We start from the raw sequence: 118,119 nt of genomic DNA, 5'->3' as shown, positions 1-118,119 counted from the left end.
TTCCTGGCAGCATCTGCTCTTTGCCTTGCTGCTTGGGCATTCTGCTCTGCAAGCCTCATGGCTGACAATTCTCGCTCTATATCCTGCTGCAAACCTCGCAAGCTGGTCCTGGCTCCCTCAATGGATTGCTGGTCTTCTTCTAATCGCTGTTGTGCTGTTTGCCTGCGACAGAAGGCATCATCATTGTTGTCAGCATTGGATTCTTAGCGCAGAATTACTGTGTAGTCTGGCAGCGTCTCCACAATCAAGAGACTGCTGGAATCTGGGGAGCCACCTCAATGTTCTCAGGTTTGTCAATGTCTTCTCCGCCGCTGTTATCCTGCCATCCAGCTCTGCCGCTGTCTGTGGGCGCAGCCATACACAAGGTAAGCAAGATGGCACGCAATGACAAGAGTTCTTTTTGCAGATCCTGGTAGGAAGCATGGCTGATGGAAAAGATAGCTGGCCTCTTGCCTGTTGACTTTCTTGCGTTCTCTGCAGTAGCCCATCGATTCTGCGCTCGGTGTCTCCAAGAATGCCTTCCAGGGATTCCTTTGACTTCTGTTTTTCCTTTGCTGTTTGGAGGTATCCCTTCAGCTCCTGATCGACTGAGTAGACAGATGAATAGGCCTGGAAGCAAGCACACGTCATTTGTTTTTCCCGTTTTGCACCTTAGTACTTGCCATCGTCTAGGGTCACTTGCCACGGGACAATTCAATGCATGCAATGTAATGTTAGGATAAACTTAGTCTTCAGGATCAATTTCAAAGCTGTTGAAAGTATAGTATATGTAATTTGAGGCATACGATTGCTGAATAGACTCCAACAGACGCTGCACCAACGCCTGCAATTGTGACAACGACTCTTGCCATGATCGGACAGTGTTCCACGTCCAAATTGTCTTCAAACCCGTTGCAACAATTGAATCTAAAGATGTCGCTCAGATATATGTGGGAATCAAGAAAAGAATTTGTGGAACTTGATCACGTGCATGCATGAGGTCCACCTGGAGACAGTCAGCCGAGCATGCTATGCAGGAGGCCACATTTTCCCAACAAACGGCTTTTCAAAGCTAATTGATTGATCCTGAACTTACAGCTGAGGAATCGGAAGGCTCTGAACCCGCAGACCTGAACTGCATTCGATCCCAACGGATCCTGCTGATCAAGGAGAAGAAGCAAGTCCTCCACAACAACGTAGAGTGCGAGCGATCATTAAAGTCTAGCAAATCGTTTTTGATACAATTAGTCTGGGTGTATTGGTCCCAGTAAGGCAGCAACGAAATACCTTTGTAATATTGGACATGCCGTGCACCTTCATCGAGCTTGTGGAGAGACTATAGGGCGTTTCATATTAAGGGACTGAGCAACAAACGATGACATCGTCGGATAAGTTGGACGTCGTCATTATTGGCGGCAGTGTAGGAGGTCTGGCTTGCGCTCATGCACTCCTCAAGACCAAGTCGTGCAAGGTCACCGTCTTCGAGAGAGCCAAGGCTATCAGCGCAGCAGGCGCGGTGAGTCGGTCGATCATGGAATGAGAGGCTGCACTGCTGCTACATGCATTGCCTCAAGCGCATTGCACAAGTCTTGTGCAAGCTCAATGAAGTGGACATAAGGAAGGACACGCTACCGCTCAGGGACTGGGCCTTGGGGACGAAGCTCTGGAAGTCCTACGAAGCTTTGGCCTGAGCAAAGAGCTTGAGGCAGTCACCCAGCCGATGCCCATAGAGACCAACAGGGCAGTGGCGCCAGATGGCCATGTCCGGCAGCTCTACCACGACAGGGCCTACAACCATTGCAGGCAAGCATATATTCCCGCCTTGCATGCTATGTTTGGATCGGACAAATTTGCATGCAGCTCAGCCTCTTGGACATAGCAACCTTGCATGACACGTGTGCATGTGGTGCAGCCTGCACTGGAGCGAATTGCACAGGGCGCTGCTGTCAGCCTTGCCACAGGACATCATCCTTTGGGGCACCGCAGTGACAAACGTGGAGCAAGAGAGCGGGTCCAAGTATGTGGTACAGGCTGAGGCGAAGCAGACAGGTTCAGGTTCGGACTCAAATTCAGATGGCGTCCAGCGCATCAACGTGGAGTGCGACCTGGTGATCGCTGCCGACGGGTCGATGTCCGACACAAGACGGCGCTTCAGGCCGGACGAATCCAGGAGGTGAGTGCTGGACTGATTTTTTTCAACTTCCTTAAAGCAACATTGCAATGTCCTGATGAAGCAGGGTCACACTCAAAACTGTAGCCGGCAAAAATAGAGTGTCATTGCCAATGTTGGGTACCTGACGCCATGCGCACTAGGCATGACTTTAAATTCTTTCTTGTGCAGTTGTCAGCAGCATTGCCCGTGGCACTATGTGGCCTGTGCTGTGGAAGGCTGCTTGGTTTTAAGTATGAGCCATGGTGGCCCTAGGGTGATATGAGATTGCTTTGCAGGTACTCAGGCTATTGCGCATGGCGGGGAGTCGTGACAGACAAGGAGGCGCCCAGCGCTGCCCGTGCAGTGCGCGAGGCTTACCCGGAGCTGGGCAGGGCACTCTACTTTGACCTTGCTCAGGACTCCCACGCAGTGCTCTATGAGCTGCCAGGACAGCGCCTCAACTGGCTCTGGTCAGCCTCCCATGCGCCATTACCAAGGGGCTTCTTTGTATTCCTGTGGTAATTGGTAACCAGATGACCTCTACATGGGGTGCATGCATAGAGAGGCTTAGCACTGGCAGTCCACTGAAAGTACTAGTTGCGGCTGTTGCCTTTCCCGACCTTTTTTTGGACCCCCTCCACCATACAATTCTTTGCACCTTGCAGGCTATCTGTTGTGTATCATGCACACTGCCTGGTCATGGACAGCGCCTCGTACTCCGTTGCACCTAAGAGAACTTTGACAGGTGTTGATTAAGGGTGAGGGTGTTGATGCGCCAGGTACATCAATCAGCCGGAGCCGAACCTCACCGGCCACTCTGTGACCGTGAAAGCGGATGATCAGAAGATTGAGGACATGCATGAGCGAGCGGCGGCAACCTTCACGCCAGAACTTGCTGCACTGATGCAGGTCTCTCATCGCATCCTTCCCGTAGCGAGAAGTTTAGCAAATGATGACATTGTATTGACAGTGGCATGGTAGGGTTTTTTTCAGATTCAACATGCCATCACAAAGAAACTGGGCGGGATCGGGTGATGGATGCATGCAGGCGACTGAGGCGCCATTCATAAATGCCATCTATGATCGGGAGCCACTCAAGCAATGGGTGTTTGGATCCATTGTGCTTGTTGGGGAGGCTGCGCACCCAACCACCCCTCACGCCCTCAGGAGCACCAACATGGCAATCTGTGATGCAGGTGCCTCTTTAATGTGCCCTGTCGGAAGCGCAACACTTGTGCACATACAAAAAAATAAGCATACTAGCTTGGCAGCCAAGAGGCGCCATGTTTGGCGGTAGTCTTGGAGGTTTGAGCTCGAGAGCTCTGCCATTGTTGAAGTTGAAGCCTATCTTTTGCACAGGGTTACAACAGCTCTTATCTGTGCCATGCTGTGGCTTGTACACATGTAGGATGAGGATCACTCTCTAGCTTGAACGTGTGCAGGAGAAGTCTCTCATGTACTGCTTGAGCAGAAGAGTGAGAAGGGCACTGTGACAACTCATTGGGCGTCCATGCAGGTGCCTTGGGACGCTGCCTGGCAGAGCACCCCAAGGATCTTCACACAGCGCTTGACAAATTCCAGCAGCAGAGGATTGCATGCACTGCAAGAGAAGTGCTGTTCTCCCGCCATCTGGGCCGCCTGAAGCAGTCTCTGGACAGCGCGCATGACTGGTTTGCTGCCGATGAGGACCTGTGCCAGAGCTTGGGCCAAGCCAACATGGCCGATTTCTCAATCTGAACAGCAGGTGTCCTTTGCAAGAAGCCTTCAAGGCTATCGTATTTCATAGGAACTTTATAACCGTATCAAGTTCTAGTGTTAGATCTGTACAGCTGACAGGTACACAAGCTGCGATCAATCTCATGTGTTTCAGACAGCCTCTGTACCGTGATTTCCACAATTACCTCATTTAACCACCGGCACTCTTGGACAGCACTCTGTAGAAAAGGAAAGCCCCGATTGTACTTTGGAGGAACGGAAGCCAAAGAATACTTATTGTGTATTGAGTGTCATCGCCTGAGCAATTGTACTGCAAATTATTCCCTCTGGTGCTCTCCAGGCTGTGCACCATGCATGCAGCTCCATACAACAGCTGGAGATGTCTGCTTTGACTTGATTGCAATGTGTTGCTGTGCCAGCCCTATTCCGAGCCTGTTCTGAGCCTCTCTGGTCAAATGCATGCCGTCCGCCTGTGAGAGCACCCAATAGCAAGTCTTACACCCTCACTGCTTTCTCCTCATGCAGGTTACCTGATCTGCAGATGAACATAGCTGCAATTATACAATTTTTGATAGAACGACATCCCATGACATTCATCATGCCAGCTAGTGATATGCGAATCTGCCCCATGATGACTGCTTCTACACAAAATCATCATCATGCAACAATCACAGGACCTCTCACTGTCAGTTGAATGACTGAGAAAGGATGCTGACCTTAAGCTCGAGGCCTTTGGCATCCACTGTCCACAATTGAGGAGTGTGCATTGAGGTCCCAACTTCCAGTTGCGCTTGGCGCAGTTGTGGCAGGTATTGTGTGCTTTCCATCTCCTGGCATGTCACTAGCACCTGTCATTGCTTGTGCTCTGAGTGGATGTTTGAAAGGATGGCACCACTACACATCCCACAGCTACGCAAGCAAAACGCATCAATGAAGCAGGCAGACATTGGCCGCATCTTGCCTGTTGAATGATGAAGTCTTGTGGGGAACCAATCTGGTGCCTGCATGGTACCAGGTATGTCACATGATAGTATTCCCAGGGTCAGAGGAGCTTGACAGCGTTTGCAATGCTTATCACACACGTACCAGAATGTCGTGAGTACTTCTTTCAGTTTTGCTGGAAATCCGTTGACAGCCTCTATTGTGTCAGTGTCTGATTCTCCCTGCCAGTCAAGGGCACAACAGCGCTCAGACACAGCAAAAGCATTCAGCTTTGCCAAGGCAGGCCCTTCTCTGGAGTACGGTGATCAGCTGCTCACTGTCACAGGTGGTCAATAACATCTTAATAGTGCATGATCTCCATGACCGAGTGCGGGACCGCCGTGGCAGTAAGGGAGTCAACCTGGTACCACAGAAGCCCTCTCAACCTTACAGCAGCTCCTGCTGTGCTGGGAAAGCTTCCCACAGCCTTCAATGCCCTGTCCACCTGTCATCATGCTCACTACACATCACTCTGTGTCCTGGCCTCCCTCAAGCATGCAGCAGTAAATCTATGTTAGGGACAACCTCGTGCTCCCAGCCATAAAGGACAAGGGCTGCTGAAGTGCACACCATCTGTTGAAAAAGAGCTGTTCCAGGCAGCCACTGATCCATGCATGTGCCGCCAACTGCGCAGGGAACCAAGCCAATCTGCTGTCCAGGAGATCTTAGCAGCGCCAAGAGCTCCTTTGCAAAGATGAGGCCTGGTCCAACCCCCGTCACCTTCCTGGGAGCCACATCATGGTCGATTATGGGACTTGGGAATTTGAACCCGGCAATGACAGCTGTGGGGTGGAGCATGCAGCAGTGAGTGACCACCGGATTGCAAAGAGGACGTACGTGGTGTCAATATCCGCATGCATAGGCTCCCTGGCTTCCACCCAATGGCCAGCTGCATTGAAGCAGAGCACCCGAGGGTCTGCACCAACAGCAACAGGATATTTAGATGCTGTCACTGCTGCTTCATGCCTCGCCACATGTTGCTTAGGGAAATTTCTGCTGATTTTTGCAGAAAGGAGCTGATGCACTGCTTGACATGAGCAGGAAAAGTCTCCACCAGAGTCAGGACCCTCCTCATCAAACACTTTGGTCCCATCAGGGAAGCGTTCTACGCCTCCACGGCCAGACATATTGCTTTGACCTCCAAGTATGTATACACTAACATCGGTGCTATCATATGTGCTTGAACGGAGGGCTACAGACATCGTGAACGACAGCCCAAGATTGCAGATGCTCGCAACGCCGAATTGTCGTCCAGGAAGCGATCTGGGTTCTCACATGATATAGAATGCATCTTTAGGCAAGGGATTGACGCATCATCTGCAGGTAGGGCATGTGTGAATGGACAACATGAGTCTAAATCGGCACGTGGACTGCCAGCTTGGATGCTTAGTCACTCAAGTCGAGCCTCGCTGGTCCCTCGCACATATTTCTCCTTGTTTGGAAGATCAGCTGATGCGCTTGGGGTGCCTGTTGTTGCAGTCTGAATCTTGGACATTCGACGAGGAGCATATCGAATGGCGTGGTGCCCTGTGAAGTCAACCAAGGAAGGAGCATGAGTCCAGGTCAGAAATAAGACAAGGAAGGGCATGTCGAGACACAAAGCAGGCCGCAAGGGGCGCGAGCAGCGTGGTTTGGTATCGGAAAGAGACAGGAGGAGCTTTGGGCGGGATCTGTGGCCTTTGGACGGCCGTTGAGCATGCCACAAGAGAGTTCTTGGCGGCCGCAAGAGGCGGGCGTCCATCAGATCTGTTACCTCTTGGCCCAGGTTCAGAAGCCTGGAACTGATCAGGGACAGGTACACACCAGTCTCAACACCTCAGCGTCATGGTGTGCGTTAGTTGGAGTGTACCTTCATTAGGCCTGACGCTCTTGTAAGTTGATTGTGCATAAAAAACCTGAGGGTCCTATTGCTGTTCTCATAATTGAGGACAATGAGTTGGTATACATGCATGCGGAACTTCTGATGCGCATGCCTGTGTTGTGGCACTGCAATCCCTTTATGCAGTGATCTATCCCACTCTGGGCGTGCTGAGCTCATTTCTCATGTGCCGATGTTGCGCAGATCTTACAACAATTGGACCAATGCAAAAGTTATCCAGACTTCAACAACTATCTGGCATTCATATTTGCGCAAGGGGATAGCTTGCCGATTGAGGTCCGAACGAACCCGTTCTGTCTTTCTCCCTTCTGAAGTAATCTTCCTCTTGATGCAAAACTTTGATGATCGACATCGAGTTCTTTTTCACGGAGCGTGTTTTGTTTGCGGTGCAAAGCATTTAAGCACATTGTCAAGCTGGGGCCCGACATATTCTTGCATTTGCAGGTGCGGCAGAGCGCGGGGCTGTTGCTGAAGAACAACTTGAAGGACCACTATGCAGCAACCACAGAGGAGTTTCGCAAATACATCAAGGTGGGCAAGACTTATACTTGCCTTCCATGCTTCGGAGTGTCCGTCAAAGCTGCACACCCGTTTCGCTGATGCACATGTCTAACACTTGCTTGTGTTGTGCAGATTGCGCTGCTGCATGCCATTCGCAGCCCCAGCAAGCCCTTGCGGCATGTTGTCGGCACAAATGTGGCGGTAATAGTGGGTGTGGGCGGGATGCCCACATGGCCGGAGCTGCTCATGTCGATAGTGCAGTGCCTGGAGAGCAATGACCCCAATGCCTTGGAGGGAGCGCTTGATGCACTGTACAAGGTCCGCATCTTGTGTCTCACGAGTTTTCATCGGAAGTATCTCTTGGGTCACGCGCCTGTGCCTGTCATCCTGATTCCATCGATGGCATGTGCCGCGAGGAGGTTAGCCTTGGTCTGACTGGATTGAGCTGTGGCGCAGATCTGTGAGGAAGCCCCTGTACAAATGGAGAGCGAGGTGCCCAGCGAGCCGGCTGGCACCTCGCAGCGGCCCTCCAATGTGCTTGTGCCGCGCCTGCTGGCCCTCTTCGCATCCCCCTACGAGGATGCCAAGTGCCTCTCGGTGTCCATCATGAACCTGCTGGCTGGAGGATCTCCTTCAGTCCTCGCTGAACACATGGACAGGTGCGCAGGCTTTGTACAATATATGTCCTCACTAATGGATTGTCTGGATGGTGTTAACGTGTCAAGGCGGACGGCCCTGTTGCACTGCATGTGCTGGGTCAGATGTGGTGTTTTAATGTGCGGTTGTTTGCATGCATGAAAAAAATGAGGAGTCTGCATGTGCGCAGGTATCTTGCTGGGCTGTTTGCGCTGGCGCATGATCCTAGCAGCGAGGTTAGGAAGCCAGTGTGCACGGGCCTGGTGCAGCTGCTGCATCTGCAGCCGGAGCGCCTGGTGCCGCACATGCATGAGATCATTGAGTACATGCTCGAATCCACCCAGGTACCACCTTGATCCCTGTTCCTCTTGTTTTGGAAGGGCACTCTTATCACCTCTGCCCAGTGGGTGATTTTATGGAAGGGATAACGCATCACATGAAGGCATTGCGAGCGCATTGCGAGTCTGGATTTTGTACTTACTTCATGCCCCTTGCATCAAGGCTCAGACAAGCAAATGTGATAGGGGTGAGTCTTGGCTGTGTCTGTGGACTGAGGCTCTTGACCGCGGTGCAGAGCGGGGATGAGGGGGTGGCTCTGGAGTCTTGCGAATTCTGGTCAGCATTTTGCGAGGCGGCTGTGTCTCAACCAGAGACACTTAGCCCAGATGTGTTGCGGCCATTCCTGGGCAGACTTGTTCCAGTGCTCCTGAAGAACATGGTGAGCACTCTCACCGAGTGGAGTATTCTCTGAGGCGACATTCTGGCATTCTCTTTACACCGCTGCGGCTTTGTCATGACTTCCTCCTCATGGGTCGGTCATGTGCCGCAGGTGTATGACGAATATGACGAGGAAGTTGCTAATGTGGAGGCAGCTGAAGAGGCTGCAAACAGTGGCATTGTAGTAGAGGACAAGGATGCAGAGATCAAGCCCTTCCTTCCCAAGTAAGTCACGGCGCCTTGTCCAGCCATAAAGTTGCCATGCTCAGGCTGACTCGCTGCACAGCCATGTCCTGCTTGTCAAAAAGAAACATCTTCTTCAGAAGCACTGACAGGGCAAGTAATGTGCAGGGGAGCCACAAGGGGTGAGGAAGGGGGTGAGGATGACGATGATGGGGAGGAGGTGAACAGATGGAACCTGCGCAAATGCAGCGCGGCTGGGTTGGACGTTCTCTCCACAGTCTTTGGAGACGAGCTGCTGCCCATCGTGCTGCCCATCGTCGAGCAGAGACTCCGGGTGAGCTGTCTTTCTACAATCCTCTCTGCGTGAGAGATATGGATGCATGTGCCCACATTGTGCAGGTGTATCAGGCACTGCCTGACGCGCAGCTTTGGACAAGTCCCACTTTTCCGCATGGGCTCACTGTTGCCTTCAAGCACCAGCATGCATGAAATTCATGTGGAGCATAGGATCCTGTCAATGCCCCTAGCCTTCAAGCAAATGAGCACAGATAATACCAAGATATATGCTAGACCTCCAGAAAAGTATGCTCTTGCCAATTATGCATGCAAGCTGTCAAAGAGGTTGTCTTCCTGTGCGGCAGGAGGAGGATTGGAGGGAGAGGGAGAGCGCGATTCTGGCGCTGGGGGCGATCTCGGAGGGCTGTGTGAGCGGCCTGCTGGGGCACCTGGCGGAGATGGTGGGCGTGCTACTGCCCAAGCTGCTGGACGGGCGGCCCCTCGTGCGCAGCATCACCTGCTGGGCGCTCTCGCGCTACTCCCACTGGGTCGTCCAGGCCGGCGCCGAGCACAACGGCCCCGGCCAGCAGCAGTTTGACACCGTCATCGCGGTGCGCCGCTGTCCTCTTTTCTTCTTCTCACGCCTGCCACCACCTGGCGGTCTCTGTGCGTTCTGCCAGTGCATGGCAGCTGCTGTGTATCATTCTGGTACTGCACACATGGCTTAAAGGCTTTGAACATGCATGTCCTGGTTGAGCCCTGGGACACTTGCAGTCCTTCCAAACTCGGGAATGTTTGCGGCCGTCCCAGTTGCCCAAGGCGAGGTGCAGTCTCACAGTTCACGACGGTGGTAGATTGCTGATGGCACACACTGCATGTGCAGGGGCTGCTGACGCGGGTGCGGGATAACAACAGGCATGTGCAGGAGGCGGCCTGCAGCGCGCTGGCAACGCTGGAGGAGGTGGCCGGCCCCGAGCTGCTGCCACGGCTGCCGGCCATCCTCAAAACCGTGGCCGCCGCGCTGTCCATGTACGGGCGCAAGAACCTGCGTATCCTGTACGACGCCATCAGCACGCTCGCCGACGCCGTTGGCAACGCTCTAGCAGAGGTGATCTGGCAGGAGTTTGTACTTGTCTAATTATTGCAGAGGTGAACTTGCCGGAAATCTGTACATTTTTGTCTGACTATCGCAGAGGTGATCTTGCTGACGATATTTACCTCTTTGTCTTATTGCAATAACTTGCACATTGCTAGCAAGGCCTCCACTCTGCACTGAGAAGCGGCAAATGCCGGTAAGAATAGCCTTGATTGTGGGAATGTTGTGGGACTCTGAGGCTGAGTGTGGCATGTTGTGTGTGTGCAGCCGGCGGCGATGCAGATCCTGATGCCGCCCCTGCAGGAGAAGTGGACTGCGATTGCTGACAACGACCGCGATCTGCTGCCCCTCTTCGAATGCTTCACCTCCCTAGCGCAGGCCCTATGTGCGCCTCAACCCACCCCTGTGTCTTTTTGCACGGTTGTGACTCGTGACAAGAAGCCCAGGAATGCAACTGAAGGGTTCACCTGGTGTGTCACATTCTCCATCTCTGTGAGGAGAAAAGAAGACATCGAGGAACTTTTGCACTTTAAAGACCCCTTTTGTGAGGCTTGCCGGAGAGATATTTCATCTTACATACGTCCTATGGCTCCTCCTAATCGTTCATGTGATGCGCCTGAACATGTTTGTGCTGTGGCTGTGCAGGCAGCGCGTACGAGCCCTACGCGCAGGCGACCTTTGACAGGTGCATGAAGATCCTGACGATGCAGCTGCACGCGCGCAGCGCAGCGGCCAACGGGCAGGCGCCGGCGATCGAGCCGGAGCGCGAGTTCATCATCTGCTCCCTGGACCTCATCAGCGGCCTCGCCGAGGGCATGGGCCCTGCCATGGAGGCGCTCGTAGCCCACTCCACCCTGCGCAACATGCTTGTGCAGTGCTGCCAGGTGGGGGCCCTCTGAAAGCTTTTAGAGGGAGATGAAACAGTGTTCTCTGCACACACTCGTTCTGTTTATGAAGGCAAACTTGGTTCAGACTGAAGGGGTTTCATAGGAGTGGGGACATCCCTGTGGCCAAAGGACCTCTGAAGCATCATCTGGCATGCTTTTCTGAAGCATCCTCACAGAGCTTCCAGACAGGTAGCATGGTTGGGTTCAGAAATCCTTGTCCATGCATGCAGACTGACAAGCTACCTTGTCTGTCTTGAGCGTGTTTCTTGTGCTGTTTGCAAGCTTATACTATTATTGAGATCACACGCTCCTTCTGCGAAAAGGCAAGGTACATCCTGCAGACAAGCTTCAGGTAGAGGCTGCTACAACTACCCCTTTGTCGGACTTGCCAGATCCAAGCAAGACCCAATCAATTGCGGGCACAATGCTCAGTATATATACCGCGCCCCGCCAGCCGGGCCCCGCAAACTCTTTTCATTTTAGTATTATATTCACACGTTATACCTGCCAAAAGGCAAGGCATGTCCTGCAGAGAAGCTCATTTATGCTGATGTAATGTGCGCCGGGGTTGCCAGGATGTGTCGGCGGATGTGCGGCAGAGTGCGTTTGCTCTGGTGGGCGACCTGGCCAAGGTGGCGCCCTCCCACTTTGCGCCCTCCATAGGAGACCTGCTGGCACTGGGCATCGCCAACCTGCAGCCGGCCATGCTGCGCCAGGAGAGCATGTCCGCCTGCAACAACGCCTGCTGGTCCCTTGGTGAGTCCCACGGTGTGACTTGGGATGTTTTGAAGAGCTGTAGGTCCATTGCATTGTCTCGGTGGTGCTATCTGGCCAAGTATTCAGATAGAGGAGAAAGCCTGCATCTGGCAATCAATCCACCTGCGACATGGGCTGCTGGGAACGTTGTGGTGAGGGTTGTCCAGACTGCCTTTGTCACCGCAGGCAGACCCAGCATTGCATGATGCCGGTCGGATTGAGATTGTGCCAAATAGCAGGAAATGAATACTCAGTAGCAATAATGATGCGGCCACGCACTATCACTCTTGCGACCTGCCGTCTGCGACCTGCCACACTAAAATCCTGAACCTGCGGTTCTTTGTCAGTGGCTCTGGGGTTGCATACTCTGGTCCACTGTCACTTTGCTGTCTCTGTGCTCATGACAACTTAGAGCTGTCCACAAGTCACTGACCAAAACTTGGATGTAATGTGGCATTGTGTGCGCAGGCGAGATAGCGGTGAAGCTGAAGCCGGAGGAGCTGGCGCCGTTTGCGACGGGGATCGTGGAGCGCCTGGTCCCCATCTTGCAGAACATGAACTCCATGCCGCGCTCCATCGTCGAAAACAGGTGCGCCTCCATCTTGTGACATCCTTGGTGTTTGGATACCTGCCAGTGTTTTCATTCCTGCTCGACCTCCCCTGCACAGCGATGCCCCTGCGCATGCCAGCCATGCAGACCCACTCTGCCCCCCAAATCAGTGTTGGGTTGAGCGCTGATTAAAATCAGTAATACATTGCTTATGCTGGAGAGACTGGTTGCAAAGATCACCACCGGCATTGACTGTGCATGCCGTAAAATGCTAAGAACCTGTGTAATGTGGCGTGACCCAGGTCTCTTGACAACGCATTGCTTGCATCAAGGAAGACTCGGCTAGAACTGCTGCTGAAGCTGCATGTGTCTGTGTGCAATGTAGGCTTCTGGGTGTGTGGCATGACTGCGATGTTTTGACATTGCTCATGTGTTGCTTGGATTGATGAAGACACGGTTTGAACTGCTGCTTATGGTGATCGTGTGGGTGCGCAGTGCGATAACGCTGGGGCGGGTGGCGTGGGTGTGCCCTGGGCAGCTGGCGCCGCACCTGGGCCACTTCATGGGCCCCTGGTGCAGCGCCCTGCGCAGCATCCGCGACGACGTGGAGAAGGAGCACGCCTTCCTCGGCCTCTGCGCCCTCCTGCGCATCAACCCCGAGGTGCCCGCCTGCTCATTCGCACTGTTTCTCCACCTCTGTTCTTACCACGACACCCCACAGCGTTCTGCATGCACCCCACAGTGTCACTGCATAAGGGGGCCTGTATCTAACAACTGATGTACTCCCTGCACTGCATGCCATCGTTTCGAGTGTCTGGGCGGCAGCCGGCAGAAAGTTGTGTTTGATGTCCGCCACTGCCACTGGTGTCCCTTGCTGCCAGGGGAGAAGGGGACAATTGCAGCATCATTGACATTGCGATGCACAGCTATTTGGTGTGTAAATGTGCTGACTGAGAGTCTGTGATTTTCTCACTGCAGGCGGCGCTGGGTTCATGGGTGCCGCTGTGCGAGGCAGTGGCGTCGTGGCGCATGATCCAGGACGAGGGTCTCCGCAACGAGATCAATGTCATCATGCAGGCCTTCCGGGCAAACCTGGTGCGCAATCCCCTCTGTTTATTGGCCAGACTGTAGTCACTGTAGTACGGTGCTTCAGGCAACGCGAGCGCTGGGAACAAGAAAGGGGCTGCCTTCACCGTAACAAGAGGCGCCACACTGCAATGGATGCAATGGCCAGGAGCAAAAAGATGACCTTATTGGAGACTCTGCACCAGCCCTCTAGAAATATGTGCAGCTTTTGTCACAGCATGCCAGAATGTTGTGTGGATGGAGGCCACCGCCCAGTTGACAGGTGGCAGAGTCATAACCCCTAGCTGTGCCGGTGATGAGTCATGACATGTGAGGAGGGTGTGCTGAGTGCAGGTGACTCAGTGGGACCAGTACTGGGGGGCCCTGGATGTGCCTGTGCGGGAGAAGCTGGGGATCATGTGCGGCTTGTGATCTGCTGCACACCAGGGCGGGTTGTGGAGGGCACAGGCAGCCCCAGCACTGACTGCCCTCCGCGGCTAGTTGTCAATACATCCTAGCAGCTGGCCGCTGCTCCTGCCGGCGGCCATGCATGTTTCTGTCTTTAGGGGCTCCACTGGTGTCCTCCGCCCGTTTGTAGCCCCTGCAAGGCTTTGGGGCATTAATCCGCTGCTGTGTGCACGCCAGGGTCTGACGGCAGCTACCGGTCCCATCCCATTTTTTCCCTGTTTTTGTGCTGGGAAAGGAGCACACACAAGACTCGTGGGCTGCCTTGCAGACTTTTGTGTGGCGTGTGATGTGTTGATGAAGCAAGAGCGTTTTGAGGTGTGCACGAACTTGAGATGTCGACTTGAAACGTTGGCGGGAGGGGGATCAAGGGATGGCCTGCACTTGTAGAGATAGGGACAGAGCGTTACCATGACTCCGGACGTGATGGCTTTAGGCCGAAAGGATCACCACGGGCGCGCATCACAATTGATAGGAGGGTAGGACAGGGGTTAGGGTGTGGGTGTTGGAGCGGTCAAAGACTGTCGATTTAGAGAGTGGTACTGCATCATGGAGCAAGCAGGAGCCTTCCACACCACAGTGCAATACTTGTTGCAGCCTGATGGTTGTCTCGCTGTGCCTGGGAGGAACAGCAAGAGTATTGCGGTGCCGGGCTTCAAGACACAAGCTAGAATGTCCCACCCAATTTTCAGCCGGGTTTTTCAAGAGCAAAGCACTGAGAAATCCCCGACACCCACTAGCAGACTTGCAGATATGGTATGTGTGCTCACCCGCATCCTTGTTGCTCCTCTGTGCTCAGGAAAGGCGAATAGATTTTGAACCTGAGTCTTGTTGGGTGTGTGTGACACTGGGCAGCACTGGCCTGAGTGACCATCTGCCAGACCAACAGTGTTTGCCTGTGGGTGCCTGACTTAGTTTGTACAGGGACAAGCGGTTCTAGCGCCGCTTGAGTAGCTTTCCTTGTCAGAGACATCCTTGGCACTTTTTGCCCAGTGTGCCAGGCGCTGTGATTTCCAACCTCTGACAAATTTTGATGACAGTGTAGCGTATACAGCTTCTGACAGGTGCAGGACACGTTTGCAGAGTGACCTATGAACGCACAATGTTGCCGGCAGTGTATGTGCAATTGCTTAGCTGTTGTGATGGTCTGTGCTTTGCTTCATGATGCTACCTTGACTGAGCGCTTAGCAGATGTAATGGAGGGTTTCTTTTCATCCTGATCATTTTGACTCTTTATGAGCCTATCCATGGCATCACAATCATATTGAGTGGCCGCACAAATGGCATGGGTATCTATAATGTCCCCTATGCTGGAAGGGGACATTTTTCAAGCTCCGTTGAGAGGATGGCAGCCGCAGACTTTTCGACTTGAGAATTCCAAAAGAGTTTTTTTGTTTCTATCAGAAGATGCAGACAACAATGCAGAGTGAACGCCATGGCAGAGATAAGAGGAAGGGCTGCCTCACAACTGCACATCAGATCATGCAACAACAACAAATTGAATTGTGAGATGCCAATGGACTTGGGTCACCCCATGGGCCACTGGGCTGGCAGCGCAGAGCTATGGGAAGCAGGAAAATAAAGGTGTGTTGGGAAGAGAAGGAAGCTTGATTCCAGAGGATGGTGGTGTTAAAATAACACCGGTTTGGGTTTTGGGGTGCGCTGGACAGATCTAAGCGCGCTCGCCACGGATGCGGCGGGCCAGCTGGATGTCCTTGGGCATGATGGTCACGCGCTTGGCGTGGATGGCGGCCAGGTTGGTGTCCTCGAACAGGCCCACCAGGTAGGCCTCAGCAGCCTCCTGCAGGGCCAGCACTGCGCTGCTCTGGAAGCGCAGGTCGGTCTTGAAGTCCTGGGCGATCTCACGCACCAGGCGCTGGAAGGGCAGCTTGCGGATCAGCAGCTCCGTGCTCTTCTGGTACTTGCGGATCTCACGCAGAGCAACGGTTCCAGGGCGGTATCTGCAAGCCAGCAAGATTGGTGTTCACATCCTCACAACCTTAAGAATTGTCAGGCTTCTGGACAACTTGACATTCAGTAGCAGTGCAATAAGAATCCTCCTAGTCTCACATTCCACTATCACGGGTGCCACAGAGCAAGGCAATCTGAGGCAGTGGTAAGAAACGCATTCTTAACAATAGAACAGCTACAACAATTGCCTGCCTTTCAACCAGACTCTAACCCCGATCAGGTATGTACAAGCTGACTTTGTTGCACCCTTCACACACCTGTGGGGCTTCTTGACGCCTCCGGTGGCGGGTGCGGACTTGCGAGCGGCCTTGGTGGCCAGCTGCTTGCGGGGCGCCTTGCCGCCGGTGGACTTGCGGGCTGTCTGCTTGGTGCGAGCCATTGCGTCTGTCTGTGGGTGCCTGAATGAAAGAAAGGGTGGAAGCAGGAAAGTTTTGCAGGAGAAGCAGAATTTTGCAACTTTGAGCAAAGGGGAGGTGATGAGGAAACGGGTGCCACCTGGGGTGCAGGTCAAAGCCAAAGTCTCAATGTAAAATCAACATTTCTCATTTGAGACATTAGTCACCACAATACTGCACTCTCATTGGTTGTAGCAGCTTGCAGCCAATCAGCAGCCAGGAATGTTGGGTGCACAACACCAGTTTTGAAACCAAGTGTGCCAGCCCAGTGCGCTATAAAACGCTTGCAACTCTGCCTAATTCATTAAAATATTCCAGTTTCACAAAGCTCTTCAGCATCTTCCAAGCTCTCAGCAAACAAAGCAACCATGTCTGGACGCGGCAAAGGAGGAAAGGGCCTCGGAAAGGGCGGTGCCAAGCGGCACCGCAAGGTCCTCCGTGACAACATCCAGGGTGAGCACTGCCTTCTTCTTTGCCTATGAAATTGAGTGCTTGCTCTGTGTGGATGCATAGATGCCACGAGCATTTGCCTGTGCCATTTCTGTTCTTGTTGCTTGATACATCTGACCAGATTATATATCTGCTTCTGTAGCTTTACAAGAGTTATGGAAAATCCTCTTCAATATGGATGATGATCTGATCCCTCTTCTCGTTGCTTCTCAGGTATCACCAAGCCCGCCATCAGGCGTCTGGCTCGCCGTGGTGGTGTCAAGCGCATCAGTGGCCTCATCTACGAGGAGACCCGGGGCGTGCTCAAGGTGTTCCTTGAGAACGTGATCCGTGACGCCGTGACCTACACCGAGCACGCCCGCCGTAAGACCGTGACCGCCTTCGACGTGGTCTACGCCCTCAAGCGCCAGGGACGCACCCTGTACGGCTTCGGCGGTTAGACAGCTGCTGCAGCTACCTGTCTCCGAACAAACCAAACCGGTGTTATTTTAACACCACCATATTTTGGAAAGGCTCTGCATCTTTGCAGCTCCATCACAACATTCCTGATGGCCCCATGAATCTCCTTCTTAATCAAATATCAGCATTCAAACTGCAGGACGTGAACCTCACGTTGTGAAGCAGCACAGATGATTCCCTATATATTTCACTGCTGCCTTTGTTTGTTCCAATACTGTGATAGCGAGAATAGGAAATCTGTGCTGTGGAGAATGGAGTGGGGTGCAGGCATGGCTGTTTCCTTGGGAGGTACTTGAGCACAGCACTGTCCTGCTCAGCCCACTCAATTGTGGTGCAATGCTGTGCGACCATCATCTTAGACAGGATGCTGCATCTTGAAGATCTGCAGAAGCCTGTATGAGACTGTCAATGATAGTGCCATCATCGACTGATCTTCAAATAGCTTCAGTCAATTAGGAGGCACTGGGATTCAGGAAATTTGCACTGTCGACGTGTCACAGCTCTGGTTGGCAGTGCAGATTGACTCAACAAGTGGCGACTTCTGGTGTGCAGAATTGCCAGCGCGCATGGGTTAGGGGGTTGTGAGATCTCGAATGGTGGGCTGGTGTGAAAATAATTGCTTGAAAGGGGGATACGGTAGCGCATTTTGACAGGATCAGAAATTGTTGGCAGAACAACACAGTCCGTATTCAATACCAATAAATCTTAGGCCTGTGCAGTGTCACACTACGGTACAGTATTTCATGAGTTGGGCGAGGCCTTTGCGCAAAACATATGTTGAACATTGCCCCCCACTGTCAAGCAAAGCACTGCAATTTTTGTTGACATCAGCTGAGCTGGAACCAGCTGGTCGCAATGTTGGGACTTGTTCCCAGGCCACATGGCACAGACTGTGAACAGTCTGTGCCATGTGGCCTGTTATGCATTATCGCTCAGCAGCCAACTAGACAGCTTTCATGCATTACAGTATGTAGTAAATTATAATCCAGCCATCTGAAAAGATTCAAATTTATTGGTCATACTTGCTAAGAAGCTCTGAGCTGTCACTGAAGTGGCACTTGAATTCTGAGTCCACCTGAACTGAGGACTCCAGCGCAAAGTTGCCTAGGGCGCTGTCATAGCTCTGCCAGACAATTGCATGTCATGAAACACACAGAACTTGCGTAAATTCGTGCTGCTACGGTGAATTAATTGTAGCAGGGTAAATGCACCGCTGTTGACATGCATGATGGATGTCAGAACCCGAGAGCATGTACAACAGAGTGCACAAAGTAAAGACCATTATTAGAGAGCCACAGACATGATCTCACATATCAAGTCCACCTGAAGTGCATCGCGTTTTAGCCAGCCAGCGCTGAGATGTGGGATTCTCTTGGCAGGTGGTCAGAGAGGGCGGTGCTGCGTGAGAACTCCGGCACACTGACAGCTCAGCTCTGCTGGCACAGCAGTACGTCTGTGAAATGCACCGAATTCACAAATGTTGCTGTTGTAATTGCGTTGCAGTGTTATCAAAGCGCATGCCACTGGCAAGCTAAGTGTCCAAGGGCATCTGATGTGCATTCATTAGGCAAACAGATCATCCTGATAATACAAATGCAACATTGACAATGCTAGTTCATCAAGCTAATCACATACGAAGGTTGCCACATGATGTGTGGCAGGCCTTGCAATTGAAAGATAGAGATTTCCATCGAGTGGTGGTGTTAAAATAACACCGGTTTGTTTTTGCGCTGCTGTGTGGAGAGCAGGCAGCTTAGGCGGAGGTGAACTTGGTCACAGCCTTGGTGCCCTCAGACACGGCGTGCTTGGCCAGCTCGCCGGGCAGGATGAGGCGCACAGCGGTCTGGATCTCGCGAGAGGTCACTGTGGGCTTCTTGTTGTAGCGGGCCAGCTGGGCGGTCTCAGTGGCAATCTTCTCGAAGATGTCCGTGATGAAAGAGTTAAGGATTGAGATGGCCCTGGAGGAGATACCAGTGTCCGGGTGGACCTACAGGACAACAGATACACGCAGTCAGCTATCAAGTACTTGATGCAGTCAGACCTGTGATGCTGTCAAAGTGCTGTTCTTCTTGGCCAGTTTGCATTGTGCAAAGGGCCTATGCCACAGGCAACAATACAACGTTCAAGTAACAAGCAAAATCATAATGTGATATCGCAGCAGCAATATGGAAGCACTGTTTGGCCATTGGGATGCTGTGGTTAACAATCAACGATGTGTCAGTGCAAGCTCAAAGACAGCGAGCAACCCGTTGCTTCCATCGCAGCACAGAACGCTGGCTCACCTGCTTCAGGACCTTGTAGATGTAGATCTTGAAGGACTCGACCTTGGCCTTGCTCTTCTTCTTGCCACCGGTCTTGGCGGTCTTCGCGACCTTCTTGGCGGGCTTCTTCTCTGCCTTGGGAGCCATGGCTGCTTAACTGGGTTGCGTGAGAGAAACGAGGGGCTTTGCGGATGAATGTAACGAAGAGCTGAAAACGTTTGAACTTTTTTGGCAAAGCAGCAGAGTGTTATATTCCGGGTGCAGGCGCGGGCCAATCAGAACACGGTATTCCCAATGCCAAACTTGTCTTCTGTGGTCCTCGAATACTGCTCGCTGATTGGCCGGCCTCGGAGCCCGAACCTCAAAGCTTGTTGCTCAACTTCATTACCGTCAAAACGCTTTCAGAGATCAATCTGTGCTTCCAGCTTCCTTTAAAACTTCCGAGCTCTCCAAAAGCCTGCTATCATGTCTGGACGCGGCAAGGGAAAGACAGCCAAGAAGTCGGTGTCCAAGAGCACCAAGGCTGGCCTGCAGTTCCCCGTGGGTCGTATCGCCCGCTACCTGAAGAAGGGCAAGGTGAGCATGACTTCTATCTTTGATCTTTGTTAAAGCTAGAGTCGCTTTTGTCCTGGTTAGTGTGCGCCTCGAAGGATCCCTATGAGTGTTAAATTAAGGTCTGCAGCACTTTTGTATTTGTTCTCGGTGGCGTAGAGGCATCTGGCGTGCACAGTGTTTGTTACACTTGTGGTTGCCGCGCTGATTGTCTTGGCATAGAGTCAGTCAAAGTGACTTGGCCTATTATGGTCTTGCACTGGGATGTGCCATCCTCAAGCTGAAAAGCAGTAAGTGACTTGCTTGTGTGCTGTGATCCTGCAGTACGCCAGCCGTGTGGGCGCCGGTGCCCCAGTGTACCTCGCCGCTGTGCTGGAGTACCTGGCAGCTGAGATCCTGGAGCTGGCAGGCAACGCTGCCCGTGACAACAAGAAGACCCGCATCATCCCCCGCCACATCCAGCTGGCTGTGCGCAACGATGAGGAGCTGAGCAAGCTGCTGAGCGGTGTCACCATTGCCTCCGGCGGTGTCCTGCCCAACATCCACTCCGTGCTGCTGCCCAAGAAGACCGCCAAGAAGGAGTAGACTGTCTCCAGGCGCCACCCAAAAAACAAACCGGTGTTATTTTAACACCACCAACAGTTGGGAAGTCTCATGCAAGCTTGTGAGCATAAAACTATATATCTCTGTGCTTCCACTTAGCAATTGGCTGGTCAATGAGAAATATTACGGGCATATCATGATGTGCCACATTGTACGATATCAGTTCAGGATGTTTTTACTGGGAACTCTTACAGAAGCAGAAAAGTACAGTCTGCCAACATATCCGGCAGGTCACAAACCGCCCAAATCAAGCCTCCCTGCAGTTGTAGTTTACAGATGCCGCTATTTATACACTGAGGAATAAGCTGAAGACCAAGAGCAGCATGGTTGAGTTCACTCATATCCTGTAGCCCAGGTTCTGAGGGAATCACCTAGCCACATCAGCACCGTGGCTGGTGTGGCACGTACAATGTATGTATAGAATTCTGCTTTGAAGGGACACGTCTGTACAGCAATCTAGTTCAAATGCACTTCTACAAGATCACCAGCTTATTTCTATGCTCTCATCTCAACATTCTGCCTAGCTGGCATATCTCCGCATCTTTCTCCATCTCATCAGATCTCCAAAGATATGAAAATATCAATGTTCAAGTTGGTTCTGAGTTGCGATCCAGCAGCTTTACTTCAAGACGCGGCTGCTTTGATGCTGTAGCATTTGGCCTCAAGCTGCTCTGCCCTCCACCCTCCCTGTTGCACCCACACAAGCTATTGAATCTCCACACATTGCTCCTCAGTGCTCATTGAGCACATTGAGCACTGCTCAAGGCACATGTCTGCATGCTCCCTGACGTTGAAAAATTGAAATCCACTGTATGTCTGCTTTGCTGCTGCAGCAGTGCAACAAAAAGCAAGTCAGTCACAGCACCATCAACTCAACCCTGCTTACTGTCTGCACACCATCAAGATTGATCTAAGCTGTGCATTTCCTGCCCAAGATTGTAGCACTGCAGCACAGCAGTGAACATCAGGCGTCAAGCATGAGATGCAGCATCAGCACTGCAGAAGCACACACCTGCTGTCAACGTCCATGGACTCTGCAGGTGCGTTGGGCGCAGCCCCTCGAGCCAGCTGGTAGTTGGCGCCCAGCAGGCAGTCCTCCTCTGGCGGCAGGCGCAGCCCAAACACATTTTTCAGCTCTGGCAGCGGCTGCGCATTGCGCCGCTCTGCCAGCTGCATCAGCACCTGCAGCATGCAGCAAAGCGCTGCATCACCTAAAAAAATTTAAAGAGTAGAGCTCTATTTATTAGATGGCACATGTAGTGCCGGTCTGTGCTGCTGGTCTTGGCTTGTGCAGTTTTCATGGCACCCAGATTGGCAGGCCAGCTGCCGCAGCGAGGGTGTGTTCCTCTGCCTTCTGCCAGCCTAGATATCGACACATGCGTCCTTCCGCATGCCTGCTGTATTGTGGCTTGCTTTCTGTGTTGGGATACCGGTGCAAGCGGCTGTTGAAATTTGCACTGCTTCAGGCATTTCCAAGTGGGTGATGAGCAAAGCCCACCTCCTGAGGAGGTGGCTTGGCGAATTGGAAGGTCTCCTGGGACTGGATCGCAAGCATGACATCCTCCATCTTGATGCTGCCGCGTGGTGATTTGCTGTACGCCTGACATCACAAGGCGATAATCATGCTGGGGCCGTCCATTTCAATTGTAAAGCATCACTGAGCTAATATGGTAAACACGGACCTGTGCATCTTCTAGGATGTCTGACATGTATCTATACAGGAACTCCAGCAATTGAGTCACCACAGCTGGTTCGTAGCGCTTGACACCCTGCGCAAACGTCCCAGCATCGTCTCATTAACCAGGCTCCCTGATTAAATAAAGGAGAGGCAGATTGACACACCCCTAGGCCAGAGTCTGTATGAGCATTCCTGGTTGATCCCTTCTCGATCAAATGTCGAGAAGCATCAAAACTCTGCGAGATGACTTGTGATGAACTCCGAGCTGAGATGCACTCACCATGGATTCCAATACATCCTTCACCAGAATTGCTCCCTTTGGGAGATCCTCGTCACTCATCTGTCTGCAAGATCTGCTAAAACCGATGCGGTCCCTCCACTTCACATTCCTTCTGAGGTATTATCCTGGAACGTTGTAATCACGTTCACTCTTTTTTCAGATATCCGAGGAGGACGTGTATGGATAGGCAATGGGTGGCTTCAATCGTTGCACTCGATCACAATGAGGTCTTTGGAGCAACAACGCGGAATAGCATCCCAGATATCTATTGGCATTGGTCTTCGACCTCACGATACAATAGCACTGGAACTGTTTCACATTCTGTCGACCTGCCCAATATTGACCAGTGGGCTGCCCGTTGGCGGTGATGGGCTGCTGGCACCATCAAGGTCATGTGTGTTTTGCAAGTTAATGTTTTCCTATTTCTCTAAAATTGGATTCTCGGACACCAGTGCAACTGCATTGGCATCGCCGGCCCGGCGATCCCAAGAGCCTGTGCTGCGCCGCACCATATATGGCATGCATGCAGTGGTGATTACGCCTTCCGAAGTCGAGTCTAGGAATTCCAAGTAATCTTCAAGTTGATATCCACGTGGTGCACTGGAGCTGTTGACAATGCAGCTTTTTCTCTATAAATAGGACTAGTGCCATCGGGTATGCGTATTGTCAACTTGACCGTCAGAGACCGTCAGTACTGCTTGAAGCGCCGCCGGCGGCAGTGCCGTGGGCAGGCAACGTCACCTGTCTTGGCTACCCTTCGTCTGATCAGGATGCCAGCACTGTTCCTGAGGACCCCATGTCCCGAGGTACTGCCCCGACATTGTACACAAACACACTGTTCATATCAACAAGTACCGCAGCTGGTGGACGAGCATGGCATACACTTTTGATCATGAGAGTACTGCGCCAGTCTTTTGCCTGCGCCCCAGCTGTGCACTGTATCGTGCAACTCCGCTCAGCAGAGTCTCTTTGTCTCTACTATCAATGCATCCGGCTCGCTGCATCCCGCTCTGGTAAACCCTCCGATAATCTTTGCTGCCATCATTGAATGATGGCAGCCAAGTTGGCTTAGCTTGCGGCCATAGCGCCGGTGGCCCCGGCCCCGAGACCCACTCCAATAAGCATGCCAACGAGCACGGCCCACCAGCGGCTACCGGCCGCCCCTCCGGCTGCTCCCAGCAGCATGCCAATGCGTAGGCCCAGCCAGCACCCAGTGAGGGCCGCACCGCTCAGCAGGCTGTACAGCAGCTCTGGTGCCATCCATCAACCTGCAGGGGCCACGATGGACGTTCATACTTGCTGTGGAGGCATTTGTTCTTTTGCAAATAATCAAAACATCTGCATTCGCAGAAGGACTTCTTGAAGCGCAACCTCAAGGAGACAAGGAAGCGTTTTACATTCTAAGGGCTCTCAACATTTGACATCCCAGCTTCAGAGCGCGACGAGCATTCTTTACGATGTATCGGATCCCAGATTTATCTGAACCAATTTGCATTAGAGCGTGATGAATTCACCTCTGCTGCTTTGAAGGATCACCATTCCTTGGGAGCTCCGACACCAACGATCTGACCTGCCAGCACGTTCAAGTTTGTGACATTGTATCCAAGCCACCGTGTTTATCTAGACTAGTAATTGTGCAAATCTCTTCTGCTCGATTACACTGCTTGATGACACAACGGGTGTCGGAGGTTTCGACTAGGTGCCCGCATGGTTTGGGGTCTGCTATAATCCCGCAAGTGATTTAGCAAATTTTTGGATGCATTTGCGATCTTATAAAGTTGATTATCACTCCTCAACATAAAAGGGCGCATTTCATTGCTTAAAATCCTTCTCATCAATACGCTATGCGCAATGCGAGGAAGATTCTGATAAGCTGAGGTGGCCTGGTCATGGCTGCTCCTCGTCTTTTTCTCGAGTTTGACAGCAGGCTCCAAAGCGAAATAATCAACCAAACCAACACGAGATTTCTGTAAGTGTTCCTGTGCTATGACAATGCGTTGACTCTTCTGCATCGCGCACAATGGCATGTTACATCTACTGAGAAATTTTTGCTGATGGCCAGGTTTGAACCAAGAAAGGTCGTAAAAGACGTTGCCTCGCTTGCATCTCTGGTGAGCATCGCGATCAAGCGAATTTCTGTGCCACTTTCAAAGTTGACTTCCGGCTCACCTTCACAATTAAGACAAGGCGTTGCAGAATAATCTGAATATGCTGTTTACAGATTGCAAACGAGTTCGGCATCCCTGCCTCAACGAAGCTGCGCCTGTGTGTCAATGGATATGCAGCTCCTCCCCAGGGGCCAGGCTCCTTGCTGCGGGACAATGACACAGTCAACGTTGCCCCTGTTCCCACCCTTCTCACTGAGGTAGCAAGAAAATCACAATCTCGGGTACCCAATGAGCATCTCAATTTCTGCCTCATGCATGTGTCTTGCAGCCATATGGTGTGTCATCATCTCACGAGGTTTTTGTATTCTTTCTGAAGCTGGGGAGCGACCTGGAAGCAGCCGTGAGGAGTGCAGTGGCCAGTGGGCCGGTGAAAGAGGCGCTGTCCCAGTTGCTTGCCGCAGCGCAGACTTTGGGCGGGGACAGCCGCCAGCATGCCAGTGCCGGAGCAATGGTAGTGTCTGCAGGGAAGAAGGCTGCCAAAGCAGAGAAGGAGCCTCAAGCCGCAGAGCAGCCCTCCAAGCCCAAGAAGAAGCGTGAGAGAGCAGAGGCAGCAGAGGATGCAGCTGCGCTGAACTCCCCGGCAGCCCCCGCAAAGAAGAAGAAGAAGCGGCCTGCAGGCACAAAGGGAGACACCCAGCCTGCTGCAGCTGACAAGGAGCCTCCTGCTAAGCCAATCCTCCCAGCTGCAGGCAAGCTCATGCGTTCCCGTCCTAAGAGTAATCATGCAACACTGAATGCCAGCCATTATGTCGCCTACTTGCATTTAAGTATATCCAAGTAGGCCATCAGTACCCTTGCTCCGTGTTCAATGCCTGGCATTGCTGCAAATAAGATGTACTGTTTCCCCACTGCAGACACTTCTAGTGGAGATGATGACAGCGCTGATGTCAGCGACAGCGAGGAGGAGGCAGGCACTGCTGGCAAGGGCCCCAGCCGCAGCGCTCGCCGCAAGAAGCTGAAGCGGCAGCTGCGCAGGCAGGGGGTCTTGGACGCCAGCCTCAAGCAGCCGTCAGCAGAAGACAGGCAACGCCCCTGCTCTGCAGGAACAAATGTCACATGACAAACAGTCACAACACTGACCCACTCACGTGTCACCGAAAGGAGGAGTATGTGCCAATTGAGTCTGCCTTGCAGCTCTAACGTCAAAATCTGTGACTTTACTGGGTAAGCTTATTGTTTCAAAGCAGTGTTACAACGAAGTGACCCACTTGTCCGCAACAGAAAGCACGCTTACATGCTCATCCAAACTGCAATGCGCGAGGATGTGACTTGATCGTGGTGCGTGGGTGCATCGAACTCAGCAGTATTAGTGCTGTCCAGGGGTGCAGCAGCAGCAGCTGTGAGAGAATGGAGGGAGGAGGAAGCTCCGCCAGCACCTCAGGCGCTGCCCAAGCGTGGTGACACCTGGGCTAAAAGCAGGACGGATGTGCAGTTCATGCAGGAAGGCCACGTGTATTTCCCCGACTCGGTACGCCCTGGCACGCCCAGAAAAGCCACAGCTTCACTGCATGGGTTGCTATGCTGCTTTCGATCTGTCATGCTAGGTGGGAGTGTCTATCATCAAATGATCCAATAGAGTTGCATGCACTGCATGTCACGGATTGTGTGAGTGTGCATGTCCATGAGAATAGTACAGCAATGATGGTGCTTTCTGCCATTACAGGATGACGAAGAGGGGATTGGCGGGGGGAATCGCAGAATGGACAGAGCGCAGAATGGACAGCCAGAGAGGCCAATTCCTAGGAAGCTTCCTGGACCGCCGCCGCGGCTGTATCCGAGTGCCGCGCCGGAGGTGACTGTCTTGGCCAACGGACATGTCCCCAATGGCAATTACCAGCAGCAGCACCTCGCCAATGGGCATCAGGCAAGCTCTTCTCTTCTTGACGTGAATCTCAGCCCTGTAATTAGGGATTGCAGATGGGCATAGCCGCTGTAAGCTTGAAGAAATACACGCTGCCTTGCAGTGCAAAGCTTGCACCATTAGACTGATCGCAAAGTCACCCTCTTCTGAAAAGAGCTTGATGCTCTTGTCGGTTGTTGCAGGAACCCAAGCCTGTCCGGACCCAAAAGCAGGCGCCATCAAAGCCAGTGGACGCAGGGCCCAAGACAGATGCAGAGTTCGAGGCGCTGCAGAGGGTCGAGCTGTACCCCATCGAGGGTGACATCATCGCTTACCGCCTGCTCCACATCAGCGCTGACTGGACGCCCCAGGTGTGCTGTCCACCTCCCTTGCAAACCTGTCTTTACCAACGTGATACCATGCGGAAATTTTGAGATGCGGGAGTCACTTGTATGTAGGATACTCCACTTCACCCTCATGTGCTTCCTTGCAGCAGGAAGAAGTATACTTGTGCTGAGTGTGTGTCCCGGCAGGTGTCTGAGTGGCGCAAGGGGCGGGTGATAGACCTGGATGAGCAGAACAAGGTGCTCACAGTGGAGCCCTGGCCTGACAGCAGCGTGCACCCACTCACCGGTCCCAGGCAGCCTTCCCCCACTGGCCATGAGACCTGGTCCGAGCTTGACGCGCTGCAGCCGGTGCGGTATACGCACCTTAAACTTTGTTGCCGCGTCACTCCATGGTCCACTATAGAGAGGGTGATATTTATGTGATTCCGTGCTTTCCTTTGCACACCATACATACCAGTGGTGCAAAAATATTATGCAGCCGGTGGGGGTGAACATATCTTTACTACCCCTGCAGCATCACTCCAGCGAGCACTTTCATAGAGGGGTAATCTTGCTGTTACTGCCATACTTAGCAGCATGGCAGCTAGCACAGCAATGATGGCATAGTTTTCCTTAGCTTGTCAACGTGCCCAGTTGCAAGGGCAGTCTTGACTCTCCATGCTGATATCATATAAAGTTCGTGGCTGACAGCATGTGTGCATGGAGTGCAGCACGAGAGCGGAGGTGAGGCTGAGGAGGAAGAGGAGGAGGGAGAGCAGCCTCCGTCAGACTACAATGAGGACGGAGTCCTCGTCACAGCCCTGACATCCTTCTGTGACATGCGTCTCATACGTGGCTACTCCCCTGCCAAAGAACAAGGTGCGCACACACACAAAAATCCCCTTACAACATACACGTTGAGATATGAAAATCGTCAAAGTCTTGTAAACGGAGAAATACTGTGTTGGTGCAAGCCATCTCTTCGCTGTTGGGCTGTGCATGGAACATTTTTCTGGTATTGAGCAGCTTACGAACTACTGAGATAGTAGGTCCCCATGTCCGGCATAATCTTTTGGAAGAGTGTGTTCAGGGTGTCGTGCATTTATCTGGAAAACTCACAAGTGCCTGGGACAAGGGTGGACATTGTGCTGTGCAGGTGCCCAGCCAAATGACCCGGAACAAGCACAGCCAGCTAACGGTGAGAAGTCAGGGGGCGCTGATGGCATGGTCATCAGCAAAGGGCCTTCTGCAGATGGCCCTTCCCATCAGGGCACACAACATCCGCACAGCACCCCACTCACAGCAAATGAGCACCCAAGTGGGCTTGCCAATGGCGGTCCCAACCTGGGACCACCCAAGCCAGGTGGGCAATGCCTCCAGCAAAAGGTTTCAGTGATCAAGCTGTATTCTCTATCCGTTACAGCCATCTGACCGACACGAGTATATTCAGAGTTAAGTTCTACTCATTCGCGGTGCCTGCCATTCCTGCCTGCAACCTTGAGGGACAGAAGTAAGAGCAATAGCCCCTTTTGCCTACAGTGTTGAGACTAACAAGAGTGCGTGTGTCGTAGGTGGCACTGTGGTGCAATCCGTCGGCGACTGGGCGGCAATCGCCGCGCAGTTGAAGCGGCGAAGGGAGGAGCTTGCTGCGCAGAAGAGCTCCTCTGCACAGGCTGCCTCACCATCAGTGTCGAAGATCCTCACTCCAGGTGTGCATGCGTTCTACCTGCTATAAGCCTTTCGCCCATGCCCCACTGTTGAGCAGTGTTCATTGCAGCATCGTGAACTCTGCCAATGACCCAGGATACCCTTTAGTTACAGAGCAATCTCATGAGCATGTGATGCTTTGCCGCTGCAGGGGTCAGCAGTGCCAGCAGAGACCCTGCTCCAGAAGCAACCCAGCAGCCGAGTGCTGAAGGCAATGGTACCACAGCCCTGCAGTCTGCTAGCCAGGGGAGGGAACCAGGGTTTGCAGTGGCATCAGAAGAGCAGACGGAGAGTGGCAGGGCAGTGGATGCAGCAGCTCAGACTCCAAAATCGCAGGTGATAGGCAGTGGGATCGGCACTCCGGGAGCGGCCAAGCCGCGGCCAGGGGTGCGGTCATCCGCCATTGGGCCGCTGCTTGCGCGGCTGAGAAGGGAGGCCACGAGTGGCAAGGGCTGACCAAAATCTATAGCAGCCAATCCGTACAAACTTAAATGACTTTTGCGCCATTCGGTATGCTTACGTGCATGCTGCTAGGATGCAGTGCGGAGTATTGCTTTGAAAGAATGGTCACAATTAATGTCAGGACTGGATGTCTCTGTGGGCATGCTCTGGGTTTAAGCAACAGGGTGCTTTGCTTTGCCTTCCACGCCGGTGAAGCGTGTTGCGTTAGTTTAATCAAACAATGAATTATATCTTTGTAAGGAGACATGCCTTACAAAAATATTGATCATGATTCTGTGATTCACAGAGCTACGTTAATGCTACAAATGAAAAGACAGCAATTGGCACGTCATGCATTTATATCATCCTGATCATTATCTGGGTCCAACGATTCGATATCTGACAGCCACCCATTATCCTTGCCACCTGCAACATGCCCACAGCATGCCTGCATAATCAATTGGCTTGCATATTTGTGCTTTTGGATCTAGGTTGACATGCTTTCATGCTTTCAAGATCCAATGCAGCAGCATGGATAGGCACAGCGGGAAAGCAAAGCAGAGACCTTGGGGGGGAATAATTCTTTGAGCCCTGAGGACAGAGGAAGCTGCATACCTGCTGAAGGACTGCCAGGCTCGGTTGTTACCAGTGACAGTACATCAAACGGCAAGCCCGATGCATCCGATGCCACGTCATCATCCGAGCAGCTGAAAATGTCTCCCCCATCAGCATCCTGCAATCCATAAGCCCTTTGTCAGCCTCTGACTTGACCCTGCATGCTTGTCATGCCGCACTTTGCCACACGCGGCTGTTCTAACATCCGCATTAAGACACGTACATGCGTCCATCACATTCCTCATATAGGACATTTGTCTGATCATTTGCATAAGTAGTGCATTTGCATATTTAGCGCATTTGCATGACAACCCAGCTGCATGTAATGGCATGCTATACAAGAAAGCTACGAGCAGCAATGAGAGCAGACAATTCATTGGAGGCATGGATTCTCACCAAGGCTGGATTCTTGTTGGGCAGCCTCTCTTCAGCGATGGATGCCAGGCGCAATGCACCCAGCAGCGAGCTGCAAGAGGAGGATGCCACAGAGCCTCTGCTGCCCAGGTGCCCCTTCTTGGGCACACCACTGGCCCCTGCAAGACTGCTGGGTGCCGGCAGGTCCCAATCACCGCCTTTGCTGACCTGTACATTGTCTGGCGCACATCCTGAGGCGTTGTCTGTGGCCAGAAGGGTGGTAGCAGTGCTGATTGTAGGCGCGCAGACAGAGGCATTGGGATAGGTGTTTGGGTGGCCTAGCATCCCCTCTGCGCACAAAGTACAAATAATGTCAGCAGTGAAGCAAGAATGTGCCAGGTCATTTTGGTCCAATGCAATAACGTCTTCCCTGCCAAAACAGGATGTTCTCAAAAGATTATCTGAGGCTAGATTGAGGCTTGTGCCATCCCACCATTTTCTGGGTATAAAGGCAACATCCTCATGCACTGTGACAGTGTCCGGTGCTTGGAACTAGAAATTCTTTGCACAATGAAAGTTATAAATGAAGTGCAGACCTGTCATCGATACTGTGTCGCTGATGGCGTCCTGCAGCCTCTCAGCCAGCAACTCCAGGCTGTTGGTGGCTCCTCCCTTCTTGCTCACCTGCACACCAAAAGCATGCACAAATTAATCCCCTGCTGACCACTGTGCCAACATCAGCCTTCATTGTCACCGCTTGAAATTTAAACCAACTCTGTCGCTCTCTAATCAATAGAGCCATGCCCTTCATGCTGCTTTCAAATAATTCTATGATTTCGCCGGCCAGTCCCTTGTTATATCCGCAAACAAGGCACCTCTACCCACCATCAGGGATTGTAACAAAACGTGAAACAGAAGCTTCACCTGCCTTGAGTCCATGGTGTGTGGTGTGTGCCTTCTCGGAGTACACACAAGGACGTTGACAGCAGCTCACCGGGGATGGCGCTTTGTCACAGCAGGGCAGAATGTAGCCGGACTGCCTCGAGATGGCCTCCAACTCCAGCATCAGCCTCTGCTCATCATCCTTCTCAAAGTGCATGCTTCCCTCCGCATGACCTACACATTCAGCAACATACACTTTCAGAGATTTCCCGCGCCTCTGGTCGCCTAATGCTGAATGGGTGCCAGGAGCAAGTGACATTCTAAACCCCTTGGTAGCCTGGTTTCTTGGTGGCATCTTTGAGGGGCAGTGGGGTAGACAGAATCCACTGGCATGACAATATGACAGTGGCAGCATTGGCGACATGCTTACCAGGGGCTGTCTCATTAGAGCTGGGTTTCTGTGGCTGAGTGGAGCATGCTGGTGTTTCCCACAGGCCAGCGTCCTGTGTCAGCCGGGCCAGCAGCTCCTCAGCCCTCTGCAGGGCTGTCTTGGCAGGCCTGCCCGGTGGCTGGAACATTCTGGATACCTTCGGTGCTGCGGTCCTCGCTGCATGATTGTGCGGGGGGTGCATGCGCATGGGCGGTTTGCTGGGTGGCAGGTCTCCAGGGGCGTTGTCCAGGGAGTCTACGCAGAGCGCCTCCAGCTCTGCTGCGGCTTGCGCCAAGAACGCCCCTGCAATCGCGCATCACCACCCTGATTTTGTGCCTCCAAAGCCAGACTGCCTTTTGTGAGAGTCACACCTGTGACAAATCATGCAATGCTGGGTGCACATAACGAGACCAAGTGCCCAAGCCATGCCTGCCTTCCCATCCCTTGCATTTCCTGTCAGGCGCCTTCATGCATAGCCGGTCACCTGGTGCCCAAGATTCAGGGAGCACAATTGGAACACACCAGCTTGATCAGCTTGAGACTGACGGCCACGCACCAGAGATGTCAGCACCGTGTGGCTGCTCCAACAGATCCTCTAGCCTCGCGAGTCTTGCTGACTCATCGTCTCGCCCTTTACCATGCCGCGGTCCATCACTGCCTTTTTCCGCGCCGGCTGCACCCTTGTCGGCTGGCACACGACCAAAATCACCCGTCCCGCCGCCCATCCCGGCGACAGATATGGTACAGGACGCGTCCGCCAAAGCACTGGCTCCCCTCTCTGCAGCGCCGTCCCTTTCCAGCGCCTGATCTGGCACTTGACCCACTCGCGCCTCTACCCACTCAGCATTGTCCCCGCTATCCCTCATCCATTGCAGATCAGGTCCGGGCCCATTCACTGCGGCCGTGCGTGGATGCTCGGGCGGCAGCGCCTGAAGGGGAGGGTTGCCTGCGAGTCCCTTGTCGACAGGAATGTGGTGGAGGGGTGGGTCAAGGGGGAAGCCGGCCTCGCTGCCGGCACGGCTGCTGCAGCAGGAGTCGGACAGCTCGCCGGGCAGCGTGCGCACCATATCACCTGCCGGCGGCAGCATCGGCTGCTGCGCCTCGCGGAGGTCTGCCGAGTTCTGCGTGCCTGCATGGAGCACACCACTCTTACTGAGTTTGAAGCCGGCAGTGGGTGAGAATGCAAGTGCTGGTCATGTGAAGCCATGGCTTCTTTGGTCGGCCATGGAAGCAATGGCTGAATGGAAATCCATGAAATGCATTCATTCTGACTGGCCCGTGTACGCATCAACTCAAACAAGGTTCCACAGGCTGAAGGTCTCACCAGCGTGCCCTTGCTGCCCAGTCGCTGCAGGCAAATTTGGCGAGGCCAGTATCGAGCGTGTCTTATGCGCAGCCGGCGCAATCATTGGCCGCGCTGACCTGGAGCCCTCGCTCGCCCGCTGAGCGCTCGCGGCCGCTGCTTCTGCGGCACATTGCGCAAGATCTGCATTGAGCGGGGGTGTTGCCTCCTGCCGCAATTGGTAGTGCGCTGCCGCTGCTGGCTGTGCAGGTGCAAGGGAGCGCTCTGTGGCGGCTGCAGGGGCACTGTGTGCGGCGGCCGGCAGCGCTGAATGGGCGCTGAGTTGGCGCTGAGTCAGCGAGTGGGGCCGGGGGACCCTGCAGGCCGGCTGCCTGCGTGGCTCGGGCGACTCCGTCTGCGTCTGCCTGTCCACGCAGCACTGCGTCGTCTTGTCTGCACGGCGCGCCCTCTCTTGTATTCCTTCACCCACTCTGCTGACCGCTGTCTGCGCCACCGGTTCCCGGGGTTGGTGATGGCTCTGCGCCTCTGCTGGCCAAGGTGTTGGCTGGAGCCACGTGGCTCGGGGCAGCGCGGAAAAGTCTGGCGCCACCCGTGGCTGCGGGACAGACATGTCAAGGTAGGTGCCAAGTTGTTGAGGCTCATAGCCTCGGTTCGCCGCCACTTGGCACCGCCGTTCATCTGGATCCCTGCAATACAAATTCGTCTCAGCCAACTTTGCCGGGCGCAGCTGTCGGCCTTTCACTGTCATACATGTGCACATTGCGCTGTTAGCACACATGCCTTCTGTGCAAAAACAAGCAATGATAGAGTCACCATACGGAGACATATTCACAAGCACCTTCAAGAATGGAGGCTGGCGCAGAGTGCAGATACAGGAGCCAGACCTGTGAGGCTGGAGTGCAGCCAGCGGCGACGAGGCGGCGGTGGCAGAGGCGGCGGCAGAGCGCCTGAATTGCAACTCGGAGTCCAGCTGCGCAGTCAGCTGTTTGGCCGCACGCTCCATTCGCAGCCTGTGCAGCGCTGCCCGGCCGCGCTCCTCGGCAGCTTGTTGGCGCTCCTCTTCCCGGGCTGCCTTCCTGCATCCGCACATGCAATGCTAGATTTCAAATACATTTCCTAAAGTGGGATCTTCATGCCAGCTCTATAGCACCAAAGCGACATGGCCTGCCCATTCCACGTTGTTGCTGTTCTACAAGATCTTGCCTCTTCACTGCTGAATGCTCTGTTACAGAGCCTCATTGCCGTGTTGCCATAAATTCACACTTACTACAGTGCTACCGTTCATGACCAGACTGACTCAATGTTCTCTATTCAATAGAGTCTGCGGCAAGAGGTTAGAGTAAAGCAAGGTGCTTGGGTGTTTGTGTCGCGACCGCTGACCTGGCCGCCAGCTCAGCGGAGTCGGCAGCGGAGGGCGCGCCGTCAGGCAGGTCGGGGGCCGGTGGCTGCTCGAGGCCGGTCTCGTGGAAGCGTGTGAAGCGAAAATCGTATTCGGCGTCGCGCCCCCTGCGCCGCAGACGCTCCCGGGCCTCCTCAGCTGCGCGCCTCTGCGCCTCCTGCTGCTTCACCACCTGCGCGCATGTGCCGGCGATGACCCAATGCACTGCCCTTAACAGTCATGGGTCCCTGTTGGGCAACTCTGCCCCTTTTGACATCACACTGCCCCAGTATCTGTCCCTCTTTGTGTCTCAGGCCTGTGCAAGATCGCTGCCTGATACAGCATCCTTCACCAACAAGCAGCCTTCACGACTGTCAGCTGCAGTGTCTACAAATGATGGTAGCCCAAGGTTGATGAGACGATTGGTGGAGTGTGCACCTGCTCCATGGCCCTGGCCTTCTCAGCGCTCCTGGCTTGCTGCAGCCATGCCACGCGCCTGTCACGCTCCCGCGCCAGAATGTCTCGCTCCATCCGGGCCTGGCCAGTGCGTGACAATTGACTTCAACTGAACCTGGCAGCAGCACATGTGAGATAGGGGACAAGGGTTAAATCCAGGTGTGTTTAATAAATCTGGTGCAGATTGAGTTGGGCTGCAAAAGGCAGGGTTGCACAAACAAGAGGGGTGAAGGAGCTCACGTGGTGCGCGGCCTCAGCAAAGCGCTTGGCTGCCTGGTCAGCCTGAATGGCACTGCGAGCGTCGGCAGCCACCTCGGCCCGCCGTGCTGCCTCCGCTGCCTCCTCGGCTTCTTCCTGTGCGAGCAGAGCATTCCGGGTCCATCTCTGCTTGGGTTGACAACTGCGCTCCGTGTAGTTGTGCCCTGTTCTCGTAGGCGGGAACTACATTTGGACGAGGGAAAGAACAACAGCAGCTGTCACTCAGTGCTGTGACAGAGGTAACAGCTTCCTGGACAGTGAGTGAGATGCTGTGCAAACAGGGGTACCTGTGCTGCAGAAGCTGCATGCAGGGCTCTCTGGTGGGCGTCTTGCAGGCTTTGCAGCTCCTGCTGGTGCTGCTTGTCCCACTTCTGCAGCAGCTCCAGATAGAGCTTCTTGCGGTGCTGCGCCAGCCTCTCCTCATACGCCTGGCGATTCGATCTGGCAAACTGCTTCTCCTGCTCCCTCACCTGCAAGAAAAGTTCAGATTACTATCTGATACTGCAAGGTAGCAATTGGTGGCGAAGAGCAAGCGGAGGGTCGCTTGAGTCATTGAATATTTGCACGCGAACATGGCGTGTTGTTGACCATTCTAAAGGACGATCGGATACCATCACCTGCAACAACCTTTGTGTCCTCTTCTTGGCGAACTCCTCTGCAGCAAGCTTAGCTTGCTCGTCGTAGTTCAACCCATATCCTCCCTTCTTTGATTTTGTATCTTTCACCTGCGCAATCATTGCGCCAAATGTCGCGGATGGGACATGCATCAAAAATCTTTTGTTCTGATTGACCATCTTGTTCTGTATTCTTCTGACTGTGTCTCAAACAACGTTCTGGACACTGCGATGCTCCGAGCTTGTACCACGTCTTGTGAAACGCAAATAGTCTCCATCAGTCCGCAGCTCGTCTCACAGCATCACGAATGTGTTGTCTCCCCTATAGGTGACCGTTCTCCAAAAGGCTGATCCATCTCTTGATGGGGTGTGCAGCCGAGCGCTAGGTAGCGATGAGTAATATATGGGAGAAAGCTTCAAGAGAATCAGGCTGTGCAGTGCAAGTTCTAGGAGAGGGCCCAAGGAGATCAGAATGCCAGTTTCGCACAAGGGACGATTACGCACTAAATTTTGTAGGGCTTGGAAGGGGTTAGGGTCGAAAATGCACACTTGTCACGCCGTGAAGCTCACTCAACAGCTAAGACCAAAATTTTTCCTTCAGACCAGCATTTGCAAAGATGGGGACCCTCCAGCGCCAGACAACTCTGTCTAAGCAGACATCTGCCGTTTTCCAGATGACTCTGGATCAGCTGCAGCAGTCAGTGGGCTCTGGGAAACCCTTTGGCAGCATGAATATGGTGAGAAGCTCCCCTAGCAAGTCAGGCCGGAGCATGATCCAGGAGCTGTAAAGCCCCACTAATAATGCGTCGGATGTTTGTAGCCGAACAAGACACTCAATGGGCAGTACGATGATGTTGGGTGTGCGATGCACCCCTGAAGGAAGTTGGAGGTTTGCCAAATTGTGCAGAATGTCTCAGGCCAGCTTTCCTGGGACTCTCGAATGAAGCCGGGGTGCATCTTAAGCCTTGTAGCTTGCATGCAACGCACAATATGAACATATTGAACTCCGGAAAGGCTCGGCTTCGCGTTGGTGTGAGCAGCTTGGCGCGATGTCTTCCACGCATAGTCGGGCTTGCCCATGACGGCAGTGATAAGTGAAGATTTCCAGTGTTAGTTTCACTCTGCAAAGCATGTATGCGAGCAACATCAAGGACAGAAAAAGACCCTAGCAGATGAGCAGCAAAAGAGAGTGATGTATGCTCTCCTGGATACGTCAGACCACGTGGTTGCGTGTCTGCAGGAGGATTTTCTGGCGGCTGTGTGGGACAGAGATGCTGGAGGTGTCCCACCTCCATCAGAGGCAGGGTACAACCTGCCTGAGGAAGTGCCAGCATTCCAGCCCCAGGCCCCTGCAGCGCTGCACCCAGACTACAGGCAAGCTCGACAGCGCAACTTACAAGGCTACATGCACAGACAAGAAGCCCTCGTTCCACGAAAGACAAGATGCATGCATGCAGGAAGCCACTGGTTGCAGAATTTGCTTTACTGCCAGCGTGCTGTGCTGTGCAACAATGAGCGACGTGTATTGTTCATGCCTGCAGCGGCAAGACTGTGGAGGAGGTGTGGAACTCGATCCACAAGAGCAACGGCAACAATGAGGGGCAGCAGCAGGGAGTTTTGCCAGGGTTTCAGACTGTGACACTGGGCAGCTTCCTGGAGAGGGTGGGCGTGGACTTCCCCTCCATGGACCTCCAGCAGGATGGCCTGCTTCCCCCTGCACCAGAGCTGCAGGTAAACAGGGAGCTTACCCACAATTTGTTGAAAATGCATGCCATGTCCCTTCATGGCATGGTGGCGCAAGCTATCAAGCATATATAGTGGTCGCAATGAGCAAACAAGCCCCTGCCACATGCTTCATTGCATCTTGCAGACTGAGGCAGGCATGCCTTTATTAATCTGCAGCTGACTTAGGAGAGGGATGCAGCAGTGCTTGGTAATGTTGCAACGCACTTTCTTCATCTGGTGATGGCCTGTTGATGCTGCTGCAGCTGTGCAGCTGTTCACTGTTAGGGGTGAAGGTGGGGTCATTGTCATGACTGCATCATTTGTTGCAGGTCCACACCTTCTATCCCCAGGTAGATGCAGCTGTTCACATCACTCAGAGCGCGCCGATGCGCGTGAAGAAGGACCTGGGCCTGCCCTACATCAGCCAGCAGTTCGACCCTGTCATCCAGCCGCGGGCAAGCAGGCGCGGCGGACGGCCCCCCTTCCAGGAGCAGGAAGAGGTGCTCACATCCCCTTTTCTGCTGTCCCTACACTTCACAAGCTTTGCTGACATACAGTACTGCCTGGGTGTCTCATGTAAGCAGGCTCATGCCTTTCAGCTGGCTCCAAGATCCAAGTTTTCCTTCGGCAGGTATCCTTGTGGAACAATGGCCGCCCTGTCACATTGGGCCCAACTTAACAGGGCTTGTCTGCATCGTTTGGACTAATTTTTGTGTATGTGTCATTTGTGGCAGGCTGGCAGGAGCCCAAGTATAGTGGAGGGTAGGCCTTGGCCGCTGGCAAGGCCTCCAAGTCCACCCATCTCCATGCCGCAGACCCCCTCACACAGCCCCTCCAGCCAGCCGGTGCGTGATCAGCGCATCACTGTCCTACAATGGCAGCCTCTACTATGGTGCTAGGAGCTGTCTATCCCCTTTGTCTAGTTTATCCTCTTTGGCTTTGCAACAGGCTCCTGTATGGCTTCTTCAAGCCATACTGTCTAGCTGCCTTCGTCGACCTATCCCGGTGATAGGTTCTCCTTCTCTTGCCGTTGTGGCATTGGTCCTTGTTATGTGGCTGATGCCAGAGCAACCTGTATCTGTATTTGCCAAATACAAGCCTTCTGTGAAAACGCAAGCCTGCTGTTTGGTAAGTAGTATTCATGGGCGAGGCCGTTGACCGAGAATTTTCGGGCATGCAGGAAAAGAACGGTCCCATGTCAGGCCCCTCCAGCATGCCCATCGATTTCCCGCCCTCCACCAGTGCGCCCGGCACATCACAACAGGCAGGCTTCCTTCTTCTAGCATTATGACTCTCAACTCCCTTGTATCCCCAGTTCAACATACTCCAAGACAACTATCCTGTGATTTCCCTGTGCATGACACACCGTCCGCGATGCAAGACAAGCCCGGCTCACACTTGCCTTTGGATCATCCCACAACGGTGCAACAAACCAGTGCTCTCTTGACGGATTAGATGGGTGTATCACCTCTTCAAGGACCAGTTTCTGCTCACACTGAGAGGTGAGCCGCGGAAGTGGAAGCAAGGTGGTGCAGCGTCAGGAATCCACAACTCAAAGATAATCTGCTGCAGGGCGGGCGCACGGCAATGGCGCAGCAGAGTTTGGGGATGCCGCCGCTGCCGCTGCAGCAGCCGACGTCGAAGCAGTCGCCGGGGGCGGCCGCGCGCGCGGCGCGGCAGCGCAAGCGGAAGGCCGAGCCGGAGGTCATGGACGAGCGCACACAGCGCCTGCAGAAGCGCATGGTGCGCATATTCTCGTAAATGAGCCTTTTTGAAAGGTCCCACCTCTGTTTGTGCAATGCTAACGTATGTAATAGGGGCAAAGGACACCCTCCAAGGTCTCAGAAGCTGGCAACTCCCTCATGGTGGCAGACACAGGTGATGGGCGAGGCAGTTGCTCGTTGAGCAGAGGTCTTGTGGACGGTGATATGTCAGCTGTGTGCCCTCTCTATTAAGCAAACTGCTTTGTGCAGCACTAAGCTGGGCATGGAAGTGTGGCAGCTCCTTCTTGGCCGTGTCACCTGTTCCCTCACCCTTTGTTGCCATGCACAGAAGGTGGTGGGCATTGACCGCTTTGAGAAGGCGCACAGATCTTGATTGTGTTACCTTGGCAAATGCGCTAGCGTGGCATGCTGTCTCCTACCTGCACTTTATGAGTGGATGCAGACCATGCTGAGTGTGTATTGCTTGGACTGGGGATGCCCTTGCTCACCTGTGTGCTGGGCTGCATGCAGGTCAAGAACAGGGAGAGTGCAGCTCGATCCAGGCAAAGGAAGCAGGAGTACACAGCCACACTGGAGCAGCAGGTGCGAGCTGACAGTGCAATTAGTACCTTTCCGTTCAACAGTTCCACCCATCTTTGTGTTTACCAAGACTCAAAAGTATCCAAGTGACGCCAGAGCCAAGACAAGATTGCCCTGAGGCATCCCTGCATGGCATGTCAAGTGATTGGGTGGCCCACTTAAAGGTACTCTGGGTTCAAGTCCAAAGGACCACAGATAACTTGTATTCCCTTGGGTCTTCTTCACTCGTGTACCTCGAGATGGGGCAATTGTTGAAATTGAAGTATGTCTTTCTTGGCATGTGCAAGCAGAGCGCTGCAGAGATTTATGCTCTGGAAAAGTCAGATTAGAACCTGAATGTGCTGGCTGCAGGCGCGTGCAAGCACAGTGTTGCAAAGCTGAATGCTGGTGGGTACTCAAAGGCTGTCTGTGCTGCTTTGCAGGTGGACGAGCTGAAGCAGCAGAACAGGGAGCTGCTAGAGCGAGTCATCGCGCACTGTCAGCCGCCACCTGCCGCGCATGTGCCCACGCTCGAGGGCCAGCCTCTGAGGCGCACTCGCACAACTCCCCTGTGATGCAGACTCGCCACACAGCTGCCACATCAGATCGGTGTTTGTGCTTTCGGCGCAGATATGGGATTTGTGGTGCCGCTGCGAAGCTACACACCTATTTCCATAGCACTACAGAACAAGGAGAAGCTGGCCTGCAGTGCCCTACTGGAACTGCTGAAAAGTTTTGACCCGGGCTCAGACCTCTTACTCATCTGTATACTTGGGTCTGATCGGCATAACATAATTCTCTGTTGGCTTCGTTCACGGTTCATCCGGCTGTTCAGTTTGGTGTACATCTGAATTTAGTATGGTCTGCACTTTTTATTTTTGGGGCTCTACAGTTGGGTCTTATTATGGGCAAAGCGCTCTTACAAAGGGAACTGCTGATGGGCTGACCCAATTTCAGCAGCAGAACAAGGCAGACAAAGCACTGCATGACAAGATGATGATGCGTCAGCATTTTATGGGTTTCAAAGGAACCTAGGAACAGCAAGAACATTTGCGCAAGGCAGTTGTGTGGAGGATACTTTGGCTGCTTGAAATGCCAATCGTGCGTTGCAATGCACACATCCTTTCATATGAATTCTTACTTTTGGTGTTTTGTATTTCATGGCTCTCACAGGCGCATGCATCTGGAGCAATGTGTTGGAACTACTCATTGAAGAGAGTCCAAGCAGAAGAGCCCTTTGTGAACTCTAATCACTGTTGGCTCAGTGGCAACTGTATAAGCTGGGAGGTTCTACTGTGTTGCAACTGACATCATATTGATTTTGCCCGTATGTTGGTGTTTTTCATTCATCACGTTTGTGATGTTGTGTGCTCTCCTATGTAGATCATGAGTGGGTGGAAAGCGATAAACACAATAGGAGGTGAAGGTTTTCTTGTGCATGCGAGCGCGGGTACCCGGTTTGGCTGTGATGATTAAGTGGAATGTTGTAAGAAGTTGATGTCGACATCATTCTGCCAATAACTTGCATCTGCTGCAGCAACTCTGAAAGCACAGATTGAAATTTTGTGCTCATGAAGCAAATTAGTGCATACTGACATGTCCTGTCTATGGCACAGTTTTCTTCCCACCCTTTCACAACCCCAGTTCCCACTGTGGCTTCACTTCTTGATCCAGCTCAGTCAATTTCGGAAGTCCTGCCATCAAAGCCAAAACTTTGTCCTATATTTCATTGAAAGATGGATGTGGTAAAATTCCTGAGGGACCTTCCCTTTGAGGCAGTGCTGCAAAAGCTGCGGAACACTGGCATCAAGGTGACCTTGAGCCAGCTGCGGCCCCACCTGTACGCCCTATCTTACAGGGACAATTCTATATTTTACACAAAGAAGTACGGCGGGACGAACAGTATGGGGGCAGCGCTGCAATCCAGAGGCCTCATCCTTCGCAAGGACACCAACCAGCCCGTCTGCGTGCCCTTCTATAAATTTTTCAATTTGGGAGAAGAGCAGGCGCATCCCATTGACTGGAGCACTGCGTTAGTGTACGAAAAGGTTGACGGCTCGCTCATCAAGGTAATATGCCCACGAGTGGCGTTTGCCCGACTGCTTCGCTGCTGGACGTACGAGTCTCTGTCGTTGACAGTCGAGCGATTCTACCTTCTGTGAGAGAAGGATTGCAGAGTTCTCCCTGTGACAACTGATTTTTTCATCTGCAAGAGCAAAGTAGTGTGGTGATATCAAGTCAGTGGAGGCTGTGCCTGCAGCTGGTAGAAGCTGGTTCAACCCGATGGCTTCTTTGCTTACAGGTGTACTATGATGGGTGGGCTGAGGAATGGGTAGTGGCTACAAGAGGTAATATAAAAGTGCAGCATGTCTTGAAGATTGATTTCGCAGCATTTCCAAATGTTGAGAAGGGCCTGCTTGCCAGACTGTATCGTGTATCAAGCAGCAAAATGTGTGCTGAAACGAAGCTCTTCTTCATCCTTAACAAGGTTCGATATGTATCCTGGAAATTTGGCACATAGATAATTGGTGATGTAAAATGTACACATGGACTGCTGCCCTCTGAGCAAAGCTGTTGACATCATGAATGCTTCACAGGAACAATCGACGCACGAGAGGCGCGCGCCAGTTCACAGTCCAGGACGTTCAAAGATCTCTTCGATGAGAGCGGTGATACTCCCCCGGCATAAACATCTCTGCAATTTGTGATGCACAGACGAGCCCGAGATCACACAGAATGTACAGATACAAAGCATCTCATTTCCTGATGAAGGGCATGCATGTGTGCAATGTAGCCGCTGTTTGGAAATCAGTGCAAGCGCGATACATAACCCTGTTCATCGTCCTGTTATGATGCCAATTTCTTGCAGAATGATGTTGTTGGCGTTGCCAGAACCATGGTAGAGTGTTTGGATGTCATGCAACCAGTGTCAGGCAGCTGATCAGACCTGAAGTTGGCTGGAAGCACCTACTGTCAACTCACCTCCGAGAGATCAATCGACTGAATGACTGATTGAGATACTGACTGACTGTGCAGTGGCTTGCACATTGGCGGGCGATCTAGCAGTGTTGAGGCAGCCAAGGGAGACGTGGCAACAGCTTCCTTACTCACAGATGGACCGGACCTGCACATACATGTTTGAGCTGTGCCACCCAGATTCAGTCACAGTGGTCAGGCACAGAGAGCCGCGCCTGTGGCATCTGGCCACGCGAAGGGTGTTCATTGACGACGCTGCTGCAGTGTCTGGCTCTGTAAAAAGCTACAGCGAGGCCTTCATATTCCCAGAGCTCCGACCTGAAGAGGCCCCTGTGCAAGGCATCCCAAAGGTGCGCATGAAACTCTCTTCTCTACTATCTTACTGTGACATGTTTCTGGTGAGGCTAGTTTGTGTCTAATACTCTATTGAATTTGTGTTCTAGACAGGTAATATTTGTTGCCATGTGGAGCTTTCTGGAACCTGCAGCAGCCTCATAAAGTCTGGGGTGATATTGTTGGCAGTGCATGCCTTGTCTCACAAAGCAAGCACCATTGCATAGCTCAGCTCATGCCATAGGATTAAGCTTTCTTTTCTCCCCCCTCGGGCTGCGATGCATAGTACCGTATGTTAGAGGATCGCATTGAGAGAGGGTCTTATCAACAACCACCCTCTCATGCCTGAAAGTAAGAACTTCATGCAGGTGCAAATGTTCCCCTTGCACACTCTGGAGCAGACGATGACAGCAATTAAGGCACTTGGCACTCCATCTGCGGCGTCCGGCCGAGCAGCAGCATTCTCTCAGTGCTCACAAGAAGGCTTTGTGGTTGTGGACGGCACCTACAACCGTGTCAAGGCACGCTCACATCAATCACTCATCCCTGTCGCAAATGCATGCTAGCGCTGCGGGATTGGGGCGCCAGGGTCTTACTTAATGAATTCTGTTATTTCCCTCCGGGTGTGTACTGAGTACAAGGATCAGTGATGATGTCACAAAATGTCAGAGGCTTTGCAGCATGCCTTGGCAGGCCACACTGTGAGTCTGGAATACTGGATGTCACCTCACAGTACTGCAGGCAACACGCTGCATGTCTCTCTGTTCTGAGTCATAATATGTGGTGTCAATGGTGTCAATTCCTGGGGGGCTGAGCATTCTGGCCATGCATTGCAGTGAGCTAAAGGCTTGTTTGATGACTCATCTTGCAGGTGAAAAGTCCCCTGTACGTGGCGTTGCACCATCAAACAAACTGCTCAGGCGGAGCAGCTCAGATACTGGAGCTCCTGTTGACTGGAGAGGCTGAAGAACTCATGGCCACAATGCCAGAATCAAAGGAAAGGTAAGAGTGCTGGAAGTGCCTGATGCTTGTGACAGAAGACAATAAGCAGATGCATTGTGTCCTCATCTGGATTCACTTCTCACGAGTCCAAGACTGGGGTGGACGGCTCAAACTTCCTGAACCCTGAAAGGTTCTAGACATACAATATCTTGTTGAGCACAGTCCTTGTGACAGCTACAGCCACTGACCAGTGGTGAGGTTGAACGTTATTAGAAGAGAGAGATGATGAGATTGCTCAGCAGCCGCAAGTCACTGCTCTTTCATACGTTATCTCTCAGAGCACAGGATGCTCGAGCTTACATCAAGTATAAGGAACAGGGGCCACATAAAGCTGCTGAGGCCATTTCTTAGCACCCAAGGACCAACAGTCGAGAATCAGGATCACACATGCAAGGCAGCCGGCTGACTATTCAACGGCTGATCAGCACAAGTGACTAATAATAATTATAATTGCTTGCTGCATGCAGGGTGGAGAAGGTGAGAGCAGCCTTCCGGGCCTTCCTCACCCACTGGCTAGTGGCAGTCCAGCAAGTGCACAGAGAGGTCTCAATAAACCCTCTTGCAGCGGTGCCCGGCAGCAAGGAGCGCAGGAAAGCCTGGGCCATAGCTGCGAAGGACACTGCGCTGGTGCAGGTTCACCTGTTCTCCCTCGTCATGAAGTGCGTGGACTGCAGTTTGGAGGTGAGCCTGTCTCCAAGCAGGGCTTCAAATGTTGTTGAAAATCTTATAATTACATGCTTGTATGCTCTTACAGGGCGAAGTGTGTTGGAGTAACCTCTCCATGTTTCCCTTACATAGATGGGACGCCCCTTCCTTGTGCCTCCATTGTGTATCGACTTACTTTATCGCATGCAGCATGTACCTTGAAATGGATATTCTAGTGAAAATTGTTCCATCCACGAGAGTGGCTTTCTGCCGTTGTCTATGCAAGAGCACTTGCTGTGCTGCGTGCACCTTCCAACCGAGCAGCTGCTAAGAGGGCTCTGATTTGCCAGACCAGTCAGTGACTGATGGAAGTCAATTGTTCACGTTAGCACCATCTGGATTGTCATTTTCTTGTCCTTTTGCTCGATTGTGGATCCAAACTAAACCTTGTGTCATGATGAATTTGTAGGTGACAGTGGATGACTTGGAGGCTCGTGTGGCAGATTGGCTGGCCGCCTTCCACAGTGCTGGAGGCCCAGAATTGATCACAGAAGTAGACGATTCGGCAGAAAAGGGGACGAAGAAATCCAACGGCAGGAAAGCAAAGCCCGATAATGTCAGGGCGCACCTGATGAGGGAGTACCAGAAAGTGCTGGACATTTTGATTGAGCACTACTTTGAATGGTGGGGAGCTGAGCAGGGGGCAATTGAGGTCTCAGAGGACTGAGAGACCCGTGTCAGGTACTGTGTTCGGATGCACATGCTAATATTTCACTAGCGTACTATTCGTAGTACAGATTGCACTTGTCTGCCAACAGCAATAGGGCCTATTGCTCTTGGCAAGCGAGCTGGCATGCTGTGACATTCAAACATTGAGAGCATGTACTGACATTACAAGTCATAACCACTATTGAGTGTGTGGTATATGGAGTGCTTCAAGCTTGGGCAGCTGCCTTGCAAAGTCCACGGATCCTCGCTCTTATGTAAGGGATGCAATCAGGCTTACAATGACAAACATCATTGGCCGCAGAGATGTGACACCCGATCTCAGCTTGGTGCACCAACATAAAGATGCAGCGTCAAGTGCACGATTTCCCCCTCTATTGCATGTGTCAACCAAAAGACTGGCAAAACAAGCATTGCCGGTGCTGCTGCATGTGAAGAGCTAGACAGATCGGTGGACCAGGCCCGGTGTTGCAGCTGCTGCACTGACTCCATTGGCAATCACGGAATCTAAGCTCACAAGAAATAGTCAGGCGCTGCCTTCTTTGCTGGGACCCCACGCACGTCTTGCGGCGCTGCTTCAAACACCTGCACAGTGCAGATATCATGATTGCTAATTTCGTTGTCAGTGACACACGCTACTGCTGCCAGAAGCAAGGTAGCGTCTGCGGACGAGCTGCAGGTAAAGGCTGCCACATAGACAACCCCAACATGAAATTACCAGATCCGACCAAGACACAATCAACCGTGGGTGCTGTGCTCAGCATTTGTACCAGCCTGACCAGCCGAGCCCACAGGAATCATATATTCAGAGGCATCACGCAAGATACCCAGGAGATGCCAAGCACAATCCAGCCGCGAGGTCTTCCCACTTTGCGAACAACTGGAGAACTGCTCACCTTGAAGCTCTTGTTCAGATGCTCGTCAAGCTCCAAGATTGCCGCGACATTGCCACACCTGCACGACATCATCTGCTCTGCCAATTTCCCAATCCCAAAAGATCATGGACACCTCTTGCCAGGATCAGCACAGGCAGGACGTCACCAGAAACCCCTGTGTCAGCCTTCATCCGGGAGGCAGGCACCTTGTGTCTTGAGGGGGAAAATATGGGCGAATAGGGCAAAGACAGGCCGGACTGCGCACCTGTAGCAGTAGTTTGGAGCGGACCAGACAGTGACAAGCTGCTCATTGAACATCCACTTGTAGCCCTCTGTGACAAGCTGGTGGGCGCGGCAGATAAGCTCTATTTTGTTGGTGTGGTTGAAGTTGGAGCAGATGTCCCCGCCAAACAGGTAGCCGGCCCCTCTGGGGCTCAGCCCCCAGCCCTCTATATCCTCGGGGTCAGACCACAGCAAGTCACACATGGCGCCGTCGTGAGGCACCTCCTGCTTCCTGTCTATTGTGCGGATCTGCCGAGGCACACACGCTTCCGGTCACTTCCATAATTTAGAACACTATATTGGAGCTCCTGGTTATCAGCAAGAACATCATTTTTTAGAGTCATGTCAGCCACCTGCACTCCAACAGTCAGGTGCATCCATATGCAAGGCTCAATCATGACATCATGCGCCTGGCAGGCATCCCAGATGCATGTGGCCACTTCCCAACATTGCACTTTGAAATCAAAGCCACTAGACATCCTCGGTGCTGTTCCAAGCCTGGTCTTGCTCAGGCCATTCTGCCATGTGTGAGGCCTAATTTCTTGCAGAGTAGAGATGCAGGTGCACCCACCTGGTCAAGCGTGCTGACCGCAGGAGAGAGGCCGCCATGCACGCAGAAGATGCGGTTGTCAATGAGCGCCGACAAACTGTTGCAGCCACACACTAGCCTCAGTGTGACCTACATCAACACGGTGTATGGGGCTCCCAAACCACAGCATGTGCAGGTATCTAAATTCAGTAACGCAAACATGAAGTATTGCTTTTGGATACGGGGGCGGGGGCAGTGTCACACCTGAGGTAGTCAAAAATGTCTGTGCAGCAACGCCACACATTGACAGAGCCGTACTTCCGGAGGCACTCATCGTAGAACCCGTAAACCTGCACAAGGGGAGAAAAATGTTTCTGCAACGTTCTCGCGAGCTCCTTGGGTGAGACACGGTGCAGTGAGACATGTTGCGGCTTCAACGCAGGTGCAGTGCCCACCTGAGTGATCTGCCGGCTTTCATGGTTCCCTCGTATGAGGGTAATCCTGTCTGGATAGCGCACCTGCACCAGACAAAATATCAGCCAGCACTAGGAAAGACACATTCTGACAGGTGTCATGCTACCGAGAATTGAATCAGTCACTCCTCATTCCCCCAGGAGGTTTAGGGTGGATCCAGAATCTGTTTACATCGTGTCAACAGCTGGGGTTTTGTACCTTCAGCGCTAGCAGCAGAAGGAAGGTCTCTACACTATAGAAGCCACGGTCAACAAAGTCGCCCATGAAGAGGTAGTTCGTCTGGGGGCAGTCCCCGCCCACCTTGAACAGCTCCATGAGATCGAAGAACTGGCCATGGATGTCACCGCCTGCGAAAGCCACAGAGTTTTACGCAGGTCGCAGGTCGAGTTTAGTAATGAAATCTGACACTATCTGTGGTTGCTCCTCATGCAAACGCAAGGCATGATGAGACTTGGCTGTCGATGAAGAACCGAATAACTAGAACAGAAGAAGTAGATGTGCTGCTTACATATCGTGACTGGTGCATCCACACGTTGCACATTGCTCTCCTCCACAAGCACTTCCAATGCCTTTTCGCAAAGCACCTTCACATCTTTCTCAGCAAGCGGTTCGCATCGCTTGAGCTGCTGAATCCATCGATCCAAGTCTGACATTCAGCTGCGCAGGCTGCTTCCGCTGGATGCCTAGCGCCACATCTGCTTGTTACAAGCGACACTCGCCTGTCGACTTGCCAAGCTTCGATGTTTGAAAGCTAGTTTCCCTTTCTTTTTTCTTCAGTGGCCGCACGCTGGTGCGCACGTCCTCCAAGTCACATCCACCTCACCAAAAAGCAAAGAATATCTAGTAAGGTCTCCTCTATTTGCAGCAAGGTGTGCTCTCCCGACACAACACTTCTGAATTTCACTTTCTCAAGAAAAATTAATGTCAGTGTTCAGTGCAAAGCAAAGTCATCTGGCAACGGAAGACCAGGAAATGGTGTCATCAGCTCGAAACAATGAGTAACCGCCCGCCGTCAACGGCGTGCCATCCCAAAATCCAGCCTTCTGCATTAAGCGTCGGCGGCTGGTCTTGTGCACTTCTTCCAAACAGCAGGTACTTGTGCCCCTCATCCACTCGCACAGTACAACTGTTCTGGTTGTGTAGACAGGGGTATGCTGCGGCGGGGACTGCAATTAAAGAGAGCACTTGCTTTGAAGATGTTGCCTGAGAATGTTGCTGAGTGTCAAGATCGAGATCAATGATGAGAGTATTGATCTCCAAGTGTTGCTTTGCACAGGGGCCCTTCAGATCTTAGTGCCACCATGTTCACGGCACGGAAAAAGATCGCCAAGGAGAAGGGTGCAGAGCCTGATGACTTCGAGGAGTCTGTGGCTCAGGTGGGTGAACGCGCTTCTGATTTGGAGCAGAATTGTATGGCCCTGATGCAGACCTTTGGCCAAGGTGTCGGCGCTTATCTGGGATAGCTGGGACTCTAGCAAAGATGAGCAGGATGGCATCAGTGCAGCTACAGCAGGGATCCTGCCTGTGCGATAGTCAATAATCGTGTCTATATGCATCAAGAGCAATTGGACCTGACTGTGTCCCATTGTTTATCTTACAATGTATGATCTCATTTTCTGCCTGGCTGCTGCAGGCCTTGTTCGACCTGGAGGCCACAAACCAGGAGCTGAAGAGCGACCTGAGGGACCTGTACATCACTGGAGCAGCAGAGATTGACGTGGGCAGCTCGTCACGGAAGGCCATCATCATCCACGTGCGTCTCTCGCTTACATGTGGTTGAGCGGGCACCACTTCTGGTTGCGGGCAGCCGGGCATGGCATGATCGCATGCGTGCTGCACAATGGGGCTAGACTACTACGTCATCAAAGTTCAGCTGGATCACCAGAAAGGCTTTATTACGAGGATGTTGCTCCTTGCACAGCGCGCTTGCTTGAGCATTCTCCCACAAGATGCGCAGCCGGCACTCTGGGAGCTGGGGTCAGGAGGAGCAAGGAGAGTGATGCTGGTGTGTGCTGGCGGGTGCAGGTGCCATACAGGTTGCTGAAGGCGTTCCACAAGGTGCAGCAGCGGCTGGTGCGCGAGCTGGAGAAGAAGTTCAGCGGCAAGGACGTCGTGCTCATCGCCAACCGCCGCATCATGCGCGCCGGCACCTCCGGCCGCTCCAACGACCGCCCCCGCTCCCGCACCCTCACTGCGGTGCGCCCCCCACCCCTATATATGTAACGTACGAGTAATATGACCGAGCTGCAGTGTTCGTACCTGTTTCGCTGCAGAGCTGATGATAACAGTCCATGTCAGCCCTCCAGTAGGCTGCTGTCTACTGTATACATCACGGAGTGATTGTTTGGTGTGTGCCTTTGAGAGTGGCGCGCGCACTGCTGTGTGCTGGGTGCTATCACGTTAGCAGTGTTGACTTGCTCTGGGAGGTGTATAAAAAGCAGCAGCAGCTGAGTGTGTGTACTTTCGGCACAGGTGCACGAGGCCGTGCTGGGTGACCTGGTGTACCCCACAGAGATTGTGGGCAAGCGGATCCGGTATAAGCTGGACGGCTCCAAGACGCTCAAGGTGCGAATAATGGTTCCATTCATGATTTCACCCACAGCAGCACCGTGGGTAGTCACAGTCTCTAGTGATTTGAGACTGGGTGTGCTGTGTCTTGCTGGCTGGCAGCTGAGGCAAGTGGGCTGCCAAGTTGGGCTTTGAGTAGGATGATGGTCCGCAAGCTGCACATTGGGTTGTATTAGGACTTCTGATGCAGCGCTTGTTTGCTGGGTCTCAACTCGTCGACGTGAAGCAAAACCTTCAAAGGGAAGCTTTGTGTGTACTAGAGCCAATGCAGAGTTATATGGAGGCTGACATGGCATGTGCCCACAGGTGTACTTGGACCCCAAGGACCGCAACTCCACAGAGTACAAGCTGGACACTTTCGGCTCAGTCTACAAGAAGCTGACCGGCAAGGATGTTGTGTTCGAGTTCCCCATCAGCACTGGCGACATTGCCTGAAAAGGGTTTTCTGACAGTGCGAGACAGTGTTTTAGAGAGAATGCTCGTGCAGCTAGAAGGGCAGCTGCAGCAGCATTGACCGATGTAATAAAATTGAATGCTTTTGCTGTATTGAAGCTCTATGAACTTTAGCCAAATGTTGCATACCTGCTCCCTAAGTGTCTATCACATCCAAATATTCAAGGGCAGTGCTTTCATTGATGGTTTCAGATGACACCAAACAGATACAAGCTTCCCTCAAAAGTTTACGTTGTGCACATTGACTTTCTCACATGGCACCTGACGCATTCTACTATTCTATACTATAGTATAAGCTAACTTCTATTCTGATGATACCTCGACTTGCACCTTTTCTAGCGCTGCTCTACTCTGATGTCTGCATTCCATTTTCTCTAATTCATCTATGTGAGCATACATCCGCAAGACTTTTGAGTCTCCAAGCACAGGGTAGAATGTTGTCCATTGCCAGGAACGAGTTCTTTGTCTTGAAGTTCCTTGCAGTAGACTTCACACTCAAGACTCGCAACTGCAGCCACCCTTCCATACACGCCTGCAGGCAAATACAATGCTTATGAATGCCCGACACAACCCTTTTCTTCCCAGTTGCAGAACACCACTTCAGGTCCATCATGATGACAAGGAGATCCTTCAGCAAATGTGAAATTTCAGAGCTCAGACTTCGGTGCTCAGCAGCACACCTGTCCAATGGGACCAACACGCCTGGGCATGACAATTTTGCGCCCTCCAAGCTACACACCGTAGATGTTGTTCACGTTGTAACTATTGCCGCCGCCAGCGCCTGGGAAAGGGAATGCGCTCGCACCAGCACCTGTCACATCCCTCACAAATCAGCATTGATCCTAGCGGTGAATAGGATCGACACATATGCGGTGTTTTTTCACAATACATGGAAGATGTGGCAAGCTATGAGGTTTCCCTGTCCACCCTGGAATGGCCTGGCAAGCGTGCAAGAAGGCACAGCCTCTGCAGCACTTCTGAAGCAGAGATATACTGGAAAACAAGGGAAGAAAAGCATGGAGCAGCATGCAATCCTGACACTTGCATGAACATTGTACATTGAACATTGAACATCGCATGGGCTGTGTGCCTAATCGTGACCTGTCTGCAAGACAGTACTTGCAAAATGCCGATAGAGTGTAAAAAATGTATTGGATGACTCACCGGCAGCCTGTGCAGCCAGAGCCTTCTGCCGCGCTTCAAAGGCGTCCAGCCAACTCCAGCCGGCATCGCCATTCGCTGCACCACCGCCCTGACCGGCTGCAGCCTGACCTTCTATACCGGCCAATTGCTCACCTGCCTGCTTCAGCACACAAACAATGTGCATCAGCAATCGCGCATCCTAGACCTCAGCAGCATGCAGGACAGCAGAAGTCACCGAGCTCTGTCTGAGCTGATGAAGATATGTTGCAGGCAGGGGTCAATGGCACACCGAGACATGCAATCGGGCCAGAGAGTGTGTCTTGCCTGCTTGGAGGCACCGCCAGGGAACGCCTGCTGATTGAGGGAGGTGGCAGTCTCCAGGCCAGTGCTGGACATGACTCCCACGCCGAGCATGCCAGCGGGGGAGGGAACAGCGGACGCCCACCCCTGCCCCAGGCCGTTGCCTGAGCTCATCAGCGCCAGCCGCTGCTGTAGCTCTGCATTTGACAGCGAAGCCAGGCTGTGCTCAGGCTGATATTGCTGCTGCTGCTGTGGCTGCTGCTGTGTTTGCTGCTGGCCCGGCAGGGTGCTGTGCAGAGGCCCAGACAGGTGAGACTGCTGCCCGCTGAACACCAGTCCCCCCGCTGTCTGGTCCGCAGCCCGCTGCTGTGGGAAGCTGTGGCCCGGCATGCTGCCGAGCGCAGCAGCGCCGAAGGCGGTGGAAGCTGGGCCTGGGGGGGCCCATGGGGGCTGCGAATGCATCTGCGCGTTGTAGCCGAGGTTGTGCAGGCCCGGCTGTGTAGGGGCACCGTAGTCGCCCGCTGCCTGCTGCCCGAGGCCCAGCCCGGCGGCCAACCAGCCGCCGCCACCTGGCGCGGGAAGGGCTGGCTCCGACAGCCGCCCGCTGAGGTAAGTCTGCAACCCGCCGGATGCGGCCAGGCCGTCGTCGGCAGGTCGTCCCAGTTGTCCCTGGTAGGCCTGCGCAAGCAGGTGCGCCTCTATGGACTGGCTGTCGTGCGTGTAGAAGCCGAGGCCGCTCGGCTGCGGCGGCGGCTGCGGCTGGCGGTCCCCACCCATGTAGAAGCCACCGCTGTTTGCCCAGCTCTGCTGCATCGCAGCCTGCGCCTGAGCCTGCTGCTGCTGCTGCTGCTGCTGCTGAAGTTGCTGGTCATATGCTGAGCCGCCCAGTAGAGACGACAGGCCAGCTGCGCCCCCCGTCGGATAAGGCTGCTGCTGTTGCTGCACCGCTGCAAACAACAGCCCTGAAACACACAAAGGCGAGCCATCAGCACAAACACTGCTCAAACCACTCCATCCGCGAACACAGCACCTCAATCTAGATCAGCTTGATGGCACACACACAAGCCCGCTCCTGGGAACTTGCGTTCACTGGCCCGCACTGCAGACAGGTGATGCGCACCGGGCTGGGGCGTGCCACGGCCGCCATCGGTATCGGCCTGGCTGCGCACGCCGACGGAGCTGCGGCTGACGGGGCGGCTGTCAAGAGGCGTGCCCGCTGCGGCAGGGGCGTCCGTAAAGCTCATCATGCTGTTGGGCCGGCTCATGCCCGCACGCTGGCTCGCAAACAGGTCGCGGCTGAACAGCGCGCCCGCACCCCCTGCAGCGCAGTGAGGAACTCAGAAGGAAGCAATGGCAGGATGGGGCAACATTCCTATTTTCAAGAGCCCGTGAGAGGTCACTGTGCAGGACTTGCTTTCGCTGTAAACTCGTATGCCTTCATGTCTGTTGAGGGGATATTGTCATGCCAGAGCATCCGTAGCTTTTGCCATTTGGCCTGGCAATATTTGACCATCGACTCATTGAGACACACACCTGCATCAGCGTTGCTGAAGAGGCGCGACTCACTGGGCAGGCCAGAAGCAGGGGGTGGCATTGGCAGCCCTGCCCCATAGACACCCCCACCCTGACCATAGCTCCGCCCCGGAAGCTGTGCAGCCTGCCTCTCTGTACTGCCATGCAGCCTATTCAGCAGCTGCTCCGTGCTCAACGGGACGCCAAAATGCGCTCCTGGCTGCGCATCGCCCGACGCGGATATACCCATCTGCTGCTGCTGCGCCCCTGTGTGCGTGATGTCAGGCTGCTGGATCGGCGCTGGCGGCCCCATGAGGTGGCTGTTGGGGTCGGAGGCAGAGGGCAGGCCAGAAACAGCGGCGCCACCGGCGGCTGCCGGGGAGCCTCTGCGGGAGAAGGAGCCGCTGGCAAAGCTGCTGGAGGGCTGCGGCAAATTTGACGGCGGCGGCGCGACGGCGGCCACCCCCGCGTATGGCTGCATCAGCCGCTGCTGTTGCGACGGCGAGAACGTGCCGCTCTCCGCCGTCCCAAGCACCTCCCTGGTCGCAGCCGCCGCGGCCGCGGCGGCTGCGCCGGAAGCCGGCACATATATGGCGCTTGGGCCGCAGTCGTTGTCGGACAGCAGGACGGGCGGTGGCGCCAGCCGCTTCTTGCAGGGTACTTCCTCCCCTTGGGGACGTTTTTCTGACGCACGATCGCCACTGTTGAACATGGCACTTGCTGCAGGGACGGCGTCATCGGCATGTGCGACTGTGCGGCCGGCAGCGGCTGCTGCATGGCCGATGGTCAGATCAGCAGCAGTCATTGGACTCGGCACGTCGGCTGTGTAGGCGGCCAACCGCTCAGACAGGGACACTGTCTGCGGCTGTGGCGTTGTGGCTTGGCCGTGGGCGCTGGCGTACACGCTGAAGGGGTCGAAGGAGGTTCCTCTGTTCCCATCATCGCCTGTGCAACAACACAAATACTTATGGAGCTGCTTCGCTCTTGAGCATCTTGAGCATCTTAAACGCAAGCTAGAGGGGCCCGGCACCCTCCACACAGTGTGCGTTTCATGCATGCATGATTGACAATGAACGAAAACAGGCAGACCATGCTCACATGTCATAGTAGCTGGAGCTGCCGGCAAGTCGACAATCTCATGGGACGTGGCAGCGCTGAGCACATGGTTGGGCATTATGTCCATTGCAGTGGGGCCGGCAGGGGGCGCTGAAGCCGATGGTGCCAGTGAGGCAGTCCCTGCTGCTCCATGAGGCTGGTACAGGATCACCTGGCCCATCACAACGCTCTTCAGACACTTGCAACTATTTGTACATACCATAATTTTCATGCCTACAAGATAGGTGCTCAACACCTTGTCAACAGGATCTCCAATATAATCTGACAGGACCTTGTCAAATGAAAAGATATCTAGAAGGAACCAGTAGACGAGGGAATTTGGCAGAATGGAGGATGAAGCCGTATGCCACACCTCTTCGTCCTCATCCTCGCTCACAAAGCCCAGGCCAACATCCGGCTGATGTGATGCGCCATTCGCAGCCTGCTGCGTGCCGTCGCCACGTGCCTCCGCTGCGACGACCTCAGCGGCCGCTGCAGCGCTCTGCGCTTCGCTGAGCACCCTCTGCACCGCCCGGTGCAGCTCGGCGGCTGCCGCGTGCTCCTCCTGCGCAAGGGCCGGCTGGGAGGCGTCGGCCGCGGCTCCCTGGGAGGCCGGGTGGTGCGCGGATATCCCACTGATAGCCAGCAGAACGCGGTGCAGCCGCAGCCGAGCGTTCGAATCCTGAACCAGAGAAGAGATAGAGAAGATCAGCAACCTGTACAGTGTGAGCTATGAGGATGACATGCGTTGTGCAGGCCCCCACCCAGCACAGAAAGGCTCAGGCCAAATAGAAATTGGGCATCAGCAAGAGACCGATGAGACAGGCAGTGATTTTGAATGGGAGTGCGAGTTCTTAACACCCACCTCCTCTGACTGGGGTTGCAGAAATTCGAGGCTGCTGTGGGCGGCCGTGAGGGGGGCGAATGCTCGCAGGTGCCAGTCTTCGGGGAGAGCTGTGCGGGAAGCGTTTGGCAGCGGTGGCGGCAGCAGCAGCAGCAGCTTTGCGAGCGCCCTCCACAGAGCGCACCGCTCCTTTGCCTCTGCCTCGTCCATGTCCTCCGGCCTGCACGCAAATATCATGTGCTGCATCAATAAAGCTGCTTTCTACTGGACTTTACTGGACGGGGCAGCCATTGCAGAAAGTAAGGCCGCCACAATGTCTTTGTTATAGGGTCACAATGCAGCTGACAGGCTGCATTCCTCAGTCGGATGGCCTGTTTGGAATTGAGAGAAGCATGCACCAGGCCAATCAACACACAATAGTAAAATGCGGTCCTGATTGTGTTTCGATGTGCAAGGGCCAGCAGGAGTTGCGCACCTGACATAGTCAGGCTGGGTGGACAGCCACTGCAGCAGGACATTGAGAGGCGCCAGCAGAGGGGAGGTGAGGGGGGTAGAGCCGGTGTTGCGCATGTCGCCCACAGACGCTGCCGCAAAGGTCAGCGCTGCAGCATAGCCGTACGCCAGAGCCAGCACGTGCCGTTTCAGCTCCGCCCGTTGAAGTATCTCAGAGTACCTGCGCCCCAAACATGCCAAATTATGCGAAGTGATTCCAACTTGGAGTTTTTGCCCTGCATCTTTGCCTTCTGCAGGAGCACAGACAATACAGGATTCATGGCCAATCATAGCAAGTAGCAGTGTCACTAGAGGTGCAGAGAATTGCTACTAATTTATTTTTGGTATGCACTGCTATAGTTGGCCACTACAGAGAATTACAGGCAAGCTTCTTCGAATTGGCGCGACGATGGCAGAAAGCACCTTTCTGCAACTGAATTGGGGCAATTCATAATGTATGTACGGTAGGACGTGGAGCTCCACATCAAGAAACCACAACCAGTCCTGAGATGCCACGTGAGAATCCCGTGATCCCCTTCTAGTGCATCACCGTTGCCCACACGCTCCAACCATAGTGCCCCTAGGGAAGCAGTTCAAAGGCGGGGCAACGCACCCCGGCCTGTGGTCTGGGGGCGCGTAGTTGATGTTCCAGGCGACAAACATGGTCATGGCAGCCAGCTGCATGAGCAGCGCATCGCTCTTGCGCGCCTCCCCATTGCCGCCGCGCGCAACTGGGGCCCGGCTGAGGAGGTCTTCCAGGTCGGCAAACGCGCCGGCCAGCACTTCTCCGAACGTGTCCATGTTGATCTTTGTGAACAGCACACCTGCAAACATGAGCATCCATGGTCAGTCACTTCATTCTCTTCCCTCCAGCGCCCCTCAGATGTGGATGGACTGCCATGCACAGTAGAAGCCATGCAGGTTCCTCCTTTAGAAAGCAACTGTGCATGCATGACCTTGTGATGCCTTTGTCTCTTTGAATTAGCATGCAAAGTTGACAAAAGGCCATCCTGTAAAGAGTGAGAGCTCACCATGGACGCGCACAAAGCGGGTGGAGAGCTTTGGCAGGAGGGCGACGATGGGGACCCGTGCCTTCTGCTGCTGCTGCGCCGGGTCGCGGTTCCTGCCACGGCCGCGACCGGCATTGGCGCGGCCGCCGCCGCCGGCTTGCGTGGCAAAGCCCCCGAGCTGCTCATAGTGCACGCGGTTCTGCTCGAAGAGCAGCAGTAGGTTCTCCCGCGCAACCTGGAAGGGGTGCGCCACTCCCAGGCTCCGATAGTAGAAGTACACCGCTGGCAGCTCCGCCTCGGAGTAAGTCGACAGCACAGCGAGCTGGTTGAAGGAGTTCCCTCCTGCGTGCAACTTGACAAGTCAGTGCCTTGCCTATGATGCACCCTGAGAAAGATATCTTGGCTGTTGCTATGCAGCTAGGCAAGGCTGAGCGCATGTGATGCACATTTTATCAAGGAGCGCCGCTCTGCATGCAATGCTTGGCTGCGAGTGTCCTCCTGAAAGAGTGGCCAAGGCCGCACCTTCAGGAAAGACAGTCACTGCCTGGAAGTAGTACTTTTCAGCCGTGCTCCAATCCTTTTTCTGCTGCCCTCCCTCGATCATGGTGTAGTACCTGCATCCAGCACCACCCATCTTCAATTGACCCGAAAATACATCCTCCACATGCACCTGGAAGTGCGTCCAAGTCATGCACTACTCCTATAGGTAAGCAACCAGTCTTCATAGCAGCTTGACATGTGCAGGTTGAACAGTCACCTTGCCAGGTCTCCTAGGCAGATGAGACAGCGGTAGACGGACAAGCGGCAGTCCAGCGTGGCAACTCGTGGCGGAAGCATGGCAGAGCCCAGGGCAGCATCCAAAGCCGCATGGTCAGCGAACTCCAGCTGGAAGCCAACACTGCCGTAGGCAGCCTGCAGCTTCAGGATCAGAACTGCGTAGAAGAGAGATGCCTCCTTGAGGAACCTCAAACATGCTCCCTTGGCCTGCAAAGTCACACAGATCCATCAGTATCAGCGCGACTTCTTGCTTGTTAAAATGAAAAGGAGCTCTGCGGGCCTTTCCAGATCAAATTGGCACGGCCTGGGGGCTGGTTGGCCACTATGAGTATGCAGCCCTGGGGTGAGTTCTCTCACATTGCTTGGACAGACGGTAATGTGGTGTGTGATGGGGGCTTTGTCAATAGTTGGTGAGGACAACGATGGTTTGCCAAAGGTGATGGAATTCCATGCATGCATGATAAGACACTTGAGATCACCTTCAGATAGTGCTCCTTCATATTCTCGCCGCCTGCCGACGCTGCCTTGAGACGCTTCCGAAACTCTTCAATCACTGCGTAAATAGCCGTCTTCCACAACGCCTGCTCGACTTGCTTGTCCTGAACATGTCCACCACACACCAGAGAAGTCATTGTCATCACCCTTACTTCTTGGGCTCATTGACCAAAATGAGCAGTTGTTGCGACCTCGTCGATTCTGACAACTGTATGATTATATTGACTAGATCGAGGGTGATCCAAGGCGAGACGAGTGCTACAAAACTTTCTCATCGTTGCCAGAGAATTCCTCCCAAAGATGAACTGGCACTGATTCCTCTGCCCGCACTTGCACATCCGAGGTTACCACTGCATCGATCAGGGGGATCTAAATGCTAGCCAGGCGCGCACCTGTGCACCACTGTATTCCTGCAGAAGGAACGCTTCATATGCTGCCCGCAACTGAATACGCGCTGCACTCACGCCAGGATCGAAGAAGCTCTTCTCACGCGCGATGATGCGCAGTGCCTGCATCACATTCTTGCAGTGCTGCCAAAGGCCGTCGGCCGCTTCCCCTTGGAACTCCATCGTATCAATGCTACCTGCTGCCCGCGCGGAGGCGCACACCGGTGCACTATACCATTGAATGTTGCATCAAGAGATGCAGTATTCTCGATTGCCTGTCAGACTCTTTCGGCTGCATCCTTGCCTTCATCCAAAACGAATGCATTGCATCGTCCATGCCATCCAAAGCCCTAGAAATGATTTCCACTTAAAATCCCTTTTCTTCAGGGAGATGAGCAGGGTCCAGCCTCACCAGCCGCCTGACCAACACCCTGGCCTTGCAGCGATCACATTCGAAAGGAGCAGTCCCTGGCGATCGCTTGAGCGTTTGTCGCCATGGTGCGCTTCATACAAGCCTCTAGTTTTGATGCAGGACTCCTGCTTATCGTTGGTCATCGCTCAACCACGATTTTTCAGAGCTGATAAAATTTTCAGCGTATCAGCAAGAGTTGCAGGAGATGTTATCCGATCTTAGTGTTTTTGTTCCACAAATAAAGAGCTTCTGGAATCAATCTGGGAAGGAGTTGCTTGCTCAGGAGCGATCGTACTGTTGAAGGATGCAGACTCTCAGTGGAAATGTTTCCGTGCAGGGTATCGATTTGGAGGCCGGTGGTCGCAACAAGAAGACATGGCGTACAGCACCTAAGAGCGAGAATGTGTACCTGAAGCTGTTGGTAAAGGTGAGTGGCAGCTGTGGCACTTCAGGCAGAAAGCAGGCAGTTGCTGATGTAGCTAGCAAATACCAACGAAGCGTGCAGTGTCATTGCTGCTGAAGTGCGACGATTGCCTAGTGCTGGCGAGAAAGTCAAGGGGCTGAAACTTCTCCTGCTGGCTGTGTGCAGCTGTACACGTTCCTGGTGAGGAGGACGGAGAGCAAATTCAACAAGGTCGTCCTCAAGCGGCTATTCATGTCCAGGACAAATAGGCCGCCCCTGTCCCTGTCCAAGCTTGCCACCTTCATGAAGGGCAAGGTGAGGACTGGAGTCCCATCAGCCCCATCCCACCGTTCTCTGCTATGTGTCTTAAGGAGCCAGAGGCCATTAAGCTGGAGCAAATGTTCTCTTGTGTCAGTTGTTTGGCATGGGGATGTTGCAAGCAACGACTTCGCAGGCAAAGCCGATCTGAAGGATGGGGAATTGCTCTGGTGCTGCAGGAGGACAAGACCGCAGTGCTCATAGGCACGATCACAGACGATGTGCGCCTGTTCGAGGTGCCCAAGTTGACTGTGGTCGCCCTGCGCGTTACAGAGACTGCCCGCGCCCGCATCCTCGGGGTGAGCTGCCCGCCACATGCTCTGGCATGAGCAATCTCCCCTCAGCTGCAGCATTTTTGATATTTTTCCTTGTTGCTGTGGAAGTGCTTAGCCGAGGCCAAGGTCCAGAGCAGTTGCCTGCTCTCGTACCTCCTCCTCTGCAGCACTTCTCAGAGTGCAGCTGCCCAGCAGGGCATGTGTATTTAGCCATCAGGGCATCTGAGTGTGTCGCATTTGCAAATACGGTACTACTCATATTCCGTCCAGCAAGTTCCATGCTACCAGGCTCTGCACAGCAGCGCATGCATGTGTTTGGATGCTGCTGGGGTTCTGATGGGGCCATCAGACCGCGTCACAAGAAATTGGATGCTTGCATGCAGCCCTGCTCACTGAGACATTGTTGATCAACTAATGGCGTGTTCAACTCCGCAGGCTGGCGGCAAGATCCTGACGTTCGACCAGCTGGCGCTGCTGGCGCCCACGGGCTCCAACTGCGTGCTGCTGCGCGGCCCCAAGAACTCCCGCGAGGCCGTCAAGCACCGCGGCGCTCCGGGCGTGCCCCACTCCCACGCCAAGCCATACGTGCGTAGCAAGGGCCGCAAGTTCGAGAAGGCCCGTGGCCGCAGGAAATCCCGCGGATACAAGGCCTAGATTGGCGCCATGCCAAATCTGGCCGCCTGTGCGCGAGTGGGAAGCTTCCATGCAGCTGCGTGGGGGACGCTGCTAGTTCTGGGTGGTACAAGTGCTGTGTGGTGCAGCTTTGCATCAAGGATGGTGGCTTGCTCGTGGCCGGCACAGTACTATGCTTTGATAAGAGCTGAATGGACTCTGAAGAGCTTGCTCTTCTTTATGGAGGCAAATGATTTCCACTGGGTGGAGAAGGCATGGGGTGGAGAAGGCATGGGGTTGCAGCATGCATTAATGTGAGGTCTCTGTCTGAAAGCGGAATATGAGTTCAAAGTCCTTTGTAAGATTACTGCTTCCAAAAACTCTTTGTCCTGTATGAGACATCGCCACACCAGCATGATGTTGACATCATCTGGCATCATATCAAGCACGCTCAGCTATCTAGAAATCTCATTGGGAGCATTACTGTATATTGTGTTCATTCTGGCACTGCCAATGGTCCGGTGATCAGTGGTCAGTGGCCCGCTCATGGGCGGACAGCTGTGTAGCTGAGCAGCAGTAACAAAGTGATGAGAAACTCAGACAGCAGTGACAACACTGAGGATGTTCCACAGAATCTCAGTCCTCCTCCTCGGGCTCTAGAGGCACCTTGTCTCTAAGCGCTGCATACCCGGACACATCCATGACAAAGGTGTCATTGTAGGTCTCCACAAAAGGGTTCCATCCACCATAGAGTACCAGCTTTCCCCCAACCGCCGTCACCGTGGCAGCATTCCGAGGAGAGGGGCCAGCTCCAGGAGCCACTCTGGGATACTGCCACTGCAGCTGCTTTGTATCCAGCACAAAGAGGTCATTCAGTGGCTGCAGGCCTCCTTCCACCCTGCCACACAACAGACTCTGTCAACACCCCAGCGAATCAGATTCCTGATCACATGCATGCACATGAATAGTGGTGGTAGAGATCTGTCCAGGAAAGCGACGCGTTGAAGGGGACCTTTTACAGCTAGCATGATGCAGGACAAGAGTACACCATGGTCTACGGGCTGTGCATCAAGAATTGCTGGATGACGGGGAAGGATGATATGAGCTCATCTCACCAGCACCCATCACGGATTCCAAAAAGACCAGATGCACAATCTTGAGACAGCAATGATGGTAAAAAGCTGAGTACTCCTGTTGAGAACAATATTAATGAGGTGCCCTCGTATCTCACAATACTAGCCAGCTACAAGTATATATGAGACACGCACTTGTAATACGACCCGCCCACGAAGAAGATGTCAGTGCCCACGGCCGCCACTGCCTGGGAGCAGCGCACGTGGGGGGCCTTGCCATCTGGGTCCAGCTCAGCCCAGGCCCCACCGCCCGTCCCCCCCTTAACTGTGAGACTCCACAGGTCCCCCAGCATGGGCCCCTCCTTGGGAGCGCCCCCAAACAGAAACATACGCCCGTCCGCAGCCGCCGTCAACGAGTGCAGGCCCCTGTGGCAGCAATGTGTTTATGCACTTTGGACAGTGCTTACACAACAGGACCCTGTAAGCCAAGGATCCTTCTGAAGCCAAGACTGCTCGCACGATATGGGCGCGCATTTGTTCCTCATTGATCTCCTTTGCATCATCAACCTGTGAGCCCTCGCCTGATCATGCCAGCCCATAACATACACAATGTTCTGCACTTTGATTGTCTGCAAATGAATATATAAATAAATATTGATAAGAGATACAAATAGAGGAGACTCCTCTTCCTGCATTTCTTGATTGACACCAGAGAGCGGAACAGATGTACCTTGACATTGGGGGATCGTCCTCTGAGGTGAGCGGCTGCAGGCTGAGAGAGGGCGCATCTACATCAGACACATCCAGCACAAGGATGTCCTGGAGGGAACGGTGGGTGTGGATGTACACCTTGCTGCCCAGCCCCACTGCCTGGAATCTCGATATTGCCGGCAGCTCCTCACCCTGATCAGCCAATGCATGTTTGACTGTAGTGATGCATAGATGAAAGACAGGGCGAGTGCCAGAGTGTGTGAAAAGGCTTGCCTTGCGGTGGAAAGGCATGCATGCAACATGCAAGACACACCCGGCCAAGGAGGACATTCGATCGCTTGCAAGACCATCCGTACCCTGTATCTTCATAAAAGCGGCCATCTTTCTTTGATACATTATAACGTAACAAGGAAGCCAGTTGTGTGACTTACCTGGGGCTTGATTTGGGTCCATTGGTAAGTTGATAGGTCCAGGCGCCATATGTCGCTGAGGATTTCACCGCCATCCCTCTTGTGCCCGGGATCCCATCCAGCAATGACCCACAGATGCCTGTCCACAACCACTGCCTGGGCTGCTAGCCGCACCTGGGAGCAGCCCACAACATGAGCTTTCTTAAGCACCCTTAAATGAACTTCAGACGGCCCCTACAAATGCTTCTGGGCCAAGGGTCCACTGTTATCTTGCTGCATAATGTCAAAATGTGAGGCAGCCCTTCCTCTCACCTCTGGTACTTGCACTGCTTTAACGTCTGCATATCTCTTGTCATGTAATGCCAAAATTGCAAGCAGCCCCATAATGACATGCAGGTTTGTCGGTTGGTTTTTCAAGCATGCAATGCTTTTTTTGTATAACAAAGGCCTTACCCTGGGCACGTCACCGGGTGCGTAGGTCACAGGGCTCCATCGGCCCTCCTTAATGGAGAATAGCCAGGCATCATTTGAGGCCTCTCTCTTGGATTCCTTATCCTCCACATACCTAGACATGGAACATCAAGAGATCATTCGAAAATACACTGTGTCCAGCAACTCTATACCATAATATCCACATGAGTACCAGGATGCATTACTGACCGTTCTCCAGAAGATGCAGCCTTACCCTCCAAACAGGATGACATCATGTGAATGCCCTTCAGGCAAAGCGGCTGCAACGTGACCAGAACGCGGCAGTGACGGCCTTTGAGAGGCATCCTTGGATACTTCCTGTATGTTACATCATGCACATAATAGGACAGTAGTAGTCCTGCTTCCATGTTTATCAATGCTGTCAGGCATTTTTGATGGCACAAAGGCGCGTCCATCCTGATCTTGAGTATCGAGTAGTAATCAGTAAGGCGGGCGAGATGAAAGTCATATTACAGAATCTCGAAATTCGACATGGGACCAAGGAATCAACCTGCCAGTCAAGCTGTGCTGCGCTAGGTGCCATACTAGCTTCAGACACGGTTGCTTCGCTTAGTGCACAATCCCGTCTGGACGACGACGGCCACCTCTCTGGAATAAAAGGCTTTGTTCTCGAAACACGCTGTGAAGACCACAAGGTTTTAGCCCGGTTTATCGCTCTCACAGATCGTGCTCCTGGTAGGTGCAGATAATTAGAATGGGTAACGCAAGGCACTGCTTCACTACTAATTCGACCAATTAATTGCATTGAAGAAAGATCAGGGTGACCAATCTTATACGTTGACCTTGGATATACGTCCTTGGCTTTTGGGCATGGCTGACTGGCCTTCCGGAACGAAATGCAGCTGCCCGTTGCTGCCCGAATTGGGCAGCTTCCGATATTCTCGATCGAGATAGCATATTGTGAGGTGCAGAGCCATATTGAGCCTCCCATGGCCGCTTGACACAGTGCACCACCAGGTATGACACAAATGTCCCAGAGCCAGGACTGTAATTGAAAAAACTCGTATGTAACGCTCGCTCGGGGTACACGAAGCGATGCTGCCTTTATAAAATATATCAGAAAGTGGTAGAGGAGGGGTTGCACTAAGGATTCTTCTCCTGTACAGCGTCAATGGAGTCGTGGCTCAAGCATTGACGATGGTACGTTGAGAGATCAAGTGCTGCAGGTGGTTCACAGGACAAAATGGCATCGCACACAGCAATAGAAGCCCCACAACTTCCAGGAGAAATCTGGCAGCACATATCTAGCAACTTGACCACGAACGAATGGGTTCTTTTGAGCGGAACATGCAAGGCCATGCATTCTGTGCAGCCAGAGTTCGTGGCTCTGATGGTCGCTTCACCATCGGCATTTTATTGGTTACAGAAACGCTGGGGTCATGCGAAATGTTTGAATGTGGTCTTTGGCACCCTGGATCTCCCCTGGGTCATGACCCATGAGGCCAGCAATCTGTCCAATCTCTTGGACCTCCGTGTGCAGCTGCAGCCGGCTGAGGAATTCAGCACTTCCAGCGCCGTGTTTGTGACGTGGATGCTAGCATGTGCCAGTGAACTGAGATTGCTGGTTATCAACAGTTTAGAATCGCTTGTGCTTCCTCCACTGTCAGACCTGCGCCATCTCCACCTAATAAGTAGCAACTTCACTGAGAGAACAATCGCCTCCCTTAGTCACCTTCCTCAGTTGGTGACCTTAGATTTGGCTGGCGATAGTTCAGACCAAGATTGTCCCGATCTTGTCTTGAGCGGCCTGCCTTCCCTCACGAATCTGCTCATTGAAGATTTGACGGTGGCCAGACTTGATCTGGTGTCATCATGCAACTTGCATGTGGTGGTTCATCCTGCAGGAGAGGTGAGGGATTGGTGGTCCGACCTTGCCTTAGATGCACGCTTGTGCACATTCAAGGTGTTTGATTCACGTGTGATAAGAGAGGGCATTCCAGACTTTGTGTCGTCAGCAAGATGCAGAACACTCCAATGGCAGGTAGATGTCCTTGGCAGGTCTGTTGTCCCAACAATATTTGATGGACCATCATTTTCCAACCTCAGAGAGCTCTTCCTGGATGGTGATCAGATCTTCATTGAGTTGCCTAGCACCTTATTGCTGCGGTGTCTTCATGTGAATGCAGACGAGCTCGGGTTTGGCTGTGAGGAACCTAGTGTGCTGGCAGAAAGTTTAGAGGATCTGAGCTTCACGTACAAGGTAGTGAGGGGCAACGGGATTTTCAGACTTTCAATGGCACTGAGTCAAGCTGGGAAGAATCTCAGTCCTGTTGATGAGTCTCAGATGGACGGAGGTACTGCTGGAATATTCCTCAAGAGCTTCATCAAACATGAAGACATGTGGCCTTGTGCATGCGGTGCTTGCCGTCAGTGCCTCGCACAGATGGGCATCGGACAGCGCCTGGAATATTGAAGTGGTGTGTGGACATGCTGACTGCTTTACATTAACAGACTACGCCTGGTCTCGAACTAGGAGAGAGCCGCTGGATTGAAGAAAGGAAAGAATGCACGAAGGCTTTGCCCCGCAAGGGCCCGTTGCAAGGAGGGAAGAGAGAGAGAGCGGCATTGACCCAGAAGAGGGGCAAAAGCCGCTGCTGAAGCGGATATAAAGCTAAATATTCTCGTCAATCTTGGGACAACGCAATCGAGAAACATTGCATTGCCTTGCTGCTGTTGCCCATGTGACATCAGAGATCTAAAGCTTGCTATAAAATTGCGAAGGCTGAGGGGCGCCGGGGACTCTTTTCAGGACTCCCAACTCCAGCAGACTGGCGGCCATGTCCTGTGCAGTCTTCCTGACATCGATAAAGTCCAGGCCCAGATCTGTCTTCACCTTGCTCGTGTCAAAATGTGGCACCTGCAAAACCATCAGCACATTGAGAGTGGCTCCATCAGACAGCTTCTGCTTCTGAACAAGAATGGGATCTGTGGGCTTCCCAAGCAGCCTGTTCTACCACAAGCTTGAGCAGTGTCTCTTAGATATGCGTACCTTCCCCACAGTACACCTCAGCAGCTCAACATCAAACACTTTTGAGCCCATCAGCGTGATGGCGATCCATATCACCTGTTCCAAACCGACAGCTTCCCATCAAGGAATCCTCAACCTTACAGGCTGCAGTATTCACCACGAATGCAACTCCAATCAAAGATTTCTGACGGATTCATATGCGTCAGGATCACAGAGAAGCAGGACAATGCTGGAAGAAGCTTTCAGGAAGAGGATGTCAAGTGTGACTTACCCAGAAAGGGAGGGGAATGAATGGCAGCTTGTACATGCCATACTCTGGCTTGAGCCGGTCAATGAACTGCGGCAGTGTCAGCGACTGCGCCGACACAATGTACCTGTTGCAGACACAAACAGCTCACATCCCACCCTCAATGTGCAAGTTGGCATCCAAAAGCACCAGAATCCCCTGAGTGGCAATACACACCCCATAAATGGCATGCGAGCGTGGCAAGCCACTGCACACTTTGCAACCACGACAGATTTGTGAGTGCTGCTCCTGGCACTCCGATGGAAGCCCAGAACAGCGCCAGAGCTGGGGTATTCAATTGCCTCACACTGAAACAACACGCACCCTCCCCGCCTTTGCACAGCCTTTCCACATGTAGGAGTGGCACTTGAGCCTTGCAGAGGGATGCTAACAGGGGTAGTAGAGATAAAATATGCAAGCAGATGCACCTGCCGGAGGCCTTAAGCGTGAGCATGGCGAGGGTGTGGGCAGCTGCCACATCATCGATGTCCACATAGCCCGCGCCTGATTTGGGCGCCCAGGGGTAGTAACCCCCGTTCATCAGCTTGCGCATGAAGCCCACAACCTCACACTTCACATTCCCTGCACAGCAATGGCAGGATCAAACAGCCTGTCTATCCAAGTACTTGCAAAAACAGTGCACTCAACCACCCGTGATCTTCTGGCGTTGTGTTATGCCCCATGATTGACAAGAAATGATGCCTCCCAACAGGTTGCAGCAGAGCAGCTGAGCAGAAGAAGTGCACACCTGGGGGCGGTCCCTGGACCACAGAGGGCAGAATGGTGACCAGGCTCCACCTCTTCTGCTTCTCACAGAGCTCGTATGCCTTCTGCTCTGCCAGCACCTTGCTCCTGCACACAGGCCCATTAAAGTGACAATACTGAGGATCTTCCACTTGATGTGAGGCAAAAAAGGGCAAATGTGGACGACTTTGAAAGCCTCAACTGTCCGAACAATTGAGAAAGAATTAGAACAGTGTGCTCTTGCCTGTGGTAGGGGAGGAATGTTTCCGTGGCGGTCTGGTTCCAGTCGTCCTCTGTGTAGACATGGTGTGCCCCCCGCTCCCTGTGGTCCCCCACCACAGCCCCCACTGATGATGTCATCACCACCCGCTTCACGCCAGGTGTCCTGTCCACTGCGCTGAGAACATTCTCCACTCCACTCACTGCCGGCCGGATGACTGTTTCGTACTCCTGCACTCATCACCGCCAGTCAGCGCGCCAATTACAGCACGAGGAAATGTAGCAATCTTGTAGTGAGATTCCGGGCAACCTGAGTGCAGAGAGGGGTTTTGTGTTGGCTTGGATAGCTTACCTTGCCCTTTGGCGGGTTCATGACCACTGGGCTGGCAGTGTGTATGACATACTTGCAGCCCTTGATGGGCGCCAAAAATGAGGCAGCATCCTCCAAGTCTGCCTGCCACATGCACAATCCAGCTGATTGATCTGGTCCAAAACATCAATAGGTGCAAAAATTGCAGAAGATTGATCCTTTGCTCATTGGAAGCATTCAAATGGTGGTCAAAAAATCAGGACGCAGTGCAGGCAAAGGGGCCGAGCACCTTGAAAAATTTGAGGCGGGTATCAGCGTTGGGAAGAGACTTCAGGTACTGCAACTTGGTTTGGCTGTTTGGCTCCCTGACTGTGGCATGCACAGTGTGTCCAGCTGCCAGCAGGCGAGCTATGATGGCTCCAGCAATGTATCCTGTGCCTCCAGTGACGCACACTGTGGTCTGCTCTGCTGCCCTCTCTGTGTCGTACAGGGGCTTGCGCAGAGGGTACGCCATGATTCGCCTGGACGAAAATAGAGCATCTACTTGGAAATATTGTTTACCAATAGCACCAGCAAGCAGGTAGTAAGAGACTGAGCGTCGTGGTGGGAAGAGATCTCTGTGAGCATTAGCTGTAAGCGTCCATTCGCCAGTTACAAGAGCGCTATCTAGAGCTATCAGAAAATAAAATGCACGGGCCACTTGATATATTCATTGCAAATCCTAGGCACGCTTTCTTGGACTGATGCATGCAGGCTCTTAGACGGACAGAAGACAGGCTAACAGCATGAGAGCAAGCAAGCCTCATCAATATAGAAATTAAAGATATTGGGTTGACAATTTTGGTCTTCGGTGTCTTACCCTTTCGTTCTCCCCAATTACGTTCAGTGCAAATTGCCTCGAAAAAACGAGGGGCAACAAAAGCTATGCTCCTTCGCCGCACACTTCTGCAATTGACAATGAACAAAAAGAAAGATTGTAATTGAGGAAGAAGATTGAATCAATTGTAGGGCGTGACAGTGAGGCTGTCCAGGCGAACCTTGGACTTAGGACGTCAGCAGAGCTGGCGTGTTGACATCATCACCAATTCAGAGAGGTGAACGATGCTGCAAGTGATCTTGAGAACTTCTCAATGAGAAGACAATGTATCAGACTTAGCAGAGATTTGAAGTGTGGTGTGGCACAAGGAGGAGTCTTCATGACGAAGTGTTCCACAAAGTGTATCAATACACCCATTATCCTGTAATTGTCGATCAGCGGTGGGAAGTGTCCGTCACAAAGAAAATATAACGCGATACTTATCAAGATGTCGCAGCTGGACTTTAAAGCTTTCAAGCAAGCTGGAGCCAAGGTTTGCTCATCCTCCATGCCCACCAACAATTTGGTTACTTCTTCTGAGCTTCACAATGTAACGTAGGAATATGCTTTTACAATATTTACACTTTGCTATATGTGTGCAACCAAATAAGCTGTTCCTCTATGGCACCTTACTGTGCAGGTGAAAACGCTTGTGTTCCATCCTGTCCAGCCCTGGTTGGCCTATGCAGACGTCAATCAGGCTATTACTGTGTGGGACTGGTCGAGTCAGCAGGTGTGCAGCTAACAAGACCTCTTTTTACCAATGCCAAAGCCATAATATCCCTGTTCCATGTAGCTGCTCCTGCTTGTTGCACCATGGATCACAGATCTCCAACATGGTGTCCATTGGTTTCCAAGACTATTGGACCTGTTGAAGAGCATGCGAAGGGATGGGAACCTTATCTTCAGCGTGGTGGCAGGTGGTGTGGGAGGTCCAACTCAGTGGAGCCGATGAGGGCGCGCTGCAGGATGCCATGCTGCAGCGCCTGGCAGAGAAGGAGACTGGTTACTATGGCAAAGCCGGCATCCCCAGGCCGGGCGCCACTTCAAAGGGAGCGGCTCCTGGAGCGGTGAGCGCTGATAGCATGCAAGAGTTCCACCTGTACAGTGCACGCATTAGAGAGCCCGTGCTTGGTGGGGGGTGAGTGCGTTTGCAGGATGTAAACGGTGAAGGTTTGGGACTGTTGTGCTGCAGGTGAAGGATCTGCAATTCCTGGACACAGAAGCCTGCTACTGGCAGCTGGCCCTGCAGAATTCCATGCAGTACAGGGCGCACTCCAAGGCTGGCATCCCACACTTGGGTCTGTCCCTTCCCCTGATGACAAGCACCATGACTCGCCTCCTGTAGCTCAGCTCCCTTCATTTGCGGCCTTGAGCAATTTGCTATCACGGTGCACTGTTGCAGACGAATGAAGGCTCTGAAAGACAGTGCCCTTGTGATGCAGGGCGAGTGAGGGGTCTGAAGGGGCATCGGTGGCTCATTGCAGCCTGCGAGACCAAGATCCTGATGACAGACCTGGTCTCCCGGGCCACGAGGGAGGTGCCGCGCGCAGTGCTGGATGGCAGAGCGCCCACCAGCCTGGCCTTCCTCTACAAGTGCTCTCCCCTGCTGCTTGGTGCGGCCACCAAGCACTCGCTCTCCCCGCTCCATTTTGGGATTCTTTATGCATCTACCTGTGCTCCTGTATGGCCAATTTTTGTGGACGTCTCTTTCAGGGGAGGGCAGGAAGAGAAACCTTAGGAAAACTTTCTCCTGCTGCAGGGTACGGTGCTGGGGACAACAACAGTCAGGCCATAATCACGCCTGTCATAGCCGTTGGCACCTCTGCCGGCGTCGTCTACCTGATCTCCGTCTCCACACTGCAGGTGGAGAATCTCCCCTGGCAGACACTAATTGCTATGCAGGAGATACGCATGAATATCGTGTCATAAGAACATGCTCTAGAACAAGTGAGGCCAGTCATTTCGCCCCTCCATTACCTTGAGGTCATCTGGCAGTTCAGCGTTTCAGAGAAATGCAGATATAAGTGCTTCTGCTGCCGAGCAATCCTCGAGGCATTGAGCTGAGCTGGCGTTCCCTGCACTGCCAGGTCTACGCAAAGCTGACGGGCGCGCACAAGTCGGCGGTGACGAAGCTGCTGGTGCTGGGCGGCCGCGAACAGGGCGGCCCGGACATGCTGCTGTCCTGCTCTGCCGATGGCACCGTGGCTGTGTGGGAGCCCTCCGCCACAGCCCCTCAGGGCCCTGACAAAGAGATCAGCGCCAAGGTGCCCTCTGCGCGAGTGCCCTTGCATTCCAATACCACACCTTTGCAACGTGCTGCGCAGTAGAGCTGGTGGCATACATTTCATTCCTGGCTGGAACCTCCCTTGTATCTTGGCAAGTATTCTGTATCGCTCTGAAGAGCGCTTTGTATGCCTCTAAAGAGAATGCTTAGCTTGCATGCCCTTCATGTTATAAGGCATGCAGCGGGTGATGATGGCAGAGGCTGATGGGTTATGTGCGTGCAGGTCACATTTAAGGCGCACGATGGAGCGGTGCTGACGATGCAGCTGTTCCAGGTGAACCAGGGCTCCCCGGACCCCGGCCCCCTCCGCCTTATCACCTCAGGTCCGCCCCGCCAAGTCCACACATTGAGCTGTCTTGCTGCCCCTCCTGAATTACAAACACCTGCACGCTTCTGAATGCCTCCAAGTGAGGACCTTCATGCACGAGCCTCACCCTGCAGAAGTTTTGCAGTGCTCTTCTGCTCAGAGACTGCATGGCATGTGTCCGCAAGTGGGCAAGGGATGCTTTATAGCCCTGATGAGCAGACTGCGAAAGATGGATCAGTCATCTAAATCATTTTATATAAGCAGGGGTGAATGGTTTTTCCAGGTGATGACAAGCGTGTGGCAGTGTGGGCAGCCTGGACCTGGAAGGAGGAGGCGCGGACGAGGCCGTTTATCAAGGGGGCCGCCGACTCATTAGCATTTAGCCCCCGAGCGGGAGCGGCCACCGGCGCGGAGCCATGCATCGTGCTCGCCTCTGGAGAACGTGCCGCCCTGTGGGGACTGTGAGTGTTCCCTCCCTGCCCTGCATCAGACATAACTTTTCAGACAGACACAGATGCGATTGAACGCACACATAGGAGGAAGTCTCTGAGTTGCATCTCTCATTCAGATGTGTCGGGTTGTGAGGGGATTCAGTTCCTCGAGACATCCTACTATGTGTGCGTGTTTGTCAAGCTGGTCCAGTAGACGTAAAACAGGGACGTGTCGCTCCAATGTTCTTCTTGTGCTGCTCATGACCATTGCAGATTGACAGAGTTGTTTGGGTTCTTGCTATGTGATGTGCCACTGCTCATGTCCCCACCTTATTTGATGTGCTCCTTTCTCCGGGCAAACGCCTGCAATGAAAGAGCTACCTGCTGGCATGGCATCATCCTGTGCATGATGGTCTTTGGGGTCCTTCTGCTGGCAGGTATCCAACATCGAGGCAGCTGGAGGCGAAGGAGGTGGCCTCTCTGGAGAGTCTGGTGCCGGCAGGCCAAAAGAAGGCGCCCAAGGTCTATGCTGTCGCCTGCCACCCTCTTCTGCCTCACTTGATCGCCGTGGGGGCAAACACTGGTGCGCCTTCCTCATACACCTGATCTGCTGGCTTCGTAATTGCTTCCAAGCTGCATTTCTTGGTTGCACGGCGAGTACTGTGATTAGGGTGCAGCTTCCTTAGCTGCACCGACCAAGTGCGCAAGTCCTACTCTCCAGCAACGGCATGGGAAATAACCATGCAAGACTGCCAAGTCTGGCTGCTTGTCTGCGCCAGGTGTCGGCCTGCTGTCATTCGACCCCCACGTGCAGCTCCCATTCGCAGCGTTCCCTCTAATCGCCCCGTCACCCGCTGACCTGGACAGCCCAAGGGCCAGTGCCGCCAGTGCGTCCGCGTCCGATTACCGGGGCTGCGGATACGCATTTGCCACCGACTCGCAGCTCTGGCACGTCGCTTACAGGTACTCTCTCGCTTAGCCTCCCGGGCTCCCAGTTGTCACTGTCAGCGCCTCCGGCCTTGCCTCCTTTGTTTCGTGCACGGGTGTGCTTTTCAGTGGCATCTTAAGAAATAAATTGTGACGTCCACACCTTTGCCACCTGACGTGCAACTCTCCCCTCACCTCTTCCACTGACCATGTAACACCGCCACAGCAAACGGTCTTCCATAGTCAGGTTGAAGAGGTGTGGAGGAGGTGCTCCTTGCGTGGCATAGGCGTGAGAGATGTCTGCAATAATGTGGGCTGTCAAAATTGAAAGTGTGCGAGGCAGCGCAAGAAAAGTGAAGTATGTCCTGCAGGCCGGGATGGAGTGATGGCCCGAGCGGCAGGCAGCTCACCGCGGACCTCAAGTCCAAACGCAGCGTTGCCAGCTTTGGCCCGCACGGTACATACACCATCCAGAGGACTACTGATGTGCACTGCAGCTATTCAATGAAATCTTGCGTGAACCCCCGGTGCCCTGCATGGAGCAGAGTGGAAGTACCCGGCATTGTAGGTACCAGTGCCGTAAGAGCATGGTGCAGTGAGGGTCCAAGGCTCTTTCTGATGAGCAATCGAACATCGTGCGGCAACATGCTCTGCGTACCAATCGCTGCATTGAGAGTCCAAGGTTGGTCTTTGGGGAGTACATGAATGGGTCCAGGGGTGAAAAATGCGCAGGCAGGGCTGAGGTGGCGATGAGCTGGGACGGGGCGCACTGCAGCGTGGTGTGGCCGGGCGAAGCCGAGTACGCGGTGTACGCCACAGAGTCGCTGGCCTCAAAGGCGCCCTGGAGGCAGATTGCGCGCGGCAGCGGAGTCTCCCTGGCCTGGGCGTCTGCCTCGTCTACTTTTGCTGTGCTGCACATTCCAAAGGTGACTGCTGCGCGCAGGGCACCGCTTCCCAGTGACATACTATTCCATCTGGCATGGGTGTGGCCCCACACTGCATGCCTGGTGACAAGCAGGGAATGTCACGAGCAAGTATGGCGTGCAGTAAATTCATCAGAATGTGCTGCATATCACTAGGTAATCCTGCAGCAACTAGTCCATCTAAGCCAGCCAGGTCTGCAATCTGCAATTGTGGAGTGCTTGGCTGCCTCTGTTGCTTTACACAGGCTGTTTGCTGCCCTGCTCATGCTCGCAGTTGAGAGAACCATTCTTGCTATAACAGGAAGTACTTCTTAGGGGACCTTTTTGGTGACAGGCTGCCGCCCCAGAGCTGATGAGGCGCAGCAAGAAGAAGTCGAAAGCAAAGGAGGAGGAGGCGGCCGCAGCGGCCGCTGCTGCGGCCGCAAGCGCTGCTGCCGCAGCCAACACCGAGGTCAAGGTGAGTGCTTCTGCTTGCCAGCCTCAATATCTCAAGATGCAGGGCAGGTTCTGCTTCGTTTTCTGCAGGGATTGGAGGCATGACAGGCAGGGGAGCAATGCCTGGCAGGCTTCTTCCCTCGGCAGAAAATGAACAAGAAACTCCTAACCACATCAAGTAGCTGCAGAGGTACTTGAAGTTGAATACAGTATTCTCCTCTAGCAGGAATTGGCATGCGCACGCAGAAGGTTCTGAAGTCAGTTGATCTGACGAGTTGAGATGTATACTGGTGCAGGTGTACAGGGGGGAGGACGGCGGTGCGGTGAAGGAGGTGTGCAGCAATGTCATCATGGGATCTGACCGGCCCACCTCGCTGCATGGCGGGGCAGTGCTCGGTGTCGGCTTTGACAAGAAGATCCGGCCAGGTGCAATACCCATCCTCCCAAGATGGCAATTAAATTCGAGAGTAGAGCGTGCGTGTATTCGCAAGCGTGCTAAAAACAAAGCTCGTGGCTGTAGTCTGCAGCTCAGGACGAGAATAGTCTAGAGGAAGAGGAGTGCATTTGACTCTCTCCTACACTTTGGTCTGTGAATGTCAATCTCATGCTTGCCTTGTCCAGCACTCCATCGCCCTTAGTCTTACATGACCCATTCCGATCTTTGCCTCACTGGCCATTGCAGAAGCTTCCATGGCTTCTGGTGTATTGCGTGTAAGATTCCCTAAGCTTTCTAGTGCTGGGAGAGAAGTGACAGGTGCAACAAATGGGCTTTTAATGTTTGTGCTAGGTGCCAATGACTCATTGCAATAGTTGGGTCACAGGGCACAGGCGGGGGCAGACCATGCGGTGGTACTCCTGGAAGACCTATGGGGGAATTGGAGGGGTGATGGTTGAGCCACGCTGGGTTTCCTGGGCCCCGGACGCCAGCGTGGCAGTGCTGGCCTATGAAGATACCCTTGTCTTCTGCCGCACCCAGCCCAGCTTCTCAGCGTTTGCCTCGCTTCCCCTGAAGGTATGTCCTGCATGCGCCAGAACCAGGGCAATCCTTTGTTGGGTCGTGAGGAATGTCTCTCAAAGGAGAGTTCTTTGATCAACGCATCCTATCACAGACCTTGTCCAGGAGGGCCCTGACCTGCCCCTCTTGTCTGTCAGCCAATGACGCCTTGAGATGGAGAGTTCAAATGTAGAGAAGCTGTGTATTTGGCTGGCTAACGCGATTACTGCTTGAGGGGTCAAAAAATAAGTACGGAGCTGACACCAAACCTGCCGTGTGGCTGCCATGAATAAGAGTGCCATCCCATGCCGAAATTTCGGCCTAATCTGACTTAGGCAGATTTCTCTGCATGGGTTGACACTCTTACTCACATGTCTTAAAAACCGGCATGTTGTGTGATATAATGCACTGTGAACAGGATGCGACATCTGGCGCGTGGCACAGCCACCAGCTGTACGTGACCACGCCGTCCTCTGTCCACTGCGTGATGGTAGCGGGCGGCGCCGGTGCAACAGCGCCACATCTAGAGGTGAGCATTACGTCATTCATCGCGATTGACACATAACTAACGTGTCCTTCACCGTTCTCCTGTGCTTGGCATAAGTCCAACTTTTGCTTTTGCACCTTTCCAAGCTCATCCACAGTCGTATTACCTCTTGGGCTCTCCTCCTTCTAGTCCAAGAGCAGTGATGACAAATGAATACCGTCAACGGCCTTATGAGTCCATAGAGCTTTACAGGTAAAGAGCACATGCATCCTTTGGTTGCATCACCTTATATGGCAGAAACTCAAACATTGCAAATTTCAAGCAGCGCCCTCCGCCACAGGTGGTGCGTCTAGCGTCGCATGCGGGCGGCGCGGTGGCGCAGGCGGCGGCGGCCGGCGACGCGGTGGCGGCGCTGCCGGCCGAGACGCTGCGGTGCGCGGGGCCGGCGGCGGCCGTGGGAGTGCGCGAGGGCGTGCTGTGGCTGCTGGATGCACGTGGGCAGCCCTTTGTGCTCCCAGTGTCCCATGCCGGTCTGCGTGCGCGTTCCCTCGCCCTCGCCGGCGCCCCTGCCGCCGCCCGCAGCATCGCCGAGCAGGGTGCGTTCCTAATATGCGCTTTATAGGAGTGCACGGATGTGCTCTCCTGCAGAGTTGCCTGCTACCAGCAGGTATCAACACGAGATTAAGTGCTAGGAGTTTGCATATACACCGGGCTGGTTATTATTTTGTTGCCATGAAGATTTTGCAGAGCACAGCTGTGTGAGATGCACTTATGCCAGCTCTTGCATCGGCGGCGACAAGCAGGGGACCCGGCCTTGCGACTCAGAAATTCTGTACTTTGCGCAACCCCTTCCGATCAACAACGTAAATGTGGCATTTTCAGACACTGAGTGGACCATGTGCGCAGGGCTGTGGCAGGGCAACCACGACGGTCTCGCGGCGTTCCTGGCGGCAACGGGGCCGGCCGCGCTCCCGGACGCGGCGGCGCTGTCGGGCCTGTCGCTGCGCGCGGAACTGCGGCTGTGCCGAGGGGCCGGGCAGCTGCGCCGCGCGCTCGCATGCCTCACCGCCATGGCCGCCGGCGCCAGCGAGCGCTCCGCCCTCACCGGCCTGCCCTGCTGGCGCGGCTCCGACAGCTTCATGCGGCCCTCCACCGCAGGTGCCGCAAACACTCTGTAATAACACGTATAGGAATTCTGACCTGCTAAAGAAATGGCCCATTGTGAACGCGGGGGTGGCTTCATCATCCGCTGTGTGCACAACATTGATGAGGAAGTTATTGGGCTATTTTTTACCAAAATAACAACGATTTGAAAGGCATCGCTATATATGCACGTGCTGCTGGAGACCAGGATACCCTATTTGCGCACTGTAGCGGGCACCAAGTAGTGCAAGGCACCTCTTATTAAATCAAATGTAGAGGCTTGGAGTGACTGTGGTCTGATGCAGTCGTATGATGCTGCATGCAGCAGGGCGCCTGTCTCCGCAGATGAGGCCCTCGCTGTCTCCTGAGGGCGCCCAGGCCGCGGATTTCCTCTCCCTTGACTCCATACCAGCCACATCAGGTGCGCCCTCATCCCAGCCTATGTGCATCCCAAGCTGCATGTGCGCCGGCTGCCCCACTATGTGCAAATCTGAAGGCGAGGCAGGCATGGGAGGAATACCCGGCTCGCTGCAGACTTTGCGCACACTGGAGCGGGAAATATGTGATTGTCCAACCTGAACGGTGAAACTCAAAGCGGCAACGTCCAGATGGAGTGGTATGAGACTGGCGAATCTGCTGCTCAATTTTGCATTTGCAAAAGCCTGAGCTGTGCTCCTGTAGGAGCGTCACCAGAAGGGGAGGAGGCTGTGGACTGGGATGCTGGAATGGGCTCGGCAGCAGGTGCGCACCAAAACATGCCCTGTTTGCCCCCATGTCCGGTACCTGTACAAAAGTCCCAGCATTGCATGCTGTTTTCAGGTTCAGTTCGTAGCATCGCACATAATATGTAAGGGAACATATGAGAGAAAAGAGATAAATGCATGAAATTGGTGATGCAGGCGGTGAGGCAAGCAGTGAATCTGATATGCCGGTGAGCAGCGGAAGCATTCCAGGTGTGGCGGAGGAGGCGCTTCTGCTGGCAGAGGCTGCAGAGGGCTCCAAACAGAGCCACAGAGGTGTGTCTCAGTGTTATGCCCCTAATGCATGTTCCACAGCAAAATGCAAGGGATGTCTGGCTCGGCATCTACCCACGCATGGCAATAACAAGTCATTGGCACGCCTTCACAAAAATGGATATGTTCCCCTGGCATGTCACAATCTGCTTCACAGGGAATACCGATGTGATTGGCATACACTGTTTTCTGACACCACATCTTCCCTTAGCCTCCAAGGATTGGCCAGGCATCTGAAATGTGCTGTTCAAGGAATGGCCAGGCCTCTCAAACCTGTCATCCAAGGAATGGCCTGGTCTTCAAAGGCTGTTGCTCACGCAGCAATCAACCACACGCACTTGCACCCTCAGAACATGTCCCGGACAAGCTCGAGCATTGTTTGTCGACCTGGAACTTGTGCAGCTTCCCATAATCGAGCAGGCGGCTTGACAGGGGACGAAATTCATTCAGATTGGGACTCCCGTAGGGGTGTTTCTAAGCGCCACCCTGAGGGACCATGAGCATCGACTTGTGTACCACTCTGAAGAGCTGTCCTCTGAGGGCAAAGTTCCTGCACAGGCATCGCGGCGGCGGCGCTACGCATAGCGGCGCAGCATGTGGGCGGGCTGCCGGAGGAGCGGCTGCCGGCGCTGGTGGCGCGGCTGATGCGCGCGGGGCTGCTGCAGGAGGCGCTGGCGGCCGCAGGGAATGCGCCCGAACAGCTGCTCCCCCTCGTTGCCGCCCTTTCGGGGCCGTCCCCTGCCATCCCCGCCGCCCTGGAGGCTGCCGGTGAGTTTTCTGCGCTGGTCACATCACCGATCCACAGTGGTATTCCGGCAGGGCCGCGAGGCATGTCAATATTGCTGTGGAAGAACGTGACACTGTGACCAATCTGCTTGGGACAGTGGGATCCCCGCCGACTTGGAGGCCACCTGTGAATTTTCTGCCGGTCAAATCATCTAATCAAAGTTGCGACTTCTGGCTCTATATCACATAGAGCCAAACAAGCAGCTGAGATTACACGTCCAGAAGTGTGTGTCCTGGCTGGGAGTGTGGCATGTTGAATAAAGACTTTGGAAGAGCCCGAGTGTGCAGTGAGCATGTTGCCTGGAGGCTTGAGCGAGCGAGGGACTTTCTTTGCTGGGTCTCTTGTCACTCTTCTCTGCTTTTTTGGCCTTGGAAATTCCACAGCGTCCGATGTGTGTGTTGTGGGCAGTGCGGTGCTGGGCCAGTGAAGTAGCATGCGAGACCTTTCAACATCAGAAGTGGCTGACGGGGAGCGGGTATGCGCAGGTTTGGTGCCCCAAGCTGCCATCTACACGCATGCGTGGCGAGCCGGCAACATGCTGACAGCGACCAGTGTGTGGGGAGAGCGCCTCAGTTCAGCAGCCGGCCATGGGCACAACGTGTCTGTTGCGCCGCCGGTGCAATGACGGCATGAGTAGAGCTGCACATCTGTGAATTGCGTGCATCATGATGAGGTCTTCTGTAGGCGATCGCATTCATGTTCTGGAGCTGTGCGCCATGTTTGGATTAGTGAAGTACTGAGTAGAACTCTCTGAAGTAAAACTGGCTTGTAACTAGCGGCAACTGCAGTCTGAGATTCTTTACAGTGGTTGCGCTTCAGAAAAAACTGTCTGCGCAAGCATGAACAGAGCACTGGGTGAGGATGCTTCTAAAGTGTCCCATATCATGAAATAAGCAGAATGTACGAAACAAAATTGATCGGAATAAAAAGAAAAGGCAACATTGCAGCCCGTACTGTGTACACGCAACATCCAGTCCTTTCAGCACCCTGCTGACACACCGCAAGTAGACCCCTGCTAATTATGGTGTACTGAATATACCGTACTCTCGCAATAATTCCGTAAGCCCGCTGCAGCCCTACAGTAGCCGAGTCCAAAATCGGAAAAGTGCAGGGGCAGGGGATGAGCATATTAGTTCTCCAGGGCCACTGGCAGGGGCTAGCTCATTCATTTAATTATCAGGTGAGACTTTTGAGACAAAGAGTTCAATCTCAGCAGAACTGGGTTCATTCCTTCCTGCCTGCGGGTCATCCCTTCGAAGGAATTCCTTGCGACTCCCTCATCACTTCCTAGGAGTGTCGGGTGATAGCAGAACAATTTGTCGCGTCATTTCAAGGATACCGCTTGTTGCCGCCACCGCAGCATGCGCACAGACCAGCAATCATCCGCGCGAATGACCTGCGGCATGCAAAAATCATATGAGGCAACGCTTGTGCTGTGCAGCAACTCAGCAAACAAGACAGGTGCAACTGGAAGGTAGTATCCAGCTTGAGACATAGGCTTGATACATTGCTGGACTCATGGATGTCAAGTTGTGGAGTGCATGCCAATGGGCTGCATCAATATTTTTGAGGGGGACAGAAATGGGATGGAGCGTACAGGAGGGCCAGAAGAAGGAAGAGGCCGCAGCCGACCCAGCAGATGATCCACTCCGCCATGCGCCAGTCGTGCTGCGCAGCCAACATCAATATATCAAAGAAAGTGTGTCTTCCCTTATTAGAAGGCCATTCCAGGCACTTGCCAATGAGACGCTCAGCCTGAATCCTCTATGTCAAAGACCATCTTGGGTGTGGTGGTTGTTGGCCGCTCACGGCAAGAAGTGCAATGCAATGCCATCACATTCTTCTGCTGGTGAGCATTGCCCAGTGTGCGCCAAGTAAGAAATGCGGCAATCACCTGGGCCACATTAGCATTGTCTGCCTCGAACGAGCGCTTCATGATCACGACTGCGCCAATGGCCCACCTGCAATGGACAGCAGCTCTGTCTACATTTTGTCTCACACTATTTGATTGTGCCATCTTTGGAGGGCTTTTCTGACAGAGTATGAACGAATGCAATGTGCTGCGGTATTTCACTGCATCGTACCAGGCAGTGCCGGCTCCCGCAAAGAGGAATTCCAGAACCGCGCCGCAGCCGCAGAGGTCACAGGTGCAGCACTGCAGCAATCATACAGCCCAGTCAGCATCCGTGTGCAGCGCTTGCTCCGGTGTGGGCAATAAACCAATCGGATTCTGCAGTGCTCGCTGCTTGCTGATGCTGGGTGCCGAGCAGATTGCCATGCAGCAAATAGAGATGGCCCAGGCACTAGCTAATTCATGCTCCCCAGCCTCTATTCTGCAGCTCACTTTAGATTTGCGCAGGTCTATATCCTATACCCTCACATTGGCGAGCACCTCCTCAATATTGGGTGGACTCAACAGCAGCAGCTGTGCGGGTCATGAGGGGATGTGGGCCTCAGACGGTGGGCTTACCAGGAAGAGGGCCACAATAAGTGTGGCAATGATACTAACACCAGAGATGGTGTAGGCATAGATGCACATGTCTGCCTTTGAGGTGTCTGCGTTGAGCAGGCAGGTCCCTGTGACGTTGTAGGTGCGCGCGCTGGCATCCACTGAGAAGTTGGAGATGTGCGACAGCTTGAAGTAGGTGATCAGGATCACCGCCAGGGCCACGCCCAGCTGCGCAATCACAATTGGTCTCATGCAGCAAGAGGTATGGTCTTTTCTAAGAAGATTTGGTTTACAAGCAACGGACTACTTGAAATTTTGCTGAAAGGCAAGGTGACTTGCGGCAGGACAACTTGGGACGGGCACCTGAAGGAAGGACACCAGTCCCACCCATCCCCGAAGGGCTGCACTTGTTTGCCGATCTCCGTACGACATGCTTCAATGGTTTCTTCTTCTGTGCCGCACAGCGATGGGTGAGAACATGGTTCTTGGTCAGCACAGGCAACCAGAGCAGGGAGGTGCTTCACACCCTCTCTGCAAGCACCGTGGTTTCTCGCTCTACTTTCTACATGATACCAACTGCCACAGCATTTCCACCGTAAAAGGGAGGCCTGGACCTCTTGCACCAAGATAAGGTGCGATGCTATATTCCAGGATGTGCCATGAAATCAGCAACCCGTGGCCACCCTCCCCCTTGACCACTCAGATAAAATACAAGAAATTATAAAACAGCACTTGAATGGCTGTATGCTAATAACAATGACCCGGCGAAGCGCTTAGAAGATACCACAGTCATGTAACCGTTCGACAAACTTGGTGGTTTTTCTGGGCGAACGTTTCTTCCAGAGCGTCACAAGCACTCCATCCTATCTTTAATGCACCAGCACTGCTCCCACAATGCAGACCTTTCCCTCGAATCGTGCAGCCACACCGCCTACCTGCTGTTTGGTAAGGTCAGCACCTCTTCAGCTCTGGTCCAATTCTGTCAAGAGCAGAGCTTCTATCGCACCCAGCACGGCCTGCTACTTCTGTGGACACTGCAAACGAGTTTGAGCAGCACTGCGCTTGTGATCTCCTGCCACGGCGGACGTTTCCAAGACGAAGGAAGGGACCGGCAGCTTCCCACCAAATCCGCTTCGTCCCTTTCCAACACGTGGCATCTCATCACTCATTTCAGTGCAAGCATGGTTCCCAAAGGTTCCCTTGTTTTGGTTTTGCCACAATATTCCCGCCTGTACAACAACAATCTGTCGGCATGATGTCTGCTCACTAAGCTCAACCAGAAATCACGCTCAGTGGCTCTTGAATGATCAAATATACTTACGTAGAAGTTGCAGCTGCAGCAGCCTCGGCCGCGGCCGCGCATGCATGTGTGCATATGCAGTGCTGCAGGATTCTAATCAACAGAAATCTCCACTAGGATGAATCAAACTTAATTACCTGTTCAGCTGATGCACACTGAATGGGTCGCAAGTGCGCACTTGCGGGCATGCCCTGCCCAGTAATTGTTTGCTTGCTGGGGTCTCAAGCAGTGTTGATCAACACTCATGAGAAGGTCCGCCACTGTGACAGATTCCTGCTCCGAGTCAGCCAGGAAAATATCGGGTAAATCTTTCTGAGGGGGCAGTGCAGGGCTACATCGGCCAGAATGCGGCCCAAGTGTGACGGGACACAGTTGCAGATGTGGAACAGGCCCGGGGCATCCACACCCGCATGATTGAACACCTATGATAATCACAATCCATCAGGTTCGAACCTTGATCTGCCAAGTGAGCGCAAAGTGCTGCAGCTGGTTTGAGCATGTGGGCTTCCCAATTGAAGTAAATGGATCGCATGCATTGACCGCACCAGGACCAACCGGTGTTTGCCTCCAGAACTCTGCAATTCTGTGTGTTGCAATGCGGAGGCGCCTTTCATGGGAAGGTTGGTGAGGGGTCGCTCCTGTAGTCGCTCAGTGCTTTTCTCTGCAATTTCAGTGAACACGTGTGGAGGAATTGCACATTGATAGAGAGGGCAGGGCGACGCATGGAACCCAGAATACTGCAAGACCCTGATAAGATCCAGCTACGGCAACACTTGCTTCATTCATTTGAACTATACTTGGGTTCCACCACTGATCTTGGAGGTCACCTTGACATCCACACTGGCCACTTCTTAGCCAGATCTGAAGTGGGCTTGGCATCAATGATCTCGATATCCGTTGGAGATGTACAAGTGCGTGAAATAAGAGTGTGTTAAAGCTTCTTTAAGCACTGCTCCTGTCAGAGATACGTCCTCTGAGGTTTCAAATTCCATGGCAATGCCTACTGACATGCCGTAGCACATTTGTGATGACCCAAAATCATCAGTCACCTCGGTAGCATTCCACGATGATATTTAATTCGACTATTCGACACTCAGCTGTATTTGACTGAACCAAAGGAGTCCTGGTCCAATACACATTTGGGCAGGATGATTCTGGGTTGGATCGCACCTGCTCGTATTGGTGCAACATACGTTGCTGCATTCTTCAAACTTGCGGTACTGGGATGATATTATCCAATTTATTGCCTTATGAATGATGGAGACAGAAGGCGTCTGTCAAACAGATTGATTTCACGAAGTGCCTGGTGTCTTTCACACGCCCAAGTCGACACACTAAAAATCGCAAATCAGGGAATCGTGTGGAAATGATTTGCGATCGTCACTGAATGGTGGTGCACTTGGCTCTGGTTGCCGTCATCTGAACGTCCAAGGATTGAGGTATGCTCGGCACGAGGTTTCACGTGATGTACAGCAATAAATTTCCAGGAGATGGCCAAATTTGCGTGAGACATACCGATCAACAGATTGGAAGCATCGTCCGTTGTCATTCTGAGTTCTGCCAGTGCATTCCGAGGCTCTCAGTTTCTTTAAGGCCACACATGACAGGCTAAGTGGAGTGAAGTACCAGCCCAGGAGAGAGATGTCAAGCGTTTAACCGTTCTTATTATTTGAGTTATAAACAAAGCTCCAGAGGGAAGTTTGGGCGGCAGCAGTAGCTTTTCTTCACAGGCAACACATTCCAGATCAAAAGGAAGGCGCAGATCAATATCAATGAATCTCATGCGAACCTGGCGTCTTGGGAAGGAAAATAAGCTCAGGTGGAGTGAAGATCAATATGTATGCGTGGTGCACGCATGACCTGCTTTGCGTCAGCAGCATGCATTGACAGGCTGAGTTGCAACAAATGAGCAGCAAGAAGGGGAATCGCAAGGCAGCTGCCTCTGCAGCAGCCCATGCCGCCTCTAAGCGGAAGACCTCTGCAATCGAGATCTCTGCTGACAATGAAAGTAGAGTGCGGGATGCCCTCAAGGTGTGCTTCTCTCTGTCTGCTCACGGGGAAGAGGCGCTTGTGTCTGGCTTGTCTGGGAGCTCTTAAGACGTGATGCATCTGTTGGCTTCTACTGTAGTTATTATACATCTTGTCCGCTGCTGATACCCTCGCTACTTAGCTTGCGGTCCATATATCTATATGTCAAATTTAGAGTGACTGGTCTCAACAGTTGCTGGTCATGACACAGGGGCTGGACCTGGGGAAGGGCAAGGCGAGACAGCTTGGCGGCAGGGCGACAGCTGATGAGCTGGCACAAGTGTATGACACAATGCTGGTGCATGGCTTCAAGAAGGAGCATGTCCAGCAGGCCTTGCAGGTCGGTTTCCCTTGTGAGGATTAGTTTGACTTGCTGACTGACCTCTCATCTCTTCAATAAGATTGCAGTGCTGCCAGCAATATATTCTGCTGAAGATGACAATGCAGAATTGTCAGGACAATAAGTTTCTGTGCAATTGTCCTCGGTCAGGCTCTGGCGGGAAGGGACGTCTCAGAAGAGGCGGTGCTAGATTGGCTCTGCCTGCATGTGGACCCGGCAGATCTACCCCGCAGATTTGCCGGCGCCGCGCAGTCGCGGGCGGCCGCTGCCGGCATCAAAGTTGTCGCCAAGGCCGACGAAGCCGGTGCAGCTGCACGGCGGTGAGCTGTCCCAATCCCATTCACACGACAAAATCAGCGCTCAAAAAATTACATCGCCCTTGAGGCTCTAGACCATGGCAGGGGTGGCCTGCACTGATGAACAGCAAGCTGCCTGGTACTGTTCGCTGAACTCAGAATGGCATGATCTGTGAATGTCACACGTCCATGTGGGACACAGAGAGGAGGCCAGAAGGCAACGTGAGCTGGAGAGAGTGTCGCAGCCGCCGCAGAAGCCAGCGGCAAAAGCAGGACCAAAAGCGGACGCTGCCGCTTTGGCACGCGAGAAGCAGAAGGCCCGTGACTGGATCCTGCAGTACGCCGAGGTGGAGAGTGACTCGGACAGCGATGGAGGACAAGTGCGCCATTCAAGTCATGTATTCCTCATGTGAAGGGAGCACATGTACTGCAGGAGGCTTTCCATTTGCAGAGCACCACAAAATGAAATCGAAATGATTTTAAGTAGATACAGACGCCCTGATGAAGCCTGGGGCATGAGTAAGGAGACGGAGGTCAAGGATGCCAAGGGCATGGTTGATCTTCCCCTGTGAACACTCAATAAGTGTAAGGGAGTGGCTGGATTCTCCCCAGCAGGGCCCAAGAGTCGCCAAAAGAAAGGAGCTCCTACGCCAGTGTGACGCTGATTTTCATGTTTTGTTTTGGTCCCCAGGCGGATGAGCCGATCGATGACTGGGAGGTGTGGGGGGACCCCAAGGAGATTGAGCGGCGCAAGGCTGAGAGGAAGAGGGCTGCCATGCACCCGGAGGCGCGCAAGGAACAGGTCACACATCTTTCCCAGCTCTCTTAGTGCCACCAATGCCAGTGCCCTGCAATTCCAGTCTTGGAAGGCTGAAGTGGGTTCTTTAGCCACTGGCATCTGACCCGCAGCATTTCCGCATGCAAAGGCCTTAATGCTCGGTGGCCCATTCACTGTCTGCCCATGATGGATGCGTGCGACCATATCTGACGGTCCATGGGATTGTCCAGCCGCATCTCACGGTGAGCAAGTTTGCAGATTGCGGAGGATTGGGCGACGGCTCGGGGCGAGGCGGCGCGCGCAAAGGCGGCCGGGGACAAGGCCCGCCAAAAGGCGGCCGGACAGGTCATCGCAGGCCTGAAGAAGGAGATCGCGCAGCTGGGTGAGCCTCATGCTCCTTATCCTTTGCATGCCATTGAGGACAGGACCAATTGATGTCGTCCCAATTGTGATTATCATGCAGGACAGCTGGATTTTCCTGGTCGGCAATCAGGGGAGCATGCTCATGACTACAGTATCCCAAGTAAGGCAGATGGGAGATGTAATTATGGAATCTGCACTCCGCAGGCCTCACGGAGGCGGCCATTGAAGCGCTGGCAGAGAGATTCACTGTGAGGGAACCTCCATCGGCACCAGCTGAAGACTCTGAAGAATGGCCGGATCTTGGTGAAGCCAGCACCCTTGGCACTTGTACTAACGCAGGTGATTATTCTGGTGGTCCCAAGGTGTCTATACCGAAAAGCATGCAGATCATGCTGCTGCTATGGTGTTGCATTGTCAGGAAGTGATCAGGCTCACAGAACTAGGCAAGATGAGTTTGATACATGTGCCGCACCACCGCTTACAGGCCCATCTGTGGCAGGGAATGGAGGGCAGCATGCGCAATCAAGCGACCAAAGTTCTGGGTATGGCAAGGGAGAGAGATTTTTGGAGGTGCCCAACGGTCAAAATCGCAGTGATAACAATACAGCAGCTGCAGCATTGCCTTCGCGTGGCCTTGACCAAGCGTCCGAGGTAGGCTTTTGAAGGGAAGCCAAATAAATTCTTGAATAAAAAACGCATGGTTACAGGCGGAAAATGCTGCGGGTGAGTGATGTGTCTTGTGCACCATGCGGATGGAGTCCCTAATGCAATGACAGAAGAATGTCAAGGGGTGGCTGACAGTAAGGTGATGCACTGGTAATGCAGGCAAGCCAGTCAGCATCGGAACTGTCAGCTGGGGCAAAGGAGTCACAGAAGGGAGATAGCAGAGGGGGAGGAGCTGAAGAGGAGGAAGAGGACATTGACCTGGGGCCTGGCATGTTTGATGAGGATGCGGCAGCCATGATGAATGTTGGGCAGCCTGCCGCCGCCAAGAGCATCGCTGACTTGGTCACGCCGTGGGGCGGCTACAGCGGGGCCAAGAAGAAGGGCAGCAAGCTCAAAAGTGAGCTCCCGGCCACCTCTCTCCTGGAGTACTGCTTTTATCTCATAATATCTGGCTATGTGGGTTGCCTGCTTAGCATGCACACGAGGTCTGTGGCATTGCAGCAGATAAAGATGCAGCAATTAAAGATGCAGCAAGAATGGAAGGAGCTTTGGCACATGTCACGTGCTGTATTTTTACAAGGGGTTTGTGGTAATTGTACCATTCATTGCTGAGGGGCAGAAGTAAAGCTAAGCAACCATGACCAGTGAGTAGCAATTCCGGTCCTGGCTGGTGCAGAGAGGCCGGAGGTGGTGGAGGAGACGAAGCTGCCCAAGGCGCTGCTGCAGCAGCATTGCCAGAAGCGGCAGTGGCCGCCGCCGCGCTTCGAGCGCCTGGCCATGGGCGGCCAGCGCATGTCTGCTGCCGGCATCCGCTACTCCGCCACCCTGGAAATGCCCCCAGCCAACGGACGCAAGAAGAAGGTGCTTTTCACTGGCCTTTAGTGACCAGCTGACCTCTGGGTGGGGCAATCTATTACATTGCATGCAAGGCAGGGATGCGCGAAGACAGTCCTGGCTCGGTCTATGGGGCACTCAGAGGTCCTGGGGCACTATAAGGTCTAATTGCATTGACTTGTCTGGGATCTAATGGGTATGCACATGTCCGTCATTGGTGCTCGGCTTGTGCATGGTCTGGTGTCTGCCTTACTTGCTGCCATTGACACCGTTGTTCAATCCGAGGCAAAACAGAGCCCGGTATCTGCTTTGTGCTTATGAAAGACTTTGTGTCTTCTACAACGTGCAAGATTTCCTGTGCCAAGTCTGCCTTTGAACAGTTGAAATTGACTGCGAGTCTTTGTGAGAGACTGTGACATGTTGCAGGCTGCTCCTCCCAGAACCTTCACGATATATGAAGAGGAGGATGGCTGGGAGACCATCCAGGAAGCCCAGAATGCAGCGGCAACTTTTGTCCTGTACAATGTGAGCCCCAAAACTGCCATGGTTTGAGTTCTGTGGGTTTTCCGCTCTTGCATATCTCCAGTCGGCTTCTTGACATGCTTGCATGCAGAGTGTGTTTCATTGCGCTGATTCACACAGATTCAAAATTATGTGCAGCTTACATGTTGTCCTGCTGAAAGGCATATTTGGTGCAAGTGTGGGTGAGACGGAAGGCACCTGCCTGCTGGCTGTCAGGTACTGCAAGGTGATGAGGAGAGGGTGGCTGCTTGGAGGCAGCTGGACCGGCTGTACCAGGACCTATGGCTGAAGTGGGAGTCCCAAGAAGGAGAAGTGAGGCAGGATTCCCAAGAGCAGGCTCATGAAGAGGAGCGCCAAGCATTCATCAACTCCCTCATATCCCAGGTTGGCCCTCTTACTTCCTGTCATTTGCCAGCAGCTGGAAAAGGTGTCATAATGAAGCCTTTTGTGTCACTAGTCTGTAAGAACGTGCCTCGCATGTCATGGAATCAATCTCAAGGTGTTGCACATTGAATTGAACATGCTTTGTTCAGCCGTTCCAGAAAAGGCATCAATGTCTGCATGTGGAAACGCGGCCATAATATATGCTCCTGAAACGGCTTGGCTGCTTTCCAGGAACAAGGGTTGGATGCATCAACGAGTGGAGCTGGCCGGCAAGCTCATTCAAAAGACGAGGAGGTAAGCAATGGCAGTCAGCGCGATGTGGAGACTGGCCCAATTGCAGACAAGCCGGCTGCCCTCACTCCTGCACAGGTAGGGAACTTCCTTACACCCTTGACACTCTCAATCTCGGTCAGGCCCTCTCTGCATGACAAACTGGTTCTACCGCAGTACAATATGTGCATCTCGAGAATCCACTGGTGGAGGGGGAGATCGATAAGCCATTGCTTTGTTAGCATGCATGCCGCCTGAAACCCTGGTGCACTTGGATTGTGCAGGTTGCAGAGAGCAGGAAGATGCTGGACGCTCAGAGGAGGTGGCGGGGCAGCAGGGAGGGGCAGGAGTGGGACGCGAAGCGGCAGCAGCTGCCCGTGGTGCAGATCCGGGCAGGCCTGCTGGCTGCCCTGGCAGACCACGATCTCGTGGTTGTGGGTGGCGACACCGGCTGTGGGAAGACCACACAGGCATGCCCCCTAATCAATTGCACTGCAGTCCTCTGCAAATCACTATCTGCCGTGCCCCTGCACAAAGATATCCCGATGCCTTGCTAATGCCACTGTGTCAGGTTTGATCAACACAAAAAGCCTCCTGAGCTGCTCATGGCCTTTGCTCAAAAGTGCCTTTTTTGCAAATTTTCAATAGTGACAGGCGATCATGGTGTCGCACTGCCAGCGATATGAGCACCCATAAGAAGAGTATCTGCTAAGAAGAGTATCTGCTACAAGTGCACAGGTGCCTCAATTCCTGCTGGACGCGGCGATCGAGGCGGGGCAGGGTGGTGCGTGCAGCATTGTGTGCACGCAGCCGCGGCGCATCGCAGCCATCTCCGTGGCCGACCGCGTTGCCTGCGAGCGCGGCGAGCCTGCCCCGGGCGCCGCCGGCGCGCGAGTCGGGTGAGATCTTTGCCTCCACTTACAGTATTCTGTTGTTCTTTGGCAGAACAGCCGGCTGGGTGTGCATTGCATGATCACTGCACTGGCACAGATCCACATTGAAATGGCTGTGTATATATGTGCACTGTACTTACATGGCCAAGGATGCACCTGTTCCAGCGAGAGTCTTGCAGACAGCCGTCACCCCGAGAGAACGAGTAGTGTGGTGCATGCTTGTGAGTGTTGATATGGATGCCACCCAAAGAATACCATTGAATGTAGGGTGCAAGGAACTGGGTGCTTGCAGGTACCATGTACGGCTAGACGCTGCGAGCACGCGTGACACGCGGCTGCTGTTCTGCACCACGGGCATCCTGTTGCGACGGCTCGCCTCCGAGCCGCAGCTGGCTTCCGTCTCCCATGTGATTGTGGACGAGGTGCGCAGCCTCTCAGAGTTCGCCATGTCAATACAACACAATCTCATGTCTGGCAATGTATTTGCTTGTGCTGCACATTCCCTCAAATTCAATTCAGACCCCGATAAGAGTACATCATAAAAACCTCCGGTATGGCATTCTGAGAAGCTGTCCACATGCATGTGTTGTCACCGACAGCAAGGGTGGGGCAGGGGAAGTACATGGGAGGGTGTGGTGCAGGTGCACGAGCGAACGCTGCAGAGTGATTTCCTGATGGCCCTCCTGAAGGACATCCTCGCCAAGAGGCGGTCCCGCGGCCATCCCCTCAAAGTGAGTTATTGCAGAGCTTACCTGTACTGCGAAGAATGAGCAGCATGTCAGTGACATAATCGCCTTGAGCTCAGCATGCTGGAAGCCCCATGCAGACAGGCTGGGATCCTGGCGATGCTGTTGTTGAAGTGCTGCTGCGTTAGTTCCTTGCAGAATAGCGGTGTGATGATAACATGTAAATTTGCAATGCATACTTGGTGATCGTTGCAGTACTGGTATAGCCAGAAAGATCTCCAGTGCAGCGGAGAGGAGAGGAGGAGAGGACTGGTGAGACGTTAAAGGTCTTGTGTGTATGCTCTGTGCAGGTGGTTCTGATGTCTGCCACGCTGGACTCGAACCTGTTTGCCAGGTACTATGGCGACTGCCCTGTGCTTGTGGCGGGCGGCCGCACATTCCCAGTCGAGCACCACTTCCTGGAAGACACCTACGAGCTTACAGGGTGCTGCTCACTCTCGTCACCTTGGTCATTTCATGGACTTCCTTCTTCCAGTGGTGCTTGTGGGTGCCAAGCCGTTATTAATGACTGGTATTGTGATCCGGTTGCTTCCCAGGGCCTCAATGTTTATGGGCATTCCGGCATTAGAAATCTTTGGTACAGTGGCAGAGGCAACGTCACCAAACCTTTGTGGTGGAAAACTCCACTGTCGTATTTTGCATTAGTGCAAGTGCGCTAGGGTTGCAGCTGGCTTGAGCGGTGGCCGGGTCGTTGCAGGTATCGGCTGGATGCTGAATCCCCGTCTGCGCTGCGCGACTACGGCCACAAGGACCGGAGGAAGCAGCTGGAGAAGACTGTCAGTCAGGGGCAGCAGAGCCTTGTCAAGGTGAGCGCTCTTCTCCTGTCCTTGCTTCTGCTGTCACTAGCGTGAGTCAGCTGTCAGGTAATATGTTTGAGCATGAAGGCGCTAGCAATTGGGGTGTTGTCCATGGACCCTCAGGAAGGTGCATTGGGTGGTGAGCAGCGCAGCCTCGATGTCTTATAGTTGAGAAAATTCAGCATACTAGTCGGAGGCTACAGGGTGGGAAGCCGAGCCTTGTGGGAGATGTCTGGGCAAAGCCACTGGACAAGCAGCATGTTCAAGCGCCGTGATCTGCGATATTGTTGTCTAGCAAGCCTTGGCTTTCAATGCATGGAAGTGCTAGGGTCACATGCGTTTGCCTGACATGCTGGAGAGAGTCTGTGAGCCTGTCCCACCTGTGAGATTTAGCCTAATGTGGCTCGGGCGTGCCACCACCTGCAGGCGGGCTGGGGAGATGATGCGGCTGACGCGGGCGCTCTCAACCCGCACTTTGACGCAGAGCGCTACGCGAATTTCAGTGTTTCGACTCGGAGAAATTTGGCGCGGCTGGACGAGAATCGCATCGACTATGACCTGCTGGAAGAGCTGGTTGCGCACATAGACGGCAGCTACGAGGAAGGCGCCATCCTCGTCTTTCTCCCTGGTGGGAAGCTGTCCTGCTGTCTCGCACATCTCATGCCCATGCCTTAGCGCTGCAGAGGACTCTCTCTCATGCCCAAATAATCTGAGCAGCGTTCGTGAGGGAGCTCATAGAAATTAATTAGGAGTCCCCTGGCCGCCAGAAGCTTGCGCGCTCAGTTGCAGCGGTGCCTGGCGCCCCTATTTTGTGGCTCTTTGCGCTGATTCTGCTGGCACCTGAGGATGTATCCGGCAAGTAAGATGGTTGAGAATTGGGGCCTGGGTTGCTCTCAGCCGCTGACGGCGAAACAGCATGCACTTAAGTATAGGCTTTTTAACCGTGTGGGTGGAGACAAAAAGTCTTCACATTAATTATTGCAGGGCACCATAAGAGGGGACTCTCAACTCAACTTAGGATCACCTGTGGCGGCAGGTCTGGGGGAGATAATGGCGGTGTACGATCGGCTGACGGCGTCGCGCGCGCACCGGGAGGGGACACTGCTGGTGCTGCCGCTCCATTCGAGCATTTCCCCCGGGGAGCAGCGCCGCGTTTTCGAGCGGCCGCCTGCGCATGTGCGCAAGGTTGTGCTGGCCACCAACATCGCAGAGACCAGCCTGACCATCGAGGACGTGGTCTACGTTGTCGACAGCGGCAAGCTCAAGGTGCGCGGTGAAGAAATGCTCCATCAAATGCACTGAGCAGCCCGCTGCCTTCCGCATTTCTTTGCAATCTATGATGAGCTGGTCCTCCTAAGAGGAACTGTGCAGTGATCAACGGCCCTATTTGATCTGCAGATGGTGACAGAGCTTTCCTAGCAATGGGTTAAACCCTAGGGTTTAGGGTGACTGGGGTCGTTTGAAGCTCCCAAGGGGTTTGATTGACCCCTGTCTAGAACGCTTCAACAGCAGAGAGCATTTTGATCAGAAAGAATGCCATTATGATGCGCCTTTCGATCAAGCCTGCCTTCTGGTGCGATGGCGTGCTTCCACACATCATCTCCGAAGGGAGCTAGGGGACTAGGCAGAGTATGGCCTGCAAGCTTTCACCCGCTAAATATCTGCTGTGAATTATCTGTGTCGTTGTGCGCAGGAGCGGAGGTATGATGCGAGCCGGGGCATGAGCCTGCTGGTGGAAGACTGGGTCAGCCGAGCGAGCGCGCTGCAGCGCCGGGGCCGTGCCGGGCGAGTGCGGCCGGGCCGCTGCTTCGGCCTCTACACGCGGCACCGCTTCGAGGAGCGCATGCGCAAGTACCAGGCGCGCTCCGCGCTCTCTTCTCTGACTCATCCTGCACACAACGCCAGATCATGCGCTGAAGCCGGCATGAACTGGCGGGCAGACTCCTCGGGAGACTCCCAGGAGCTTGACAGTCTCATCTACCTGTTCGCATTTGACACTCGCGGTGCAGACCATGGTGCAAAGTGCAGAGGGACATAGAATAGAAAACACACGTTTCTCTGTAGTTGAGGGGTCTGACTTCTATATGAGCTGGTGAATGTGCAGCAACTCAGGCGGTTTAATGGTATCTGTGCAGGCTCCAGAAATGGCGCGAGTGCCGCTTGAGGAGCTCGTGCTGCAGATCCACCTGCTGGGCCTCGGGCCAGCCGCGCAGTTCCTCTCCAAGGTGAGCCACTGTTATACCCTTGACGCGTCTGTGAAGCAGGGCAAGCTGCATTGTAAGTTGTACTTCAACTGCAATGAATGATTGATATATGCGTTGAGGGATGACTGGATGTTGAGCCGGTGTGTTCGGTGTGAAGGTGCTGGAGCCGCCGCCGCCGCGCAGCGTCACGGGAGCTGTCACGCAGCTGCAGACCATCGGCGCGCTCACCCCCTCCGAACAGCTCACGCCCCTGGGTGCGCACCCGTCGCGCATCTGCCGAAAATCTTCAGAATATCATGTCACACTGAACGTAAACATCGATCGAGTTTCATGATGAGATGTCAAAACTGTGGCAAAACAAGCCAAAACTCAATGTTTCTGGCAGTCAGTAGCAGTGGGACTGAGCATGCTGCATTGGTTTGGGCAGGCCGCAATCTGGCCCAGCTGCCAGTGGACGCCAAGGTAGGCAAGCTGCTGCTGCTGGGCGCATCATTAGGCTGCCTCTCCCCGGCACTCACAATTGCGGCCTGCCTCTCCTACAAGAGCCCCTTCTCGGCGCCCTTCGAGCAGCAGGATGCCGCCATGCGCGCCAAACAGGCATTCGGTAGTTCAGGTGCTGCCTGCTGCTTATAGTAATCCTTGTACCTGAAGGCGGTTACTTTTTGAATTATTTTCAAGTGCTTTATGAGGGCGGGGTGTCTATGGAACTCGACAGACACATCTTTCGGTTAGTAACCAGAAGGGCTTGTTTCAAAGGTGCTCAACTCAAAGCGCCGCGCTGCAAAGTATGGAATGTGTACCCTTCTGTTGGGTGCACACGCCTGTGCCTGAGGTTATGATGTGCTTACCGTGCTTAAATCTAAAGTTGTCCACTGTCCGCAGGCAGCGGGAATGTGGCTTCTGGGCAGCAGTCGGACCACCTGCTCATGGTGGCAGCGTTTGATGGCTGGATGGCCGCCTCAGCACAGGTCTGCACAGATGCTACCATGTTGCTGCAGTCGATAGAGCCTTTTTTTTGAATGTTCGAATGCCCGCAGGGTCTTCTGAGTTGCACAGACTCTCAGCCAGCAAGTAATTCTTAAAAATGTAAGGGGAAAGACTTGGGTATCTTTCCCAGCGGTTGAGTGCTAGACTGCATTGGCCAGACTCTTGCCTCGTTTGTTCCTGGCAAATATCGAGAGCCGTGCTTACAGCGAACTGATGCATGGCTGTCCAGGCAATTGTATGTACACGTGGGTTTGACTCTGAACATTTGCCTGGATAGTCCTGCTTCAATCTACTGTAAGCAAAGCTCCCAGAAATAAGGTGATTCCTGTTGGTTTGTCTGCAGTATGAAATTGAGTGATAGGCTGATGAGAGCATTTGATGGGATCACTGCGCAGGGCGGCCGGCAGACGGCCGGTGCGTTTGCGCGCAAGCACATGTTGAGCGCGCAGACGCTGGAGATGCTGGCAGACATGCGGCAGCAGTTTGCGGCCATGCTCGCCGACATTGGCTTCGTCGCAGCTCCCAAGGGCGCACTCAGCCGCGGCCGGGGCGGCAAGGGCGGCGCCGGGGCCGCCCACTGGGTGGACGACAGAAAAGCCGCCTGGAATGCACACTCCTCCAAGCCCGCAGTGGTGCGCAGCCGGGGGCCCATCCTGGCTTACACGCCGATCAGACTCCAGCATCCCTGATGTTGCTGCATCTCTTGAGTGCACCGTGGCGTGCTTGGCATAAATGGCACTACAGGGAGAGCTGAAGGAAGGCGTTGAAGGAAACTTTCTATTGGGCTGCTTGCACTCTTTTTTTTGTTTGTCTGTCACTGTCCTTAGGGAACGGGGTATCCAGTCTGAGGCATCCCCTGGAGAGCGGCTGAGTGCATCTCTGACATCTGTCAAGTTCAACGGCAGTGAAGTTGCATATCTGAGGCTCCAGAGACGGCTGATATATCTGATAACCTTTCCCTGGTGCAACAGGTGAAGGCGGTGCTCTGCGCGGCGTTGTACCCCAACGCTGCAGTGATGGATGAGGCGGCCGGCAGATCTGCGCGGCCGGCCTGGAATGATGGGACGGCGGATGTGCACATCCACCCCTCCTCCATCAACCACCCCCTGGAGGCTCACCAGTTCCTGCGCCCCTACCTCGTCTACCTTGAAAAGGTGCAACCCTTGGCAGTCTCTGTGTGTTTTGGATTCAGGTATATTCTGCACGAGGTTGCGGCAGAGTCAGAGGTGGCATTGGCAGGAAAGTTGTCAAATGGTCGGCCAGCACAATTTTTATAGCTCCTTCTCGTTTGTTGTTTCTCTGATGCACTCAAGCCGATGGTTTGCTGGCGCTGCACATTCCAGCGGCCTTTTGATGGACCTGCTTTTGATGACTGTGTCTATTGTGCTTTCTGAGAACAAAGTTTTCTCTGCAGTCAAACTGAGAGACCCCTTTCATGAGGCATGCATGCTAGCGTGCTCTGAGCCTGCTTACTGTGACGGGCATTGCCTTCGTCAGACATGAAGGGTTGGCAGAGATTCCCAGGCAACTAGGGGAGCTTGGGACTAAGGTGGATCACAATTCCTGCCTGTTAGCGAGTTAGAGATTGGCCGGACCATTGCGGGTTAGTAATCAGAGTGCACATGCGCGCAGGTGCGCACGAGCCGCACGTTCCTGCGCGACTGTACGGTGGTGTCGCCAATGGCGCTGCTGCTATTTGGTGGCGAGCTGGCGGTGGTGCACGAGGGAGGGTACGCCCTCATAGACAACTGGATCCGCATCCGCGCCTCTGCCCCCACCGCCGTTCTCGTCAAGCAGCTGCGCGCTGCGCTGGACGCGCTCCTCGAGAAGAAGGTGCGGTCAAATCTGTAAGTGCCGTAGCATGTTGATCCTGGTTTTGATCTGGTGTCTGTATGGTGCGGTGTCCTTCATCAGCCCATGCAGTTCCCTGGGAAAGCTGCGCGCTGCGCGGATGCGCTGCTGGGGAAGGGGGTGTTGGTCAATTTTGATCTAAGGTATAGTACGGTACAAGAGATACAAGTCAGTGCAAGCGCAAAGAAGGGAGGAAAGGCTGCCTCGGGGTGTAACCATGGTGCATCAAAAAATGAAACATCATGACTTTGTGAGTCCATTGACCCTGACATTGATCTAGAGGCTGGCGTGTCCATGATGCGGTGTCGTCCATCAGCCCATGCAGTTCCTTGGCCAATGGGTGAATGAGGTTGAACACTTTGAGACACATTCTTGGGGGGACTTGAATGCCGACCCTACTTTGGCGCGCAGCGACTGCTGCGCGCCTTAACATGACTGAAAGGTCTGCCAGATGAGCATCGCAGTGGTTCACTGCTGGCCTCCATAGAATGGCCTGGGCAGAGTCCTAAAGAATTGCCAGAGAACCTGCAGAGCGACTCACTGTGCACGGATGCATCCTTATTTGGTGACACAAACCATGCAGGGCCTGAGAAAAGTTTGGCTGCCCGGTGATGCAGGCTGGCCGGCCCGACCTGGACTTGGCAGGGATTGGCGGGCAGCTTGTGGACACCATTGTCAGGCTGCTCTGCGATGAGGAGGCATCCCAGGCATGGAACCGCAAATAATATTGCTGGAACGCAGCCTCTTCTAGATATGACACGAGGTCATTCAAATTCATTGAAAAACAAATTAAATCTGCGGGCTGAAGGACTTGTTGCAAGGCTCCATAGGCTAGGCTGCGGCAGTAAAGTGTTGAGGTGCGGTAGCAGTAGTGATCCTGACTTTAATCTAATGACTGGTGTGTCCATGGCGGTGTGTGTTACGTCAGCCCATGTGATTCCCAGAGGATGGCCTACTAGGCCCTTAGGCAAATTAGTTGAATACCCTGAACATATGCTTGGACGCATGAAGCAACAAGAAGCATGATCTGCAAAGATCTTCTGTATATTATACGAATCAGAGAAGGAACTGTGTGCAGCAACCGTGGAATTTAAGGGTGTTGATCAGCATTTGCATCGTCCCATACTGCCTGTGGTTGATCCCACGTGGGCGATGTGGCCTACTCCTCTGCGAAACATCAGGTTTGTATTCTTGCGCTTGGGGTAGCGTCTCCGGAAATGAGGGTTAACCGATCCGAGACTATTGCTATTTGAAAACTATATCCAATCCCCCTTCACCGGCGAAAGCCGTGCTGAAGAATTTCTGGAGCCTTCGGGCCATCAAAACGAATATATCATCCTTTACATACTTTCAATGAACGAACAAAGCTAAGACACATAGCTCCAACATCCATCGCAATTTTTATTACAGATCAAATTAATAATGAAGAACATCGACGACGAAATTTCGCAGTGGTGGTATGTTGTTCTGTTTTGTGTGATGGTTCTGGGAGTGTGGCAGTGAGTGAGTTTGGGGCGGGGTCTTTCACCCGCGTATTAGAAATATTGGAAATGTTCGCCAACGTTGTAGCATCTGAGCCCAGAGGTACGCTCCTCAGGACGAGGGAAAGAGCGCTTATGGGACGCAGGTCGCCTCTTGATCTGGTGAACCGAAGGCATCGGGAAGTGCTCCTTGGAACTCTGCCTCCAAGCGTGCTCACACATCAATCTGAGGCATCATCACCTTGGTCTCACAGTCCATGAAGACCTCCAAGCATCTGGTCTCTGTGGTAGGGTCGGTCCCGTAATCGCTTTTCAGAGATCGAACAGGATCCTTGATCTGGACCCATCCACTTGAACTGAAGCGGCATACTTACCTGTCCATACTTACCTGTGGCAGTTGGACATTGTTGGTGTTGCACATTTTGTGATGGATTGTTTTGATTATTTGGATGCTGCCAGTTCATCCAATCAGCCCTAGGCGGCTGGAGTGATGTAATCTTCCTTCCTTCCTTCCTGTCCGGCTCGGCACCGTGATCACGAAGACGGTCCGGGTATCCCCGCTGCTTGCCTTGCACTCAGCTTGCGGCGGCGTGGTAGGAGTGCTCCAAGAGGGTATCTCCACGGAATAATCTTTGGTAGGCCTGGGATTAGCGTCAGCTGCCCGGGCACAAAACAAAATAATAACTTACCCAACCAAAACACACCTCTAAAATATATCTATTAAAAGTGATATTCCATTCGCAAACATCACCACCATCCAGACTGTCTTACTACAACAGATGCTAAACACTGATGCGACGGATACAACGCTTGAGTAAAGTCTGACAATGACATGTACAATACCATGATATCATAGATGGCTGCCGCTGGCATCGATGCGCAGGATAAATTCTACACGAGGGTTGATCCTGTGTTCACTGACAAGGCCGCTGAGCTGTGGTACGCATGTCCAGATCATGATGTGGCACTGTGCATGCGACGCCATGGAGAAGCCAGCAGTAATAGTGACACGAGACGGACCATTTCAGAGGATTTTCTTCTTGGGATGCAATGTGTGCATCTCACGGGTTTACATTGAAGACTGCCTGGCAAAAAAGTACAGTTACTGCCAATCTAGAAACTCATCGATGCGAACGTTTCACTACTCTACAATTGTAATTGCACGCCTGGTGTTGTAAACTTCAAGAGCATGCATTCAAGCTGCACAGCAAGACAAGTCTAACCTGCCCACTTTGGTCTGGCCTGCAGCTGGACTTTTTCTGACATCAAACAGGACATCTCTAACATTGAGGACTTGACATTTGCACACAGATGATACAAACGGCCCGACATGTGTCAGGATCTGCTGAGAGGGGCTGCTGAATTGTTGTCCCCAAATGAGTGCTTCTTCAGGCTAGGCAGCCTCCCAATCTCCCGGATGGACACATTCCACTTCAGCTTCTGGACAATCCCATCGTACCTGCATGTAAAGCAAAACAGGGATGGGACCAAGAGGAGAATGGCGGACATTCAGGGTGTCAGCTCATGTGCTCCTGCCTATGTATTGTTCTCAGGATGGCACTCTACACGTCACAAGCAAACGCATGAGCACGCCCAGTTAGTGAGGAGGGCTTCCTTGTACTATCTCGGCGATGATCAGGATGGCAAGCTATACAAAGAGATGCAGCTGACTGCGAGTGCAACAAATGAAAAAAGGAAGACAGGACAGCAACGCGCCAGTCATTGTCAAGCGGGGCGAGGTTTATGACTGGCAGCGCGCAGAGTGAGGTAGTGCAGCGCATGCTGCTGCCCGCCATCATGCGCTGCGTATTCCTGCCGTCAAAGCTCGCCCTGCACCACGATTGCCATAATCACTTCACAGCGGAGCGCATGTGCGTCTCCAACAATTCGCTTGCCACATGCAGGTCTCACGTAGATGTCTTCAGCGCTTCTATTGCCCAGCCAGAAGAGCACAGATACTCAACAGACCACTCCACACCCACACGAGACAGAGCTTAGCAAGCAGCCGGAAGCTGAATTCCACAGCCCCGCACATGGCAGGAGATCTGCAGCAGCAATTACACATAATGAAAAGATGCCACATGCTGGTCACTCTGTCACGGAGCATGAAGCACTAATATATCCATAATGCCAGCAGGGCCAGCCCTGCTAAAAGTCCTGGACATGCCCACGATGGGGCCAGAGCAAGATAACAAATAGCAAATTGGAACAGCAGGTTTGCAGGTTTGCTCTCCAGATCTCGCAGACGCTGACTGCAGATCTTACAAATGATCCCCTTCCTGTTGCCCGTGTTGTAGGCAGGGCATCTCTACAGCGGTGGGAAGGGTCTGCCAGTTACAGCGGCGTGCACTCAGAACCCTCTTACAAGTGTAGTCACTGGAGTGACAAATGCACGTGGAGTTCACTGAACGCTCAAGAGAGGGAACGCCACCTGGCGTGGCTGCGTGAGGTGGCGGGCAGGTGGATCTCGATGTCGGAGGCCTCGGGGACAACAAGCGGCCGGAAGGAGAGCGAGTGCGGCGCGATGGGCGTCAGCAGCGCGCACGGCACCGACGGTGCCACCATGGGGCCCCCTGATGACAGAGAGTATGCCGTAGAGCCGGAGGGCGTCGCTATGATCAGCCCGTCCGCCTGCGCAGGCGCATTTTTTTTATCGCGAGCCGCATGATCAAGGGAGGGACTGCTGCGCAGCTTGCGGGCCGGCAACAGCCTGCCAGACCCCGAAGGATGCCAACAGCAAATATGGCTTTGTTAGCAGGTGTGTGTCTTCACACTCTGGAGAAAAATTAGCAGACTCCACCAGCGGACGCCATGCCAGAGGAGCTGCCAGGCAGTAAATCTAAACCAGCGAGGGCGCGAGGAGCCTCAAGGTAGGAGGTCGTAGACATCTTGTATGGCGTGGAGCAGAGGGGTGCTCACCCGCACGGTGGTTATGTGATGGCCGTCCACGTAGAGCTCCAGGCGCACCATGCTGGGGGAAGACCCACGGTCGATCAGGCACTCGTTCAGCACATGGTGCACCGCATGCACCTCCCCGTCCCTGCGGCAGCAGCGGCAGCCTGCAGTTGAGGCAGTGCCCGGCTTGCACTCACTGCATGATGAAAAGGGCCCACCATGTGCTTGCATGGTGGAAATCATGCAGCTCTGGGTCACACGGGCAGCACGGCTGATCAGCACTTGGATGGTGCTGTCCTGTATGAGCCAGGCAATCCGCACAAGGAAAATCCCTGACATACAGGGGAAGCTTCTGGCAATGCCTCTCCACAACCTGTGCTGCCAGTAGCCTAAGAATGCCCCTATTGCATCCACTCCTTGGGATTGACATGGGGGCCAGGCCCACGGTCCAGGCACACCAGCAGGCCATTTGGCTCTCAGCGCACCGGAAGAGTTCACAACGCTTGCGCGTCCGGAGCGTGCAGAAGACGGGTAGCTCGGTGGCAGTGAGCACGCGCTGCAGGCACTCCTGGAAGTCGGCCGCATCAAATGGCGTCAGGAAGCCGAGCGTGCCCATCGCAAAAGACGCAATTGGCGGCAGCGGCTCGTCCTCTGTGAACAGCGACGCTATATGGAGCACTGTGCCGTCCCCGCCCAGGGTGACGCAGAAGTCCACCTCTGCGCAGCGCAGGTGGCCGATGACTCAGACGCCGACTAACATGCTGACCTCACGGCTGACTCATGCCCATCTGATAAATTCCTGACCAGGGAAGTTAACAGGAGAATCTAGAGGACAATGTGTTGGCTCAGCCGCATGCAAAAGTTCCAGGCCAATCTCACACTCAGGGCTTACCACTTTCTGCTTTTCAGGTCAAAGCTCGAGACACAATCACTGCATAATGTTGAGCTCGCCGATTAGATCAAATTAGTGAGTGATTGGGTTGATGCGGTGAGACATGTGAAGGTCTGGCAAGGGATTATGCATGTGAGCGCCCACCGTTATGCCTTGGTTCAAAACAGCCAAACTCAGGGAACTCCTTCATGTGTACGCTCCTCTCCACCAGCACATTCAGCCCCTTGCTGGTCAGCCTGCACCAATCAGACATGCCTCAATCACCTTGCACAATGTCAAAGTTCTGAGGCCACCGTAAGGGCGTTGCCTATGCAGCTGTCATGAATTTCACCTTTGATGTAAATGTATACTCTTCTCTAGCCAGGAAAAGATAAGAGAAATATTCTGCAGAGCCTGGTTGCTGCATGCCAGGACACTCCCAAATTTGTAGATTGGCTCACCAGTCGCCGATCTCCTTCATCTTTGCTGAGGCCTCCAGGCTGTGGGGTTTCTTGACAATGAACACCGACTTTGGGCCACCGTCGTCCCAGACAATGAACGCCCTCCGCTGCAGCTTCAGCCCTGGGCTCTCTGAGAACACCTGCATGATTGCCACATCCCAGCATGGCCACTGGTGTTACCATAGTGTAACCCCGATATAAGACTATGGCATTCTAGCAAGAGTTGTTCAGGCTATCAGACCTTTGTCTGCAGTACAAAATGCCTTGATGCGGGGTGCCCCTGAGGAAGTGCTTAGGAGGTCTTGGACAAAGGGCAAGTTTCACAGCCGATGCATGCTAGGCAAAGTAGATGATCAAGGCAGGCACAACTCACCACGCCCGCTCCCTTAATAAAACCAGCCTCGCCGTTTGCTGCCACACGAACGGAGCGTCTGAGTCCGCAATGCCCCGATGCGCTCTCGCCTGAGCCTGACTGGCTGCCTGCATGGCGCAGTCCTGTCCTGCCCCAGTGCCCATGCTGCAGCCACCTCTGCCCTGTACTGGCACGCATCACCAGGCTTCTTGCAGAAAGCGAGCTGCATGGTCTGCTAGGTGCCGCGAGAGATGGCCCTGTGGCAAAGCTCCGGGCGGCTGGGGACACCAGTCTGCGCGCATTCAGCTTCGGTCCTGCAAGGGATTGGCTCTGGCTGTGGATGCAACCAAGCTGGCGCATGTCATCAGGTACCTGATGAGCTCCATGGCAGCGAATGCTCTGCCTCGATAGAGTTCCCCAAGCGGGAGCATTTGCCATGCCGACACACGGCAGACTGTAATCGGCATGCATGATTCGGTCCCACATGTGTCTGATCACTCTGCTGCGCATCTATGGCTGGCTGACGAGGAATCGGTGCTGCACATGAGTCTTTGCTGCCAGTCACTGGCTGTTCATTGAAGGAACCCTAATGGTCTGTATGATAGAATGCGAGTGGAACAGGAAGCAACTGCAGTCGAAGAGGCTCCTGATTAAAAGATGAATTAGCAACTCATTTGTTGCGCGCGATCTTGCGGAAACTTGCTGCAATCCCTTTCTGGATCGAAAAGGGCTGAAGCCCTTTAAGGCTCGCAATGCAGGAGTCGAGATACACTGCCGTTCTAAGGTCTTTCTGAAAGGAACGATCGTGTAATTTTCATTTTGAGATGTATCCTACATTTCTCAGGTGTAAAGCGTCAAAAGGATCTCCACACCATGCCCAAGATGTAATGATTAATTTTCTTGTCACAGACCTAAGACAGATCCAGATAAATCTATCTTGTGCACAAGCAAGCCTTATCTTTTTTCTACTACATGTCTGTCGTCAAGTAAATTGGGAAGTCATTTCGACATGATGATCTAGCGAAGAGGGGTGAAACATGATTGGGTGGACCACACGGTTTCCGTTAGCTCCTTGGTCAAGACTGAATGCCAAGGTAATCCTGCGCACTCAGCACTTGGGCAGGGCCGTTGCAATCGCGACTTTCCTCAATTAGAAAGGGGAGCTGCCATGTCGTCTGTTTTCGCCCAGGGCACTGGGGCACAGGCTTTCTGCAGTGCTGAGCAACGCAGGACCACGCACCTTGCCCATGGAGCAGCCTTCACCGGGCGCCCTTTGCTGCCAGTGCATGTGCAATTGCCTAGAAGAGTAAGGAGCATTGAAAAGCCGCAGGCAATTGCAGCCAAGCCGGCTCCAGTCGAAGCTCCTGTGAAGTCATCCAAAGTTGCCACCAGCAAGGCTGACTTGTCTCCAGAGGTCGCTGCTGATCTTTGTACGTCATACCCTTTCTTTGCATTTCATTGTTCACTGTTTTTGACACTGACTTTAATGCTCTTCGGACGGATCATGTGGCTGCTTCGCTGAAGTGTTCTGCCAATCCAGATCGCGACATGTTCTTGGGGAGAGAATTCGAGGAGATGTGTGCTCAAATGTACTACCGAGGCAAGATGTTTGGTTTTGTCCATTTATACTCAGGCCAGGAGGTGAGTTTCGTGGCCATGCTCCCTGTTGTTGGGTGCCCCATCTCAATATGTTGATTGCAGAGACGTTCAACCCGACTCACACGATGCACCTCATTAAGTCCAGTGATTGAATGCATTTTCCTATCATTTTCTGATTCTCCTCAAATTCTCAAACACTGTGCTTATTGTCAGCATGCTGAGTCCTGTGCCTGTTGATGGCGTGTTCCTTGCAGGCAGTGTCAACTGGCGTCATTCGCAACCTGCGCGCGGACGACTACATCTGTTCAACCTACCGTGATCACGTGCACGCCCTGAGCAAGAATGTGCCCCCTCGGGAGATCATGGCCGAGCTGTTTGGCAAGAAGACAGGCATCTGCAGGGGCCAGGGTGGCTCCATGCACATGTTCTCTGCCAAGCACAACCTGGTGCGCCATTAATCTGGATAAATCAAAGCCAGACTGAACACTTTTGTGTATCAACAAAATCTCCAATTAAGCAGCCTACGTGTGACTGAAGCCCTCCTCTGTGAATGCAGCTGGGAGGTTATGCATTCATTGGCGAGGGAATTCCCATTGGGCTAGGAGCAGCTTTTCAGGTCCGCTACAGGAGGGTAGGTTTCTGCTGCCCTACCATCCAAAGACTATGAAAGATTTCCTCGCACTCCCTCGCCACACACAATGATGTCGACCTGCGCAAGCGATGTGTTGCCATTGGTTCTCATGTGCCCTCCCATTGCTCTGCACAGGAAGTTCTGGGAGATGAGACTGCTGACCAGGTCTGCTGCAGCTTCTTCGGTGATGGCACCTGCAATGTTGGTGCGTCCTTCAGCCCCCTGTGTTGAAGAAATGATTGGTGTCATGAATGAATCAAAAGTTGGTGACATAATCGCTGGTTTTGGAATGGAATGCAATTCTTTCCTTCTTTAAACAACAAATCGAACCTTGCGGCAAGTCTTCTGGATTGCACGACCAGTGACCTTTGATTCAACAATGTCATCCAGCCTTCTAGCATATTGATGGCTCTTCATTACACACCTAACAGGCCAGTTCTACGAGTGCCTCAATATGGCCAGCCTCTACAAGCTGCCGGTCATTTTTGTAGTGGAGAACAACAAGTGGGCCATCGGCATGTACCACCCGCGCGCCACAGGGCCCTCCGCCGGCGATGACGACCCGTACATCTACAAGAAGGGCCCCGCCTTTGGCATGCCCGGCGTCCTCGTGGACGGCATGGACGTGCGCAAGGTGAGTCTGACCTACACAATGTCTGATTTTGCAGAGTTTCACTGAAGTTGTAACTATATTCTGCATTCCATCCTCTCTACAGGACAGTCCTGGCACTGAAGCTCCTGACATGTAATTGCGTCCTCGAGAATTATATGGGACTTGCCGTTGCTCTGCTTTTGTACAGAAGAGGCTTTGTCTGAAAGAGAAACAATAGTTATTCTGCAGAGTGCCAGGCCCGACAGTTAATAACAAATAAGTCAGCAGCGAGACATGTGACGCCGTGATGTTGCCTGTTCAGGTGCGTGAGGTGGCGGCCGAGGCGATTGCGCGCGCGCGGCGCGGCGACGGCCCGACGCTGATCGAGGCGGAGACGTACCGCTTCCGCGGCCACTCCCTGGCCGACCCGGATGAGCTGAGAAAGAAGGAGGAGAAGGAGCACTACCAGGTGCAATCCAGGCAACCCTACCAGCCATTGTGAGATTTAAATTGGGGCATACCTTCTGTATGCTTATTGACCAGCTGCAAGTGTTAGCTGCAGTGGGGACGGCCATTCTGCTCCCAGCTCAAAACGAGAGTCTTTGGTGCAATGTGGGGTTGTATAGCCATTATTGGAAGTTGTGGCGGCAAGCATCCTTCAGGGACTTCAGCAATCTTGGTGCTTGGGTAAGTTGGGGTCGAGATATCACTGAGCGTGGAGCTGGGGGGTGATTACAGGCGCGCGACCCCATCCCGCAGCTAAAGAAGTACATTATGGAGGCGGGCCTGCTGTCGGAGGGGCAGATCAAGGACATTGAGAAGGACGTCATTGAGATCGTGGACGAAGCCGTCAAGTTTGCCGACGAGAGTCCCAAGCCGGTGCGCGTGCAGAAATTTGCCTTGCCGCACTTTGCATCTCCTTCCCAGCCGCAGAATCCATGTGACATCTGTCTCATCAATGCCAAATGCAGTCAGACCGCCAAAACTTCCTCATGAAGCCCTTCAAATTCATGTGCCTTGCCTGCTCCTCTTCTCCTGGGCATATGCAAGGTCTCTGCTGCTGAAAAGTAGGCAGAGACTGCGTTTCTCTTCTGTCTTCAGACCTGTCTGTATATCATTGCAAATGATCAGGAGTGTTCCTCGGTCGGGAGATATTTATCTTGTTGATGCACCCTTGTTCCACCAGCAAGGCCTTCCTCCCTAATTTGGTGCTGGCAGTGACTTTCATGTATGCATCCTTTCCTGCTGTGAGTGACCTGAATTCCATACTTGGTGGTGGCCGTGCACGCAGGAGAAGGGGCAGCTGCTGGAGAATGTGTTTGCCGACCCCAAGGGCTTTGGCATCGCGCCCGACGGCCGCTACCGCTACGAACTGCCCGGCTTCTCAGCCGGTACCGCTGTCGTCTCATAGGGCGTTGCCTCTTTTGTCCGCCGCTGTGGCCTCACGCCATAACTCCAACTCCTCTGTACTAGCGGCGCGTTGCTGACAGCCGGCCTCTGCAAAAGCTGGCGCCTGTTCTTGCGCATGGGGGACTGGCAAAGCTGAGCGCCTGAGTCTCAACTGGACGGGTGAAGGCCCTGGGGCCTTGTCAGGGATTCGCAGTCTGCATAATAAACCTGCTCTCTTACGTATTGGTACGCAAGGGCGGGGTTGATATGAGAGGCTCCAGTAGATTGCACGTCAGCTGTTCTCTTAGGCCTCGACCAGAGGCAATGGATGATCACTGTGTTGCTACTGGGATATCACACCAGAAGCACTAAAGCAGCCGGAGGTCAGGGACACCAGCAGAAGGTGTTTCTTGACTCAGTGCATGGCATGAGAAGCACTGCAAGGTCCATGTCTGTTGCTGTTGCAAAGAGGCTGGTCAATATGCTGGCCAAAGCCTCTTTGCCCGTCTTGTCAAAGCATGAGCAGACATGAAATGTTGAACAAGTGTGATGTGCTGATGCGCACAGCAAGAGATTCATGAGATTTGAGAGACTGTACAACTATTTTAGTGAAGCATGTCTGGGAGCTAGGGGCAACTCACATCAGCAATGTTGTTGCTCTGATTACTGTGCAAGCTTAGGATCGAATCATCGCCCTCTAGCTTGCACATTTTCATTGAGAGTTTACCTGAGAGGGAGGCTGTAAAGTAAGCACAGGATCCAAGCAACCTTCCACTCTTGCCACATTAAGTGGTGGTCCCATAACTGTCAATGGAATTGCCATTGTTCAGCCTGAACCAGTCAGGATCGAGCTACGTGGTTCATCATACCTTTCTCGGCCTTTTGGCTAAGATCAAGTGTAGTATCTGTTCTTATCAGTTTAATATCTGATACGAGGGACATTGTCCCTCATGATATTAATCTAATCTTTTGCCCGGGGGTAGAGTGTTGTGCTTGCACGACCTCTGCCCGCCCATGGCCTTGGCATTGCACTGCCGCCTAGGCTGTGGACCGGTTCACATAAACAAACAAATAATCTACACTCACGAACACATCCACTTAAACCCAATCACCAAAGCGTCTAAGACGAACACAAGCATCCCACACAAAGGACATCGACCTTTTCCAACACACGGGCAAAAGCGATAAGCTCTTCAGTCCATTCATGGATATCACTGTCCTTTGAGGTCAACGAGAATTGGTTGTGCGGACGATCCTACGCGTCTCGCCTAGTTCGAAAGAACTCGGCTTCAGATCGTGAGATGGCGGCTTCGTGCTAAACTGAGATCAAGCAGAGCGAGCGGATTGCCTGTGGGATATGTCCATAAATTAGATGAGCTTGTCATATGTCAAGATTATATAACAGAAGCGAAGGTCGAGAGGGTCTCTGTGTTGGACTTCCATCTCGTCTGGCCTCCCACACCAGAATCTGCGGAACGGGCAACAGGGAGAATGTCCTAGCAGTACACTTGTGAAAGAATGGATGGTTGTTGGTGTGACATTGTTGGTGTTATATTGTTCTGTTGTTTTTATGTTTGTTTTTGGTCAGTTGTGTCGAGGCCCTAGGGCCAGAAAAATTTGGTGTATGCGATTTAGTAAGGACACCGCTCGGTATTCTTTAGTAAAAGGCGAAAGAATAGCCCGCCAGAAGAGGTGACCTTATCGCGGATAGATAAAATTGAAATGCAGCCTCACCAGGTACCCCCGACCTGCCTGGCATCTTGTGAGGAGTTATGGGACCTGACGACGAAGGCATTTTTGAGATTGCCAATGTCACAGAGTGGCTCGCGATTGATTGTCAAGTCCGCAAGTACTAACTTGTGGTGATAGCACGCACAGAGCAAATTGATCAGGTATCCTAGCGTGCGCATTCAGGCACATGTTGAAATCTGGGATCAAGGCTGTGGTATGTCCAAAGAAGAGTCTACGCGACCCTGACAACCCCATCTCAATGCCTTGGACCGAGGCATTGGTGAGCTTTCTGGCGTTCTGCAGCAGATTAAGGGTCAGTCCTATCAAAGTATTCTGTTGGCAAAGCAATTCATGAGCACAACACCGGCTCACACACCATCGCTGTGCGAGCAGCTTATTTCTAGCTATACACAGAGTAAGTTATCACGCACCAAAGTCCGCACCCTCTACCACCAAAAGCACTGCGAAGGCCCACTCTCCCCTTTTCTGGCGCGCCCACAGAGCACAGCCGACTCACAGCGGTGCCAAGCGGCCATTAGATCGGTGACGCGCATCAGCCACCCTGGGATCAGCCTAGCTCCAGGGGTGGATGGAGACCACGATGACAACAGCGATAATAATGGCAATGATAATCAGGAGTACGAACGCGAAGCACATGCAGCGGCGCGAGCGCTTGAAGTAGCGCTTCGCCGACACCAGCTCCGTGGTGCCCCTCTGCACCGCCTCCCTCGACACGCTCACCTGCGCGCACGGCCACATCAATACGCTGCCAACAACTTGCACATGTGCGGGAGCAAGCCCGGCCTGCAGGAGCAAACTTCAATTATATGACCAAACTGTGTGCATTCCTAAAGTGTGCCTGCTGTCGCATGCATGCGGCAAAGGGGCGCTTTGCAAAGTTTCCGGCAGCTCTGCGTGCGGCCTGGCTGGCTGCAGTTGCTGCGGCAGAGCAGAGCAGCCCCAGATCTGCCCTGCCCCAGCAGACAGGTGCGCCGAGCCGGCAGCGCAAAATAGTGCAGCAAAACGGCTGCCTTGTATTCTTTTAAAACTAGTACAAAAGACCCACCGATACGGAACAGAACGGCAGAACAGTGGCACGTCAGCCTGCGTTGCTGTTGTTTCTGTTGATAAGCGTCCAGGGCTTGACGACGGCCAGCACAATGGCGATGATGATGAGCAGAACTGTGACGAGCACGCAGCACATGAGTTTGCGCGTCTTTTTTTGCAGCTTCTTCGCCTCGACCAGCTGTGTCACCCCCTGCTGCACGTGGTTGCGCGCCTTGCCCACCTGACAGCACAACCCCGCAGCCAAAACAACTCTTCTGTACAGTAATCCCAGGCAGATAAATTTACTGTACAGTAATAGAACATTCAGACGACTCTTCTGTACTGTGACAGAACAGCGAGACAAAACTTCTGTAGAGTAACAGAACAGTCAAAAGAGTCCCTGGACCGAGACATAGGACACTCCAGAACTGTGCTGCCCACAGATAGCAAGCACTATATAACCCTCCAGCATTGCTGCAGGAAGCCCCTCACAGCATCGAGAGGCCTCCTGCAGCAAAGCTGCATGTCACTAGCCGGACATACGCCACACTATTCCACTGCTCCCCAGCTGCCGGCATTGCAGCTGATTCTTACCACCTGCGTCTGTCTGTGTGTACATACTGCTTGCAAAGGGCAGTCCTTTGCAACTGCCTCCGCCCTTAGGACATGTAATATACCAGGTCACCTTCTTGGTTGTCATGGAGCAAGTGGCGCGATGACACACACCTGAGCCTCGATGTTGTCCAGCATCTCTCCCTGGGCCTCCACGAGGACGGCCATGTCCAGGAAGATCTGGTGCAGGTCCAGCAGGCTCTTCTCCAGCTCGCGCACCGCCTCCCCCCTCTCCTCTATCTCCGCCAGCGTGTCCAGCACCTGCCTCACACCCGCCAGCACCCCTCAACCTCCACCACATGAGTGATAAATGGCTGTTGCTCATCCCCGCTGGAGTGTGTGCTCATCTCCTGCAGCACTAATGAACTTCCTCTAGTATACCTTGTACTCTGCCCTGCGGCCTCGCCTGACTGGCCCAACAGAAGCCTGGATTCGAGGGCGGCAGCTGGAACTCTTTGTCTGGATGCCAGTGATGTTTGCACCTTGGGTGCCACCATATTGGGATGCCGGCACACATGCAGCATCTCCAATAGGGCCATCAAAATGGCAACATCCAAGGCGCCACCTTCACTGGTGTCCAGAATACTGACCTTCCGCGTGGGAAATGAGTTCCATACGCAGCAACATGGGGGTGCAAGGGGGCTAGAGAGCGCACATGGCCTCGGCCCTGCTCCAGGATGGCCTTGGCAAAGATGGTCTCGCTCTCGCCCGTCTCAATCAGCCGGTCTATCTCCTCCGCGCTCGCCTTCTGCCCCGTCACAGTGTACGTCCGCCGCTCCACAACTTCCCTGAAGGGCCAATGAACAAACTTGCAGACCGATGGGAGGAGCTAGAAAGCCTTTGAAAGAGAGAAAGACATCAGCACACTAAAAAAGGAAATAGTGGATGCACTCCTGTTATGACCTCCTTGTCTCCCAGTATGCATTGCACAAGGGGCTTCCGCTTTGCCAACCCATTGGAGGAAAAAAGAAACAGCATGGCCAGAAGGTGCAGCCAGTAGGTAATCTGCATGCTGCACAGCTTGGCAGCTGCGCCACTTGTAGTGTCAATGGTGCAAAGGGAAATGGGGAGAGGCAGGAACCTGTACTCCTGCTGCAGCTTCTGACGCAGCACGCCAAACTCGCCCATGACGTCCTTCAGCTTCTTCTTCAGCGCTGCTGTGATGGCCGTCCGAGTCCTCTCGCTGCTGGACCCCACCCCGCACCCCTGCACCGCCGCTTTTCCCTCACTTTTGAACCATGCATAAAGGCGGCTGGACTAACAAGAGGCTGCAGCATTATCAATGATATTCCGTTTGCAGCCCTGTAGATAGCCCAAAGGGCGTTGCAAGAGTGAGCACTGCCAATGGAAGTCATGTATGAGGAGGTGTAGAGGCAGCTGGCATTGCCATTGCCTCGCATGGAACTGTGCCATCATGCATCAATGCTTGCTCCTGTCTCCTGTCTCAATAATGAGTGCAACAGAGAGACGATAGACAGCGGTAAAAAGAAGTACCACAATGGCTGTCTGGCCGGCAGCACAGATATCACATCAGTACATTAGGGTAATCCCATTGACTGCAGCAGGGAATTGGGTGGCAGGGGCGCGCCTTGCGGGAGACCGCCTGCTCGTTGGTCTTGTCGAGGCGCTCGAGGCGGAGCTTGACAGTGCGCGCGGCCTTGTTCACCTCCTCGATGTCGTCCTGCATGCGCTCGCGGATCTCCTTCATCTCCCCCGTGCGCGTCACCGTCTTGGTGCGCTCGTGCGCCTCCTGCAGCTTGCGCTGCTTGTCCCGGATGCCCCCCAGCAGCCCCTGTGCGCGGCCCACAGCCCCTTGAGCAGGGGCAACAGAGAAAGGGAGACAGCTTTTTCCCAAAGAAAAGCGCTTGTTGCGCCCATAGCCCCTTGAGCAGGGGCAAAACAGAAGGGGTTCTGGACAGACTGCTGCTTTTCACATTGCTCTGGACCCTGATGCCACGCATTTTTTACATTAGACATGCTCTTGCAGCCACATCAAATTTCCGGTGGCATGGGTTCCCGCAGTGTACAGCAGCAGAGCCCAACAAGAACTTGAATTGGAGACTCTCTGCATGAGAAGGGGAGTCTGTCACCAAGTGATGTGGATGCAAGAAACACTCTTGGCCGCCAGGGCCTCAATGATATCTGGGTGTATATTGAAAATCCCCGCCATGGAGCATGCTGCCATCATGCGCAAGTGCGTAGCATGGCCAGCATGAGGGAGGGGCAAGCAGGCAAATTTCATGGCTGGTGCTTGGTAAGGATGGATCATGAGGATGGAGCAGGCCCCACCTTAATGGCTGACACTTCGTTGAAGAAGTCCGCCATGTATCTGTCCTTTTCTGTGGCTTCAGGGGGAGGCGGCGGGCCTGCCTCAAGGTCAGAGGGCCCCCCTCCCTGAGATGGCCTCCTTGGCGCATCAAAGCCCTGGCCCACAAAGCAGATAGCTGGTTGTTGACTGCTGTATACTGTTAAGGTTGGAGGTTGTTCTGACAGAGTGCTGGCACAGGGCATATGTTGCTTGCATTTCAACAATGCACCCAATATATTTCTAATGATGGCATGCAGACACGATTAATGCTCGAGTCATCAAGCCTGCTTCCAAACGAGGTGATGGTCCTGGCAACACTGTGTAAAGGTACTTGAAAAGAGCCACCTTCACGGACGAGAGGAGGTCATTCATTCTGTAATTTCAGTTATCTCCAATTGTCGTTACTTTAATTTGTGCAGTGGTGCCAAACAAGTGACTTGCTTGCTGGTCGCATCCTGCTCTTGCTCCTAACCGAACTATACTCGCCAGACCTGATGAACAGAACAATATCGAAGATAATTTGCCCAACCTATGTTCTTGAAGTGAAGAAAGCGTTACTCTCGTATCACTTGGATACCCTGAGCATTCCTTGGAAAACGGTCAATCCTGGGAACCCATTTTCACAGGGCCCGTCTGATGAAGCCAACACAGCACCAACTGACCCTCACAACTTTAAAACCTCTCTCTAAAGAAGGCGAAGTGAGGAATGTGGGAACAACTAATGTAAGGAACATGCTTGAAGTCACACGCGTATCCTCAGAGACCCCGGCGTGACTCATCATGCATTAGGGAAGACGTTTCTATAAGATCACCGCAAGAATGCTTCCTGGCTTAAGTGTAGATGTCTCCATCGGACGTTTCCAGAATGCTCTGAGAGTACCTGAGAGTAGGTCTGTGAGTACCGTCTGAGCATTATGGAGGTGACAACTTATTATGCGCACCGAGGGCAGCGCTGCGGCAGCCACCGTGGCACTCTGAACTTGAGTCAAGTTAATGCCATCATGGCCCATGATCACCGGGTGATGCGCAGGCGCAGACCATGGCCAAGGGAACATTAATGCCGTGTCCGAGGCCCATTGCCGATGGCAGATGATGTCATCAACGTAAAGTCACTCAGATAATCATCAGGATGTCTGAAGAGCCACAGAAGTACTGCTGATCGAACAGTAATTTGCACGATCCTGTCATTCATGATGTCCCAAAAGTCGTATGACACTCAATTGGGGCAGACCCACGACCATGTCTGTACATGCACTGCAAGCACTTCGCGGCCTCCTACATGCTCCCAGCCATTTGACTCCGTGGGGCACCAAAGAAAGAAGGCCACACGGAAGCACAAAGACGCCCACGGGCATGGATCTGCAGATCGATCTCAGCACATGCTTCAAGCAGTGTGTAAGTTGCTACACAAGCACTCTTGCTGGGTGCCTAGTCAAAGAGGCTGAAGCCCATGTCCTCATCTTCCTCCTCCTCCTCCTCGGCCGGCTTCTCCTCCTCCTTCGCCTCAGCTGCCGCTGCACCGCCGCCGCCGCCACCGCCGCTGCCGCCGCCGCCGGCAGCCACAGCGCCGCCGATCACAACCTGTCACACGCAATGCTGATGAATGCTGCAGACAAATAAATGATCCTTTCCGCAGAAGGCAGAGAGCCCTGCAGCCATAAAATTCCAGAGGCGAGATCCGATGTGCCCTTCTGCACCCAGAACTGCACCGCTGCAAGCTGAAATCTTCTACAAACCCCATCAGGAATAGTACTGAATGTCCAGGCATGTGCAATGCTGGCAGCGGAGGGAATTTTAAAAGAGACTTTCGTGAGGGTAGACCTCTTATCTATTCGGCAGCACAAGGGACCATAGTTGTTGCACTGCACCCCGTTTTGAACATCATGGCTCTTTCACATATATCAGCAATGCAAGGGAAATAGGTAGACCCATACTGCTTGCAAAGGATCCATTTGCCAAGGCAGTATGCCACTTGACCAGCAAAAAGCAATTGCTTTGCTTCCCATAAGGACGGATACAAGGCATTGATGAAATCCTGCTGGCAGTGCTGAAAAGCAGACGAGCTTCATTTTTCCAACTCAAACAGATGTGATGCGCGTCCCAGACAATGCCTTCACCATATTGGTATGCTGCTCCCAGTTCTGGATGACCGGCAAGCAGGGGGTTATTTGCTCCACAGTACGAGGACAAATCAGCCGTGCACACACCTGGTAAACAGCGGAGGTGGGGGACACTGTGCTGAACGATACTCTGTAAGGGCCGCTGGCCTCTGCGAGCGCCAGCTGCAGGAGCTCCTTCTGCAGACTGTTCAATGCATGCAAGGCAAACTGTCAGTGTAGCACCACATGGGCGTGTTTTGGTGATGCACTGACTCCAAACTCTGGGATGAAATCTCTGACTGTTCTCGATACCGCAGACACCGATACTCTCATGATCTTTACCATCTTGCTGATCTCCAATATGGACGAAAACATTGCAGCAGGACAGCAACTTGAGAAACTAGATCCTCACTGCATTGAGCAATTTCTGGATTGATCTGCCATCGACCTAACGATCTAGTACCTCTAGGTTGACGGTATACATGGCTTTTAACAGCCACTTGCTCTTTATTTTCGCACCTGTATGTGTCATCGGCCTCAGCCGTCAGCTCAGGGCCCTCCTCATCCTTGACTCTCTGAGCGCTCCAGCTCTTGCCCTCCTTTTTGACGACAAAAGTGAACGCAACCATGATGCCAATCGTTACTTTTCAAGCCCTCTGAGTGGTGCAAGGCACCACAGGAGGTTGCCAGCCGCAGCAGATACTAAACGTTGGTAATTTTGCGCACGTGCAGAACTTACAAGACGAACAAGGATTCAGTTCAATTACTCACATTTTGGCTGGAAGCAAGAAAGCCTGCGAATTCCGAAAGCCTCTCTCTCGCACTCGCATTTCTCTAGTGATCCAGTTTCTTGGCCAGTCTTGCAATTAGAATTATGGTGATGGCCAGTGCACACTGTGATATACTATACGTAGTACGTATAGACCACATATATGGCCACATGGCATGCGACCTCGCGACATCATGCATGCCCCGCTCGCAAATTGCGAGTCGCAATCACTAGTGCAATCATTAACTTTGGTCCAGCTGGGACTTACCATTATGAAATCAGCACTCAATAAAACAGGGGCCTGAGTCAAATGATTACTTTAAATCTCTAGAGCTACGTAGAGGTACAAGGTGCAGCCTGCCCGCTGAGCGGTCATGGACCACTGGTGATCACTGGCACTTGCCGGTTATGGTGCATCACCACGCAGAATACTGTAATAGACAAATCATGGCTAGTTGTACAGAATGACCACGCAACCGGGGACTGTGGCACTGCCCCCTGCACTGGCATGCCCTATTTTTGCTCAGCAGTGATGCCTTAAGAGGTTCAGAATTTCCTAAAAAGGTTCAAAACTTCCAGCAAAGGTTCTAGTGAGTTCATTGAGAATTCAGTGCCAACGATTTGCTCTCGAACACCATGTATCTATGGGTACAGCGCAACTGCAGCGTTGGGCGGTTGGACCAGATCCCTCACTGCCTCTTCACTCTGGGATGGTGAGGCTTGGTTCTCTGCGAGAGTTTTGGGCGCCATGTCATGCTTCTCGTGCACACAATATTTAGTCCTTAAGGACTTGGAATTTATGCCCCTGACAGGCCAGCAGCTAAAGCACAAGCGAGATGGCGAGCCGAACATCATAGAGAACAAGCATTGGGTACTCTGTCTCTGCTTTCAGCTCATCCCGGTCGACATCAGGGACCTGTGCCCAAATCAGGAAGCATGTCAGCTAGCTCCCTTCCTTATACGGTAGTGAGCAAGTTGAAGAGACAAAATGCGTGGACAGTTCAGACTCAATGTGATGTATGCCATTTTGAACACGTACATGCTTTGCCTCGACTGCCACAGATACATCCTGGAAGTCACACAGGCGAAGAGCCAAACTGACGAGGTTTAGGTTGTCAATGATGTACAGAGCAGACTTGCGCAATTCCCTCTCTTTGTCTGACAGAGCATGCTCTGTCACATGCTGGTGCACCTGCTCACACCAGACATCCTCTCAAGAGCTTTGTACTGTTCACACATCTATTCAATTACTGCAGCTCTGATGCAGTCGCACCCAAAGAGATTGTTTGCCTTCATGCACAAGCCCCCTCTGCCAATATCCAACAGATCAATTGGAGACAGTGCTGCCGTAAAGTGGCCGCTCTCAAAAGAGCCCATACAAAAGCGGAGAGAGGATGGCAGCAGGACCTGAAAAACACTGTCCATGAAGTCCGCAGTGGACTGGTCGGAGCGCGCTTGGCTGGTGGACACATGGTACAAACCTCGCTGCTTGCCGTCCTCTGAGGAAATGCTGTCCAGCTCCTCTGGATCCAACAGGTGGGGCGCCTCGCCAATCATTCTGCGCGACAGCTGGTGAGTGCGGTCAAACCTGCACAGAGCAATCACAGATCTCATGCCCTCTTGCACAGATGTCTCCTTGCCCTGGCCCTCACAAGGTTGATTTTTTTTGCTTGTTTGCACATCTCCCTCGCCATAGAAACGGGATAATGCACGAGAGCAAGGGCGAGCTTTGTGCATCTGTGGCCTACACTCAGACATCAACTGTGACTGCACAGCACTATGAACCTCGCTTGTCGCCCTGAAGGGAAGCATTGATATGGTGGCGAGAAAGCACCAGCGATTATTTGAGTCTCCACGGAAGAGCACAGACTGTTTTAGGTGGGTATAGAGTAGCTGGCCCTTGTTGCTGGCTCGCTCTGGGTCAGGCTTGGGAGGCGTCCACGCAAGCCTCTCACCCACAAGCTCCGCATAATCATAGACAGCAACATCCACTCGTGAATTTGCACCTGCACGCAAAAGAAAATAGCCACTGACAGCAGAACACAGTGCGTGCATGACCAGAAGGCTCTCTTATGCATGTGTGCCTGGCCAATTGGATTAGCTCACAGCAAGCCACCAGCCCATAGGATGTTGAACGAGCGCAGGGGGGCAAGGTGCCTTCAAGCAAGGTGCTAGAAAGCTGACCAGGCAAGGCTTTGGCCTTATCGCCATAGGCACAGAAGAGGATGAGGTCCAGAGAGGCCTTCATGGCAAGCTTGTCGCCCCGAAGCTGCTGCATTGTTGCCGCCCTCAGCTGCGTGGCAAAGTTGGGCCTCCATCCCCCGTTGGGCTGCACCAGAGCCCGCAGTCCCTCCAACTGCAATGTACACAGAGCCGGTGACAATCACACCAGGCAATTTGACAATCTTGCTGAGTTAGCTGCCGCGCAGGCCGCCAGTGTGCTCAGGCCGCCTTTGGCACAACACTTATAAAGGTGTTTTGATGGGTGTGCAAGATTCCTACCTTATAGTGGGCTGCCTCCACCATGATCTCCCGCAAAGCCTGCTCATCACGGGGCAGCACTGCGAAACCATCTCGAAGAAAATTGAGGATGAGTCCAAAGTGCTTCGGGTCCCTGTCTATGAATATGCAGCCCTGCACAAAAGGCTCCACAAGCTAAAACCCTGGTGGCAATCTGACTGTAGCTTGCACAAGACTGAAGGAGCAGGTGCCCACGCCACATACCTGAGCATCTTTATGAGTCTCGACCTCGTGACTGACAAGCCGCGACAAAAGGCTCTTGCAGTCCTGTCTGACAAGAGTATGGCTCAGCTCTGAGGCCTTGAGGCACCTTGCCCACTGTCTAGGACAGGCATCCTAGTACAGAATAGAAGAACAACGGAAGACAGCCGGGACCTCCAATGACAATGACTTGCTTCAGCATTAGAAGTGTTGGGGATGTAGATATCGCATGCAATGAACAAGATGCAGGCAAAAGGAGGGACCTTCAGACATGTCTGTCGCCGAGTTGTGAATATGCTTCCCCCCACGTTCAACGTAATTATATCATCTTGTGCAAATGCGTCTCCGTTGTATAGTACTTCTTCGTCAGGTGTACCAAGATCCTGCAGAGATGGCAGTTCATGAGTCTCTGACGTATGTCCCATGCCCTCCAAAGGAAGACTCATTTTTTACATATCCGATTAGCCAAAGCCGTCCTGCTCGGCACAGACTTCGTAGACTACTGGCTTGTGCGATTTCTAGCCATTGCTTCTTCTGTCAACAAGAATTGCAAGACAAAGTTCGTCAATGCGTGATAAAATTGGACAACTCCGCCTGCACATGCATGTTCCCGTGCGTATCTGCAAATGCAGTATCAAGTCGTTCAACAGAAACTCCGCCATATTACATCCTGGGTTCCCAGTCGTATTCATACAGCAATATTTCTTCTGGTTGTCACGAAGATCGTTCTTCATTGCCACCGCTTGGTATGTCAGATACGTTGCACTTCTGCAATTTGAGGAGCACGGCTCCTTGCGCTGGATCAAAGCGAGTTCTTGTAGAGATTGAAGCAAACAAAGACCACTG

At 53.4% G+C, this 118,119-nt stretch overlaps 26 protein-coding genes across 26 annotated transcripts; 12 read left to right on the top strand and 14 right to left on the bottom strand.

Moving 5' to 3' along the window:
- Window positions 1-1,039: 1,039 nt before the first annotated feature.
- Window positions 1,040-4,264, top strand: COCSUDRAFT_25985 (FAD/NAD(P)-binding domain-containing protein). The gene is made up of 7 exons (XM_005643591.1): window positions 1,040-1,495; window positions 1,619-1,812; window positions 1,892-2,152; window positions 2,428-2,601; window positions 2,911-3,040; window positions 3,180-3,327; window positions 3,648-4,264. The coding sequence occupies exons 1-7, from the start codon at window positions 1,355-1,357 to the stop codon at window positions 3,866-3,868; spliced, it is 1,269 nt and encodes a 422-aa protein (XP_005643648.1). The 5' UTR covers window positions 1,040-1,354; the 3' UTR covers window positions 3,869-4,264.
- Window positions 4,265-5,317: 1,053 nt separating this feature from the next.
- Window positions 5,318-6,030, bottom strand: COCSUDRAFT_83591 (hypothetical protein; the record flags this gene model as incomplete). The annotated part of the gene is made up of 3 exons (XM_005643730.1): window positions 5,318-5,552; window positions 5,666-5,774; window positions 5,895-6,030. The coding sequence occupies 3 exons, from the start codon at window positions 6,028-6,030 to the stop codon at window positions 5,318-5,320; spliced, it is 480 nt and encodes a 159-aa protein (XP_005643787.1).
- A 494-nt stretch (window positions 6,031-6,524) lies between these two features.
- On the top strand, window positions 6,525-13,806 carry COCSUDRAFT_20065 (ARM repeat-containing protein; the record flags this gene model as incomplete). The annotated part of the gene is made up of 18 exons (XM_005643590.1): window positions 6,525-6,623; window positions 6,891-6,983; window positions 7,152-7,276; window positions 7,367-7,526; window positions 7,665-7,867; window positions 8,020-8,188; window positions 8,419-8,562; window positions 8,674-8,786; window positions 8,913-9,085; window positions 9,366-9,631; window positions 9,904-10,128; window positions 10,384-10,501; window positions 10,762-11,000; window positions 11,579-11,759; window positions 12,228-12,348; window positions 12,805-12,970; window positions 13,288-13,404; window positions 13,729-13,806. The coding sequence occupies 18 exons, from the start codon at window positions 6,525-6,527 to the stop codon at window positions 13,804-13,806; spliced, it is 2,790 nt and encodes a 929-aa protein (XP_005643647.1).
- Window positions 13,807-15,511: 1,705 nt separating this feature from the next.
- COCSUDRAFT_44881 (histone H3) lies at window positions 15,512-16,189 on the bottom strand (the record flags this gene model as incomplete). Its single annotated transcript, XM_005643589.1, has 2 exons — window positions 15,512-15,800; window positions 16,068-16,189. The coding sequence occupies 2 exons, from the start codon at window positions 16,187-16,189 to the stop codon at window positions 15,512-15,514; spliced, it is 411 nt and encodes a 136-aa protein (XP_005643646.1).
- Window positions 16,190-16,573: 384 nt separating this feature from the next.
- On the top strand, window positions 16,574-17,095 carry COCSUDRAFT_59588 (histone-fold-containing protein; the record flags this gene model as incomplete). Its single annotated transcript, XM_005643588.1, has 2 exons — window positions 16,574-16,658; window positions 16,869-17,095. The coding sequence occupies 2 exons, from the start codon at window positions 16,574-16,576 to the stop codon at window positions 17,093-17,095; spliced, it is 312 nt and encodes a 103-aa protein (XP_005643645.1).
- A 1,775-nt stretch (window positions 17,096-18,870) lies between these two features.
- COCSUDRAFT_9230 (putative histone H2B) lies at window positions 18,871-19,504 on the bottom strand (the record flags this gene model as incomplete). Its single annotated transcript, XM_005643587.1, has 2 exons — window positions 18,871-19,101; window positions 19,397-19,504. Coding segments are annotated over 2 exons (339 nt in total), but the record flags the coding sequence as incomplete, so codon positions are not given.
- Window positions 19,505-19,840: 336 nt separating this feature from the next.
- COCSUDRAFT_19992 (histone-fold-containing protein) lies at window positions 19,841-20,512 on the top strand (the record flags this gene model as incomplete). Its single annotated transcript, XM_005643586.1, has 2 exons — window positions 19,841-19,951; window positions 20,252-20,512. 2 exons carry the CDS (start codon window positions 19,841-19,843, stop codon window positions 20,510-20,512), a joined length of 372 nt encoding a protein of 123 aa, XP_005643643.1.
- Window positions 20,513-21,440: 928 nt separating this feature from the next.
- COCSUDRAFT_44877 (TFIID-31kDa-domain-containing protein) lies at window positions 21,441-23,748 on the bottom strand (the record flags this gene model as incomplete). The annotated part of the gene is made up of 5 exons (XM_005643585.1): window positions 21,441-21,474; window positions 21,543-21,712; window positions 22,029-22,130; window positions 22,213-22,299; window positions 23,602-23,748. The coding sequence occupies 5 exons, from the start codon at window positions 23,746-23,748 to the stop codon at window positions 21,441-21,443; spliced, it is 540 nt and encodes a 179-aa protein (XP_005643642.1).
- A 407-nt stretch (window positions 23,749-24,155) lies between these two features.
- Window positions 24,156-28,985, top strand: COCSUDRAFT_59584 (hypothetical protein; the record flags this gene model as incomplete). Its single annotated transcript, XM_005643584.1, has 12 exons — window positions 24,156-24,176; window positions 24,710-24,853; window positions 24,973-25,372; window positions 25,511-25,664; window positions 25,977-26,124; window positions 26,320-26,448; window positions 26,700-26,867; window positions 27,030-27,191; window positions 27,554-27,701; window positions 27,979-28,185; window positions 28,394-28,531; window positions 28,681-28,985. The coding sequence occupies 12 exons, from the start codon at window positions 24,156-24,158 to the stop codon at window positions 28,983-28,985; spliced, it is 2,124 nt and encodes a 707-aa protein (XP_005643641.1).
- Window positions 28,986-29,319: 334 nt separating this feature from the next.
- COCSUDRAFT_59583 (hypothetical protein) lies at window positions 29,320-35,383 on the bottom strand (the record flags this gene model as incomplete). Its single annotated transcript, XM_005643583.1, has 14 exons — window positions 29,320-29,396; window positions 29,586-29,703; window positions 29,982-30,289; window positions 30,536-30,623; window positions 30,934-31,055; window positions 31,252-31,554; window positions 31,808-32,380; window positions 32,576-33,240; window positions 33,439-33,630; window positions 33,935-34,125; window positions 34,371-34,469; window positions 34,629-34,742; window positions 34,934-35,116; window positions 35,264-35,383. The coding sequence occupies 14 exons, from the start codon at window positions 35,381-35,383 to the stop codon at window positions 29,320-29,322; spliced, it is 3,153 nt and encodes a 1,050-aa protein (XP_005643640.1).
- A 487-nt stretch (window positions 35,384-35,870) lies between these two features.
- COCSUDRAFT_67968 (hypothetical protein) lies at window positions 35,871-39,842 on the top strand (the record flags this gene model as incomplete). The annotated part of the gene is made up of 9 exons (XM_005643582.1): window positions 35,871-35,997; window positions 36,501-36,634; window positions 36,802-36,991; window positions 37,315-37,485; window positions 37,720-37,830; window positions 38,166-38,249; window positions 38,558-38,728; window positions 39,220-39,291; window positions 39,711-39,842. Exons 1-9 carry the CDS (start codon window positions 35,878-35,880, stop codon window positions 39,840-39,842), a joined length of 1,185 nt encoding a protein of 394 aa, XP_005643639.1. The 5' UTR covers window positions 35,871-35,877.
- A 4,963-nt stretch (window positions 39,843-44,805) lies between these two features.
- On the bottom strand, window positions 44,806-48,033 carry COCSUDRAFT_31357 (Metallo-dependent phosphatase). The gene is made up of 8 exons (XM_005643581.1): window positions 47,618-48,033; window positions 47,308-47,456; window positions 47,091-47,153; window positions 46,900-46,985; window positions 46,678-46,753; window positions 46,090-46,355; window positions 45,846-45,903; window positions 44,806-45,534 (listed from the first exon to the last, which is right to left on the bottom strand). The coding sequence occupies exons 1-8, from the start codon at window positions 47,760-47,762 to the stop codon at window positions 45,463-45,465; spliced, it is 915 nt and encodes a 304-aa protein (XP_005643638.1). The 5' UTR covers window positions 47,763-48,033; the 3' UTR covers window positions 44,806-45,462.
- A 377-nt stretch (window positions 48,034-48,410) lies between these two features.
- COCSUDRAFT_31352 (ribosomal protein S7 component of cytosolic 80S ribosome and 40S small subunit) lies at window positions 48,411-50,217 on the top strand (the record flags this gene model as incomplete). Its single annotated transcript, XM_005643580.1, has 5 exons — window positions 48,411-48,485; window positions 48,743-48,862; window positions 49,135-49,305; window positions 49,582-49,674; window positions 49,984-50,217. 5 exons carry the CDS (start codon window positions 48,411-48,413, stop codon window positions 50,110-50,112), a joined length of 588 nt encoding a protein of 195 aa, XP_005643637.1. The 3' UTR covers window positions 50,113-50,217.
- Window positions 50,218-50,861: 644 nt separating this feature from the next.
- Window positions 50,862-58,367, bottom strand: COCSUDRAFT_44871 (hypothetical protein; the record flags this gene model as incomplete). Its single annotated transcript, XM_005643579.1, has 15 exons — window positions 50,862-50,941; window positions 51,295-51,426; window positions 51,612-52,535; window positions 52,694-52,891; window positions 53,107-54,030; window positions 54,184-54,352; window positions 54,554-54,862; window positions 55,046-55,244; window positions 55,500-55,697; window positions 56,130-56,340; window positions 56,548-56,868; window positions 57,049-57,140; window positions 57,284-57,510; window positions 57,783-57,902; window positions 58,191-58,367. 15 exons carry the CDS (start codon window positions 58,365-58,367, stop codon window positions 50,862-50,864), a joined length of 4,281 nt encoding a protein of 1,426 aa, XP_005643636.1.
- Window positions 58,368-58,635: 268 nt separating this feature from the next.
- Window positions 58,636-60,579, top strand: COCSUDRAFT_25977 (ribosomal protein L18 component of cytosolic 80S ribosome and 60S large subunit). The gene is made up of 5 exons (XM_005643578.1): window positions 58,636-58,682; window positions 58,934-59,023; window positions 59,186-59,314; window positions 59,497-59,616; window positions 60,028-60,579. The coding sequence occupies exons 1-5, from the start codon at window positions 58,680-58,682 to the stop codon at window positions 60,244-60,246; spliced, it is 561 nt and encodes a 186-aa protein (XP_005643635.1). The 5' UTR covers window positions 58,636-58,679; the 3' UTR covers window positions 60,247-60,579.
- A 261-nt stretch (window positions 60,580-60,840) lies between these two features.
- Window positions 60,841-62,971, bottom strand: COCSUDRAFT_59576 (galactose oxidase; the record flags this gene model as incomplete). The annotated part of the gene is made up of 5 exons (XM_005643577.1): window positions 60,841-61,102; window positions 61,473-61,703; window positions 62,014-62,180; window positions 62,420-62,572; window positions 62,852-62,971. 5 exons carry the CDS (start codon window positions 62,969-62,971, stop codon window positions 60,841-60,843), a joined length of 933 nt encoding a protein of 310 aa, XP_005643634.1.
- A 2,614-nt stretch (window positions 62,972-65,585) lies between these two features.
- COCSUDRAFT_59575 (heme peroxidase-related protein) lies at window positions 65,586-67,931 on the bottom strand (the record flags this gene model as incomplete). Its single annotated transcript, XM_005643576.1, has 8 exons — window positions 65,586-65,747; window positions 65,880-65,954; window positions 66,130-66,232; window positions 66,573-66,726; window positions 66,893-66,996; window positions 67,100-67,338; window positions 67,460-67,561; window positions 67,707-67,931. 8 exons carry the CDS (start codon window positions 67,929-67,931, stop codon window positions 65,586-65,588), a joined length of 1,164 nt encoding a protein of 387 aa, XP_005643633.1.
- Window positions 67,932-68,721: 790 nt separating this feature from the next.
- COCSUDRAFT_44868 (hypothetical protein) lies at window positions 68,722-78,632 on the top strand (the record flags this gene model as incomplete). Its single annotated transcript, XM_005643575.1, has 24 exons — window positions 68,722-68,766; window positions 68,914-69,006; window positions 69,194-69,343; window positions 69,469-69,574; window positions 69,719-69,889; window positions 70,036-70,139; window positions 70,364-70,540; window positions 70,784-70,883; window positions 71,151-71,328; window positions 71,736-71,881; window positions 72,078-72,261; window positions 72,597-72,682; window positions 72,958-73,151; window positions 73,483-73,605; window positions 73,880-74,009; window positions 74,405-74,595; window positions 74,996-75,106; window positions 75,447-75,660; window positions 75,971-76,222; window positions 76,533-76,628; window positions 76,889-76,948; window positions 77,107-77,223; window positions 77,779-77,988; window positions 78,493-78,632. 24 exons carry the CDS (start codon window positions 68,722-68,724, stop codon window positions 78,630-78,632), a joined length of 3,378 nt encoding a protein of 1,125 aa, XP_005643632.1.
- Window positions 78,633-78,789: 157 nt separating this feature from the next.
- COCSUDRAFT_34352 (hypothetical protein) lies at window positions 78,790-81,499 on the bottom strand. Its single transcript, XM_005643574.1, has 7 exons — window positions 81,392-81,499; window positions 80,820-80,907; window positions 80,478-80,684; window positions 80,092-80,162; window positions 79,902-79,968; window positions 79,605-79,675; window positions 78,790-79,403 (listed from the first exon to the last, which is right to left on the bottom strand). The coding sequence occupies exons 2-7, from the start codon at window positions 80,886-80,888 to the stop codon at window positions 79,337-79,339; spliced, it is 552 nt and encodes a 183-aa protein (XP_005643631.1). The 5' UTR covers window positions 80,889-80,907; window positions 81,392-81,499; the 3' UTR covers window positions 78,790-79,336.
- A 7,034-nt stretch (window positions 81,500-88,533) lies between these two features.
- Window positions 88,534-95,715, top strand: COCSUDRAFT_19976 (P-loop containing nucleoside triphosphate hydrolase protein; the record flags this gene model as incomplete). The annotated part of the gene is made up of 15 exons (XM_005643573.1): window positions 88,534-88,734; window positions 88,976-89,136; window positions 89,423-89,552; window positions 89,772-89,861; window positions 90,167-90,373; window positions 91,100-91,301; window positions 91,710-91,939; window positions 92,367-92,524; window positions 92,778-92,898; window positions 93,035-93,131; window positions 93,305-93,481; window positions 93,760-93,845; window positions 94,260-94,445; window positions 94,836-95,018; window positions 95,497-95,715. Coding segments are annotated over 15 exons (2,448 nt in total), but the record flags the coding sequence as incomplete, so codon positions are not given.
- A 2,517-nt stretch (window positions 95,716-98,232) lies between these two features.
- Window positions 98,233-101,569, bottom strand: COCSUDRAFT_49005 (ATP-NAD kinase; the record flags this gene model as incomplete). The annotated part of the gene is made up of 7 exons (XM_005643572.1): window positions 98,233-98,655; window positions 98,913-99,026; window positions 99,628-99,827; window positions 100,116-100,236; window positions 100,577-100,808; window positions 101,128-101,219; window positions 101,424-101,569. The coding sequence occupies 7 exons, from the start codon at window positions 101,567-101,569 to the stop codon at window positions 98,532-98,534; spliced, it is 1,029 nt and encodes a 342-aa protein (XP_005643629.1). The 3' UTR covers window positions 98,233-98,531.
- A 1,323-nt stretch (window positions 101,570-102,892) lies between these two features.
- COCSUDRAFT_31344 (hypothetical protein) lies at window positions 102,893-106,008 on the top strand (the record flags this gene model as incomplete). The annotated part of the gene is made up of 9 exons (XM_005643571.1): window positions 102,893-103,205; window positions 103,316-103,416; window positions 103,629-103,820; window positions 103,931-104,005; window positions 104,141-104,210; window positions 104,437-104,639; window positions 104,920-105,066; window positions 105,336-105,482; window positions 105,895-106,008. The coding sequence occupies exons 1-9, from the start codon at window positions 102,944-102,946 to the stop codon at window positions 106,006-106,008; spliced, it is 1,311 nt and encodes a 436-aa protein (XP_005643628.1). The 5' UTR covers window positions 102,893-102,943.
- An 86-nt stretch (window positions 106,009-106,094) lies between these two features.
- Window positions 106,095-106,746, top strand: COCSUDRAFT_34350 (hypothetical protein). The gene has a single exon (XM_005643570.1). The coding sequence runs from the start codon at window positions 106,315-106,317 to the stop codon at window positions 106,516-106,518; it is 204 nt and encodes a 67-aa protein (XP_005643627.1). The 5' UTR covers window positions 106,095-106,314; the 3' UTR covers window positions 106,519-106,746.
- Window positions 106,747-108,816: 2,070 nt separating this feature from the next.
- Window positions 108,817-111,701, bottom strand: COCSUDRAFT_38337 (s-syntaxin-like protein; the record flags this gene model as incomplete). The annotated part of the gene is made up of 6 exons (XM_005643569.1): window positions 108,817-109,005; window positions 109,491-109,637; window positions 110,032-110,164; window positions 110,458-110,582; window positions 110,965-111,168; window positions 111,666-111,701. 6 exons carry the CDS (start codon window positions 111,699-111,701, stop codon window positions 108,817-108,819), a joined length of 834 nt encoding a protein of 277 aa, XP_005643626.1.
- Window positions 111,702-112,724: 1,023 nt separating this feature from the next.
- On the bottom strand, window positions 112,725-114,423 carry COCSUDRAFT_67960 (hypothetical protein). Its single transcript, XM_005643568.1, has 3 exons — window positions 114,303-114,423; window positions 113,892-113,988; window positions 112,725-113,265 (listed from the first exon to the last, which is right to left on the bottom strand). Exons 1-3 carry the CDS (start codon window positions 114,410-114,412, stop codon window positions 113,113-113,115), a joined length of 360 nt encoding a protein of 119 aa, XP_005643625.1. The 5' UTR covers window positions 114,413-114,423; the 3' UTR covers window positions 112,725-113,112.
- A 949-nt stretch (window positions 114,424-115,372) lies between these two features.
- COCSUDRAFT_44861 (hypothetical protein) lies at window positions 115,373-117,879 on the bottom strand (the record flags this gene model as incomplete). The annotated part of the gene is made up of 7 exons (XM_005643567.1): window positions 115,373-115,468; window positions 115,592-115,744; window positions 115,960-116,140; window positions 116,387-116,558; window positions 116,737-116,908; window positions 117,055-117,186; window positions 117,874-117,879. The coding sequence occupies 7 exons, from the start codon at window positions 117,877-117,879 to the stop codon at window positions 115,373-115,375; spliced, it is 912 nt and encodes a 303-aa protein (XP_005643624.1).
- Window positions 117,880-118,119: the final 240 nt, after the last annotated feature.

Source organism: Coccomyxa subellipsoidea, assembly GCF_000258705.1.
Source record: "Coccomyxa subellipsoidea C-169, whole genome shotgun sequence".
Taxonomy (NCBI): Eukaryota; Viridiplantae; Chlorophyta; class Trebouxiophyceae; family Coccomyxaceae; genus Coccomyxa; species Coccomyxa subellipsoidea.
The sequence above is the reverse complement of the archived record's forward strand: the minus strand, read 5'-3'. Positions and strand labels throughout refer to the sequence as shown.

Coding starts and splice junctions, on each gene's coding strand:
- COCSUDRAFT_25985 (XM_005643591.1), top strand. CDS start 1,355: ATGACATCGTCGGATAAGTTGGACGTCGTCATTATTGGCGGCAGTGTA. Junction 1,496..1,618: donor CTATCAGCGCAGCAGGCGCG/GTGAGTCGGTCG, acceptor GCTACCGCTCAG/GGACTGGGCCTTGGGGACGA. Junction 3,328..3,647: donor CATGGCAATCTGTGATGCAG/GTGCCTCTTTAA, acceptor GCGTCCATGCAG/GTGCCTTGGGACGCTGCCTG.
- COCSUDRAFT_31357 (XM_005643581.1), bottom strand. CDS start 47,762: ATGTCAGACTTGGATCGATGGATTCAGCAGCTCAAGCGATGCGAACCG. Junction 47,457..47,617: donor GGATGCACCAGTCACGATAT/GTAAGCAGCACA, acceptor TGGCTTTCGCAG/GCGGTGACATCCATGGCCAG. Junction 45,904..46,089: donor GCTCCAAACTACTGCTACAG/GTGCGCAGTCCG, acceptor GATGTCGTGCAG/GTGTGGCAATGTCGCGGCAA.
- COCSUDRAFT_25977 (XM_005643578.1), top strand. Junction 59,024..59,185: donor ACCTGAAGCTGTTGGTAAAG/GTGAGTGGCAGC, acceptor GGCTGTGTGCAG/CTGTACACGTTCCTGGTGAG. Junction 59,617..60,027: donor CCCGCGCCCGCATCCTCGGG/GTGAGCTGCCCG, acceptor TCAACTCCGCAG/GCTGGCGGCAAGATCCTGAC.
- COCSUDRAFT_34352 (XM_005643574.1), bottom strand. CDS start 80,888: ATGTCGTACGGAGATCGGCAAACAAGTGCAGCCCTTCGGGGATGGGTG. Junction 80,685..80,819: donor GACTGGTGTCCTTCCTTCAG/GTGCCCGTCCCA, acceptor GTGATTGCGCAG/CTGGGCGTGGCCCTGGCGGT. Junction 79,969..80,091: donor GCGGGAGCCGGCACTGCCTG/GTACGATGCAGT, acceptor TGTCCATTGCAG/GTGGGCCATTGGCGCAGTCG.
- COCSUDRAFT_34350 (XM_005643570.1), top strand. CDS start 106,315: ATGATCACTGTGTTGCTACTGGGATATCACACCAGAAGCACTAAAGCA.
- COCSUDRAFT_67960 (XM_005643568.1), bottom strand. CDS start 114,412: ATGGTTGCGTTCACTTTTGTCGTCAAAAAGGAGGGCAAGAGCTGGAGC. Junction 113,989..114,302: donor GAGGCCGATGACACATACAG/GTGCGAAAATAA, acceptor TGCATTGAACAG/TCTGCAGAAGGAGCTCCTGC. Junction 113,266..113,891: donor CCACCTCCGCTGTTTACCAG/GTGTGTGCACGG, acceptor TGCGTGTGACAG/GTTGTGATCGGCGGCGCTGT.